The following is a 140,293-nucleotide window of genomic DNA, read 5'->3' on the forward strand; positions in this document are numbered from 1 at the left end:
AAGTTCTCTCTCTGATACACCTGACCGGTAATGCCCTCACTCCCAGCGAGATGTGTTAATTTGGATTCGAACACCGGCCCTCCTTTTATGGAGGTTGGCACCTAAGCCAGCCTCCCCATATTATTTATCAACATGGGAGTTAACTCATATTCAATTGACTGTCTAGAATTTTGAAGTGAATATCTAGGTCTGGTTTGGCATAGCTCATCAGGGGACTCTCTAGTTGACCATTCTTCACGGAGTCTTCCTACGACAACCCGTTAACAAAAAAAAAAAAGCGAAGTACTGCCTTGCTGGTAATTTAGTTTAGGTACTTCCACACACTTTCTACTTTGACTACCATACGATTCTATTAGATATATGGCTCTTATTTTTTAAATTATTGTAAAAATTCTCTTCAAATATATGGTACTATTATTTATATTTTCTTTACATTTGATTATTTATATTTTGCACAAAAATTTATATAAACTAGTTGAATACTCCGCGCGTTGCTGCGGGATTTTAGGGCAAAAATGTGAAGTTGAGTGTGCTGAAAATATAGAGTGATGAAGTTATAGCCAATTTTAGCATTGGAGATATATGGTATGGTTGTTAAATAAAGTCGATGTACATATACAAGAAGTTCTAGTTGCTGAAATTGATAAAAAGAGGAACCATAATAGTTCTGATAAGGACACTTTAAATTTATTCTGGGAGGTAATGGAAATGTCTGCATCATTTTGTGAAGCAAGAGATTGAATAAGTGAAGTTTCTGCAATTTTTTTAAAAAAATTAAGTGTGAGCAATGCTATTTGTGTTAAATGTTGATAATTGGAAAGAATCAGGGGCGCATCCAGCGTGGGGCAGGGGGGCTGGAACCCCCTACCCCATGCATTTCTTGGAGCCCACCCAAAGCCCTCCCCACCCCCCCTCCCGACATTTTTTGGCCAAGGATGAGGTAGAGGAAGGAGAAAAACGAGGAGGAAGAAGAGGAAAAACACCGGAAGGAGGAAGAAGAAGGAAAAATAAGCCCCCCCATGCTCAATTCTTGGATCTACCACTGGAAAGAATATATTTTGTTTAATGGTTTTAGTACCTATATTTTATTGGATGAATGTATATATTTTGAATTGGTTATGGATTCTCCACCGTCGTGATTTGCATTACTGTAGTATAATAGCATGTTAGGAATGTATGTGATAAAAATGAATGAGGGATGTTAGCACTTACATTATTTTTTTGACGTTTTGTTGCTAATTCTATCATAAAAATTATTTATATGAAAATAATAATACCAAGTAAAAAAAGGTAATAACTCTTAGTGGGTTGAGGAAGGTCCGGATATGAGCTTTTATTCAGATCCAATGGTGAAAATAAAATGATGATGTGGCTTCACCACATGTAAGAGAAATAGCTATTAATGACTTTTAGTGGGTTGCACTTATATAAGATACTAGGTGATTTATCCGCGCATTGCTGTGGGATTAAAAGAGTAGTTTCTAATGAATTCTCAATCAAGAATATTTTGTGTAAACCAAATCGAACACATAAAAAAATGGAAACTCGATTAGAGAACCGAACAAACAAAGTGAAGAAGAATAATGCAGCTGTCGGGCTTGAAAGATGATGAATCTTGAATCTTTGCGCTGCGTTGACCGATTCCTCTTCATCTTCTAAATATCATTTGCTGCATTTATCCTTAATTGTTATCATGAGTGGGTGTATCAATGTTAGAAGGTAGAAAGACCATATAGATCAAGTCTGATCCAACGGATATATGAGCTCACTGGAAACAATCGAATGGTCAAAACAATGTTGATGATGTGGCTCGCTGAGTTTTGAGAGAGATATTAATGCTTTGTAATGGGGACCAATTACATAGGTTTTATAGATTAGATGATTCCCCGCGTGTTGCTGCGGGATTTGAGAGAATTTTTCGATTAACTGTGATAAAAAATACAATAATTCTTTAAATAAAACGCTATGGAGAGCATGTAGTAAGACAAATAATCACTTAGATCGAGTTTGCTAAAAAATAAAAAAATAATAGATTTTTTAATAAAGAAAAGCTCGTATAAATGGTGCATTTGTAGATATTACATTGAAAGTCATATGAGAACTCTTGGATGAAAAATAATATATTTTTGAGTTATTTTTTGGTTAGAAAAGAAAAAACTAATAAGACACGCATTTCATGGATATAAGACGTGCACGAAGTTGATTGGATTGTTACATAATGAAGGTGATATGGCTGATTCAGAGAACAGAGAAATAGTAATAAATCCTTATGGATCTCAATAGTGATGCACATGTTGATGTGGCCGAATGAAGTAATTGTATATATTCTAATTACTTTTATAAATGAATAAATTATTACAAATTAATTATAGTGGATCGCATGATATGTTGACGTGGATAACAAAATGCTAGTGTAGTGAATTTTAATTGTATGTGATAGTGCATTGCTGAGGTGAATAGTTTGTATGTTGAGAGAAATCTCTAGTAGGGATCAACTATAGAGGTTTTATAGATATAGATAGATAAATCTAGAAGTTAAATAAAAATACTTTTGATAAATACTCATTTTTTCTATTTAACTACTTTATTAAATAAATATTATTTGTTATAATTTAGAAAACGGAACAATATCATATATTTAGAACAAAGATAGTAATACAAAAGGTGAGGTCGAGGTATGTTGTTTCGGTCCATGGCTGCATGTATAACGAGAGACAAAGAAACCAAACTTAGCTCCATTTTTCTATGTTTCAACCAATAGGTTCCAAGTTACAATAGCTGCTTTTCTTGGAATAAAAATCCCTGCATTTTTATTTCAGCACAAATCATTTGTTGTGAAAAAACGTGGTCTAAGAAAAAATCCTACCTCTACCACGTGGCGGTCTTTTTCTATGTAGACAGTAGTAGGTTCCGAGACTGCCTGTCTTGAGCATCTCTCCGTGGACACGGCGCAGTGCAGGCCAACATTGCTCTGTTTCCGGGGCATGAGAAGCTCCCAGTTCCCGACTCATGCTTGACATGGTCTGTGGTGCACCACGTCCACGGGAGGGCACCGTGCACGCCGAGCTCTTCTCCTCCACTCCTCTCTTCCACGCGGATGTCGTGCACGCATCCAACTCGTGGCGACTTCACTCCGTGGTCTGTGCGGGAGCCTTCACAGGTTCGCATTCTAGGCTCTAGCCAGTTTTAAGCAGACCAAACCTTCAGTTCCTCCCCCTCCTGGTAAGCTCACAACCTCAACAACTGGAGTAGGATTTCTGGGAGCAACTTTGCTTTTCTTCAAACTGGGCGCCAAGCAGCCGGCAGGCGCAGATCTGCAGGTATGCTTCCTCACCAGAGCTGGTAGTAGTTGTTTCTTGCTCACTTTTTTTTTCTCGCAATTCACTGCCATCGGCGCCGATTCGGCAAGTTTATTTAGGCCATTTCCTAGTGGAATTAGTAAGAAACAAATCGCTGATAGAACACCGAGCTCATTTACCGCTCAATCCAAGTGAGCATGTTGTCCAGCATAATTTATGCCTGATTTTATATTGCGCATTTCTATGAGACGGCAGGATTAGTTCTCTATATATATCAGGTTGCCGTATGAGCCGGTCGAATTATTATTTCCAGTTCAGTTCGGTGAAGTTGCTTGCTTCCCTTTGTTCGCAGAACTAGAGTGCGCGGCGACCATCGTAGCGATCATGGAAGTGGTCTCTTGCAGCCACTCCTGCTCGGCATTACATCAAACACCTAGAAGTGCTTGGAGGCTTCGGGGCAGGGGTGTTGGTCTGGGGCATGGGCATGCCAAGTTTCCTGGGCCCAGAAGAAGTGCGATTCTTTGCGTCGGAACCACAAGAGGAACTTCAATTCCGGGTGATTCCAGCAAGGTTCATGCCACCCAGGGATTTGTTGATGCAACCCTGCAGGGGGTTCCTTCCAGAAAAGTCGGAGAGATTGAGAAGGTGATGATTCAGGGCCTCCCGGAAGGCCCTGATAGCTCTCCCATCAGTACTGGATTCTGGGAGTGGAAGCCGAAGTTGACAGTGTACTATGAGAGGTCAGGTACCAAGAACAGAAAAGCGCCTGCGGTGCTCTTCCTGCCGGGGTTCGGAGTTGGGACATTCCATTTTGAAAAGCAACTGAGGGATCTTGGTCGTGATCATAAGGTGTGGACGATGGATTTTCTTGGGCAGGGAATGTCGTTGCCGTGTGAAGACCCTGCTCCTAGTAGCATAGCAGGGGACCAGAATGAAGACTCGTTTTGGGGCTTTGGAGAAGATTCACAGCCTTGGGCAGAGGAGCTGGTGTATTCTGTAGATTTATGGCAAAACCAAGTTCAGCATTTCATTGAAGAGGTACTCCTTGAATTCTCAATTGTGTCTTACAAAGTTTGTTTTTCTCAAATGTCATTTATGTTTAGTTGGAAAATCTTGGCGTGCCTCTTGAAAACTCTCCATAGACCTGTTACTAGTTACTACTTTTTTTCCTTATTCACATATATCAGAATTAGAACATTGCTTGAATTTCTTCAGTTCTTGTGCTGACATGCTTCTCAAAAGAGTGAACACATGCATATTTTACCGCTGGAAATGGAATAATTGTCTTAATTCTTCTGTTCAAAATTGCACATGCAAGGTTTAGGCTTCATAGATGGATGGTTTAACTATCTATTGCTTTGTACGGTAGAGAAGCTTTTAAAGGCTTGCTTATAAATACCTATAATTTCACCATGAGATTTATACAGCATATCTCTTAAGCTAAGTTTATAACCCATTCCAGGTTATCCGTGAGCCAGTTTACATTGTGGGGAACTCTCTTGGAGGATTTGTTGCTCTGTATTTTGCTGCGTCCTGTCCACATCTTGTAAAAGGCGTCACGTTGCTTAATGCAACACCATTTTGGGGATTCTTTCCTAACCCTGCTACATCTCCTCGATTGTCAAAGATTTTCCCATGGGCTGGGACATTTCCTCTTCCATCATTTGTGAGGAAACTTACTGAAGCAGTGTAAGTGTATTTATTAGTAATGGAGAACATATTCAATTTTTTCACTATAGGTTTCTCCCTGACGCGGACTAATAACTTTTGACATATTAACTTCCTATATTAACAAAATGAACTTTCTGTGAGATTTGCATATTTTGAGAAGTATTATATGTGTAGATTTTACTTTTGAAAATAATATTATCATATAGATCTAGTTTACTTATTGCTCCTGTGAAATTGAAATTTTGGAAATAGACTCACGTGTACGAGTAAAACATTTACCGCATTGTACCATATAAATTTGTAAATCATGTACACATTGGATTCTACAAATTAATTGTCTGTAATTTCCTCTGTGATCTAGTTGGCAGAAGATTAGTGACCCAAGAAGCATACATGACATACTCAAACAAGTATATGCTGACCACTCGACAAATGTGGACAATGTATTCTCTCGTATTGTGGAGATAACACAACACCCAGCTGCTGCTGCATCATTTGCCTCCATCATGTTTGCCCCAAGGGGTCAGATTTCCTTCCAAGAGGCAATCTCTAGGTGAGTTAGATATGATCTAGTGAAACATTACATACAAATTTACCTTTTCCATTTTAACACTCGTCATTTGTAGGTGCCAAAGCCAAGGTGTTCCCATATCTCTTATGTATGGAAGAGAGGATCCTTGGGTTAGACCTATTTGGGGAATCAAAGTCAAACAGCAGGTGCCAGAAGCACCTTATTATGAAATCAGCCCTGCCGGCCATTGTCCTCATGATGAGGTCCCAGAGGTTAGAATTGCACTTCATTTATAAATTTCAGCTCTCCTTTTGGTTTTAATGTCATATTCTAATTAGTAATTTCTAATGGATTTCGGATATACTTTTATTTTCAAGTAGTTCTCTATAAGTGAACAAGATACAAATCAGGGGATCATCATCGAAGTAGATGACACAATCTAGTTCAAATAACTGCTGGGACTTGGACAGCATGTTGTAGGGTTACTATCCAATGCAATGCTCCTACTGGGAAATGAACGGCATTAGTAGGGTACTTGCAGAATAAGTATCCTAACCAGATTACATATAGTTAATATAAGAACATAATCATGCATAAACAAAGAAGTTCATGAGTTCTGCAAAAGTAGGAAAAAATGTTTCTCTTTTAAGAGATTATTGGCGTTATTGCTACACAATAATGCTATTGTATGGGGAAATCTGCTAGGAATTTCTATTATAATCTAGAAAATCTTACTAAGCTTCAGAATTTTATTCTAATGTCACAAATTTGCACAAAGTTACTGTGTAACATGTCCCCTGAACAAGACTATTGGTCTGGCTATACCGGAGTCCCACCATGACATCTCTCCCCTCCTGGAGAAGCAGCTCGTCCTCGAGCTGGAACTTCGGAAATAAGCGCTGAAACTCATCACGGTTAACCCAGGAAGTTTCTGTTGCAGGAGCTCCCTTCCACTGAACCAAGAACTCCAGATGGCCCCGAGCAAGCCGACTCTTAAGCACTGCTTCTGGCTCTGGAATGACACGACCATGCTGCAACGGCGGTAAAGCTGGAATCACCACTGGCGGTTCCCCATGAAACGGTTTGAGTAGCCCAACATGAAAGACATCATGAATACGAGTGCCAACTGGAAGAGCTAGTTTGTAAGCCACATCACCAACGCGCTCCAAGATTTGATACGGCCCAAAGAAACGAGGCCCCAACTTTCCACGGCCTCGCACATTCAGGGAAGCGGCAGGCCGATGCATCAATCGAAGCCAAACCCACTGTCCCGGTGCATACTCCACTGGACGATGACGCTTATCATAGACAGCCTTGTAGTGTTGCTGAGCCTGCTCCAAACGGTCCCGTACCTCCGCAAGAAATTCATCCCGGTCGCTCATCGCCTTGTCTACCGCCGGCAAGCGAGCGTCCCCTTGCTCATAGGAACGAATGGTTGGAGGATGGCGACCATAAACCACATGGAAGGGAGATGTCTTTAGGGACTGCTGATATGACGAGTTGTAGCAAAACTCTGCCCCCGGAAGCCATTCCAACCAATTACGTGGCCGATCACCTGTGAGACACCTCAGATACATGGAGACGATCTTGTTTGCTGCCTCGGATTGCCCATCAGACTGCGGATGGAAGGCTGAAGTGAACTGCAACTTCACACCAGATAATCTGAATAGCTCACGCCAAAATGAGCTTGTGAACACCGGATCGCGATCGCTTACGATCGAGGTAGGAATGCCATGTAAACGGACCACCTCTGAAAAGAAAACCCGTGCCACTGAGACTGCTGTATATGGATGAGCAAGAGCAATGAAATGAGCTGCCTTGGAGAAACGATCAATGACTGTCAAGATGACGGATTTTCCATTGACTTTGGGCAAAGCTTCAATGAAATCCATGGCCACATCGGACCATACTGATGATGGAACTTCTAGCGGTTGCAGCAAACCCCCAGGCTGCAAATGTTCACTCTTGTGGCGCTGACAAGTTGAACATGCGCGCACAAAATCTTGCACGACCTTGCGATCATTGGTCACATGGAAATCAGCTCTAAGGCGATGCAATGTCTTGTGCACTCCTTCATGTCCTATGCCATGGATAGCCTCCAGGATGTTTGAAAGAAGACCAGACGATCCTGAGATGAACACGCGGCCCTTGAACAGAATCAGGCCATCAACCACGGACCACTGCACCGGCTTAACGCCCCCACGAACGGCGTCATGCAGTAACGAAAGATCAGCATCTCCATTGATTTCTTGGCGAACCTGGTCAAACACGGTGAATGTGGGCCCAGACAATGCTGCTAGCTTCCCCTCATGTTCATTGCGCCGAGATAAAGCATCGGCGACCACGTTCAAGGCACCGGGTTTGTACTCCACCACGAAGTCGAACCCCAAAAGCTTACTCACCCATTGATGCTGGGGTATTGTTGTCAGGCGCTGATCCAAAAGGAACCGCAGACTCCGATGATCCGTGCGCACGATGAAGCGCCGACCCCATAGATACGGCCTCCAGTGACGAATCGCTTGCACTAGACCGATTAGCTCCCGTTCATAAGCTGCAAGCTTGGCGTGGCGTAGGGCGATTGGCTTGCTGAAGAAAGCCACCGGCCCGCCCCCTTGATGTAGTACCGCGCCGAAGCCCGAGCCCGATGCGTCGCATTCGACGATGAAGTCGTGGTCGAAGTCCGGTAACTGCAGGACGGGCGCCGCCGTTAAGGCGCGCTGCAAGGCCCGGAACGCGCGTTCCGCGTCCTCGTTCCAGCGGAAACCATCCTTCTTGAGCAATGCCGTGAGCGGGGCGGCGATGGTGCCGTAGTCGCAGATGAAGCGCCTGTAGTAGCCCGCCAAGCCGAGGAAACCCCGAACGGCACGGGCTGAAGTAGGAATCGGCCAGGATAGCACCGCCTCCACCTTCTGTTCGTCGACGGACATGCCACGTTCCGAGATGACGTGGCCTAGGTACGCCACCGAGGACAGGCCGAACGCGCACTTGGAGCGCTTGAGGAAGAGTTGATGATCCTGTAACGTGCGAAGAACCGTACGAACGTGGCGGAGGTGATCCGACCACGATGAGCTGTAAATGAGTATATCATCGAAGAAGACAAGCACGAACCGACGTAGGTACGGCAGGAGGATGTCGTTCATCATAGCCTGGAATGTCGCCGGTGCATTGGTGAGGCCAAACGGCATCACCAGGAACTCGAACAGGCCTTGATGCGTTCTGAACGCCGTCTTCTCGACGTCGTCGGGGTGCACGAGTACTTGATGATAACCGGAACGCATGTCCAGCTTGGTGAAGAATCTTGCGCCACGTAGCTCGTCCAAGAGCTCCTCCACCACCGGGATCGGGAACTTGTCTTTGATTGTGGCGTCGTTGAGTGCCCGGTAGTCCACACAGAAGCGCCATGTTCTGTCGCGCTTGCGGATCAGTAACGCCGGGGACGAGAATGCCGATGTACTGTGCCGAATGATGCCCAGGCGTAGCATCTCGTCACACTGCCGCTCGAGCTCGTCTTTTTGGGCGTGGGCGTAGCGGTACGGCCGAACGGCGATGGCTCCTGCGCCTTGCTTGAGGCGGATGCGGTGGCATAGATGACGCTCCGGGGGAAGGCCTTGGGGCTCGGCGAAGAGGGAGTCGAATTCCTCCAGGAGGGTGTCGAGAAGATCGCCGTCACGACTCATCAGAGCAGCGGACGCCAGGCCTGGTGTGGTGTCGGTACCGATCCACGAGACCCGCTTCCCAGCACGAGTGAAGCACAGCGTGTGCTTCGCGAAGTCCCACAAGATCGGCCCGAGGGTGCCCAGCCATTGGACCCCGAGAACCATGTCGTAGTCGCCCAAGGGGAGAGCGTAAAGGTCGATGTCGAACGCCTCCCCCTTGATGTCGATGTGCTGCGATGTAGCCTTGCCCGGAGATGCCACGCGGTCACCATTCGCCACGGTGACCGAAAGGTTCGGGCACGGGTGGAGTGGAACGCCCGCACGCCGCGCCATGTTGACGTCGATGAAGTTGTGAGAGGAGCCTGAGTCAAGCAGAGCGATCCCCTTCGTGGTGCCGATGGACACGAGCACCTTCATGGTCTGGCAGCCGCGAGCCCGAACGCCGGTGATCGCGTGGAGGGAGATGCCCGGCATGTCGTCGGTGGCGGAGATGGTGGCCGCTGTTGGGTACGTGTCCTCGTCATCGAACCCCACGATCTCAATGACGAAGAGTTTCTTGCAGCGGTGACCTGTGACGAACTTCTCGTCACAATTGTAGCACAGGCCTTCCGCTCGGCGCTGCGTCATCTCGGCTGGAGATAGGCGTCGGCGAGGCAGGGTGGACGTGAGCGACGTGGCCTTGCCCGAGCCTGCTGGCGCCGAGGACGCCGTGTCGCGGGCCGTTGCCGACGGTGTGGGTGATGTCGTGGTCGCCGCCGACGGAGCTCGGAACGAGGAACGTGCGTTCCTAGTGTTGCCGGGGTCGGTCGACGACAGATGCAGCCGCTGCTCGTACGCCCTGGCGAGCATGATGGCGTCGTCGAGCGAGGAGGGTCGGCGTAGCGCGACATCCGTCTTGAGGGGGTTGACGAGGCCGGCGGTGTACATCTGGACTAGCTGCGCTTCCGTCAGGTCGGCGTCGCGGCACGCGAGGGTGAGGAACTTGTCGGTGTAGTCGTCCACGGTGCCGTCCCGGCGGAGCATCATGATTTCGCCGATCGGGCTGTCCGTCATGGGCGGGCCGAAACGCTGCTGCACCAACTGTGCGAAACGGCGCCACGACGGCGTGCCCGACGTCAGCTCCAGGCGATTGTACCACAGCTGGGCGGTCCCCGTGAGATGCAGGGACGCGTAGGGAACGCGACGGCGTTCCGGTGTGTGTTGGCACCGGAAAAACGTTTCGCATCTATTCAGCCATGGTAGTGGATCTTCCTTGCCGTCGAAGGTTGGGAACTCGATGCGGGCGCGCGGGTGGAAGCGAGGGTCATCGTCGCCGTCGTCGTCGAGGTCCCGGCGGAGCAGTGGGGGCGTCTCGCGGAGCGGAGGCGGGCCCGACGCGGAGGCGAAGTTGTCCTCCAGCGCCGGTTCCTTCTCGCCGCGGTGCGCTTTCTCCAGGCGGGAGACGGCGAGGCTCAGGGCGGCGATCTGATTCGAGCCCTCGAACGCTGCCGCCTGGAGAGTGGTAACCTTGTCCGGCAAGCCATCAAGATGTTTGACCAGCGGAAGCAAGGGTTTGAGGGAGGCGGTCTGCGCGGCGAGTTCGGAGACCTTGGCGGCGAGGTCGGTGAGAGTGGTGAGCATCTCGTCGACGGTCGTCTCTAGGGAGTTCTTCTCGCCGTCTTCCCCCATGGACACGGAACCAGAGACTCCTGATACCAAGATGTCACGGGCTAGGGATGTATGAGAGTTGGTACTTGGAATGTTGCGGAGATTGTATTCGAAGGAAGTAGGCGGCCGTGGCCCTGGACCTCGGCGACACGCCGGAGCTATGGCTGAAGCTCTCGGCGCGGCAAGGAGGCAGGAACCCAGGCCAATGTTTTGATACAATCTTAGATGCAAACTAATCACAGGTCAGGGCTTATATATGCCAAGCCTGGAAACACACAAAGGAAACAAACTCTAACCGAATCAATCTTATCTAACCAAACCGACTAGGACTCCTTCCTTGATTTGCTGCGCCTGCTATACCGGAGTCCCACCATGACACACTAAAGACTAGTGCCTGAGTTTGTAATTTTGAAATACATCCATGCAATAATAATACAAAAAGCCAACAGCAGGTACCAGGCATTACCTTGAAAAAGTGCGACAAAAGTTTTTGTTTTTTTTCCCTTCTGGTGGTTAAAGGCAAGCTCTATGCAAATATCTATGACCCTTAAAGTGCAAATGGGAGCAAAAATAAAACTAGAGGGGTAAATAAATTTGTGAAGAGTGATAAATCAGTCTCTACTCAGCAGTAAGCGAATTATTTGTGGTATTTTTCATGATATGATTTTCTGATGGATGCATGAAACAAGGATTACAACATTCACACATGGTAGTCCTGATTTAGTGCAGTTGCAATCAGCTGGCAATAACAATTCCTTAATTACAGTATGAGCCAGGGATCTCTTATTCATCTGTAGTGGCCATGTACAATTGATAGCCTCTAAGAAGCTCAGTATCTTGTAGAACATTACATACTCTCTGGAGATCATTGTCTTCAACGATTGAATCGGCAGCTCCACCTCAGTTTTACAAAAATATTTTTTCTTGTTGGACCTTTGTGTCACTGCCAACTGGCTAACAAGTCGATGAGAGTGGCGACTGTCGTGGGGTTTCTAGGGGTACCCACAGCCGGGTGGCGGAGCGCACCCGCCTATTCCCTGTGAGGGAGTACTCGGGGAAGTACTAGGCGATGGGGCTGAATCTATGCTGAGACAAGGACTCAGGAACACACGATTTAGAGTGGTTCGGGCCGCCGGAGCGTAATACCCTACGTCCACTGGGAGATGTATTGTTTTTGGTGGTGTGTATGAATCTATCCTCTGCTGGCCTTGGCTCTTTTCCAGCCTGAGGACTTCTAGCGGCGCCCCCTCCTTTTATAGATCAAGGGGGAGCGGATACATTGGACGTTGGGCCCCGACAAGTGGGCCCAACGTGCTATGCAGCATACTGCGCAGAGTACTTAAAAGACAACAGTGGTTACGAATCTTTTCCTCCGATATGCGTACTGCTGCTCTTCTGACCCAGGGAGGTCTTTCCTTGTCCCGTCAGCTAGGTGCCCGTTGGAGTAGCGTAGCTTGCGGCGTGGCCTGCTGAGGCTATTATGTAGGCGTCATAATGGGCGAAACCGAGCCGTTGTATCCATCTGCTATGGCAGACTGGCAGGCGCGGCGTGGGCGGCGCCGGCGGCTCCACTACCTTGGTAATACGCGATCAATAGTGCCTCCTGGTCAAAGAATCGCCTCGGCTTCTACTGTATCAATGCGGGGCGTCCACCTACCGCAATAAATGCAGTGGTGGGTGAGGCTTTGTATGGAGACCAAGCACCCTTGTATACGTGTCCGCGCCGGACCACCCAGAGGTAGGGCGTCGACTTCTTCCCTTAGCGAGGGGTCCGGTTACCATACAAGATGTCCGGGACCCTATGAGGGGTTCGAGACTTCCACGGGGGTCCGGCCCCCTTGCGGGGTCCGGAGCCCCGGCTGTTCGGGCTGAGCGCCTGCCTCCTCCGGGACACGCGTCGTTCCCGAACCTTTCCCAGTCGTGAGGCAGGTCCGGAACCGTTGCTGAGGGATCAGGACTTCGGACCACAGGGGTCCGGCTGTTTGGACGTAGTCAAGGATAACTACAAGACCCTTGCCTAGACACAGCAAGAGGGGGTACCCCAGTCCTGGGGTACCGACAGTGGCCCCCGGGCCCACCTCGGGAGAGGTACGAACCCGCGGGTGGGGCCTCCATCGTGATGTGTCTCTATGCAGTCTGATTGCGTTGGTGTGCTCATGGAGAGAGAGAGCGGGTGTCCCGGACCCCTGAGGGCCGGTTCACCTGTTGCCAGGTTCTGGTTCTGAGTGCTCTCCACAGGGCGACGAAGGTGTAGGCTTAGGGTGCGGAACCAAGCTAAGCGGCTACACTGATCTCGTATCGCTCGGGGAGCAAGCACCTCTTCCCGGACCTAGCTCTAGCTTGAGTCGACCGTGGCGAGCGGTCTCCGCCGGAGCGGGCCACCGGAGTGGACTTGGAGCGACCGTGGCGAGCGGTCTCCGCCGGAGCGGGCCACCGGAGTGGACTTGGAGCGACCGTGGCGAGCGGTCTCCGCCGGAGCGGGCCACCGGAGTGGACTTGGAGCGACCGTGGCGAGCGGTCTCCGCCGGAGCGGGCCACCGGAGTGGACTTGGAGCGACCGTGGCGAGCGGTCTCCGCCGGAGCGGGCCACCGGAGTGGACTTGGAGCGACCGTGGCGAGCGGTCTCCGCCGGAGCGGGCCACCGGAGTGGACTTGGATCGTTGCTGACGATCCGACGAAGCATGTTACCGGACCTTATGGTAAGATGTAAAGAAACCAAGCCTTATACTAGAAGGGAGCCCGGGACTCCTAAAGACAGCAGACTCGGATACTAGAGCACTTGTATCAGGGTAGCGAAGTACGTAAATTTAGGGTACATTACCAGGCTAAGCTACGCGGATCTTCTCTACCCCAGGATACAAATACCACTTCTCCAGAGCAGGTCCTTAGGAGTCCGGACTGCCTTCCAGCTAGAAGGGGTGTCTTCACCTGACCACGAGCCAGCAACTTAACTTGGATTGTTAGCAACAAGGGAAACTCCGTTCAAGAGGAAAGAATAGTTAAACCAAGGCGAATAAATGTAATCAGGATGGAGCCTAGGTAAAACTGAGAAGAAAATCTCCTTTATTATTGTGGTTGTTACGGTATACATCAGAGGTCGGGATTACGAGGTCGGACCTCCACCGCTCCGGACCGCTTTTTGCCTGTTTGTGTGATAGGGCCAGAGGTCGGGTTTACAAGGTCGGACCTTGACCGCTCTGGACACACGTAGGCGCCACGTTTTTACAAAGGAGGAACTCTCTCTTAGTCTTTTCTTAGGAGTAACCTACGGCTGCATGCTATACAGCGTGTCCTTCTCCGGTTGGAAGTGGTGCGACCACTCCCGAATTCTTCATAATCGTCGGAGGCGAAGGCGCCCTGGATGTGCCTGAACCGCATCATCCAGCATCACCTCGGGAGCTCGGGGGATCCCTCCTTGCCTAAGAGCTGTCACATGCTTATATGGCATGAGACAAATTCTTTGGCTTTGAGTGGGAGAGGCCCCCAGCTGTCGTCGTCGTCTGCCGATGGAAACCAGACGCCCTTGCGCAGCAGATGGACCGGACGTGGAGCGCGGAGAGGTGCGGTCGTTCGCCGGCTTGTCCTTGGTGCTAGCGCCAGGGGTCCCCGCGCCTGGCGACCGGGGCTTGTCTGGAGCAGCACCGAGCTACGCTGAGGCGGATCTCCGGTGCTGGCGACGGCCGGACGACACGGCCAACTTCCTCCGGGATGGCCGTCGGCTCCGGGCTCCATGTTGAGAGAAAGCCTTGAGCCGACGTCATGCCGTTGGAGAGGAAGGATGGCTGTTGCTTGAGAGAAAACCTTGAGCCGACACTGGGATGGCGCGGGGCAGCATGCGACAGGCGTCGCTCCCGCGCACCACCGTGCCGGCTCTGAGGCGTCGCAGTGGTGACGCACAGCAGGCGCAGCTGCCGTGCACCGTCGGACCGAGGGCGCTGGCGCCCCAGTGCCACAGCATGCGGCGTGGGTGCCACCATGCCCCTCTTCATCTTCTTGTCCGTCGTTGCCGAGGATGAACACGGCCCCAGAAGCCTGAAGATCCAGCCAGCGCCTATTCTTCCCCACGGACGGCGCCAAAATGTCGTGGGGTTTCTAGGGGTACCCACAGCCGGGTGGCGGAGCGCACCCGCCTATTCCCTGTGAGGGAGTACTCGGGGAAGTACTAGGCGATGGGGCTGAATCTATGCTGAGACAAGGACTCAGGAACACACGATTTAGAGTGGTTCGGGCCGCCGGAGCGTAATACCCTACGTCCACTGGGAGATGTATTGTTCTTGGTGGTGTGTATGAATCTATCCTCTGCTGGCCTTGGCTCTTTTCCAGCCTGAGGTCTTCTAGCGGCGCCCCCTCCTTTTATAGATCAAGGGGGAGCGGATACATTGGACGTTGGGCCCCGACAAGTGGGCCCAACGTGCTGTGCAGCATACTGCGCAGAGTATTTAAAAGACAACAGTGGTTACGAATCTTTTCCTCCGATATGCGTATTGCTGCTCTTCTGACCCAGGGAGGTCTTTTCTTGTCCCGTCATCTAGGTGCCCGTTGGAGTAGCGTAGCTTGCGGCGTGGCCTGCTGAGGCTATTATGTAGGCGTCATAATGGGCGAAACCGAGCCGTCGTATCCATCTGCTATGGCAGACTGGCAGGAGCGGCGTGGGCGGCGCCGGCGGCTCCACTACCTTGGTAATACGCGATCAATAGTGCCTCCTGGTCAAAGAATCGCCTCGGCTTCTACTGTATCAATGCGGGGCGTCCACCTACCGCAATAAATGCAGTGGTGGGTGAGGCTTTGTATGGAGACCAAGCGCCCTTGTATACGTGTCCGCGCCGGACCACCCAGAGGTAGGGCGTCGACTTCTTCCCTTAGCGAGGGGTCCGGTTACCATACAAGAGGTCCGGGACCCTATGAGGGGTTCGGGACTTCCACGGGGGTCCGGCCCCCTTGCGGGGTCCGGAGCCCCGGCTGTTCGGGCTGAGCGCCTGCCTCCTCCGGGACACGCGTCGTTCCCGGACCTTTCCCAGTCGTGAGGCAGGTCCGGAACCGTTGCCGAGGGATCAGGACTTCGGACCACAGGGGTCCGGCTGTTTGGACGTAGTCAAGGATAACTACAAGACCCTTGCCTAGACACAGCAAGAGGGGGTGCCCCAGTCCTGGGGTACCGACAGCGACCTACTCCGATCTTTAAACATTTCTTGAGGCACAGATGTTTGAACTCCAGAATGGTGGTCCTATTTGGGTTGGGAGAGTGTATTTTAATTACCACACTCCTAGAAACTTTCTAGGATAGTTTACTTGATTATGGTAGTTTGTATATCAACGAAATCTGTAATAATTTTCTGTCCATCAGGTTATAAACTACTTACTCCGTGGGTGGCTGAAGAACCTCGAGTCTGATGGTTCAATCGACCTGCCGTTTCTCGAAGAACCCAGCTATGCTGAGCATGGTGTGTCGAGGGAGCTGGAATTTATCAGAGAAGGGTCAAGGAAATCAGTTAGTGTGCGGCTCTATGGTTCCAAAATTTCTCTCTGGAGCCAGCTGAGCTCATTCTTGAACACTCGTGCCTCCAATTCGCGGGTAGTCTCTAGATGATTCATCCTTAAGTAGATATTAGAACTTAAGCTTCGATTCAATATTGTATTTGTTACTTGACTAAGTTAGTCTTGGATAGTTGTAGTAAATAGATAGTGTTTTTTGAATTTCTAGTGAATGTAAATATGTACAGAACAATGCCAGCTTCAATCATACTACTGCCCATAGCCTGTCGAAGGTACTCTACCTCTGTGCAGACCCACAGATTGGAGTGCATTGCGTCAACAACACACACAAACTGGTGCTGTTTTGAATGTGGGTACCCTGGTGTCCAACTAGATGACACTATTGTTCGTTTGATCCTTTGTATTTCAGGATCCTATGTTTGAAACTTTTGGACGTTTACTATTCTTTCCTTCTAAAATTCAGCCGGCGCTCGTTGGAATCATTTGGCCTTTTCTCCTGTTTTTGGTTGGGGGAGAAGTTCAATGCTCTCACCATATCCTGCTACCAATGTTAACACCCCGAAAACTGTAAAGAAAATCAAATCAAATTATGAACTGATAGATCATGTATTCATGTGCGTATGTACCAACAAAGCGAAAACGAAAAGAACCCAACCCCTGATTTCGATCGCGATTAATCCAAACCAGGAGGTGTTATGCAAAATTTCGGCCCGGCACCGTAGAAGCCGAGGAGCTCGAGCTGCCGCCGGCGACCTCCGCTCGCCTGCCGCGATGGATCCCGCGCTGTAGCCTCTCCAGCTCCCTTCGCGCTCCGGGTCCTAGGTCCTCCGCGCGGTTGCTCGTCACGGCCGATGGGGATGGCCACCACCTCGCCTCGCCATGTCCCGTGTGCTGCACCAGCCATGCCAAGTCCTGGGTTGCTGCTTTTTGGTCTCTTGCAGCCACTCCTGTCTCCTGCTCGGGTGGCGGTGGACAGTACCGGGGTGGGGGAGGCACAACGATGTCCCGGTGGAGCTGAGTTAGAGCCGCGGCAGGCGGCGGGTGCGAATTCAGCTGCAGGATGCCGTCTGAAGCGGGCGGAGTGGGGGCTTCACGGGAGAAAATCGCGAGCAAACGAAGAAGATGAACAGTACCGTCTCAATAGGAAGAAGAAATCACGTTCGTCCAATCAAGATCTAGCAGTTGAGATTAGTCGCCTGAGAAAAACCAAAGAAAAAGTCAGGCACCAAGTCAGCCAACCACCCGCTGCCCAAACCCCACCGTTTTTTATTAAGTAAGAGAAAGCAACAGGGCTTCACCCGGCCGCGGAAAAACTCCTCGAACCCTGGCCCATGCCCTCCTTGCGATGAGCACACCGAGAGAGATTTTTTTACTCATAAGCAAAAATTCATCCCAATTAAAATTCGAACTCGCGACCTTGTGGGACGACCATATCTCAGCTCCTCTAGCCAACTAAACTAGAGGAGCTTTGGTGGTTGAGCATGAATGAGATCACCAAATTGACAAATTTAAAGAATGCACGACCAAGTCTTCATCGTCCCCAAAAAGCGACCTGCATTGCATGCGTAGGAGCAGAGCGGCAGGTGAGATCAAAGCAGATAAGACCAGCACGAAGACAGCCGCGCGCAACAGGAAATGGGCGGCCTGCACGTAGCCGTGGCCGGGCGCGCCATGGCCGTGGTCGAGCGCGACGGCACGCACGACCCGGCCACCGGCCGCGTGCTCACCGGCTCCTGGCTCTGGGACTCCTCCCTCATCCTCGCTTCCCACCTCGCCGCCGACGACTCCGCGCGGCTCCGGCTTCAGGGCGCCACCGTCCTCGAGCTCGGCGCCGGCTGCACGGGCCTCCCGGGCATCGCGGCCGTCGCCTGCCTCGGCGCCGCGCGGTGCGTGCTCACGGACGTGCGGGCGCTGCTTCCGGGCCTCAGGGCCAACGCGGACGCCAACGGGCTCGCCGCCGCGCAGGCCGACGTGCGCGAGCTCCGTTGGGGCGACCAGCTCGAGCACCAGCTGCGGGTGGACGTGGTGCTCATGTCGGACGTGTTCTACGACCCGGTGGACATGCCGGCGATGGCGGCCACGCTGCGCGGCCTGTGGCGGGACGGTGCCGGCGGCGGCACGGTGGGGTGGGCGGCGAGCGAGGTGCGGGACAGCGTGCAGGACTGCATGGACGTGCTGCGGGAGCATGGCTTCGAGGTGGCCGAGGTCGACAGGGTCACCAGGCCGTTGCTCCGCGACCCCGATCAGACCGCCGTGTTCGCGGTCTACCGCGTCTCGCTCGGACGACAAGAAGGGAGTTGACTTTGATTGCTCGTGAAGCTGCAAGTCATTCCCACTTCAGAGTTCAGACTTCATCTCTGACATTTCTTGTGCAGCAGCAAGTCATTTTTTCTACCCGAATTGGCAACTCAATGAGTCCAACAAGGGTACTGTACAGGACACCTTGTTAATTCAATTTTTTTTGTCAACATGTAATTCCTTTTTTTGCTAATTACTTGTGTTTTGGCCATGTTCAGTCTTTACTTTTTTCCACATATAAGTGCACAACTTGTGCACAAATCGCGAAGGAACCAAGGCACATGCCATTTGCAAGCATGCAGAGTCTGGACATGGCCAAGAACCACGTAGTATACATTGACAAGCGCTCTGTAGTGATAGAATTTACAGTTGTGAAGGGTTGCTACAACATACTGTATCTTTCTTGATCTGCTGGCTTTCACTATTCATCACGGCAAAAAATCACCATCCGCGTGGGGCAAAGGGAAAAGAGGTGCTACTGGCAATTCCCAATCCACATGAAACTAGAGACCAGAGTTTTCTGGAGTCCTTGCCTAACCAACCCAAACTTTGAGCTTCCAGATTTACACTCTTGTAAGAACATGTTTTATTTCATGAAGCTATAGCCCTAGAGAACGTGAAAAGCAATCTGCGAGGTTTGCAATAACGAAGCCTGAAAATACCTGCCAAAATACAAATCACATGGTAATTGGTCAATCAAAATGACAAATGCATGCAATGGAGCTGGAATGGTAAAGAGGCAGATGACAAAAAACGAGTTGACAGCACAAGGCTCTGCAAAGAAAAACATTAATGCCGTTAAATCAGTTATTGGGTAGATTTTTGACATCAATACAGATAAAAAAATACTGAGCTGCTGGGCATTCATACCTGGACAGAACCAAGAATATAGACTGCTGAATAGTGACGACCATGAATGATCATATCAGCAACCATTGCTAGTGGAATTGTGAGAGACATGCCTAAGGTGGCCACCAAGGGAGTAGTCCAAACAACAGAAAGAGCCCTGACCACAAGTTCAACTGCCACAATTACCACGAGTATGAAATAATATAAAAATACATTTGCTTCTTTAACACGTACCAGAAGTAGTCTGATAATACACTTCCAATTAGGCCATTTGCCACCACCACTTCATCCACTTTAGTTGAGTGGGGCATTGAAAACTTTGGTTCAATGCCTAGTGCTGTTAATGGCCAGACTGAAATGGAAACATAATAATGACAAACTTTAGGATAAATCAACTGTGAAATACAGGCACAATTAAGAAATTTCATGTGAACATATATTTCGAATTTGTATACTTCAGTTATATTAATTTGGAAAAGGGAAGTATTACCAAGCCACCAGAGAGCAACGAGACTAAAAAGTCCAAGATAACCAAAAAGTTTTTGGACATCGACCTTTTCTCCTTCCTCTCCACAAAATTTTTTGAGAAGCACTGGAATAATATTGAAATAATTAGGTGTTAAATTCATAAAATAACACCTGCAAATAAAGCAGACAAGTACAACAACCTACCAGTAAAAAGACCATATGAGATCGCTGACATAAGACCAAACATATCACCTAAAAGAGTCCTCTGTGTATCCCTGCATTTGTATAACTCACATATCAGAAGCAAGGAAATACAGTTTAGAAAACAATAAATTCCCCTCCACAAAGTTAATATTTGTTTTTTTTTGTATCGTGTTCATCTCTCTCAAGTGACGCAGACATCAAAATGAAACACTCATTGTTTTGAGCTGCTTTGTTTTAACACAAAAGCAAACCAGATGCTGTTAACCAACTGAACACTACCAGTAATCAAGGCCATGGATTTTATAAGAACAGTAAATCTAATGGTATACATCATCACTCATGATTTGCCTACTTGTGGTTAAGTCTATTGTGATTATCGGAGCAAAAATTAGCGGAGAGTAAATCACTCACCCAGATTTGCCTACTTCTGATTCATCAGATGCCCAAGTCTGGCCCATAGTTGTCATAACAACACCAGCCATGCTAATGAAAACAGCAATAATTTTTGCAGCATTTATGGAGTCTTGTCCGAGTAAAACACCAATGAAAAGAGTGAACAGTCCCGAAGTTGAAGACAGTACAGTGGTACTGGCAACACTAGTTCTTGCAAGCGCTGCATTCGATAAATACTGCATTCATTCAGCATAAGAGAATGAGTAATATTTTACCAATCAAAGTGCTGCTTGTATTCTATCGCAATCTACGTGTTCAGAAGCATATGGCTAAAGTTATTCGCAAGAACACTTGACATGCAAAGTCATTGGGAAGTTACCTCTGTCACAAACCATAAAGGGCAAAGATACAGTCCATAAGTTGCAATCTCCTTAGCAGAAAGCTGCTTCTCCTTCAGGATGCCATCATTAATTTCAGTGATTCCATAAATAAGTGGTTTTGTCTCTTCTACTACAGGAATCACTATAGTTTTCTGTGATTCCATTTCCAACATCTTCTGAAATTCACCATTCTTCAAAGGGGCACTACCACCAAAGGAAGATTTGCTTGTGACTTTTGAAGCACTGGTGTTTCCAGAATGCCGTCTCATTGAATTGTATATAAAGTCTTTTAGAAATGACAAAGGGAGATATATGACCATAAGAGAGGCCCCCAAGTAAGTAATTGCAAATGGATGTTTGTACTTTGTGAATATTCCCTGCAAAGTAAATTTAGTTACAAAATGAAATATTAGAATATCTTGCAAGATGAACTCTAGGAAGATGAGAAGAGAATCCAAGAACCAGAAGTTGACGTTTTTATTTATCATCATGGGGGTAATGAAACTTAAAGTCTACTACTGGTAGCCCCTTATTCTGCAATTGGTATTTTCTTTTTTTTTAGCAGAGGTTCTTGATCTAAATGCAAGTGACCAATTGTTACCCTAAAAATATAACTTTTAAACAACAGCAACTGGAAACAAAAATAAAATTAAACTGAGGCCCCTCATCTAATATTCAATCATGCATCTTAGGTGATCAAGCATACCAACAACCACCTCCAATTAGCCATCGATTGGTGTCACGAAGTGTCACAACTACCACAAGTTGGTTAGGATTTGAAAAAAAAAACACATGAAGAAACCAAGCTATGAACTGAAGGTTGATTGCCGATAGTTACACATCTACAAAAGCATTTGTGGCAACTTTTAGAGAGCATGTATGCAGGTTTTTGAGAACTGCCTCCAGATTTATAGAGAGCAAAATAACCGACTTTTCCTTTCCGTTTGAAGAAAAACGACGCCTGGTGAGCATTTCCCTAAGCAATTTTCTATTGCAGGTGCAGGAATACCTGTGCGTAACGTTTAAAAATTGAGATGCAGGACAACACACCCCAACGCGGTCCAATAAAATTAATCTGATAAGCAGAGAGCAATTTCTACCCCCAAACGAACCAAACCAATCCGATAAGCAGGCATGCATCCCAAGGCAAGATCTAAGAACCTCCAGATAAATAAACAAAAACACAAACAACAGAGCGCGCTTGGAATGGAAAAGATATAAGACAAGAAAAATCCATACCTGCGTGACCTCCGCGGAGATGACCCAGATGAGCACGACGGCGACAATCAGGCACAGCCCCGCCCGGTACTTGAGGCCGGAACCCATGTCCGCAGGCGGCGAGTAAAGTATGGCGAGATGGCAGGCGCGGGGCGATTTAAAACCGCGCGCTACCTCACCTGCCCCCGGGCGGCGTCATGCCTGCGGCGCGCCAGCGCCCCGTCGCCTCGGCATCCGCCTCTCTTCCCTCCTCACAGAAAGAGCGGGGAGGGGGGAGCGGGGCGAGCCGGAGGGGGGGAGGGAGGGAGGGCGGCAGTTTTGCCCGGGGCAGGGGAGGCGTGCGCGGGGTCGGGGGTGGGGTAAAGCGGGGGCGACCTACCAGCGGAAGTTTCTATTTTGGTCTCCCCGAGGCCGTCGTGGGCTGGCAAGCCTGGCACGGCCGGAGGAGCGGAGCCGAAGCCGAGCGGGGACGACGACGCTCCGCTGGCTCGGGGTGGTGGATTGGATTCGGCGCCAAGCGACAGGGGAAACGAAGCGGGAGAGGCTGGGTGGGCTTGCGCGGGTGGAAGGCGAGCTCGCGACGGGGGGCGGGCGCACGCGCGGCGGCAGCGTGGGAATCAGGTGCGCGCCGCGCGCGAGGGGGGTATATGGCGTTGGCCCTGGTGGCGGTCGTGGCGGCGGCGGTGTCGGTCTGGGCTCGGGCGGGGCGTCGCTGTCCCGGCGGATGCCGCGGGGACTCGACTCCCGGTCGCTTTCGGGCACATACTCTCCTGCCGTGTGGGGACGCCGGAGGGCGGAAACCGATCGGCGCGCCGCCCCCGTTCGAGGCTCGAGTCTCGAGGAGAGTGGACGAAGCCGGGTCGGAATAGTCGGTGGCGGGTGGAAAACGGCCGCGCTGGAGTGGCACGTACGGGTCACGGCGTTGGGCCTGAAAATGCTAGAGGTATTTATGGCAGCTGACGAGGATGTGTTTTGTCAACTTAATTAGTAACGGGATTACTTCCGGTTGATCTGATTTGCACGGTACGCTGCTGCAGCGTTAAACTAATGAGCGAGATCTGTGATCGTTTTCATGGGAGAAGTACAATGCTCGCCGGCGCATTTCTTTTCTCTTTTTTTTTATATAAGAAGCCGTGGCTTAAAAGGCTTGCAAAGATGGCCATGGATCCGGGAGAGACTGACAGATAATCGCTCAGCGTCCACTGAACCTCGATTAGAAAGTTCGTGTTCAGTTGTTACGTCTTCGTGTTTAGTTGCCAAATGGATCGATCAAGATCTTAGCTAGCGCGGAGTTTGCGAGTTCAAAAACGAACCGAAAGCCACGAGTCTTGGTCTTGGGATGCTACATTTGGCAAGCCAGCTTGGTTTACAAAGTTACAGGCTCTCAGAAACTTTCGACCAGCAGAGGCAAGTATTATCCACTTTTTTGGAGGGTGCTTTTCTTTTGCAGCTAGAAACAGTATTAGGAGGACAATCCTTGCCAACCTTTTGCAGCCAGTTTTTAATTGGTACCCAACTTGGCGAATATGTATAGCTACTGCAGAACAAACGGGTGTGGCCTACCATTGCTTTCTGACGAAATGGCAGCGAACCAGGCGCAAAGAGCAGCAAGGAAGTGGAGCATAGTGCTGCTGAAAATCTTTGGTCTCGTTGACGCGTCCCCACAACCATTGTAACTGGAAGTAGACTGCTTGCTAACTAGTTTTCCCCTGTACAAGCGCGTGATTCCTGATGCAGTTGGCAGAAACAAGGAGGCCCTCTCCAGCGTCCTCCAAAATCCAAATGGATCCTAGATAAAAAAAAAAGAAACAAATGGATCCTAACCAACTCCTGTATAGTTTGTTCTGGCGTAACCGAAGAAAGATTCAGGTAGGACGGACTTGTCAGTATGTTCGATCAGACATGTCGTGTGCTGTACCCAACCCAACATGAATGGCAAGATATGGATATGAATGTCACTAGTCCCTTTCAGACAACGATGCAGGTATAGCAACTCCCAACCGTCCGTCAGAAAAGAAGAAAAAAAACACTCTGTGTTTGTACCTGCAGTGACGAGCAGTTGCTTTCGCGAGTGCTGCGTATACTCCTGTGCAAATAACAGAATTTTCTTGCTCTCCAGATTGCCACTCATTAGCTCCTAGCTAGTGCTGGCGTGCACGGCAGCGCCTGTACCCCCAATTCAGTTAAGAGACGCAGACTGTGCAGCCGTACGCAACGAGTTCGTTTCATTGACCGAGCCTGTAAAGCAAGGTGCCCGTGCATCCACGGATTGTTCACGTGTCGGTGCGGGCAGGGCTGATCGTGCGAGAGCACGAGCGTGTCAGTGGGCACGGCGGTGGGGGCTGGTGGCTCCGTTCCAGGCCGGCCAGCGAAGCTTGGGTGGAAAGCGATGAGCGTGGCGTGCGCTGTGCGTTCCTTCTCGTTTCGGAAAAGGGGCGGCGGGCGACGCAACGCTTGACCGTTTCACTCTGCAGGATGCGGGTACTGCACTGCTTGTGCGATGCGTGCCGGTCAGCAAGGGTGCGCAGCTGATTATCGTGCACTTGCATGGCAGAAATCCGCGGCAACGCTGCTTGCTCCTGCTGCAGGGTCTGGAGTCCATCAGACTTCAGGCTAATTCCTGCCCAACTTCCAATCCATTGTGGTGGCCGTCCGGCCCGGTCGAACAAAGTAAAAATGACGGGAACTACGGCGAGCCCGGAGGCTAGCCTGAACTTTGAAAACCAGAGGGGGACACGTACCAGAAAGGTGCGAACACCAATTGCAGGTTGGGCGCGCAGCGCACAGGAAAAAAACGGCCCGAAACTTTTTTTTAAAAAAGAACGGCCCGAGGGCCACAACAACAGCTTTACAAGCCCAAAACCTTAGCCATCAGAGATCAGTACTAATGACGAGAACCCTATCTTCAATAGCTCGACGCCGTTCGGCACCGGCCTCAGGTTTAAGCTGGTTTTGAGCAGGATAGGCCCCTGCATCATCAGCTGTGGACTGTGTGTCCATGAAACTGGCACTCGGCCTGTGAGTATTCCTCACGATCACGAGAGCCCGACGATATAGAACTCGCCTCGGACTCGCAATGACTCATGCCACAGCTCGTATCTGGTTTTCAAGCGAGAAAATGGCAAGATGCAACTCATATGATAGCTCCATGCCCCTGCACGTACAGCAGACACGTTTACTGATCTGGGACACGTGCAGTATGGGCGCCACATTTACGGATCTGGGACACGTGCAGTACGGTGGACAGAAAGATAAAAAAAGAGCGAAAACTAAATTGGTAGAAACTATGGCAGCTACATATTTCAGCTCATCAATTAAGCACGGGAACAAGTAAAAAAAAGAAGGGGTAATACACAGACCGATCGGTACCAGCAAGAAAACTCTACCATCAGTAGAGCCAGCATGCAATTACTGAAAGGAACGCATCAAAAATTCGGTTCCCTTTTCGTTTTGTTTCTACAGTTTCCACTCCTCTCCTTGCTCAATCCTACCACAGCACGATTGGTTTGAGCATCCTCACCATCAATGGTATCAAATAATGAAGCCCTTACAGTTTTGTGGCAGCCACCACAAGAAAATCCACCAATCAGGATTATGTATTATAATACAACGCATAAAATTTGGCCATCTTCCCTTTGGGCAACTGGCTGTAAAGAAAATCGCCAAAAAATGTTCCCTCTGACTGGAACTATTGCTCAATGAGAATGAAACTTTGACCATCATCTGTCTCGATGGCTGTGCTGTCGAAATACCATGCATTTTTTTTTACTAATACCATGTTTTTTTCCTCTTGGCCGACTAAATGTGTGTATCTGATTCGATGGCAACTTTTATTGATGTTGTGGAGTAGTGTCATCAATGTTTGCTTCAGATCAGACTGCAGCTGCTCTTTCACAAGCTTTGTAATAGAGCGTCTTCTGCACATAGAAGAGCATGTATGCCTGAGAAGTTCTGACAGTATGCTCCTCAACTCTCGTTACCCAGGCATCATCACATTTATACCAGTGATTGTTTAACCTCAGATATGTCACATAATGGCCAGCTTCTAGTTTACCACTATGTGTGATCACTGCAAATATCTCAAATTCTGATGACAATTCTGAAACAGCATCTGCATCACTGGCTTCAGCTGGAAATATGCGGTTTCCATATCTACTTCTGAGAATAGATGAAGATAGGTAAGGTGCCATGTCAAGGGAAAAGGGGAACTGCAAACAGTGATCAACTTTCCTTGACACCTTTTTCACCGCCGAGTGCTCAAATCTCTTTATGTGAAAGCAGGAAACTAATGGAAGCCTGCGAATGGACATTTGCTTCAGGGACTCTTGTCTCTCACCGCAGCGTTCACAGAAGAACTTTTGCTCAGCATCAAGTCTCTCAGCCCTTGTAAACCTCTCCAAACATCTCATTAGAGTTGATACCTTGGAATTCATGCCTGCCAAGCCCCGTTCCCCATTGCGCACATGTGGCTTTGTGTTTGCAACACCAAAAGGAGTGTTATCTCCAACATCCAAGTCCAAGGAAATGTCCATACAGGGCTCAAAAGTTGTGGATGTGAACCCACAGCTTGTGCAGGTGACATCTGACCTCAGGATACCAGAAAACACTCTGTGGGCAATGCAACAGTCCCCATGGCCTATTATGATAACAAATTTCACTGTTAGGATGGGACATTAACTCAGATTATTTTTACTCAAGAAATAGCATTATAGGAAATCAAAATAAAGAAAGTTATTCTACACTTCATCCAAAAAAATAGGCTGATTTATTCACCTAATAATTCAGGAAGACTATTCTGTTCCTGTTTGCCCTTTTTGGTGAAAAGCTCCTGCAGGGCTATGCTCCAAAGATATGTGGGCCCAACAATGAACATTGTAATTAGTACCCAACCCATAAGTTCTACAAGTTTTGCTATTCTAATTTCTAACACATGGATCTGGCTGAACTTGTATTATTAAAAATATGGTTTTACCTTGATTTTGACAAATTTTAGCTCAAACAGCGGGCAAGTTCACAACATAGAATAGAAATATGATATTTACCCACTTTATAGTTTATACAGATTTCAGTTCAATGCAACTCATATGCAAATGTCTTTGACCCCGAAAGTAGCACAAGAGAAGCTTACTACCTTGGGCATGTGACTTGTGCTGATCATCCTTTATATTTTCATGGATATGGTCAAGGATGGAGATAAAAAATTCATGTGCATCCTGTTGCTCGTAGCTTGCGAGGTTTGATGCATGCTGCCACCAACTAAAAAAATCACAATGATACTCAATAATTAGAAGAAAATTAATAATTTCTATTCAGGGGTATAATAAATAGATGCCATATTGTTCTATATGCTCGGTCTAATAGAAGACTACCAAAACTAACCTAAAGCATGCGATCCATATGATTCAGAACAAAGAAACAGTGACAAAATCCAACCGGTGATACAGCAAGTGCCACAGAATACCTTCAAAGTCACCTGGCAAACCGTTACCTGCATTGAATTTACAGCTGTTCATGCATTTGGTCACTTTTAATTTTCAGAGTGTCAGTTTAATGACTGCTAAACATGCCAGCTGACATAACAGCTAAGCCAAATATGTAAACTTGGCAGCTTAAGGTAAGATACTCTATACAGGATGCCATGTCATCAAACAGTCTGCATGTATTGGAATGTGTTAACTTCTTTCCCTTTCAAGCACTGCAATATCATAATGCTAAATATGTCTCCCTCTCTAGTTACACATTTTTTGCTCATTCCATTTGCAATCCATCATGATCATTATCTACTTGAAAGCAGTACCAAGGCATAGGATTCAAATAATACTGTATCTTTGCAAGCGATGAATACAATCCAACATCTCAGGCAAGTTCCCCTCTCCCACGTTACAATACATCAGGCACTCATTTTAACTACCATAAATATTAGGCAAAATTTGCTCTGGGACACCGTTAGAACGTGGTCATTGCTAGAAGCCACTAAAAAATCGCACCTTGGCTGAGAGACATTGTTCAACCGGGTTCATTTGCTAGAAGACACCATCAGCAATATCTTAATTGATTTAATTCTAAAACAACAGGAAATGACAATTGTGCCCCGCTGCTTTATCTTCTCCCCCATGGGTACCCTCCTCCGACAGAACCATTCCCCTGGCCGCTCCTCCGATTCTTCACGGCGATCCATGAACCCCTCCCCGACCGCTCCTGGCTGCTCCTCCGCATAGATGTTGCCGGGGATGCGGACGACGACCACAGCTACCTGCTCGTGTGCCGCGACCAGGAGGTCACCTGGGGCCACTCGGATCCGTGCGCGGCGCTATCGTGGCCGCGGACGACTTCGGCGAGATGCACCTGCTCGACCCCGTAACCGGCGTGCGCAGTCCTCTCCCGCCCGTCACCATGCTTCTGGTCGTCGCCCGCGTCGAGGGCCTCTAGGTCCACCTCCGCGGCGGCGTCGCCCCGTGGACACCATGGTCGCGGTGCTCTACGGGAGCACGGTGCTGCTGGCGTACGTGCTGTCCGTCGCAGCCGCGCACCTCCTCCTCTCCGCTGGCCGAATGGGACAGGGCGCTCTGTGTGCTGCTCAAGTCCCCCGCGCCCCCGCGGTGTCGCCGTTGTCCTCGCCCATGAAGTCCGCCTTGCTGCCACCGGCGCCCGAGCGTGACGTGGAGCGCAGCTTCCTGGTGGAGTCCCCCCGCGGCGAGTTGATGCAGGTGGAGCTGCTCCTCCCCGTGGTGGTGGCAGGCTGGTGAGCCCGTGCTCGGCAACCGGCTTCGGCGGGCGGTGGAAGGCCATCCTGTTGTGCTGTTCGACCTGACGGCTCCGGCGACCCAAGCTGAGGCCATAGTGGCAGCGGGCGGCGAGCTGACGGATGTGCGGGAGCTGCTTGCCAGGCTACAGATTGGGCACGCGGAGGCGAAGCGCCGGGCGGTGGACGGGTGGCTTGACGCTCTGCGCGAGAACGCGGAGAGCGTGCTGTCAGCGCTCGGCCACCCTGGTGCAGCTGCTCACGGCGACGGCGCCCAAGGTCAGGGAGAAGGCGGCGACTGTCCTCTGCTTGCTCGCCGAGTCCGGCATTCCGGAGGAGGAAGAAACACATGGGAGGAGCGGGGGCATAATTGTCATTTCTTGTTGCTCTACAATTAGATCAATTAAGATATTGCTGGTTGTGTCCTACGGCAAATGAATGAAGTTGAATGATGTCTTTCAGCAAAGGTCGGATTTTTTAGTGGTTTCTAGCAAAGTCCACATTCTAACGGTGTCCTACGGCAAATTTTGCCTAAATATTAACTTTGCTTTCCCACGCAATGGATCCAACAGAAAGAAAGACAGCATGCTGCTATAAACCCAAAACGACATGAACCATTGTGATTGCGCCCGAGGTCCAGAGTCCAGACCTATATAGAAACTTGGCGGGGCTGTATGGCATGCGCTCCCCGGAGAATGCCGCGGAGTAGATCTCGTCGAGATCGCACGCGAGGCACGCGAGCTTGGTGGCGTCGGCCTCCGCGGCACGGTGTCTGACGGGCGTGCGGCGCGGGCAGAGGAACCGGTTGTGCCGATCGCCGAGGAAGTAGTTCCGGAGCGGGGGCGCGTGGAGGAGCGCCTGGAGCACGGAGTTCATGAAGCAGGTGTTGCCGAGGTTGTTGAGCCCGCGCAGCCCCGCCGGCGCGGCGGCGGACGCGGAGGTGGTGGGGTCCGCGGAGCTCATGAGCGCGAATTCGGCCGGATCTGGCGCCCATGCGCGGTAATCCACGCGCCGGCGCTTGCGCGGGGTCGGGGAGGGGGAGGTCGAGGAGGTGGAGGGGAGAAGCGAGGAGGATTGGGCGAGGAAGACGGCGTGGTCGAAATCGGGATCGTAGACCTGGTCCCCGCAGGCGGCGCAGAAGAGCTCTGCGCGGTCGACGTCAACGGCGATCTGGTGGCCGGGGCCCGCGGAGGCGGAGGCGTGGGAGGCCGCGTGGGAGGGGCAGAAGACGGCGGCGCAGGAGAGGCAGGCGTAGAGGCGGGGGGAGGGGGACGGGGACGCGGCGGCGCAGGGCGAGCAGCGCGGGAGCTCGCGCGGGTCCCGCCGGATCTCGGGGCGGCCGAGCGGGCGCACGCGGAGGCAGCGGCGGAGGAAGCGTAGCGGGCGCGAGGACAGGCGGTGCGCGGCGAGGTGCGGGCAGGGCGGCGGCGCCGACGGGGTGGACATCGGGAGCGGAAGGGTAGTGGGTCGGTGGGGACGGCGGCGGGGGCGCGGGGCGGAGTGCGGCAGCACGTGGTGCAGTGCGGGGCGGGGGTGGAGGTGGCGGTGGCCGGTATATTGGTCATGGAGTCATGGGTAGGGGAAAGGCGGTTCAGGCGTTCAGGGGCACACTGCCCTGCCGGTTCATGATCTGAAGTTCTGAAACAGGCGATCAGGCTCTCACCAGGGTAGCAAATTTGCCACACAGCACGTAACTGCAGATTCTACATCGAAAGTTGACACTGGGGACAACTGAAATGTGGATTTGATGAAACATGTAAACATTTTAACACAAACATTCCCGGAACCGCACTTCGAACCCCCCCGAGAGGTCGAGAGCTCTTCCAGGAAATTCAGTCTAGAACACGGGTCACCAATACGACTAACTCCCCTGCATTATAGTAATTTATTTATACATGAACCTCATTTGCGTCAATCTTATCCAGTTCTAACAGCAACCTAAAAGCAGTTAGCAGTGTGCTTTAGTAACTGATATGGATAGCACTGATAACTCAAGTAACTGAATAAGTACATTGCTTCGGTGAGTATCATTTTAAGGATCTTATGACTTAGACTATCTCCAACAGAGGACCTATCACCCAAACCCATATATATATGGGTCATGCATAGTGAATTTGGGGGAAAATGGGCCTCCAACAGAGGACCCAAACTAAAGACCCATTTTGGGTCCGATGGTGTTGGCAACCCAAAAATAGCTCTCTCTCTCCTCGACCCATCTTCTGTGCCAACCGTTCCCTTCATGGAGAGGGGAAAAAAAGGAGCCGCCGCTGCCGTCGCTTGTTCGCGCTGCCGCTTGTCCCGCTGCCGCTTGTCCGCGCCGTCGCCGTTCCCCAGGCCGCCGGGGTTGAGCTCCCCCATGGCGCCGGGGCCGAGCTCCCCCATGGAGGAGAGAATTTTGCGTTCGCTGTTGGAGATGCTGAGACTTTGCGGTGGAACCCATTTACTGTGTATGACCTAAAATATGGAGTGGGTCTCGTTTTTGTGTCTTCATTGTTGGAGATAGCCTTATGAGCAGGGAAATGACATAGGCATTGGCCGCACCTATTTGCTATGTCTAATTATTTTCGTCAGAACCTGAACTTAAACATTTTTTCAGAAGAGTAGGTACACGCCCTGTCCCATCTCTGTTGCTGCTACATCTACTCAGGCGGATTAACATACGCCAGAATGCCATAAACGGTCTGCACGATTGTGCAGACGAGGACAATGACCGTCGCAAATGCACCCACAGCCACCCAAGGGTTGCTGAAGTGATTCAGCCACAGCCATGCCATCCACCGGTTGATGCGACTTTGATAGTGAGCTTCCATTGTCTGGCACAAAGATTTCAAGTAGTAATTACCATTGAAATCGAAGACCACATCTTTACTGAGCAAGGTAAAGAGATCAGACACCCTTTCATCACTCTCAAAGTGGTGCACAATAATTTCCCTCTGAGCAAGCAGTGTCACATCTTCTGGCATGCTTATAAGCTGGGACAAGAAAACTATATATGCAGTGAAATCGTCTCCAAATTGAGGACAGGTTTGCTCAAAGGCTATGAGATTCCTGAAAAGAGTTGCTGAAAATTCATCAATCACAAGACAAGGAAGTTCCATTGCACTATTGTGAAAACGAATGTCAAGTAGAGTATGAGGATAAAGTTTATCATAATCTCTCTTCTTAAACTTCACTCCAGCTTCTAAATATTGTGCAGCTCGGCGCCAGCGGTTCAGCTGCTGACCTGCTTGCAGGAAATCTATCTCCGAGTTCAATGATGTTCCCTGTTCACGGTCTTCTGGACGTTGGTTAAACTTTAGATATTTGCGCCCAAAACTAAGAAACCTGTTAATGTATCGAATTGGAAACTGATAGTCATGGTCATCCTCTGGCTTTTGGGTGGGTCTGAACTCTGAAGTAAGTGTGACACAAATGAAGCAAATGGTGGAAATCTTTTGGTCTTTGAGATTCAGTGATTGCTTTTGGATACCATCGCAAAGCAACTTCAACATATTGTGCGAGTTCATCTGTGAAAGGCACTTCTAGCACCCGGTTACCAGCAACTAGCTCAAATATTTTCTTCAGAATGAAAACGGGGATTTGGTTTTCCAACAAGAGAAGGTCATGATTGATAAATCTACTAAACCAATATCCTGAATGGTTATAGGGCTGCTCACTGCTTTTGTCGTCCTGTATATCAGTTTGGTTACATCCCAGCCATGCAAACTCGTTCCCTGAATTTGCTGCCTTATTGCTTACTTGCTCCTCAACACTTTGACCCTCTGCATGATCTAATTTAATTTCCTGAAGATCAGTGTTCTTACTGAATACTTGTTGGAAAATTCCTCTCAAACCCCCGAGAGCTACTAAAATAAAGCATCCATCGAGTAAGAGCATCAGCAGAAATTTCTCATCATCCATTTCAATATTTTCAGAATAACAACTTCTTGCCTGCCTTAGTAGCTCACCAACAGCCACGAGGTAATCCTGCAAGCTCCGCGCTGAGTTTATTTTAAGGATCATATCAAGATAACCCCATTTTTCTTTTTCCATAGATTCTAAGGCAGTGGCTCCATGGTGGTAGGGACCAATTGATAGCATGCAAGGCTCATAAAAAAGCCTATCAATTTCACGGATATGTTGAGGTACTTTGTAGATAATGCATGAGGTTGTTCCATTATCAAGGTTTTCACCGAGTGACCAATAATAGTCAAGTTCCCGTGCCATGGATTTTGCCAGTTCAACGAGGTTAGCAGATTTGTGCTTCATTAGGTCAACACGAGATATATATCATTCCTTACCCAGTTATAAGGATATTAGTCAACCATGTTGATAGATTTGTGCTTGCTTATACGAACTGAGACACACGTCTTTCCCAAGCATGGTTATCATCCATTGGCAAGTGTCTGAAAAACATGAAACACTAATAATGTTTGGAAAGTATGATTCAAGTGAAATATATAGAACAGAACCTTGAATTATCTACCTGATGAAAACCATATCAAGATAGAGAAGTTGGAGACAAAGGAAAGGTTAGATTCTGTATAGTGATTATTAATTAGTAATTATTAATGGGACATCCGAGGTCCAGGTAAGCCGGTAAGATCTGAAACAGATAAGGTTCTTCCTTTGCCGCGGCTCGGGTTATATTGACAACGCAGCAAAAAAATTGGGGAATGACAATTCATGGAGGGAGAGCGACTACCTACTAACAAGTTGACACAAAAATATGAATGGGTTTAGAAATTTGAGATCAAGGAGAACTGAAGAGACAAGAGGACAAACCTGTTCTTCCTGGGGATCCTGAGAGACGACGAGAACTGGCAATCTAGATGCCAGAGGCCCGCCTGCGGTCCTGGCTCTCTCCGTCGGAGAGGCAGGCGTCGGAAAGAGGAGCGTCGTGACGGGATCGGGATCAGCCGCGGGCGCGAGTGGCAAAGAGACGGATATCTACCATATTATCTATTCCTGTATACCACTTCTCTACCCTCGCGCGGCCACGTCATCAGCAAAAAAAACTGCCCGTCCGATCTTACATCTAAACGCTAGCTGCGGTTGCTTGGATCAGCTTCCCCCCGAAGCGGGATCCTGGTGGATGGCTGTAAGCATCCACCAGATGGGTGTAGAGTCGCGTTGCCGTTGGGGAAGGTACGGGGAACCCGGCACTTATCCACACCCATACCCAGAATTCAATTGCCCATTCTATACTCTTCCCAAATTTATCCACACCCATTTATCCATACCCATTGGATAATGGATAATTAATTGGGTAAAAATTAAAACCTCAAACACATCCTTGCACTTTTATGAACTCTCTATACAGAATGCCGAATAAGAATTGAGATCAATTAATAGCCAAATATGCACAAGCTCAAGAGGAATTGAAGAACGGACATCATGAGACAAATCGAATTGCAAAATAGATCTTGAAAAAAAGAAAAAGAAAAGGAAAAAAAATGAAGAAGCTTGCATCTGACGGATAAGTACCAGATCGAAGATTCAAGTGGGAGGTGGGCTGCTGAGCATCCGTTACCGCTGCCTTGCATCTGACGATCAGTACAAATTACCAAATCGAAGAAGCTCGTCGTCGCTGGTTGCTTCTCGGCCGTCATCGTTTCTTCTCATCCTTCCATCCACTCGAGCCGCCTAGGGTTTCTTCCAGCGCGCAGAATGATGCTTGCAGAGGCATCCTAGCAGTGCGCGAGATCATGATGTGGCGGGATTTTGCTTGCTTGCACAGGTGCGCACATGACGAGTGATGCAGAGAAGAATAGCTGATTAATTAGGCGAGCGCGGACGAACTGCACAGAAGACATGAAACTCTTGTCCAGAAACTGACGAGTTGAAGGGGATGAAGCTACGGGCAGACATGGGGATACCCTCCCCATACCCAATCTCTTACGGGTATACCCATCCCCTACCCATATACGAATGGGTAAAGTATTTAGCATCCACACCCTCCTCATTTCATCGGGTGTGGATTTGGGGAACGGGGATGGGTATCCAACGGCAACGCGAGTGTAGAGGCCGGATGTTTTATTCTTAATCTAAAAAAAATCCTGCTTCTGCCCTCTCTCCACGCCCGCCAGCAGGGAGGGGCGGGCTATGAACGACGCGGCGGAGCGCCGTTCGTGGCAGTAAGGGAGGACGAGGCGGACCAGGCGGCGGCGACGACGCGGCGGAGCGCCGTTCGTGGCAGTGCGGTGTGGGACGATGAGGTGGACCAGGCAGTGGCGACGACGCGGCGGAGCGGCGGCGGAGCACCGTTCGTGGCCTCGTGGGTGCGGGAGGACGAGGTGGAGGCCAGGAGCCCAGGAGGGAGGAGGGGGGCTGTGAGTGCGGCGGGGGTGGGACGACGCCACGACAGGGTGGCCGGGTGGGGAATCGGCGGGGTAGGGAATAGGGTTAGGGTTAGGAGCGCTGTGGGGAATTTTTGTGGAGGAGGGTAGAATTTTGTGGGCTGGGCTGGGGAGGGGAGCTGGTGCACCGGGCCGCTTATCGGGCCGACCGCTGGGACCGTGCCGTGCCGTGCCGGCCCACGTGCCTGGGGTGCGGCCCAGGCATGGCCTGCTCCCTCGGGCCGTGCCAGCCCGGGCCCGTAGGTCACCGGGCCGGGCCGTGCTTGGGCCGGGCTAAAAAAACAGGCCTCGGGCTGCATGGCCATATATACCTGTAGACCATCCTAGAGGGCTCACTTGATGCGCGTTGTCTGTAACAAACATTTCTAACTTAATTACAATGATGCACAAATCTTTTGCCTATTCAAGAAAAAAATATTGGAAACATTCCTATAATTTTTCCCATTATTTTCATGTAACTTAACTATCTAGAAAACAATGAAAAGATTATTGCAACACTATGTCACTATGTATATGTTGGTTTCATGGGTGCACGCAAAATCTTTTTTTATATTTCTCTATTGCAAAGGAGAAGTATTATAATCTATGGATATGGAATCTTATACTGTTCGTGCGATGCACATGTATCTGTACTTTATGTTAAGCAATATGGGCATTTTTTTCTTCACTATTAACTTAGGGATACTAGGCTTGTTTGAATCAAAGGTTTTTCATAGGAATTTTGAAGGTTTCCATTCCTTTGGAAAGGAATTATGTGACTGCATTTGAAATATAGGTCTTGTTTGGTTTCTCCGTGCTACTTCCTAGCACGAATTTCTTTTGCATGTATAGAGTACTAAATGGAGTTTATTTGTAAAACCTCTTTAGGGGGTGTAACTTTTCGTGACGAATCTAATGACGGTAATTAATCGATGATTGGCTACAGTGATGCTACAGTAACCATCCTCATATCACGCGGTCAAAGGTCTCATTAGATTCTTCAAGATTCCTAGCGCAGGGGTTATGAAGTTAGTTTTGTAAACTGTCATTATTTAGTACTCCTAATTATTGATCAAAGTTGCTACAATTATTAACGTAGCACTAAGCAAATAGGGCCATCAGATTTCCATTCATGCGGAAAGAGAACTCACTTCAGATGGCAAATACTCCTCCAAGTCGGCATAGGAGGCTCAGTTTCTTGGAGCGCACTGAGTTGGGACTTGGGCAGGGCACGGCTTTCTCGTGCCTCGTGCCGTGTCGGGTCTAGATTTTTATGTATCGACTCTATTTGGTTTAATAGCACTAAGTTATTGTAGCAAATTTTGACCATCAATTAAGAATATTAAATAAAAGCATTCTACAAAACTAACTCTATAACTACTGAGCTACTCAGCGAGATGAATCTAATGAGACCTTTAACCCCGTAGATAGTGGTACTGTAGCATTATTGTAGCAAATTATGAATTAATTAGGTTCATTAGATTTGTCACGCAAAGTTGCATCCATATGTGAAAAGATTTTGCAAATAAACTTCGTTTAGTACTTTATGCATGCAAGATTCCCTTTTAGCGCTAGGTATGCTATGGTGAACCAAACAAGGCCATCGTGTTGTGCTGTGCTGGCACGGCAAGTCTTTTTATCAAGCTCAAGCATGGTCCACGACACGCGGGCACAACCAAAAAAGAAAAAAAACGAAAATACAAAGAAAAAGTGAGCGTTGCAATTGCCATTATCAATGCCACCTGGCCCACCTTGACCGCTCCAATAGAAATAATGGGCTATATTGCAGGCCATAGTGGTATTATCAGTGGTTGGATTCTGCTAAATACTATATCCCCCTATTTGACAAGACTACGAACGATCAATACAAGGTTTTGACGCGCCACAATGGTCACAATTTTGTGCATATAGCACAAAAAAAGGTCAATACATTGTGGTCGTACCTTAGGTTTACAATCTTTATTAAGATTTTACGGAGATTTAGCAGTAAAAGTATGAATACTGCTACCTTTTGAAAGAAAAGAATGTGAAAATACCACGGGGCTTGGTGGGGTATGCGATGGAAGCGCACCTCTCTGTCCGCTTCTCCCCGCCACCAATATTCGCGCGCGCTCTTAGATCCGCCGATCGCCAGAATGGCGGCAGCAGTACTTGTTCTGGCGGCAGCAGTACTTGTTCCTTCGACAAAGTATCAATTGTGCCGTCGTCGAGATCGTAAAATAAAGGTGCATGTCATTTACTGAAGAAAGTGATCTCAGATCTGAAAAGTATACTTCTCAAATCAACTGCCTGTAAGTTACAGCTGCCTGGAGATCTATGCTGTTACTTCGTTGTGTTCATTGGTGCTGCGTTAGTACTCCTAAAATTTGAGATCGTACAGCGTTATTAGTTCTGCATGCAGTATTATTGTTTTCTCACTCCATTACCTCAAGGACACTGAATGATCCTAAATTGAAAATTCCATCCTTCTTTAAAACGATAGGAACCAGGAACCCCTATATTACCACCCCATTTTCATGTGATGAGAAAAATTATATTCCCTGTGGTATTTCTTTTTCTGAACTATATTTCCATGACGTTTCCTTTTGTCTTAAACACTTTTGTTGGCTCAGAGAAAGTTTACTGTACTTTCTGACAGAAGTGAATGATGACTCCGACCCCTAGCACTTCAGTTACTTGTGTAGACATAGAGAAGATGACTAGTTTCATCATGAAAGAGATAGATAACTACTGGCAACTGAATGCATGCACTGACAAGGGAGCTTGGATAATTCATAAAGTACCGCAACATATCCGTGGCATTGACAACAACTGTTACGAGCCTGTTGTTCTCTCTATCGGTCCATATCACAATCAACAACAAGCTTTGTTACCCATGGAAAAGGAAAAGTGGAAATGTCTGGATTTCATCCTCAAAGTGAATTGCAAAAGATCTTTGCTGGACTATATCAAAATTGTGTTTGGAATGGAATCCCAAGTAAGGAAATGTTACTCTGCAGATACAAAGCTAACGAGGAAGCAGTTTGTGCAGATGCTCTTACTTGATGCATGCTTCATTCTAGTGAAAGTTGATGGAACCATTCAGAGGGTAGTGCGTAACACGAAGCTTCATGAGAGGGACCCGACACAAGCTTAAGAAACAATTGATATATCTTTAGCAGAAGAATCTGGAGAAAATCTGGGCCAGACCGACAGTGAGATAATTCATGATAGAAGTACCCATGAGGAAAATAGGAAGGGGGGTGAGCATTTGCTATATATCGAGTGGATCCAAGCTACAAGGATTCAAGTCACATGCTATCACATGAAACGCCAGGTCGTCAAAATCCTCAACACATGAATAATGATAATACGGTTGGAGATTGGTACAGCAACGCTGCTTGGCATGACTTGTTTTTGCTAGAGAACCAAATTCCTCTTTTCGTCATCAGCAGTGTATTCAAATTGGCCGTAGGAGAAAGCATGGAAAGTACAACTGTTGCAATTCAGATTGCTGAATGTGTAGATGATATCTTACGGCAGTTTCCAAAGGCAGCGCGAGAGCCTAAGAGACTGGAGGATTTTCACCATCTACTTATGTCACATGTACTTCAAACCAAGCCGGAAAATGGAGGAAATTCAGCAATCTCCACCAAGGCCCAGGTACTTCCACCTTCTTCATTTGGGACAAAAAAAATTTCCGTGCTGCTACCATCCAACCGAAAGTCCACAGAACATGTTACCGACACGGCAAATAGACTGTTTTCAAGGTGAGCGGTTGCCAAGCCTATGGCGCCAAGCAACACATTACCACAAAGCAGGAGTGCAACTTAAGAGAAGATATTACAACAACAATGATAGACACTCACTTTTAGACATAAGGTTCAGCCGCGGAGTGGTAGAATTTCCATGTTTTCCAATTGATGAGAACACCGAATCATTATTCAAGAATTTAATTGCTTTTGAACAAGCTGACCCACGGTTTGGGGATGATGTTACTGCATATATTGCTTTTATGTCTCATCTGCTTACCTCGCCTGACGATGCAACATTATTAGTTCAGGAAGGGATTATTGTGCATATGCTTGACAGTGATGATGATATTTCAGCTCTGTTCACCAGACTTACAAAACAAATTACCTTTGATTCTGAGAGCAACTACTACTTGAAACCTCTATGCCTAGTACTGGAGGCTCACTACCAGAGTAAGATGAATAGATGGATGGCGTGGCTATGGCTCAATCACTTCAGCAATCCATGGTTGGCGCTTGCAGTATTAGCTGCAGTAATAATGCTTTTATGTACCGTGATCCAGACCTACTTCACAGTTTTGGCATATGTACAACTACCTGGTCAACCGTGAAACTATAATTCGCGAGAGTAATAAAATTTGATCTTCATCAAGGTGTATATATCAAACTATCTTGTTGCAGAATACATCTCAAATGCCCAATTTTGCCCCCATTTCGTGATGAAACATTAATCTGACTGCATGTTCAATTTCAGACAGAAATTTCGAAGGTTGCCCTTTTTCCAAACAATAATACAAACCCAGCATTGCCAATTTAAAAGAAAAGCATGTATTGTAATGGTATGCTGATTGAAATATTGCCAGCACATCTTAGGTTGATGTTTAATATTTGTTTGGATGGACTTCAATTGCTCATAAACTTATGGTGAAGTTAAAATGGCTTCTTCATTCAGGTATGTATAATAATGGTGAAGTTTCTATACGTCTCGTTGCCAGCTTCTTAACTGCTTGCTGGGTTAACATCTCATTTAAGCAACTTTCATTTTTTTTTCGCGACCGTGCCTGAGCACGTTTTTTCATTAAGAAGAGAAGAAAACATAGTACAAAAGACGGGTTGGTTTCGGAAATGAAACCAGCCCATGTCACCAAGCTAGACGATTACACAGTAATGGTTGCGCGACCTGGTAGTCTACCTAAAACCTGAGCCGCAGCTTGAAGACAACTAAATCCGGCCTGAAACCAAGCAGCGATCTCATCAACCACCCAATCTAGTGTTTCAGCTAAAGTTTTTACAGCACGGTTAAAAATTCTGTTGTTCCTTTCTTTCCATAGTATCCAGGTGACCGTAATTACCACCGAGTCAAAACATGGACGATCTTGTTTCTGAATGCTCTTCCTAGCTTTGTTCCACCAAACGACCAGCCACTTATCTTGGACAGATGGAGTGACAGTAGCCCAACCAATCCTGCGAAACAAATTGTACCACAGTTCCCTCGAGAATGGGCAGCAGATTAAGAGATGATCAATTGTCTCTGATGCCTGTGCGCAAAGGGTACATGAATTGTTTTGTTGCAGCCCGTGCCTTTTCCTCCGATCGGCAGTCCAGCATCTATCATGTAGCACTAACCAAATGAAAAATTTGCATTTGGCCGGGGCTCGTACCTTACGAAGCAACCTAGCTCCTTCAACAGGATGTTGTCCAATGAAGAAAGATCGGTAGGCGGAGGAGCTAGAAAAAACCTTGTCTGTGTCCATTTCCAGCACAATCTATCCGGCCGGTCATCTACAAATTCACTCCCCTCATCAAGTCCCACACAAGTAGATAGTCAAGAATGACTTGGACGGTTAGTGCTCCAGAAATATCTTTGGTCCAACGATTTGCTTGCAACGCTTGGGCAACAGTTCTTGTTTTCTTTATACGAGGACCAATTACCCTACAAAGAGAAGGAGCAACATCGACCAGAGACTTCCCTTGCAACCAGCGATCAGTCCAGAACAGAGCTTTGCGGCCATCGCCCAATTCAACATAAATGGAGGCCTGGAACATGGCTTCCACAATGGGATCCTTTTCATCAGGCAACTCATGCCAAGGTCGTGCATCCTCAGTGCGTTTCAACCATAGCCATCTCATACGTAAAGCATATCCAAAGTGCTGCAAATCAATGATGCCTAATCCCCCCAACTCAGGGGGTCGACAAACTCTTGGCCAAGCTAGGAGACAGTGTCCTCCTTTGGCCGATTGGGCACCTTTCCAAAGAAAACCCCGCCTGATGCTATCAATGCATTTGATAGCCCAAGGAGAGAGAGCGACTGCCAAAGCCGTATGCGTTGGGATGGCCAATAAAGTACTCTTAATGAGGACAGTTCTCCCAGCATGATTCAACAAGCCGGCCTTCCAGGACGGTAGCCTGTTTGCGACCTTGTCTATCAAAGGCTGCAAAGCGACCTTGCTCAACTTTTTTAGACCAAGCGGGATGCCCAGATAATGGATGGGGAAAGGATCAATCTTGCCTGGGAAGTGTGTGAGAAGCATCACAAGTGCTTCAAGATCGCATTGAATCGGCGAGATCAAGCATTTGGACAAATTTGTTTTCAAGCCCGAAGCGCCCGCAAATATTTCCAAGATTCCCCTGGTGAGCACCAAGTCTTGCTGATTTGGCGAGAGGAAAATGACAATGTCATCCGCATACATGAAAGCTCGTTCTTTGATCTTGGGATGAAGTACCTGCAAAAGCCCTCGGACATCAGCCAACTTTAGGAGGGCATTTAAGCCCTCCATGACCAGCACAAACAGTAAAGGAGATAATGGATCGCCCTGGCGTAGCCCTCTAGCATGACAGATTCTTCTGCCAAGGGATCCATTCAAGATGACCTTTGTGCTGGCAGAAGATAAAATGACGGATGTCCAATCAAGCCACCTCCTGGAGAAACCAAGGTGTTGTAACAGGTTTAGCAAGAAACGCCAATTGACCGTGTCAAATGCTTTTGCAATATCGATCTTAATGAGGGCGGATGGTATTTTGTTTCGATGTAGCATCTTAGCAGAGAGTTGCACTGCTTTATAATTTTCATGTATGAGCCGGGATTGAATGAAGGCGCTTTGGTTGTGCTTGACAAGGTCATTCATGTGAGGTGCAAGACGGCGGGCTAGCACCTTGGTGAGCAGCTTGACAAAACTATGTATCAAGCTTCTGGGTGTAAGGATCACCGGGGTGTCCGACCCTAGAGGGGGAGGGGATGAATAGGGTCGCTAATCGCTTTTTATCTTAGGACTCAATCTATTTGCATAAGATAAACCTAACACGTCATACACATACTAGTTATGACTAAGGTTTATCTATGCTACTCTCTACTTACCCCTAAAAGACTTCAACCTATAGCCAATCATAATCAAACTAACTAGGAAAGTAAAGACATGCAAGTAAGAGCAAATGCGGAAACGTAATACGGTAAGTAAAGAAGTAAGAGAGAGAATATGCAAACTCCCGTGAAGACACCAAGACACACGATTTAACGTGGTTCGGTTAGGACACCAAGTCCCTCCCTACGTCCACGGCCACTTGTCCAACACGAATAAGTGTGATGCCGAGTCTCTCCGCTTGATCACTGTCTTGCGTTCGCCACCAAGGCTCCCGGCAAGTAAAGGCTAAGTGACCCCAAGTCACCAAGACAAGGCCACCGCCACTGTCTCTCTCGAAGCGTCACCCATGGCACCGTCTTCACTATCGGAGATTCTCACCAAGAGGGGTCTTCTTCCCTGCACAAAGTGTCGTTGACTCTCCACACCAAGTCGGAGGGTCACACGACGAGTACACAAGATGCTTGCCGCAGCAAGGCTTCTCTCAAGGGAGCTCTCGCAAGAACTAATCCCTATTACAAGCACTAAGCACTCTCACAAGTGTGCTTAAGCCTCTATGATGTACAATGATGCTCTATGGTGGTTGGAGGTGTTCTTCAAGTGTAGTAGGCTTCAGCAACTCCAGCACTCTCCAGCAACCTCAAATGATCCGGTCTTGGGGGTATATATAGCCCACACACCCCAAAAGAGCCGTTGGGAAAGGCTGACAAAAATTCTTATCGTCGGTTAAACCGACGCTCCAGTTTTGTCAACACCGGATCAACCGGTGAGTGTACTTTCCCTTCTTCTAACCGTTACTGTCTTCCAACGGCTACTTGATCAATCGACCGACGCTCTTGAAATCACTGTCGGTTTAACCGGTGAGTGCAAGCTCAGAAACCCCCGAAAAATGGAGTCTCTGGACAACTGCATCGACGCTCAATTTTGAGCATCGTCGGTTTAACCGGTGCTAAACCCTAGCCTCAGCCTCCGGGTCCATTGCACCGACGCCTTCATTTTTCCCGTCGTCAGTTCAACCGGTGCACTCTGCTGACTTGGTCTCCACTGAGCCCATTGCACCAGTGAGTACAATTTTCCTATCGTCGGTTCAATTTTCGGGCCTAGCTACGCCTATTTTCTCTTTGTCATCACTTGAACCTAAAAGTCTGAGAATTGTCATCTTAACAATCATATTAGTCCAAGTGTTGTGTGTGTCATCAATCGCCAAAACATTATATTGAAATATGGCATGAGAGCCCATTTTCGCTACAATGGGCCTATAGTCCCCGATAGAGAGTGCATCCTGCTTCTTACGCAAAAGGACCATGTATGCCTGGTTCACCAAGTAGAAACTCCGACCATCAAGCGACCAAATGGCCTGGAAGGCCCTCATGATGTCAGATTTGATTATATGCCAAGCCGTCCTGTAGAAGAGTCCTGTAAACCCATCCAGCCCCGGCGCCTTGTCAGTAGGCATATCCACAATTGCCTGCCAGACCTCCTCTTCAGTAAAGTAGTGATCAAGCAAAGACCCATTAATCGAAGGGAAACCCAGCTCATCGAAATTAATGAGGTTGAGCTGATCTCCACGGGTGCCCAACATGCTTTCAAAATGCTTAAAAATCGCATCTGCCATTTCATCATCTTTAAATAGCACAGCCTCATCAGTTTTTAGCTTGGAAATATGCCCTTTACGATTCCTATGGCATGCTTGTAAATGAAAGAACCTCGTGTTGGCATCCCCTTCAGCCAAGAAAGTGAGTCGAGATCGCTGCCGAACCAAAGTTCTCTGTAACGAGGCAAGGCCAAGGGAGCACAGTTTGGCCTTCCTCCGCAAAGTTAACTCATGTGGCGCCAGGAGCCGAGAGTCCTGGGCTGCATCAAGTCGCAGCACAATCTCCTTTGCGATCGCTAATTGAAGGCGAACCGACCCAATTTTCTTAGCACTCCAACTCTTCAATGCCTTAGCTGTGTTCCGCAGCTTGTAGTCTAAACATCGTTAAGCGTCAGCATCATGAATCGACCAAGGTAATGGGGCATTCCAAGCCTCCTCGACGGCCTGTAAGAAACCTTCACATTTGGGCTAGAAGTTTTCAAAGCGGAATCACAAACATTGTGGAAGTGAGCAATCAGTTTTGAGAAGAAGCGGCGCATGATCAGAGCACTCTGTTGCTAGCGCCGATAGCTCATGATTGGGGAAGGCAAGGACCCATTCTTCAGAGGTGAAGACACGGTCAAGCCGTTCAAGCGTCGGCCTGTCACGTTCATTCGACCATGTATAGAGCCTGCCCCTGAGATAGAGCTCCTGTAAATCAGCATCACCGATGAATTGCCTGAATCGGCTCATCATACGTCTGTTGAGACGTGTGTTATTTTTGTCCTGAGCACGATAGATGAGATTAAAATCTCCCCAAACCAACCAGGTACCAGTGCAACCAGCACGTACATCCCTCAGCTCCTCCAAGAACAGAATTTTTTCCTGGTCCGTTTGTGGCCCATAGACAGATGTTAGCCACCAAGTCTCTCCAGTCGCCAACATGGTGACCTTTGCCGTCAAGCTGTACGACCTTAGCAGCGGGGTGGTTACCGACCAAACATTAGTTCTCCAGGCCAGTAAGATGCCCCCACAAGTGTTGCTCGCTGGCAGAAAAAAAAAATCAAAACCAGCCCCACATATTTCCAAAATCAGACCTACCGAGCAATTGTCAAGCTTAGATTCTTGTAAAGAAAGTAGGGATATGTTCTCCTGCACGACCAATTCACATACCACATTGCGACGGGCTCTAGAGTTGAGGCCCCTTACGTTTCATACAAGACAGTTTTCACGTATCATGGATTAACAGTTTTGCGACCAAAATGAACCGACCAGCAAAGCACTCAAAGCACCGACACAGGTGTCGCTACATCTGTTGCCAGAGATCCCATCCCTGCTGGCAACAAGTCATCCAAAGCCTTACATTGTGAGACAGTGAGGGTGGAGGAGAATGTATCCGTAAATTGCTAGAACGAGGACGCGTCCGGGGGATGGGTGTCCGAGGTGATGCCCAGCTTCTTCTTCATCACGTTCTGCGCTTGGACCGTGGGCTTTGTGGCATGGTGATGCGACTTCTTTGCCAGCCTTTCGCTGCGCCGGATGGTGAATTCTTGTGGCTGCTGCCGGGAACGGCGCCTTGGCGGAGAAGCGACCAGCACTGGTGGGGGGGCATCCCCGCACATAGCATGCGCGAAATTAGCGACCGTCTCTTTAACCGGCGTGCTGGCATCAGGGAAAAGGTTGAACGGTAGCGACTCCCGAGTCCCACGCGTGACTGTGATGTTGCGGAGCGAAGGGGAGGAGTGCAGGACCGGCGCAGGTCCCTGCAAAGCGAAACATACCGATTCCAGGGCAGGAGAGATGGCTTGTCCCTCCAATGCAGGCACAGCGGGCAGCGCCTCCATCTGGGACACCAGAGGTGGAGAAGGAGGCATATCATCCACAAAAGATGGGTTTGATGGAATAAAGATTGCTTCACTTTCAATTAACATAGGATCCACGTGAGGAGCAATTGTCTGGGCAACTAAGTGTGATAGCGGCCCATCATCAGCAACCAATCTGGGAGCCCAGGAACGACAGGCTTCAGCTTCAAATACCATTGGATCAAAATCTCGAGCATGAACCATGGGAGAGTGACCATCATGAAATAATTCTGCAGCCCCGTCAACATTGGGTATGCAGTGCTGACCCAAAGCAGGTTGTTGCAGCTTTGCCGGTGAGAAACTGCCAAATCGTATGGGGTAGGGGAGCGACCAGGCAAACGGCAAGGGATTAGAGGGGACATCCGTTCCCGACGCTACACCACCACCGGTGGTATTTTCAGAGCCATCCCCAAAGCCCGGATAATCCTCATCGTCATCAGAGTCAGTTAGTACACGATCAGGTAGAGTATCAGAATCATCGGAGGAGCTCGAATCATTCCAATCCTGTACCTCGAGGATTTCAATTGGGACCTTATACCCAAGCAGAGGTAGGCTGTGATGTATAATCTGCTCAGGCCGAAGAAAAGATTATTATTCCCCAAGCCTACAATTTTCTCTGGAACGCGGATGACCGCCTCATTTGGAATATGGTCCGGATCACTACACCAAACAATCGCCTGAAAACGACGTAAATCAGCATGCGCCATCGTCGTGGGAGTGAGCACAGGCGTGGCACAGGCATCACCAAGAATGGCCTGTGCGGTTGCCACCGACCAAGCATGCGAGGGAACTCCACGAAGCTCAACCAGAACCCGGTAGCGCATAGATTCGCCCTCAGCCGTGGAGAGTCGATTCCAACGACGGAAACGCAGCACCATATCAGCACGCGGCAGAGGAGGATTCAGCACACGTTGCACATCCGACGGATTCCGAAAAATGAGCAGGAAATCTTCAGGCCAGTAACGATGAAGGGTGAAATCAGAAGCAGCCAAACCATAGTTGTCCTGAACGAAGCGCCTGACCTAGAAAGGGGCGAGGGAGGGACGGGTTCCGACGACCAGAACGACCAAAGCGGATGCAACCAGTGTGTCCTCATCGTGTTGCAACTCCGCTGAACGAGGAACCGTCCGGATAACCAAGTCAGGCCTTCGTGAGGGATGCCCTTTCGGAAACTCCGGGACGACATCCGGTGGTGTAGAGCGGCCTTCCGGCGAAGCGCTGCGACCCCTCGGCGAGGCCGCGCAGATGGACGGCGGACCAGAGTAGGCCCGGCCGGTGGAAGCAGACCCAGAGGATGCAGTCGAAGCAGAGGCAGCCGAACGTCCTTGGCCCCAGAAGTTTGATGCCGTTGCCGCATCCATGCGAGTGCCGGCCCGACGAACCTGGGGCGCTTGCAGTTCCTGGCGGAATGGCCCACCTCCTCACAACGGAGGCAACGAGAAGGCTGGGTGCAGCGCGAGGCAACGTGGTCGTAAGCAAGGCAATTGAAGCATCTTCCGACCAAATCTGCAGGCACCGGCCGACGGGTGTGAGGGCGATGAGGGGACGCGCCGCCAAACGAGCACGGCGCTTGTTGACCACCCTGCGGAATCCGTCCTCATCCACCTCAGGATCCGAGTGCGACTGGGGGGGGGGGGCGGGTTTGCAGACGACCGGCGGGCGTCAGCCATGAAGCCGCCCGAACCGCGAGCGTGAGAAGTGGATCTGCGGCGACCTTCAGCAGCCACCCCCTTCCCCTTAGGCAAGGAGCAAGGGGGCAGCCAGTTTAGCTCCTCATCCTCATCCTCGGAGTCGGACAGCAAGCTGAAGCAGATGCCCTCAGGAGAAACATCTGCCAGGTGAGAGGGACCCGCACCCGGGGAGGGGGAGAAGGGGATGGCGTTGGGATTGAGTTGGTGACGCAGATCCGACGCGGATCTGACACCCGAGCGACCAGCATCCTTGGGGGGTGATGGCGGAGGGTCCCCCATTGAGAGTGCAAGAGAAGGGGAGGGAGCGTAGATCTGAGCGTCAAGGCAGGAGAGAGCGGTGACGGGGGCTTGGGAGCTGCCAGATCGGTGGGGGACCGCCGGCAGTGGGGCTGGTGGCCGCCGGGACCGGGTGGCCGCCGGCGGGGTCTTGGGGTGGGGTGGAAGACGCTACAGAAAGCTCCGTCCGCGGCGTGCGCTCCGTGAGTCTCCGCCGATGGCATTGTCGCCCGGCAGGGTCTCAGCAGCGCCCGGAACGCGGCCGTGCTCCGTCCGTTAAGCAACTTTCATGAATTATTAAATGCCTGTAAAGTTGAAACTAAGTCTGCTAAAGTGACTGCTGTACGTGGTTTGATTTCTTCAGTGTTTAATTCACTCATATTGTTCGGGATTTTCCAGGTGCAGAGGCCGATGGCAGTGGCGCTTCTGTTGTGTAGGGCGGGCATAGCGAAGGGGAAGAACTCAAAACTATTAGAACAGACCCATCGCGTCCATTTATTTATTCAATGGTTTCTGCTTTAGCCCAGATACAACACTTGGAAGGTATTTCCCCCCGTGCTGAAACACTCCTTGAGACACACTAGCATGAACAAACAGAGGTATTTGGTCTGTCAGTCTTCCGGCCGAGCTGACATTCATTCTGTCACCACTCAACATTTCCTCGACGCGCAAGGTGGGACCGTGGGAGACGCACCGGAGGGACTAGGGTGTTCGGGGCATAAAATATCATCTTTGATTCTCCACTCTGTCTGTCTTCACCCCCTGTTAATGGAAGCTGATTTAAGCACTGAACTAACCATACAAAAAAAAAGCGCAGACTGTTTGTACGAGAGACTGACCCGGGCAGTTATTGCCCTATAGTACAAAGATCAAATATGAGGGGGGGGGGGGGGGGGGTACGAGTAACAGTAAAGGTAAGCAAACCAGTCATGACGTCCCCCGTCGTGGGTTGCCACCATAGCTTTAGCCGGAAGCATGGATCTCGTCTTCTTGATGTGGGAGGTTGCATCACCCGCTGGTGATCCCTGTGACTGCAAGAGCTCTCGGGATGCAACAAGGCAGAACAGCGTGCTAGCAGTACTGAGCCACAGGAACGCTAGAACAAATACTAGCCGGCCAGCCATTCTTCCGAAGCGTATCTGGTGTTCTGCAATGAGAATAAGGTGCCCCCTGGTCCATATATATAGTGGATGCGTCAGGATGTTCATTCAAAAGTTTGGCAAGAGAACGTCCTTAGTTAAATGATGTTCCCCCAAAATATATCGTGGAAGTTTGGCATGTCTACGGAATCAGTATCTCCTAGCCAGATACAGTTTGTCATGCACTGCAGTAAAGCTAATATGCACATATCTTCCTGAGAAGAACTTAGACGGAAGATTTTATGACGAGGCACCAATGGCATGTAAATATTGCTGCTAATCTTGGACTCATAATTTGCACAGACAGCATTTTTGTGCTTCAAAAAATGGCATGTAAATCCTCCAGTACCATACACTCCTAAGACCGTAAAGCACAACAGAGCCATGCAACAGTATGACTTCAATTTTCTCATTTCGCGAATCAAATTATATTTCTTCATTCTGGAATTGCACGGCCAGTTATGCTGAGTTATACTTATGCCACTAATACAAAGAGCAACAGTAATCTTGCTGAGGGGGTGGACATCGGGCAATTGGACATCGGGCACAATCCAAGTTCCGGCTAACCCAGAAGAAGAGATTGAGGATTGGTGGAAGAGAAGCCTGGAACTTCTACCACAGGTGCAAAAGTGATCGGTTGCTGCAATCCAAATGTATACTGCTTGGAATCTTTGGAAGGAAAGGAACAGGAGGATCTTTGAACAGAAGACATTGCAGCCACTACAAGTTTTTCAGCTTATCAAGGAAGAGGTCAACCTTAGAAGGGCTGCCTGTGGCACCCCGAGGGGGATTTAGCTGTAATCATGAGTCGAGGAGTTCATTTTGTTTCATGTAATCACAATTCACAACCCTTTGTTTTAACTGTAAACTTTGTTTTCTCTCTTAAATGCATCGGCAGTGCTCCTGCCTAGTTGTTCAAAAAAAAAATCTTGCTGAAAAAACCCATAACAGATCAGCCAGCCTCAGGTCAACCGAACTAATAATGTGCATCCAGCTCGGAATCTAAACAGAAATAAAGATCAGCCAAATCAAACGACCTGAACTTTTTTAGTTGTATACTTTTGTGCAAGTTCCCGTTATTTGCCTTACCACTATCTGAAACATTTGCACTATGCTGAGGAGAGCTTCCTGTTCCAATGTGCCGTCCGCCATCAGGAAAATGCATAGATGTTATGGAACTACTGTCTGGTACCATGTGTTTTGCACTTTGGTTGAGGAAAAAAAGTGAGACAACTATAGTTTCTTTTCTGTTGTATCTAGTTGGTTAATAATTATACTGTTGCAAAGTTTGCTTTGGCTTTGACGAGAGCGCCGTTGCTAGCTATCGCTTTTGTGCGTACCCTAATGCAGGATCAGAGCAGGTCATCCGACTATCAGAGTCATCCCACCTTCACAAATTTATTAGACGTAGCACTACACTAGCATGAGGTCCGTAGCAAGATATCTCGTGAGTCATGACGATGTCCAGTTCACTATGGTTGGCGTCTCTATTTAAGCTGGTGCTAACTCCATTTCATCCAACCAAACTACAGCGGCTACTTTCTTTCTCCAGTGCTGTCAAAACATGCCGACCATGACTTTCAAGCTGCTTCCACATAGCCCTGGCAGGCTACCCCACTAGGAACCGTTGAAAGTTTGCACTTGCTTACTGGTAGGTTAAAATATGGGAAAAAGTCTAAATTACTCCGCTAAACTATAGCCAAAATTTGGATAACCCCATAAACTATTGTTTGGTTCATTTTACCCCTCAAACTATGCACTTTGGTTCAAATTACCCTTTAATATAATTTGTCTTTTTCATTTCTCCTTGCATAGATGGAGTCTTAAGCTGAAATTTTACAAGATGATAGTACACATCATAACACATCTTTAAAAAAAATACATCATAATTTTTTATTATCATTTTGATAGGTTACAATTTTTAATAATAAACTAATCATTGGCGTTCAAAATTATATGAAAAATAATGATGAAAAATTTATAACAAATTTTTTAATGTGTATTGTAATGTCCACTACAACTCTGCAAAATTTGAAAATAAAATTCAACTTGTGTATAGAGAAACAAAAAAGACAAAATGTATCATGGGGTAAAATGAACTAAATTGCATAGTTTAGAGGATAAATTGAACCAAGTTATAGTTTACGGGGTTATCCAGACTTTGGTTATAGTTTAGGGGAGTAATTTAGATTTTTTCCTAAAATATGTGCAGGTAAACTGCTGATTTTTTTTAAAAAAAGTCCATGTCTGGATATTAAGGAACAACTAATAAGTACAAGAGAAGCAATCGATAGTTCAACTTAAAAGATGATGGATACTCAGAATCTCTGTGAAGAACTGGCATATCTCTGTAAAGCTTCATTTTTAAGAAAGCAGAGAACAAACCCACAGAAGTGGAGTAATGCACACATACCACTTTATTCATTGACAAACAAGGACGAGCTGACAACCACCTGGGTTGATGGTACCTAGCGTGCAACAAGGTGAGATAATCTAAAGAGAGAGATCGGCTAAGTCAAATGATCTTGAAACCGCCTTGTACCATGAGTCAGCTCTCTTCTTCCTGTGATCCTCGTCCAATTTTGGGCGGAAGATTGTTGTGTTCTCCTTGTGCAAGCCCGCGAACACCTGCTCCTTTGTCCAGACTCCAGCAGCTAACCCAGCAGCATATGCAGCTCCAAGGGCTGTTGTCTCTATATCAGCGGGTCGGACAACAGGGCTTCCCAACAAATCAGCCTGCAGGTGGGTGCTTAAAACACATTATTTGTGCTGTGATGAAACTTAAAGAAAATTCTTGATTCCCCCAAATTAAAAGAAGAAACTCATGTCTTGTGGGATGCAAGTGGGTACCCATTGGTGTTTTTGGGTTTGTCATTTTAGTTCATTTTCTCTTCCAAACTAATTACGTAGCATGCCATTCTAGTTCATTTTATCAAATTTTGGGTCGACCCAATAACTCAAAAACGGTGGGACTTGCATCCTTACTTGTGCAGCTTTCTATATTCTACCTGCAGTTCTATCTACAGATAATTAATGCAGAATTTTACACTGACGAAGCTACAGCAGAGTGCTGTTACTGCTGTTCTGAATTCTGAATGACAAGCATGCCTTAGAGAAGCAGGCACTCATTTTCTTACAATATAAAGATTGGTGTTTTAAATACTCGGCCTAAATTCCAAATGGAAATAGGGACACTATTATGCATCAATATCCTACATTTGTCCATTTTCAGCAAGGCGTACTAGGCCTAAATTTCAAATGGAAATAGTCAACTAGGGACACTATTGTGCATCAATATCCTGCATTTATCCATTTTCAGCAAGCCATAGGTGCAACTATAGAAAAGCGTTATTAAAAAAAGATTATTGTGAATTTTTCAGGTGATGTAAAATTTAGATAGTGATGTTACTTGCTCTGATTCAGAATTTCAGACTTGATACTATGTGAAACATGTATTCATATGTGTGAGATAATAGATGCTTCATTAAAATGTACTGCTATTTTATTTGTTTTTATATTTCGTAAAGCAACTTGGAAGGAGAAATTTTCCTTTACCTGTATCTGCATAAGAAGATTATTAACGGTAGCACCACCATCAACACGCAACAAGAACTCCCCTTCTGCGCTCTTTACTTCACCTGCCTCTCCGGCATCCTTGTGCATGGAGCTGAGGACATCATTCACCTGAAAGCACATACTCTCAAGTACCGCTCGAGCAATGTGGCCCTTATTTGTGAATCTTGTGATTCCAATGCAGATCCCCCTTGCGTCATCCCTCCACCATGGTGCAAACAACCCATTGAATGCTGGCACAAAGTATATGCCACCTGAATCTGGCACAGTTTCAGCCAACTTTTCAATTTCAGCTGCTGTCTGAATGATTCCAAGACTGTCCCTCAACCATTGAACTGCTGCACCTGCAATTGCAATGGATCCTTCAAGAGCATAATTAGTGGGTGCAGTTGGGCCAAGCTTGTAGGCAATGGTGCTAAGAAGACCATGGGAGGACTGGGTAGGCTCTTCCCCTGTGTTAAGAAGGATGAAAGCACCAGTCCCATATGTGCTTTTCGCTTCACCCTTTTGGCATAGCTGCCCAAGCATAGCAGCATGCTGATCTCCTAGACACCCTGAGATGGGGACACCTGACAAGGGGAACCCGTCGGCAACCACACCAATTTTCTCTGAATTACTGATTATTTTTGGTAAAATAGCTGCAGAAATTCCTAACACATCAAGTGTTGGCTTATCCCAATCAAGTGTCTTAAGATTCATGAGCATCGTTCGAGATGCATTTGAGCAGTCAGTGACATGCTGCCCACCAGCAACACCTCCTGTAAGGTTCCAGATCAACCAGGTGTCTATTGTGCCAAATAACGCGTCACCAGTTCGTACTGCATCCTTGACAGCATCCACATTTTCCATCAACCATAATAACTTCGTAGCACTGAAATAGGTACTGATTCGCAACCCACATGTCTCCACGAAGTGGGTTCTACCGCCTGACAGCTCACTTTCCATTCTCCTGGATATTTGAAGTATGATAAGAACTTGAGAAGACTCGACGATACCAAGATGTTAACAGAAAATGAGTGATGGATAAAAAGAAGACCTGCAAACAGGGCTTGTGCGAGCATCCATCCACACAATGGCATTGTACAGTGGAAGGCCAGTGGACTTACTCCACATAACAGTGGTTTCTCTCTGATTTGTGATCCCAATGGCCTTCAAGCCAGCAACAACATTGTATTTACCATCTTTGGCTTTGTCAACTGCCTCCTTCATACACACCTTCACAGTCTCTATAATCTCCATAGGGTCATGCTCAACCCACCTTGTAGTTCACAATAAACAGAACAATATCAGAGATCATGACCTAAATGAAAATAAACTGACAGCAAAAGAAAGTGAAATTCATACATATTACATTAGCTCAAACCAAATGCATAAAAAAGCATGACAAAAGGTATGGTGTATTTTTCCTTTTACAAATCCACATATAAACGGGAACAATAATAATGAAATGAAGAAAATATGTGGCATTCCTATAAATCTACAAAAATTACAGGTATGAACAATCTGTCCAAAATTACAGGTATGAAGGTCAGCAATCCTGAAAGTTCATCATGATAGTAAAGATAGTACTATGTTTGGAGCGGAATAATTAGTTAGACATTATTCCAAGAACAAGGTAAGGGTAACTGATAAGGCACTGAATTGATCTAGCACAAAAAGAGTTCGACCTCACATGAATTCTTTTGGAACTTGTGGTAATATGTTTTTTAGAATAATTCTCGCTGTAGTATGTACTATGTAGGAGTAAACATTACCCAATGATCATCTAAGTTTCTACTCATAAGTTCACAAGAGCACCACATGGCCGTAGTTGCAAATGGATAGGACACTAATTTGCCAATTAAGTCATCAAAGTACATATAACTGGACAAACATGTGACTAATACAGGTCTTAAACGTCAATAGCGAACTTTCAAGCAATTAAATCAAAGAATTAGAACCGCAAAGCTGTCATCTCTAAACTAGCAACTCCTTAATTCCTCCCGAGTCAACCAACGGTCCAGAATTGACCGAGATCACACACCAAGCAAACACGCTACTCAACCGATCCCCACCCCCGAGAGAACACGATACGCGCCCAGGCGCGCCCACACTCACCCTGCCTCGGGGTAGTGCTGCTTGAACTCGAGCTGGTGCGACGCGACGGGCATGGCGTGGCGGTCGTAGACGATGAACCGGGTGCTGGTGGTGCCCTGGTCGATGGCCGCCACGTACACCTCCTCCCCTTCCCCCGCCATGATCCCTCTCGCCGGCGCAGCGAGGCAGGACGGAGATCGGCAGTGGAGGTCGGGAGCAGCGGCCGCCGAGTGTGGAGGGAGGACCCGAGGCGGCGTCAAACAAATCGGTGGCAGTTGGGAGCTGGACCCCGGGGAGGCGGAGAGAGCGAGAGTTTATAGGCGGGGGGACGGATCCGACTGGGAAGGAGACGGGGAGAAGGTGGGCGGGGAAGTCAATGGCCGTCGAGTCAAGATGCCAATGGATATCCACCATCCATACCTATACTGTTTGGGGAGGGTATGGATTACCCGTTTCAGTGCGGATACGGATAGAGTATGCGAGGATAATATTTATTTTACTTGTTATCCGGGATACCACGCCAATCCGATCGAATCCGGGCGCCGCGAGCAGCGGCGATGACGGCCATGGAGACGGTGGCGGAGCTAGCACTGCGCCTGGACAGCTGCCTCGCGCGCTACGAGCCGCTGGCGCTCCTCGCGCTCCTCGTTGCGCGCCTCGTCCACGCCGCCACCAGCGCCGTCGCGTACCGGGGCCTCGTCGTCATCGCCGCCATCAAGACCCCTCTCCGCGCACTCTTCCTTCCTTCCCTGTTGCTTGATTACTCACGCGGTCACGCCTGCCTGGTGGCATGCACTAGCTATCCTTCCTTGTTGTTTGATTCCTCACGCAGTCACGTCTGCCTGCTGGCATGCACTAGCTAGCATTGCTTGATGCTCATCCCTCTCTGATGCTCTGCTCTGCTGCTCTGTGATACGAGTGATGAAGAAGCACAGCAGCATCACGAGCTCGCCGATTGAACCCTTGTGTTGTACTCTATTTTTGATTAATTGGTTTTGGCATATCGATTACAAGCTCCACAGCGATAGAGTAGCGGGGGAGCCCTCCCTTTGCGGCTAGCCGGTGGAGTGCTTAGACTTCTTTTATCCATTGGGTATACCCACATCTATTGGATAATTACCCTTATATTTGGGAATAGGTAATATGAGGATGGATAATTACGGGTATGGGCATGGGTTTAACCGCAGCTTACCAACGGCAACGCGACCGTCGAGCTGTCTCCACTGCTCTTCCCTATCCGCTCCGCGCCTCGCGCTCGCCGCTGGCTCCGCGCCGGTATTCTTGGCGTCCGCGCCCCGAAAAAGCTGGGATTTTTTTTTTGAGATATCGTCGGCTTGGGGTTGCTGACTGGCTGTGATTACCTGATTGGTCTGTCCACGGCGACGGACAAACCGTGCAGCAGGCGATCACGGGGATTATCCTAAAAACAATGGCGTCTAAGCATCGGATTAGTTCGTCGTGTGTTGCTGTTGGATTGGAGAACGGGCTCCTGCCGAATCTTATCCGGATGAAGACGAGCTGAGATCGCATCTTCAGCTCAGCGTCATGAGCATTGGCATCCCGAGCCCGTGCTGCCGATTGCTACTTGCGGGGGGAAGCGTGGCAGACTGGCAGGTGCACGAGAGTCCATGGACTTTGCTTGCTGCAAGTAATGCCAGTGTGTGTCTGGATCGGAATTAAAATAGGGGAGATGCAATCATTTTCCAAAACAAAAGAAAAATTCAGGCTGTTCTTCGCTATCAGTCTCATAGACGGTCCGTCAATTCGCATACTTGACAGTTGACACTGAGAGTTGCCTGATTTACCTTTTCAAAAAAAAAAAGAGTTGCCTGATTGGTTCACGAGTCAAACCTGCCGCAGGCGGCACGGATCCTCCGCTCTCACGCCAAAGCCCGTCGTGACCTCCCGTTTTCAAACTCTTTTGGTATACTTTTTTGCACGTTCAGAAGAGACACTAGTAGTTTGGTACCGAGTACGTGACAAAAATCAGGACGAATCCACATAGGAAGGGCAAATTTAGCTGGAAACACCGCGGAACTCACAAGTTATAGCCAAATTTCGTCGAATCCTGCAAGGGTGCAGAGTTAGCATTCAGCGATGGAGACAGACAGCGCATTCAGCGAACCTTGTCTGCACTCGGCAGAAGGTACGTCAGAGGCAACAATTGGGCATGGAATAGGATAGCGTAGAATGGGCAAAAACATTATCTTGTTGAACCACTTCTCTGAAGTCTGAACTTGTGAAGGAATACAAAATATGCAGGCCCCGTGGCAGTGCAAGCTGCAAGCGTCGGCGAGCACACAAGAATATGGCTGCTACCGTCCTGCTCCGCTGGATCTTGTCTGATGCAGCCGAATCCGATCAGATGGCGGCAGTTCATTGGCAGAGCTCCGGCGAGACCACGGCGACAGGGTCTCCCAAAAACATGCCTTTGCGTCCGGCAACCTGTACAGATCAAGGGCTCGCTCAGCATCTACGGCGAATGAAGAGGGATGATGGTGATAAAACTGCGGAATGATTTGGGAAGTGGTGGGTGGATATTATTAGCTGGGAGAGTTGCACCAAACTCATCGGTGCCTGCCTGCCATGACTGCCGTGCATTATTTTTATTCTCTATTTTTTTAGGACAAATTTTCGACAGCACCAAGTCTAGCATTAAGGATTCACAGAATGGGCCATAGACGGGCTTACAATGGGCCAGCAACGTGTAAATGAGATAGCAGGAGGACTCTACCACAGCACAGCAGTTTTCTGCTCGAAGATGCTGAAACTAATTCATACAAGAACTTGAGCCCTTAACGCATTCCAACACTTGATCTCGTCTTAGTGCCGGAGTTTGAAGGCGATCTTGCAGTTGCAGACTAGCACCGCCGTGCACCTCACGGAGCTCGTCGGCCGGGGGTGCACGGTGACATCCAGTAGTCTCGCGTCAGGCTTGCCAAGTGGTCTTGGAGCGAGCTTGATCAAGACGTCAGAGTGGGGAATCTGCCTGCTCGCATTGCCACTTACTCCACAATAGTGCATTATCCAAACGGGACGTGCAGGAGCTCCTCCGCCTTGAACTTCTTCCATTCACATCTCCATTGATAAGATCACGTTAATGAAAAGAGAAGTCTGAAGTCGACATGGCTGACCTGACATAAACGTCAGATGGTCGATCGGGTGCCACGGGAATCAATGTGTCAAGGAAGGGCGAGCTGTCCTCAACTTGATCATCATGGTGCGGGGCTCCGGGCAGCAGATGGTAACCACGCAGAAATCGACACCCACCACCGTCCGCCGTCCACGCATCCGTTTCCTGACATGATGAAAACATGCCGGAATTCAACATGAAACAGCTGCATATAAGTAGCACCTGAAAGATCGATAGGAGCGAACGCAAAAACATTTTTCGATCAGTCTTTCCATGAGCTATAGCCTAGCAGCCAAAAAGATGAGCAGCTACATTCAGACCATGCTTTGCATCCTGTGCACGCTGCACTCAATGTTTCACATGGCATGCGGCTGCGTCGCCGAGGAGAGGGTTGCTCTTATGCACGTTCGATCTTCGTTGGTGAAGGCAGATTCCATAGTCCCTGATTCATGGGGACAGAGCGGCGACTGCTGTTCTTGGGAAAGGGTCACATGCGACGGCAAGGTCCCTCGGGTGTCAGGTCTTGACCTTAGCAGCATGTATGCTCCCCAAGGGAACTCTATCACTGGAAGTGAGTGCTGGAAGCTGAATTTGACGGTTTTCTCTCTATTCCGTCAGCTTCAGCTGCTGGATTTATCTTGGAATCACGCTTGCTTACAAAATCTTGATGGTATGTACTCCCTCTATTTTTATACATGTCGTATTAGGTTTGTCCTAAATCAAATTTGGCAAACTTTGACCAAACTTATAGAAAGAAAGAAATAATAATATTTACGATACCAAATTTGTTTTATTGAATTAACCACGAAGTATATGTTGATAGTGCATATGTTGTATAGTATAGTTGTTGCTATATTTTCCTATAGATTTGGTCGAAGTTACTCAAGTTTCAGCTTCAGCTTTCCTATAGATTTTACGTGCAAGCGATTATTACCTTTTACCAAAGCAGCTTATTCATAACTCGTGGAAAGCTCCGATCCTCAGGTCTTCAAGGGTTGACAAAGCTCCGGTATCTCAACCTCAGTGCCAACAGTTTCGTTGGGAATGATACCATGGGATCACTCGGCAAATTGACATCTCTTGAAGTCATAAATCTTGTTGGAAGCAATATCAGCGGTACTCTTCGAAATACAGGTACAACAATACTAAGTAAACATTCTTTTATGTGGGTGTTCCTTGCATTAATTATACTACATGTGTATGTAACAGCTTTCAAAAATCTCAAGCACATGCGAGAATTGCATCTAAGATCCAATCAATTGAGTGGAAGCATCCCATCATCCTTATTTGAGCTTCCACGCCTTGAATACTTGGATCTTTCAGAAAACCTCTTCCAAGGGCATATACCTATGAGCTCATTTGCAAATATTTATTCAGCACTACGGGCTCTAAAGTTATCTGGAAATAATTTAAGTGGAGCATTTCACTTTTTCTGGCTAAGAAACTGCACCATGCTCGAGAAGATTGACCTGTCCGGAAACAGTGATTTGTCTATTGATGTGAAGTTTCATGGACTAGCACCTACATTTCAACTGAGATCACTAGTGCTTTCTGGGTGTAAAATTGATGACAGCATCATTGAGGGACCAAATTTCCTAGGCACGCAACATCATCTGCAAATGCTTGATTTGTCTCACAATAACCTGACAGGAAGTGTTCCCAATTGGATCTTTGCAAACATAGCGACTCTTGTTTATCTGAACATTGCAAGTAATTCACTAGTAGGATCAATAGATCCAATGTGGCACCACCAATCTGCTCTCGAAATGATCAACATCTCTAGTAACCATTTTGTCGGACAGCTTCCAACCAACATCAGCTCAGTGTTTCCAAATTTGGAAGTCCTAGTTGCTTCTAATAATATCATTTCTGGATATCTGCCGCCATCATTGTGCAACATTAGCAACATCCTAATTGTGGACCTCTCAAACAATAAATTTACAGGAGAGGTCCCAACTTGCTTATTCACTGATCGTCCCTATCTAACAATCCTGAAGCTCTCAAATAACAATCTTGGAGGTTTGATTTTTGGTGGGGTTAGTCATTTGTCCGTAGAGGCAATATACCTTAGCAGCAATAAGTTTGAAGGAACACTTCCTAACAATCTCTCAGGTAACCCGGTAATTATGGATTTACATGATAATAAGTTGTCTGGCAAACTCGATACTTCATTTTGGGGTCTTTCACCTCAAGTTTTGAGTGTTGCTAGTAATAACTTAAGTGGGGAGATTTATCCAGCTATTTGCAAATTAACTAGTCTTCAGATTTTAGATATGTCAGACAACAACTTTGTAGGGTCTACACCAAACTGTGCTGGTGAGCTACAATTGTATTTGCTAAACATGTCTCGGAACTCCCTCTCAAGATTCTCCCGTGGTTTCTTCAACAGCTCCTATATTACAGTTCTGGACCTAAGATATAATCAGTTCCACGGCAGTATTGATTGGATACACAGCCTTGCTCAAACTAGGCTTCTTCTATTGGGTGGGAATAGGTTTGGGGGCCAAATCTCCCCAAACATATGACATCTCCAGTACTTAAATATAATTGACTTATCAGACAACAGAATTTCAGGTTCCATACCACCCTGCATCGGTGTCATCTCATTCGGATATCATGCAGATGACCTTGATTTTCAGACCTTGTTCAGCTATATTTACTTCGGAACCGGGTTTTCTAGAATGGACAATGATGATCCACCTTTCATGTATGACACTCCTTATGACCTGCAAGGCTTCACCTTCTCGACGAAAGGGAATATCTACGCATACAGCCGTAACTTCTTCAATCTGATGTTCGGCATTGATCTATCTGGAAACATGCTGTCAGGAGAGATTCCTTGGGAGATAGGGAATCTGACCCGTGTCAAGTCCCTCAATTTGTCAAACAACCACTTTAGTGGCAGAATTCCAGCATCACTTGCAAACATGAGCGCCGTAGAAAGCTTGGACTTATCCCACAATGAGTTAAATGGACCAATACCTTTGCAGCTGTCTCAGCTATGGTCGCTGGAGGTGTTCTCGGTGGCCTACAACAACTTGTCCGGATGCATACCGGACTCTGGCCAGTTTGCCTCGTTTAGCATGGATAGCTACATAGGCAACAAGAACCTCCAAAACTTGTCACTTCTGGGGAATGTGTGTTCTGGCTCTCCCGGGTCAGGTCGTGCTGCCCCTGCACCGGAAAATGTGGATGAGACGCCTGATGATTTGATCCTTTATGTGGTTTGCGCGTCATTTGTGCTGGCATTTTGGGCCACCATTGCATTCTCCTTTTCCCATCCATGTGGACGCGCAGTCATGCTCAAATTGTAGATTGCAGCATTGGCATTAAGTCGCCACCAGCCCACCAGCATGGAAACAGAGTGACAATCGTGAAATGCTATAGCAGTTACCTAGCCTGCCTTTGCAAACTGGATTTTCTTGTCCCTGATAAACATATATCAATTATTCAGTAGGAGCCTGCTGCTCATGCACCGTTTTTTATATTCTTTAAGGAAAGATTTTTTTTGTTTGAAAGAACCTTTTTTTTCCCTGAATCCTGCTTGAACCTGAGGTCGAGCCTGCGCCATAATTCGCCACAGCTTGATCAAGACGTCAGCCTGGGGAATACTCTGCCGAATTTTTTTAAAATAATATTATTTTAATAGTTAATTGCAGAATTAAATACCGAAATAGAAAAATTGCAAAAATAGGTGGCTGTCGGCTATTGAGTAGCCGACTAGCCACTTATCGGCTACTGAGGAGCCGACTTCCAACGTGGCTCCCCGGCACCCCGCGGCCATTTTGACCGCGTACGCGGGGGGCTATCGGCGCCTAGTAGACCTGTCGGCTTCCGAAGAGCCGACTAGCCTTTTTTGGCCGACAGCCTAGTCGGTACGACTCCCCAGTCGGCCCAATAGACCTATCGGCTATTGGGAAGCCGACAGGTCCCCTGATTTGCGCAATAAGGACCTATCGGCTATTGGGGAGCCGACAGGTCCCCTGATTTGCGCAACCCAGCAACCTAGAAACGAAATTTTAACTTTCCAGTAAACGAATTTATTTTTATACTGTGATTTTTTTGGACAGTTGATCAAAAATATATTTCTTAAATTTCAGGCTGCGACTGCTGATCCTCTGCAGCAGAATTTTTAGGAGGCCAATCGGTTTCAGCGACCACCTCAGCTGCAGGACCAACATGGCTACTCTCGCCTTGAGTTTCGTTAGCCAGTTGTTGCTCAACGAGCACAATAAGGGGGAATTTCATTTTGTTCGTAGCCATATGAACTAATGCACGCCAACATTTCGAGTTGCTCAACTTAATTCCCACCGCCAACCGTGCTCACGATGCCTTGGAACAACACCACTAACTTTTATCGTCCAGTGGCTTGGGTCCACTTGCAGAAAATTATGCAACCAACTTAACAGATCCGCATGTCGCATGTGCAATGGATTGGTCACAGTTGTATCTATGTACTGAAACTGACTCAAATCTACTCCGTAGTCACAATAATCGATGAATCCATTGCCATAATGAACTCTTATATTTACTATTTCAGAACTCATCCTGGTAATGCATTAGATGATGGTATGTTAGATGTAACATCCTTAAACAATTTTTATATAACCCAACCGCGAACAAAGAATGACGTTATAAAACTAATTCAAATAAAATCAGTATTCCTATGCAATAATTATACATAATCACAATACAAATAACGACACATAATCATGAACTTCAATTTCTAATAATAGCTATGGAAAAGTCATTTCACCGGTTCAAAACAATGAACAAACGGGTGCATACAATCATGTGCTTCCAATGTAGTTATAAAACTGCCTTCAAAATCTCTCACAAACATCAAGTAAACAAAGTTAATTATCAACGCATTCAATCATGTGCATACAATCTATTGGTTTCAATTTCCTAGAAGCACATCATGTTATTGTAACACTTTAAAGAACTAAATTACTGTCATTCCTACACTACACGACGGCGTCCATGACAAACCTATAATAAACTAATCTAAGTGTAACTAAACTGTAATTAAATAAGACTTAATTAAATATTTCACCTTCGATCGATCGATGGAGTTGTCGGACTTGCGAGAGTTGTCGGACTTGCGGGAGCCGAAGACGGAGCCGCGCCTTGCAAATGGGCGGGGCGGGGCAGCCCTGCAGCCGCCCACGGGCGGGGCGGGGCATCGGCCCCCTGCAAAGCCCCCACACCCGGGGCAGCGAGGGAGGGGCGGCAGCCCCCTGCCTCCCACGGGCAGAGCCGCGAGGGAGGAGCGGCGCCCCCTGCTGGCGCGGCCGCGGTAGACGGCGGGGCAGCGACGGCGCTGGCGGGTCGGGGGGGCGGAGGCGCTCGCGGGGGTGAGGGGCTCCGACGGCGTCGAGGTTCGGGGAGGCCCGGTGATGGGGCAGGCGCCGGCGGTGTGGCGGGCCGGGGACGGCCGGTGGAGGGGCGGCGGCGGAGCTGGCGGTGGGAGACCGGCGGCGGGGGCTGGAATCTCGATCTAGGCGGACGGTCAAAGTGAAAGGCATGGGTTAAGTGCCGACAGATCTGTCGGCCCTTGAGGGGCCGACTAGACCCTAATCAGGCCGATAAGGCCTGTCGGCCCCTCAGTGGCCGACAGGTCCCCTTGTTGGGCCGACTGGGCTTGTACGCCGACAGACCACGGTGGCGGGGGCCCGATTCACAGTGGTGCAACTAGTCGGCTATGGAGGAGCCGACTTGTGCCTGTCGGCTACCCAAAAGCCTATAGGACAGTAGTCGGCTCCTCAAGAGCCGACATACACCTATTTTTACAATTTTTCTATTTTAGTATTTAATTCTGCGATTAACTATTAAAATAATATTATTTAAAAAAATCATACTCTGCCTGCACACTGCCCAGTGCCACATTACCGCTAACAGGATGCATTATCCAAGTGGGACTGGTGCTGCACTTCTCTCTCCCCTCTTTGTGCTAGAAGTCTAGAACCGTAGAACGTTATGGAAGCAGGGTGTACATAATGAGGAAAAAAATTGTGTGGACACCGGGCGCACCCCACCTCCTGTGCGACCCCATCCCGGATGCCGTTCCTCTACGATCTGACGGATGGCACTCAAGATGCAGGCGGGGTGGGTTGCGGGCTGCCCGCCGCGGGTCCGCACCTGCCGCAAACGCATATGCAGTCTCAAGTGGCGGCCCTCACGCGTCCGCTAGTTTTTGTGGGCTCTGTGGCAACCCGCATATGGCCGCATGCTATCAACGAGTGTCTTTGCAGAAGTACGATGGTCGAAGGTGCAAGCAAGCTCATGGCGCCGCGGGCAGCACGACGACGCCCTAGCCGTGTGCAAACGCGACGATGACGATTGACGAGCTACAGCTCACCTAGCTCACGGAACACCGCCATGGAGCTGGAGCGTTGCCTGGTCCAGGCTGAGTCTGAGTCTGATCGCCGCGGCATTCGCGTGTCTTGGCAGCTCGCCGAGGAGCTGCGGCCCCGGACCGGAGGCGGCGCCACGGGCGGTGCCGCGGCGAACCGGAGCCACGCGTCGGCATGGGCCCGCATCGGCCAGCGGGCGGTGCTGATCTCCAGCGCGTCGATGCAGGTGCTGCCGCCACCAACGCGCCGGGCGAGTATCGCGTTGACGATGGCGTTGAACTGCTTGCTGTCCCGCGGCGCGACGTCCTCCCTTGACGCGAAGCGGAGCGCCGAAATGGACTTCCAGAAGTGGCGTCAGCGCCTGGAGAGCGCGGACGCGGGTTTGCGATGCGCCGCTGGGTATATCCGCGAGGACCTCTTCAGCTATGCGGGTTTGCGACGCGGGTTAGGTGGGTTCATGGTGCGGGCTGGCCCAGCGGGTTCGCGGCAAAGCCCGCGCCGCTTGCATCCTGAGATGGCACAGTGAACGGCTCGGCTCCGTCAGGGGGATCGGCTTGCGCGCAACCTCGGCTCGGTGAATCGAATAGCGAGCGGTGGCGGCGGCGGCGGGACACTTCACGGCGTTGCGGCGAGCGAGGAGCTGGTGGAGCGGGAGAAGAGCGGCCTCGGCGCTGCCCACTCCCACTGGTGCCCCCTCCCCGGTGATGCTGTCCCTGCCTGGCCTCGGCACCTTCGCCCTGGCCTCCGACTCCGCGGCGGACTCCGGCCGGCCCAACGTCTCCTGCGGCCAGCTCCCCTCCGCCACGCCCCCGCTTCCTCCAGTGCCTCCACACCCGAGCGCACGAGGCCTCGCTGCCGGCAGCCGCGCCCCCGAATTTCTGAGCGCCGCGCTTGCCATCACTGCCCCCTGATTGGTGAGTTATTAGGCGGTGTCAACGTGAAGAGGTCTCTGAATTCTGTAGGACTCGCGATTTGCTCGATGGCTAGCTGATCGATTGCCATACAACGCTTGTCCTGCGTTCTTACGTTTTCTTGTGATCTTTGTTCAGGAGGAACACTGAGAAACTGGTGATCGTACAAATGATTTCTGCTGTTGCCTGAATCCTGTGAATGAGATATCCTTGTACGATTATGGTGGAACTGTCCTGCTGTTCAGCTTCATTCAGAAATTCGAAGATAGTCATAAAAACATTGTGGAATCGAATTGCTTTAGTTCCATTCACGTAGCAACAAATTGCGTTGTGCTGGCATTCAGTTTTGTTTCCTGCATTTTTTTTTTGATACGAGGATAACCCCATTTCCATTCGAAGTTTCCTGCAAATTAAATGATGTGGGTGATGTTCATGCTTTTGTTATCTAATTGGCATTGATGTGAACTATGAAACATTGTGGAATCGAGTGATGTATGAATTTCGATTTTGACTTAATAAGACTGTTGTCTGTTGATAGTGATCTGACAATGTGTGCATCAACCTTGTTGCTGCAGGAATCGGGGACCATGTACGAAAAGGATTCCACCAGAACAGCAAAAAGATGAACTGGGATTCTAGAATGCTGATCTCACGATGTGTGCATGAATCATTTCAAGGCTGAACCACATCCAGCCTGGTGACTCACCAACCAGCAGCTCCTCCAAAACCTGGAAATTGTAGAGTGTAGTTAGGAAATTGTACAGTGTATGTGATGTTCATGGAACTATACATAAATTATTCATGCTTCTCGTAGTGAACTTCTCAAATTGTACAATGTAATGTATGGATGTATTACAAAAAAAGATATTATTCTGAAATAAATATGGATGTTCTTGAACATGAGATTTTCTCTCATTTGTTGGAAAATAAATAACTGTTGACTGGGATCCTTCTTTGCCCACATACAGAATGTTGAATTATTGTCTCGGATACTTCTTTTCTTGCAAGTATTGACAGAACATTGAGAACAATTACTGTTGCAATAAAACCATATATTTTAGGCCACAAATTTCGGTTGCATTTTCTGAAAATACTGTAATAGTACTCACTCTCCTAACTGATAACAACTCTGCTTTGATTTCACCAAAGGAACTCCACGATGCACACAAAAAGAATTGCAAGCTCCATATTACAAGCTCTGAAATAAGCTATCTGAAATAAGCAATCAAATAACGCGAGGCACAAAAACGCGAGAGAAACATGAAGCGAATTAGCAGCGTCACCTGGCCAGGTAGGGCTTCGCACGGGTGACGTGAACCGCCGCTTGATCCCCTTCGCCCGTCGCCGGATAGGGCCTCGCGTCCGTCGCCGAACTGTCGCTGCACGCGAACGCCAGTTAGGGCTTCAGCCGAGGCTAGGAAAAGGAGGCGAGCCGAGCGAGCGAGTTTAGCGGAAGCCGAGCGGGCGCCTTGCGTTGCGCGGGAGCAAGCGGGAGCCGAACTGCAAGCGTCTGCAGGGTCGTCCGATTGGAAAAGGCGAGCATCGGGCGGGCGGGGGGTCGCACGGGGCGCCCGGTGTCCACCCAATTTTTTTCCTAATGAGCTGCCTCTTTGCCCAAAACTGTTTTACAAATGAGCTGCATACTGTATTCAAAATTAAAAAATGTTTGGGAGTCTGTATTCACACTTTTTTCCTCCTCAAGGATATATGACGTTGACATCACATTTGATCCGCACTCCATCAGAGCAGGACCTTACTACACACGCAAGCCTCCAGTCAGGACTATAAGCTGCTAAGTAGTCAACAACCAAAGCACCACTATGTACGATAGCTGCAGGAGGGTACTAATTCCTCCTCTTGCTTGTTCTTGATGACCTTTTACCCTTGCCTCCAGAATCTGAAACCGTAGGAAGTGGCACCAGCGTACCACCCTTGACACCATCGTTCTTCTCTATTGACTTCTGCAACTTAATGGAAAACTTGAAATCCTTTATCTGCAACGAAATTTTTTCACAACATCCATTAACGAGTGGCCCTTGTACTACCACTGAACTAGTAATATAGCCCCTGAAAAGGAATACTTTACAAGAAAAATAATGACAAGCACCTGTTCTTCCAGATCACGAATTGTTTCATCCTTCAACTTCAACTGTGTTCTTTCCCTGGGAGTGCATATTTATCGATTAAACAAAAAAAAAAGGAAAAGTTGGTCTCCGGGGAAAAAATAATAGAGCCAGCAACCTTTTCACCAAACTAATACTTAAAAATATACTTATGATGCCATCTATAATACAACAGTATTATTTATGTATTATTTCTGTTTTTAAAACCATAATCATACCATTTCTTCTTTGCAAAGAAGGTATCAAACATACCTTTCCTCAATATCTCTTAATGTCTGACGCCACATGTCTTGGCTCCTAGTGAGTTTTTCATTCATCTGCAAGAGAGAGGCAGAAAATTTACGCCAATGCAGGGAGTCAAGAGTTTGAATGCTAACAACTAGTTGGGCTTGATAAACATGCATGAGACAAAATGCTCACATCTGTAACTTTCTTTTTCTCCACCATTAGGTTCTCAAGCTTATCTTGGAGCTCTTGAAGCTTATCATTTACAGCTTTGTCAACAGCTTCAGAAATGACACGTTCCTTGTTTCTTTTAGCCTCAGATAAAAGGCCCTCATAATACTGTGAATATGAACAATATGGCAGATGAACGCATGAGAGAAACTGCAAATTCAACAGGCTAACGAAGTTCATACAACCAATAGCCAAAAAAACTTAGAAGGTAAGTTGAGTGCACCTCTCTTTGAGTTTCAAGTTGACTTGCCAGGAGCCGATTGTACTCATCCACAATCTATAAAGAAGAGCATGCACATAATTTGTAAAAAGAGATGGAGTAAATCAAATCAAGTGAATTTAAAATTCTTACTGTTTCAGCTTTGCTGCTGAACATAGCTCCACCCATGTCGGAGTCATCATCGCACGAGCAGTTCACACAGTCATCCCCAGAGTATTTACATTTTGACTTGAACTTAGCATGCTTTGCATCACTTTTTGAGTGATTCAATCGATGGACAAAACTGTCACCAACATAATCCCAAACACGCTGTGTTTCCAAATCTAGTGAATAACAGTGCTGAGTGTCTTTCCAGTGCTGTTTTGCATGGCCTTCTTGATACCTAGAACATGGGGAACCCAATAAGGGCAAGGTTAACTGGGCAGGTAGAAAGAGGTTGAACTAACCCCCAAGCTGTGTATATCAAAATTCTTCTGATGACAACAAATGTCCCACATCATTATAACTGTATGTCTTTCCATCTAGCAGTCTGACCACTAAGTAATTATGCACAATACTTTAACATGAATACCCATCAGTCATTACATCAGACAATAAGTCAGTAGGTAATGGCATACCTTCCGCATCCAACAAAACCGCAAATCACACATATCCAGAGGTTTCTGGAGGTTTGGCAAACAGAGCAAGTAGAATCTTCAGACTGCTTCTGACAAAACTGACATACCTGAAATGGAAACAGCTATGGGTAAAGGCAGAGCTCATGCTGAAGAAAGTTTTGTATGTGATAATGGAAGGAAATAGTTCTCGATACACTGGAGGCAATCAGGATTCAGGAAACTCTATAATATTTCGAGTTTGAATACTGATAATAATTTGGAGTACATAAGGAGCGGTTGCTTTTTAGTTGCAGTGTTATATGATCCATGTATGTCAGTATAATGTCTCTAGGAGTACTTCTGTCATGACCATTCAATATTTGCCCCCCTTGCAGTGCAATTACTTGCTAGAATATACATGGAGACAGAGGTAATGCTACAGTAATCAGTATTGAACTATTGATATGCCCCTGCCACTGGAAGTTCCTAGTGGGTGCCTAAGATATCAAAATATCAAATTGACACGTGTAAGCTGCAAGGTCCCAAGATTCTTAAAGAAATGTTATATCTGAACAGTTATATAGTTCCAACCAGAAATTTACCATTCAGCAAAGAGACTATCCAATTAACATGACTAGACATTTTGTATGATGTAGTTTTCATTGCAATTGCAAATCCAGTGCATTTATAAATCACACAAGGAAAGAATAACAGCAACAAAAGATTTTGTGTTGCCCTAGAAGAGCAAATGATGAAAAGAGCAAAACAACCATTTATTACCGGACAAGATGAATTGACCCACACTGAAACACATGAACACTGGAAGGAGTGATCACACGTAGTTGCCAAAATCCCACTGATGTCTTGATCCAATCTTTCTGAACAATTAACACATAAAGATGTCAGAGAATAGTTAGGCATGCAAGACTAAACAAGACACATAAGTTAAACAACAACAGACAAAATATGAGAAGTGAAAATAACAAATGAAGTGTTGCATCAAATAGAAAGGTATTTAAAATCCAAACTATGGCCGGGAAAACAGAAAGTTAGCATCTATTTGTGAAAGTGCCATGTGTGCACATATTGTTGGTTAAACAACACAAGACATAAAACCAGTTTTTTTTTTCTGAAAACATACTTGGATGCACATTTTGATAGAACGTGATCAATATGGGTATCAAACTGTCGATCCTAGTAGGTTAGAGAACTGCACCCTGAAGGCAGCTCTAAAGTACTTTGTCAAAATTGGTAGTCATTGGAAAAACTTTAGGAATAAGGTTATTAGTTAAGTCTCAAGCAAATACAACTCCGTAGACAGATAAGTTTAAAAGTTGCAGGACTTTCAACCTCAGAGATTAAGTTTCCAAGCATAAAACAGAAAGTGCCTAAATCTCTTCATTAGAAATCTCTTCAGAGGCATACGATAAATCTCTTCATCAGAGGTCACAACAAGAATTCAAATGTGATATTTGCACGTGATTGTGAATTTTACTTCAAAGCCCGGAAGCAAAATAAATAGGAAAAAGGTAAGATCACCTATGCAAACAGGGCATATGGGAAGTTCGGTGGATCCAACCGGTGGAGTTGTGGCAACCTCCGAGGAGGGTGTATACTGCACAGCTGCTATAAACAGAACATGGCAAACCTCTCCCTACACCATGGAACAAGAGTAAATCAGGCGCACTTCCCAATTTAGCAACGGTCTTGCACATGATCAGCAAATAAAACTGAAATCCAATTGACAATATTAGCAACCTCCGAGGATGAGAACCTCCAGCCATTGAGGTCCAGGTAGAACCCATCAGCGCTCTTCTGATCCTCAAAATCCACTAGGACACTGTACCGGTCCTCCACTCCATCATCCCTGCAGGATACAAGAGCGTGGGAAAGTAAATCACAAGCAGAGAGTGGCGCAATTTGCTTCAAGGAAAGCGACAGCCGAAAGCTCACCTGACGAAACGGATGTCTGACGCGCGCTCGAGGTAGGGGCCGCAGAAGCGGACAAAGTCGTCCGGCGAAACGCGCGTCGGGACGGCGAGCACCAGGAGCTGCGTGCCGCGCCATGGCTGCAAGTGACAGGAGGGAACTAGACGTAAGCGCGCCAAACAACGAGCACGCGAGAACTAGTAGAGAGAAACCGAGGGAGAGCAGTTACCGGGAGAAGCGAGTCGGAGGCGGGCTGCGGGGCGGCCGGCCCGGAGGAGGAGGACGAGGTGGCGGCGACGGCCGAGGCGTAGGAGGAGGAGGTGTTGGAGGTGGACGACGACGAGTGGTAGAGGTGGATGACGCCGCGGGTGTGGTGGATCCTAGGGCTTCGGGCGGACGCCGCGGAGGTCGCGCCGGGGAGCTCCAGTGGAGGTATGGAGGACGTGATGGTGGAGGCGGGAGGGTGGCTGGAGATCGGGGAGAGTGGGTTGGAGGTGGCGCCGCCGCTGGTGCCGACCTCGTCGGCGGCGACGGCGGCCGGGGAGGCGGGGGCGGTGAGGAAGTCGACGGACTGGATCCGCAAGACGAACATGGTGGCTGGGCTCGCTGGGCTTTTGGGCCCTTTCCCCTTCTTTTTGGCTGTTCTCCTTTTTATTAGCGATTTTCTTCCACCAAATAAGTTTGACATGAGGATAGTAGTGTAATTAATCTTTTAGTGGTTACAAGAGCATCGGTAGCACCTGAGGTCCTCGGTTTGGCGAATATTCTGAGATTTAATGGCATTGTGCATTTAGTGGTAGACAACGTTCCCGTCGACAGCGAGGCGCCTGTGGTGATTTCATCAATCTCGAGGATTTGCCGGCTCAGTCTTCGAAGATGTTCAGAGGGGTAGGGTTTGCGTACGTGTATTCATAGATGTGAGTGTGCGTACATTATGAGTGTCTTAGTTGTATTGTATAATCTAAAAAAACCTTTTATTACGACGCGAACAAGATCTATAGATGTTAAGAAAAAGAAAGCTATGAGATCAAATAGTTATCTAGCAATGAGATTTGACTGCTAAATCCCGTACACTATTGCTCCAATTGGTTTGTCCCAATCAAAATGCTGCCATTGATGATTGATGATGGTGTAAGACTGTCTCCAACAGCAGACGCATACCGCGACCCAAACGCATTTTGGGTGACGCACAGTGTTTTTGCCAACCGAAATCATCCTCCAACCGAATAGGCAAACAAGACACCCATTCTGGGTATCGAGCGAGGCAGGACGCAAAAATGCGTCCCTCTCTCTCCTCGACCCAATCCTCCCTCGCGTTCCTCTCCCCCGGCGCGTCCACGCGACGACCCGCGGCGGTGTTCGGCCGCACGACGACTCGTGGCGAAGGAAGGCGGCCGGCGGCGGTGCTCGGCCCCGCGGCGAAGGAAGGCAGTCGGCGCGGAGGCGGGCTGCGGAGGCGGCGCCTGGTGGAGCTGGAGCTGGAGCCGGAGTCGGAGCCACCGGCGATGGCACGGGGTCCTGCGTGGCGGGGGGGGCACGGGCCCTTCGGCGGCGGTCTCAGCTCATGGGGCGCCCTAGAGCTCGCTGCTCACGGGTCACCACCGGCGCGTGCGCCCGCGACCTCCGCTTGCCCACGTCTCCGGTGACGATGCGGCTCGCAGAGCACTCTCCCCCATCTTTGCTGTCGCTGCTCAACCCAATCCCCGCCGCGGTGTAACATCTCAAAAAAAATTCACCAAGTTAAATCGCGTGCTAAAAATAATTTACAAATTTTATTTTGCATCGTGGAGCTCAAATCTTTTCGAAACACCTAATCTCCCAAAACCTTTCCCGGCGATTCGCCGTCCCGGCACCCGCATCAGCCACCGTCTAATTTTCCCTGTTCTCCTCATTTCTCGTGTGCGTCGCTTCTCGTCGACGCCGCGACTGGCTCGCGACCGTCGCCGCGAATCCCGCCGGTGCCCCCTTTTCCTTTTCTCTTTTTCCTCCCTCTCTTCTTTTTCTTTTCTTCTTCTCTTTCCCCTTTTCTTTTTCTTTTTCTCCCTTCTTCTCCTTTCTCCTTCCTTCTTCCTGCTCCACGTGCACGCTCTGCTCCCGGCCGCCCCACGCGCTCTGCGTGCCCGGAAAGCTTGCCGCGCCACTCGCCCCTGCACAGCACCGCCTCCTCGCTGCACGAGCTGTCCCGTCGCCCTGTGGCCGCCTCGCCGCCCGGTGGCCGCCTCGCCGCCCGCGCCGCCACTCCACGACGCCGCGCTACGCTCCAAAACACCATCAATGGCCGCTGGGATGCCCGCCGGTCGGCCGGCCATCGTGCTCCCTCCTCCACCGCCTTACCCCCGCATATAAATAGGTTCCTCGCACAGCTCCTCACCCCCACCGCCTCACCCGCCGCCGCGCGCCCCCTCTACTTGCCCACAGTGCCACCGCCACGCATGCCGAAGCCGGCCGCCGCCCGCCACAGTCGCGCCGCCTCCTCGCTGCCTCTCCGCCCGAGGTGAGAGCGGGGATAGGTTCCCCTCGCCACCCTCTCCGTTTTCCCCCTTCCCATGGCTGCCGTCGCGCCCCACAGCGCCGCCGCCCGCCGGCCCTCGTGGCGCCGCCCGCCGGCCCTCGTGGCGCCGCCGCCCCTTCCCAATCACCCCGAAACTTTACCGCGTTATTTCTAATATGGTTTTGGCAGTGCCATGAGGAAATCACCCAAAAATATTATCCCTATCTCCATATCTTAATTTTCTCTGATTCGAGCTCGACGATAAAATATTTTTTTTTTATTTATTGTGTGTTTATTTGTATGCGTCGTAGATACCGGTGTGAACGAGGGAGAACCTGTCGAGGAGTTCGCTGAGCAGTACCGCGAGCCGGAGCCTGAAGAACTATACCGCGAGCAGGAGCTCCCGGAAGGCTTTGAAGACGGCAAGTTCAACCTCGTCCTTTAATTGCGTATTTCGACCCAGTTTTATAAACACAACCTATTGGCCTGTTTTACAAAATTGCATATGCTTTGACTACTGAAAATATGGTTGGATAGCCACCCTTTGATTTGTTATAATCATTCTTTGACCACCTAGATTAATCTCTAAATATGATTTATTCTGTTTGGATGTTGATCGCTGCTAGAGCGCCGCTTAGGACCCGGTACTCGTTTTATTACACTCAAAAAAATGGTTACAACATGTTTTATAAAAAGAAAAATGTGTGAGTATTGAGAAAAGGGAAGTTGGGTTATAAAGAATAAAATATTAAGATGAAATGGATGAATGGCATTCCCTGGGTGGATTGTCATGCGTTGGAGGCTCGTACCGTTGTGGTAGAGCAGGAAAGTTGGGAGATATCCATCCTGACACAATTAAGGACCGAGTTGATGTGTCATCTTGCCTAACTCTACTATCGTGCAAACCACTCGACCGTTGTATGTTGTCACACCCGATTTTAAGGACAAAACCGAATGCATAACTATATGTATGCCAGGATCAAGTTTCATACATATAGAGACATCATAAGTGAATAATCAGTAACAGTATTTAGAAAAAGAGAAATAAAACAAATAAAAGACTATCAGAGTTATACAACTTATCCTGGAAACGAAGGCTTCATACTTCACAGGCAATCGACTGGGGGCTGCGTACGCCTAGAACTCAGCAACATCTTCAATAGACTCCACCATAACTTTCTCCTTCTGAGCGGCAGTAGGCAAGGGTGAGTACACTTATGGTCGGTACTCAGCAAGGCCACAAGAAATAACCAGAATGTGATTTCTATCCATCTTTAAGTTTATTAATCATGTGAGGGTCCAAGCCGCTCTTGACCGTGAGCACGGCTAACCGGTTAGTTTTAACTCTGCAGAGGTTGTACACTTTCACCACAATTCGCGTAAAAGTTCCGAAGAACTTTGAACCCAACCACGCATATGTGCTGATCAGGCACAATACCACACTTTCGAGGTGTGATTGCATAGGGACGCTACGAGGCCTTTACAAAGAATTCCTATATGTATGTGTTGGTCCCTGCCGTGCGGTCCCTCAGAAGACGAAGCTTCCTTCACCCGCTCCACAACACAAACTCGAAAAGGGAAGTTGGGTTATAAAGAATAAAATATTAAGATGAAATGGATGAATGGCATTCTCTGGGTGGATTGTCATGCGTTGGAGGCTCGTACCGTTGTGGTAGAGCAGGAAGGTTGGGAGATATCCATCCTGACACAATTAAGGACCGAGTTGATGTGTCATCTTGCCTAACTCTACTATCGTGCAAACCACTCGACCGTTGTATGTGGCAACGGCTTAGCATAAACCCCACTAGTTAGTCTGATAGTCATCAGGAGAGCTGAGAGCAACGGGTGACCAAGGAGAAGGAATAAGATCATGGTGACTTATGCCCCGGTTAAACCTCAGTATTAGGTCAATGGCCCCTTGGTTTAGTCCGTGTTGGCTAGCCAGGTCTAACTAAGGTGGGTAATGGCTTTGTTGGGACCTGCACCGACACTAAGGTGATCGTGCTGTGGTACCCCACCTGTGGGTAAAGTTGCACACCTCTGCAGAGTGTAAAACCTATTCGAATAGCCGTGCTCACGGCATTGAGCGAGTTACGGTTTGGTCACACAACTAGACTTTTGGGAGGGATGTTTTCGTGGTGTGAGTTGTTTTTGGAAGGTGTCCGGCAGTTGTGCCACAAGCTACTGCGGATGAGGAGTCCGGTAGCATTAAAACTTGGGTCTTTGGTGTAGGATCAACCCCACTCATTGTTCGGTTACGCAAGAAACGTCTTTAAGAAAACTCTTTTAAAAAAATAAACCCCTGCATGTGTAAAACCTAGCTTTACTGCAAATAAACCTCAGCCTTATCCTTGATTTATCATATGCATATCTGTGATACCCCCACCGTGGATGGGGTTGGACCTGTTGAGTACTTTTGTACTCACCCGATATATATTTGTGGTTTTTCTTCAGAAGAAGATCCCGATTTCGTTGTTGAAGACACTGAGTAGAGGTTGCGTCCGCGCCCAACTTTACCTGTGGTGTTGGTCCTCTGCAAGATGTTTCTGCTAGCGCATCACTCTGAGCCCGAGCTGGAGACCGTCTGGGTCGTACTTTGGTGTATCACCGTAACTGTTTTACTACTTATTATCGTTTGTATCGAGTGTTCGCCTCCTTGGAGGTTTGTACGGTGACTGTACCATCTGTTGAATAAATGTGTTATCAGCCTCCTGAGACTGATATTTGTATCACATCTAGTCTCTACTTATGTGGGGACGCTTCAGATGGTATCAGAGCCGTAGGTTGGCCGTAGGACATGACCCTTAGGACCGAGGACCTTTTCTAAGCCATTCCCCCTAGAACCCTCCCTGTTTAGCCCCTCTTTCCACACAACACTTACCTTTGGCCTTTGCGTGGTTCCAGATGGCTGACGACGAATGGAGTGGCGGAATCTGCCCCGCAGAGCCTGACCTCCCTAAGTAGTTGTTACTCAACCTGGAACGCCTTGGAGTTGTGGATCCACCGGAGTACGTTTACCAGGAGTACGACTCCATGGGCACCCTTCGGTGCGATTTGATGATCTTCGTGGGAAAACGCACCCGCTATCCTGACGTGGCACCCTAGTTCATCTCCACCACTGGCTTTTGCTTCCCAGACACCTACCGAAAGGCTGCCCGAAAAGGCCTGTGACGCCTGCGTATGGTTTACTAGCATCACCTCCAGCAGACTCCTATGGGATTCTTTCTGCCTACTGGAGGAAGAGGACGCACATGGATTGCCAGATGAGGGGACTTGGAAGGGAAGAAGAAGAATTAGAAGATACGGTCTCCTACCTATCCATCTACCTCACTGGCTTGAACCAACTCTACCAAGAACAGGCGGCACAACTGAAGCACCAAATCCGCCGGGCAGAAAAGGCAATCCAAGATATGGAAGTACAGCGGATAAGAGCCATACGAGCCGAGAACTCCCTAGCCGCTCTCCAAACTCAATGGCAAAACCATGAGGCGCCCAGGACATAAGCCGGGATGTTAGAAGAAGAACCCGAAGAAACTCATTGGGATAAGAGTACTCAGACCGAAGATGAAGAGCACTGCCTTCCACCAAAGAAGCGCCGCACCTGGTTTCAGGAAGCATCCCCATGAGTAGAGAGTAGTATATCCAGGCTAGAACCACTATCTTAATAATGTATCCATGAACTATGTACCCAACCCTGTGATGAAATAAAGACCGTCTATCCCCTTTTATACCCAAGTATTTGTTCAAAGCTTGCTCACCCTATCTTTATTTTTTAGATGGCTGAGGAAGGATGGACCCAGGGCATTTGTCAAGCTGCACCTGGCTTCCCCAGCCTTTTGATCAATGCCCTGGAGAGTATGGGCGTCACGGAACATCCAAGGTACTACAGCAGGGAGTACGAGCACCATGGTACTCACCGCTGCAGGGTAATCCTAGTCATCGCCAAAAGTGACCGCTACCCCGACATCCGGCCTTGGCGAGTTACCGCCACGGGGTTTAGGTACCAAGACACCTATCCCTTGGCTGTCAGGAAGGCGCTCCGGTATCTGTGCCGGATTTTTTAAGGACATCTCGTCCCCACACCAATGAGGTTCTTTCCTCCGGCCATTAGAACCTCAGTTTGGGAGGCTCGCATGAGAAGCCTGAAATGGCGCCACCATGAAGAGGACCCCCTATACCAATTGGCAACTTACCTAGCCTCCTTGGATCAGCTCTTTGACGAGCAAGCCAGCATCCTAAGGGAGCAGACCCACCGGGCCGAGCAAACAGAGCTCGCGGTAAGGATGCATCAGATCCGGGTGGCTCAAGCCGAGGCAAGAGCCGCAGCCGCGGTCAGTAGAGAAGCGGTTGCACAGGAGAGCCTCAGGCAGGCCCGGGACCGGCGTATGCAAGAATGGACCAGAAGTGGAACGCCAGTCCCGGTAATTGGGGAAAACCATGTCCTACTTGGGACACCCATCATAGGATGGGGACTACTTTTTGGGACCCCACAAGCTCCACCTGAGAATCCTAAAAGATCAAGTGCTGCAGTCGAAGGAGAGGCTCCTGAGAAACCCCGAGAAAACAGAAACCTAGAGGACGACGAGCAAGGACTGCTCATTCCCCTGGAGGCACACTCTGAAGAAGGCTCGCCCCGCGAGTAGCATGCCCCGAAGCCACCCTATTGTTGTACCCTCCCAGCCCCTATGGCTTAAGTTGTACCCTTAAGTGTGGCCTTTGTACCCGGTCGTGTAGTATGCGTTTGGCCTTGCCCCAGTATTGTAGCCCCCCTGCAATAATAAAGTTATTTGTGCTTGTTGTTCTGTGTGCTTGTTTGTGTGTTTTTCGGCAGAAGGAAGATTCTGACTTTTCAAAAATACGAACTAAATATCTTAAACATCACTTAATCATAAATTCTAGTCTCACAAAGACTCTACCCAATCTACAAATGTTGTCCCGACACGGTTCAAGAGCTTCTCATAGTCGGACCCCTGCAGCCCCTGGCGCGGGAGGACCGCCTAACGGACAGGGCCCTCTTCAGGAAGACCAGGAGGTAGACCAGCAAGGAAAAGGAAGCCAAGGAAAAGTGCCACTGCCACCACCACCACCCCTCAGGGACCTAGCACAAATAATACACAACCAGACCCTCATACTGGAAACCCTGGCCAATGCCCTCGTCAATAAGCGGCCACGAGAGCAGACCATGAATGACAAGCTGACAGCTTTCCTGAAGACCAAGCCACCCACCTTTGCCGGATCCAGCAAACCCTTGGATGCAGATGACTGGTTGCGTGTGATCCAGCAGAAGCTCAAGCCGTTCGAATGCCAAGATCAAGACAAAGTTCTTCTGACAGCTCACCAACTCACTGGAACTGCCTTAGCTTGGTGGGAAAACTACTGTGCCGCTGCCAAAGATGCCTCCACCATCACTTGGAAAGAATTTGTGAAGGAGTTCCTTCCCACGGACACCATGAAGCGCAAGGCGGATGAGTACACACAGCAAGGAAATAAGTCAGTAGAGGAGTACACCCACCAGTTCATCGAGCTTGCCCGCTATGCACCGGAGGAAGTGGACAATGATGAAAAGAAGCATGATATGTTCAAGAATGGATTGAACCCAGAACTTCGAACCTTGCTTACCCCTCAGATCTACCCGGATTTCAACACTCTGATGAACAAGGTCATTCTCACAGCAAGGGCCAAAGCTGAAGAAATGAAGGATAACAAGCGCAAGTTTCTAGAAAGCAAGGCCCGCCAGCAGGACCGCTTTCAGAAACTAAGAAGCTTCAGCTATACTGCACCAAGATCTCAGGCCCCAATGCAGTATAGGACCCAGTCTCAGGTGACAGGCTCCCAGGTTCCTAACACCCAGTTCCGGAGCCAGACCACCATGAAGGCCCCGTAGAACAATGCCAGCCAAGTCACCACCAACAACAACAATGCTAGGGCCTGTTTCAACTGCCGCGAGACAGGGCATTACATTGCCAACTGTCCATATGCCAAAAACAAGCCTGCTGCATTGGCCTTCTCCAACTCAGTGAATGGGCCTAGGCCACCGGTATCTGGAGCCAACCGTGTTCCCATCGGCAGCAATAACAAGGGCAACAACAACAACAGCCAGCAGTCTTTTGGATGAGCTCTCGTCAACCACATCAACGCACAGGAGGCTCAGGGTGCATGTTGATGCTCCTTAGCGCCCCAATTTCTATACCGCAAGTGCACGGGATCGTGTAGCTTTTCCCTTATATACCGTAGAAGGAGTAGCAGTCGACCCTGAGAAAATCGAAGCGGTGTCAAATTGGCAGCAACCAATAAATGTTAGTGAAATTAGAAATTTTCTTGGGTTAGCTGGGTATTATCGGAGATTTATTGAAGGATTCTCCAAGATAGCCCGGCCCATGACAGAACTGCTTAAGAAGGAAAAGAAGTTTGTTTGGACAGAGTCCTGCGAGAGGAGTTTTCAGGAATTGAAGAGAAGATTGACGACCGCTCCAGTACTAACCCTACTAGATATCCACTGTGACTTTATCATCTATTGTGACGCATCCCGCCAAGGGTTAGGATGTGTCCTCATGCAAGACGGAAAGGTAGTAGCTTATGCCTCCCGACAGCTCATGCCTCATGAGCAGAATTATCCAACACATGATCTGGAGTTTGCAGCCGTAGTGCATACCCTTAAGATTTGGAGACATTATTTGATTGGAAATAAGTGTGAGATTTACACCGACCATAAGAGTTTGAAGTATATCTTCACCCAGCCGGATTTGAACTTAAGGCAAAGAAGATGGTTGGAATTGGTTAAGGATTATAACTTGGAAATCCATTACCACCCCGGAAAAGCTAACGTGGTGGCCGATGCCTTAAGTCGGAAATCTTATGGACCCAAGGATGCTCATCTGCGAGAGGAAATGGCACGGTTGAATGTGCACATTGTTCTTCGAGGCTCCAGCCACACGCTAAGTGTCCAGCATACATTAGAGGACAGAATCAGAAAGGCCCAAAGTTCGAATAAGGATTTAATGAAAATCCGCAAACATACCGAAGAAAACAAAGCACCAAATTTTTGAGTGGACGATAAGGTAACTTTGTGGTATAAAGATAGAATTTGTGTGCCCAAAGAAGGGGACTTCTGGCAAGTAATCATGGACGAGGCTCATAACTCGGCATATTCCATTCACCCAGGGTCCACCAAAATGTATTTGGATTTAAAACAAAAGTATTGGTGGAATGGAATGAAGTCAGACATTGCCCAGTTCGTGGCCCATTGCGACACATATCAAAGGATCAAGGCTGAGCACCAGAAGCCAGCAGGATTACTACAACCCCTGCCTATCCCAGTTTGGAAATGGGATGAGATAGAAATAAATTTTGTGGTAGGATTGCCCAAGACCCAGAAAAGTTATGATTCCATTTGGGTAATAGTGGACCGGCTCACCAAGGTCGCTCACTTTCTACCCGTACGGACCAACTATGGAGGAGAAAAGCTAGCCCAGCTCTATGTGGATAATATAGTAAAGCTGCATGGTGTACCTAGTAGAATCGTTTCAGATCTAGGGACCCAGTTCACCTCCAAGTTCTGGAAAAGTCTGCATAAGACCATAGGGACCAAATTGGATTTTAGTTCGGCCTATCACCCGCAGACTGATGGACAAATTGAAAGGGTAAACCAAATCATGGAGGATATGTTAAGGGCATGTGTGCTTACCTATGGTAAAGATTGGGAACAAAGCTTACCCTATGCAGAGTTCTCATACAACAACAATTATCAGACAAGCTTAGGCATGTCGCCATTTGAGGCTCTTTATGGGAGAAAGTGTAGAACTCCTCTGATATGGTCAGAAGTAGGAGAGTGTTCATTAGTTGGACCAGCCCTCATAAAGGAAGCAGAAGAAAGAGTAGTAGAAATCCGCGAGAAGTTGAAAGCAGCACAGTCCAGACAGAAGAGCTACACGGACAAGAGGAGATGAGAAATAAGTTTCAATCCAGGAGACTTCATGTATCTCAAGGTTTCACCTATTCGAGGGATCCGAAGGTTTCAAGTACATGGAAAGTTAGCCTCCCGGTATATTGGACCGTACCAAGTACTGAAGAAAGTCAGAAAAGTGGCCTATCGACTTCAATTACCTGAAGGAATGTCAGACATGCACCCAGTGTTCCATGTCTCACAACTGAGAAAGTGTTTGAGGGTACCCGAGGCAGAACACGTGCCAGTAGAGACAATAGATCTGCAGCCAGACCTGCGATACCAGGAAGTACCAGTCAAAATTCTGGGCACAGTCACAAAAAGAACAAGGAACTCAGAAGTACGGATTTGCAGAGTGTAATGGAGTAGGCACTGAGTAGAAGAAGCTACGTGTGAACACGAAGATGCCCTGAAGAAGGAGTTTCCCCATCTCTTTAGGAATCAGCCGAATCTCGAGGACGAGATTCATTTTCAGTGGGGTAGGTTTGTAACATCCCAAAAAAAATCACCAAGTTAAATCACGTGCTAAAAATAATTTTCAAAATTTATTTTGCATCGTTGAGCTCAAATATTTTCTAAACCCCTAATCTCCCGAAACCTTTCCCGACGATTCGCCGTCCCGGCACCAGCATTAGTCACCGTCTAATTTTCCCTATTCTTCTCATTTCTCGTGCGCGTCACTTCTCGTCGACGCCGCGACCGGCTCGCGACCGTCGTCGCGAATCCCGCTGGCGCCCCCTTTTCCTTTTTCTCTTTTTCCTCCCTCTCTTCTTTTTCTTTTCTTCTTCTCTTTTCCCTTTTCTTTTTCTTTTTCTCCCTCCTTCTCCTTTCTCCTTCCTTGTTCCTGCTCCACGTGCACACTCTGCTCCCGGCCGCCCCACGCGCTCCGCGTGCCCGGAAAGCTCGCCGCGCCGCTCGCCCCTACACAGCACCGCCTCCTCGCTGCCCGAGTTATCCCGTCGCCCTGTGGTCGCCTCGCCGCCCGCGCCGCCACTCCACGATGCCGCGCTAAGCTCCAAAACGCCATCAATGGCCGCCGGGATGCCCGCTGGCCGGCCGGCCATCGTGCCCCCTCCTCCACCACCTTACCCCGCCTATAAACTGGCTCCTCGCGCAGCTCCTCACCCCCAACGCCTCACCCGCCGCTGCGCGCCCCCTCTGCTTGCCCACAGCGCCACCCCCACGCACGCCGAAGCCGCCCGCCGCCCGCCACAGTCGCGCCGCCTCCTCGCTGCCTCTCCGTCCTCGCCCCCTCGCTCCGCCCCAGCCCGAGATAGGAAGGGGAATCGAAAGCCCTCACTCCCCTCTCTCTTTTCCCTCTAGTCCCGGCCGCCGCCGTGCCCTGGGCCGCCACCGGTGCCCTACCCCCCTCCTCTGTTCTGTGCGGGAGAGAGGAGGAAGAAGGGCATTTTGCCCTTAGCCCCCCTCCTCTTTCTCCTATTCTTTAATGAACCCCCCTCTTTAGTCCTTTTTCAAAGAAGCCCCCTCTTTATTATTTTATTCAAAACCTACCCTTCCACCATATAAACATAATTTCAAATATACCCCTAGCCATTTCTAGAGTAGCCCAAATATTTTCCAAAATTATAATCAAGTCCCTTCCTTTCCAAAAGTATTTACGAAGAGGCCCCTAAACCCCGGTATTGAGCGAGTTACGGTTTGGTCACACAACTAGACTTTTGGGATGGTTGTTTTCGTGGTGTTAGTTTTTTTTTGAAGGTGTCCGGCAGTTGTGCCATGAGCTACTACGGATGAGGAGTCTGGTAGCATTAAAACTTGGGTCCTTGGTGTAGGATCAACCCCACTCATTGTTCGGTTACGCAAGAAATGGCTTTAGGAAAACTCTTTTCAAAAATAAACCCCTGTATGTGTAAAACCTAACTTTACTGCAAATAAACCTCAGCTTTATCCTTAATTTATCCTGTGCATATCTGTGATACCCCCTCTGTGGATGGGGTTGGACTTGTTGAGTACTTTTGTACTCACCCGATATATATTTGTGGTTTTTCTTCAGAAGAAGATCCGGATTTCGTTGTTGAAGACGTTGAGTAGAGGTTGCGTCCGCGCCCAACTTTGCCTATGGTGTTGGCCCTCTGCAAGATATTTCTGCTAGCGCTTCACTCTGAGCCCGAACTAGAGACCGTCTGGGTCGTACTTTGGTATATCACCGTAGCTGTTTTACTACTTATTATCATTTGTATCGAGTGTCCGCCTCCTCGGAGATTTGTACGGTGACTGTACCATCTGTTGAATAAATGTGTTATCAGCCTCCTGGGACTGATATTTGTATCACATTTAGTCTCTACTTATGTGGGGACGCTTCACGCGGCGAGGAGCTCGCACCCGTCCGCGCCGCACCCGGCGCACGCCATGGCAGGAGCGGGAGCCGGAGCAGACACGGCCGGCGGCACCACCTCCGCGGCAGGGAGCGGAAACCTTGCCGCCGCCGGCCAGCCCCTCGCGGCCTCGCCCCCTGCTCTGCTTCCTCTCCTGCCACGGCTCCGTTTGCAGCCTCGCGCTGTGCGCTTGCCGCACCGCCGGTCTGATTCATGGAGGTGGAGGCGGAAGAACAAGAGGGCGGCGGCGGTGGCGACCCGCGTCAGCCGGCCTCGTCTGCGCCACGGCGCGCAGGAGGTGGTGGTGGGCCGCGGGCGTGCCGAGCTTGGACGGGTCGGGCGAGCTCCGCCACTACAGGTGCTGCTGCGCCGCCACCATGGTGTTGCCGCAGCCGAATCCGGGGAGGGAGGGGAGAGAGGGAGGGGCGGCGCCGGATACAGAGGGAGAGATGGATGGGCGGCGCCGGCGTCCTCTGCCGTCGAACGCGAGGGAGGGGAGAGAGGGAATGTGTAATGGGGATTTTGGGTAGGCTGTGGGAGAAGATAAGATTTTGGAGAGTGGTTTTTTTACTGTGGATAACCCAAATTGTAGAATGAGTATCTTATTTGAGTCTCCGCTGTTGGAGATAGCTTAATACAGCACAAAACCCCATTCCTCTCAAGGACTTTCTGAACTCTGATACTCTGCGCTCCCTCCCCAATACTCGACCTGACCAATGTTCACTCTGTTCGCTGTGCTGTGACTAGTGGCTGATGCTGATTTGATGTGAGAGAAAAGTACTGCTGACTGGCTGGTGGCTGTTGTCTGGTGCTGATTTAGTGTGAGAAAAAAATACTGTTTGTTGCCTAGCGGACATAGTGGTTATGACTTTGGCCCCGTTTGGTTGCGCGATGTAAAAATTTTGAAAAGACATCTTTCTATATTTGAAGTACTAAACATAGACTAATTACAAAAATAATTACAGAACTCGTCTGTAAATCGCGAGACGAATCTAATGAACCTAATTAAGCTGTCATTAGAGGTTGTTTACTGTAGCATTACTGTAGCAATTTAGTGCCTGATTACAGCCTAACTAGGTTCATTAGATTCGTCTCGCCATTTACAAATAGCAGTCGCAATGCGTTTTTTATTTTGTCTAGATTTAAGTCTCCATGCAGGTGCCGGAAATTTTTTTTGGAATTTTGATTTTTGTAACTAAACACTGGCTTTGCCAAATGGCAATCATGCAGCGGGAACGCACAGAGGAACGGTCAACATCTCCAGTCCCCCACGCTCACATACCTCAACGATGATGACTACTCGTGGACGCGGTCAGAGCAGAACGCACGAAACTTTTGGATTCAGAACAGTACCGGACCATCGCCTTCCCGCTAAAAACACTCCGTCTCCTTTCTCCACACCCAATGATCAGATAGCCATTAACAGAACGAGGCTTAGCTTTGTCTACAACACTTACTGATCGCTCGGTCACCAGGTCGCGCTGACAGATTTACCCCACATGGATGGGACCCGATTGCCACTGAAAGGGTTCCGAGCTTCAGACACCGACGAGTGGCTGCTGATTTCTTCAGACAACCCACACGCTAATCGTACCCGCCACTAGCTTTTGGAAATAACCCGCCTCGGGAAGCGCGGCTCGGAAGTTGATCAAGGGTGGTGGATTAGACAATCAATGGCATCGTCTCCTAAGCAGCTGCAGCTTTTGTCTTCTGACGCGACCACAAACAGTCGCCGCTTGGGAGCGCTTGCACTTGCCCACTCTTCTCAGCTCGGCACTCCACAGCTCCGCCCCGCTTCGCTCGCCGCGGGTTCCGAAGCCGGCGAGGCCGGCGCCATGTTCACCGACGGCATGTCGAGGCTGGCCGTGGCGGTCAGCGTGACGGTGGCGCTCAGCCTGGCCATCTTCCTCACCATCCTGGTGCTCCTCCTCGCGGACCTCTTCTGCGCCCACCTCCGGCGGCGGCGGCTCCGCGCCGAGGCGTCCCAGTCGAAGCTGGGCCCGCTGGCGCTGTCCCCCGCGCGCACCGAGGACGGGTCGGTGGCGACCACGACGGCGGCGCGCGAGGCGCTCTCCAGCACGCCGCCGTTCTACTACGCGCACGGCGTGCTCCACGCGCCCAACACCAAGGACCTCCTCCTGGCCATCCCCAAGCTGGAGTCCGCCGTGTGGCGGTGGTCGCCCGCGCGCCGCTCGACGCCGTCGCGCTCGGGCTCGGGCTCGTCCGCGGGCTCCTCGGCGCGCGGCGATGGGTTCATGTGCATCTCCAACCCGGTGTACGACCGAGGCGGCGCGCAGGGCCAGGCCGCGCCGGGCGCCGGGGACTCGCCGCCGTTCGAGACGCCGGGCGCGTCGCCGTCGCCGTCGCCGTTCGGGATCACGGAGGAGGAGGAGGAAGGCGGGTTCTCTCCGCCGCTGTCGGCGATGCGGAAGCTCCCGCCAGTGGGCGTCGTGGCGTACCCCCCGCCCGCGCTGAGCTTCGCCGATGCCAGGCCGGCAATGACGGTGACCGACACCAACCGGGCCTCCACCTCCTCGTCCAATCTCACCGCCCACTTCTTCTCTTCATGGTCATCGAAGTAAGAGATCACTTGTATTGCTTGCGATGTGGTGGGAGGAACGATGTGCTTGGATGATGCAGCTTGATTTCATTCATTATATTTTGGTCATTTTCCTAGCTCAATCATTTCATATACTCATATCACCAATCGATCTCCGCGGTCCTGCTAGTTCTTGCATGTTTCATCTCCACTAAAATCAATCTCCGATCAATGTTTTAGCCACTGAACTCATCAACTCTGTGCCGCTGTAACGCTGTTACTGGATAAAACCTTCACAAATATCTGAAACGAATGATTAATCTCACGGTGAAACAAAAGGGACGGAGTCTTTTAGCCTGAGCACTGGTACACCGGGGTCCCGTTGTGCTGTGATCAGGCACAGAGGGTGGCATCGACGGAGTGGGTCCTGTGACATCAAACCCAAGAACACTAGTATTCCAGTACTCCATAACCGAGCTATGAGTGGCATCTTTTTAATTTTCGTGTAGCTTTGTTACACCTCAACACAAAAAAAGATGCTTTGTACACCTCACGGGAACGGAACACTCGATTACCCATCGCAGGTCGTGCAGTTAAGTCTCTCAAGTCGCTGATCGACAAAGAGTTGACAGACAGAAGCACACCGCCCTCGTCTGATGGATGCCATTGGAACGTGCAAAAGCAAGCTCCCGCATGCCCCTGCACGTGTTCGGTAACTTGGCATTTGGTGAAGAACGGGGCGATGCATATCTCGGGGGGCACCAAAAGAAAACAAAAGGCCAGCCTGCTCCTGCGTATATAGGCCATATGGTCGCAGCGCAGCGCTGAGGCATCGAGAAAAGGCGTGACGTGTAGCCGTATGGAAAAAAGCTTGGGAGAAACGTGCATGCTTGGCCTTTGGCGGGTTTGGCCTGTGGGGCGCCCGGTTGCAGGTCGCAGCAAAGGCCTGACGCGTCACGAGTCCCTGAGCTCGGCCTGCCTCAAGTCCTGAACCAACGTGGAAGGAAAGGAATCAGACGTTAGCTAGCTGTAGGAAGGGCTCCCCGCCTCTCCCATCCGTTTCTCTCGCGTCGTCTCTCTCGGGCCTCTCGGCGCTGGCGATGAGCAGCCTGCTGCCTGCTCCCTGTCTGTGCAGTGCCGCATGCATACTCTTCGGCGTTTGGGCGTTTGGCTGCCTTGGGGCATCTTGCATCAGAACAAGCCGTCTTTTGTTGCTTGCGTAACGCGCCCTCTAGTGCACTGCAAAGGGTTGGTGTATGAGAGTATGAAACGAGGGTGGACCAAGTTTTTATTTCTAGTGATTTTTTATTTTGAATTTTTAGGGGATTTTTTATTTTGAATATACTGGAACGATTAATAATTTTGATGTGACGGCCCAGAAACAGGCCTCAGCCTACAAAAAAGTCTCACGCGGAACCAGCCCAAAACTCTCCCACGAGCACGCGCGCGGCGCACACAGCCCACACGGCCACACCCCACATCAAAACGGGAGTGGCCCATAGCGCTCTATTTTTTTTGAAATAAAGCCCACGGCGCGCTCGTGCGCAGAGGCAAGATCACGTGCCGAGCAGCCTGGCTGGGCTCTCGTGCGTGCAGCGGCGACCAACCGGCGGCGCCGCGGCCGGATGCCCTAACCCGCCAAACCGCTCAAAAAATCCAAAATCAAAACTCCCCGTCCGTCTCGCCGGCGAGCCCCCGAATCGAGCCGCCCATGGCGTCCTCCCAGATCCCCGTCGTCGACATCCCCGACGACGAAGACGACGACGGCGGCCTCTTCTCCGCCGGCGCGTTCTCCTCCCCTCCCTCCTCCCGCAAGCGCTCCCACGGCTCCGCCGCCTCCACCACCTCCCCGGGGGACTTCCTCGACGCCTTCTCGCCGTCGCCTCCCCGCCAGAAGCGACCGCTGCTCGCGGCGCGGGACCCCATCGTCCTCGACGACTCCCCGTCCCCGCCGAAGCGGAGGACCTCCTCCTCCTCGGCCCCCGATCTGCCGGTCCTCGTGGTGGACGACGACGACGACGGCCTCTCGGCCCCCGATGGCATTGTTACTGAGACGCCCGATTCCGTTCTCGACCGTATCGCTTTCTCCGAGACACCGGAGACGGCTGTGCCCGGTTCTGGAAGCCCCGGCACTGTTGTCGCGGAGACCCCGGGCTTCACCTCCCCGCGCTCGGTCAGGCCACTTGCTGCCCGGGGCCTGTCGTCTGCTGCGACGGCACAAAAGTTATCTGGTAAAGTGTTCTCACTTGTGCCTGCTTCTCTTTCTGTAATCACTGGTCTCACTTTTGGCAGCTTACCTGTTCATGGATGACGCTGCACACGCACTTGTCACTAGTGCTTTTTTTTCATTATGCACATATACACTAAGTGTATTATTAAGGACAACATATGTTCTAGGCTCATCAGAGTTTGTTTACAATTTGGTAGGAATAACTTGCTTTCCTATTTTGCACATCTCTAGCTAGTTTCTTTGGCCAAACTTTAATTACACCTCTCGGATTCAGGCCTAACGGTTACACATCCTTTGTATGCTCAATTTGGGGAATTACCATCATAAAAGTATTGTAGATTAAAATCCAAGCAGCTTTTGTTGAACCATGACAGATAATATAAAGGGAAGGAGGCTGTGATTTATCATTTATAAGTTGAAAGAATCAGCTACCACAATTACAAAAGGCAAATGGCACTTCTCTGATTTTAGAACTATATGACTATATCATCTAGAGCTCATGTGAGATCCTCGAGCTTCTTCATGGATAATGTTGTATGTCAGATCCAAATAGTGTATCTTCATTTCTTTCTTCATTCTTGACTCATCACAGTTTGTTTCCGTTTCCAGGAGTTTTGTCTCCGATATCTCTGGACAGTGATGATGAGTCAGATGACGACACCATGCAGAGGGGGCCTTTGATCGATGTGTCAAGCAATATAGCAAATTCTGATCCTATGAGTGGACCTGGGTCAACAGTCTTTAAGGGCAAAGTGGATAGTGGGCAAGGCACAGCCACATGTACAAGGATGCCAGTAAGTCACATCTATGAAAGCAATTGTAGTTTAGGTGAAATTCATTGCTGTACTTTCTAAGTAGAAGATTCTACAAACAGAAAACATGTATTGAGTTGTATGCATTTTTGTGAGCATGCCTACTGATTAGAACTAAATTTGTTAGCATCAATCAAGTGACATCACATCATTTTTATGTGATGGTGCTCAACACATTGAAGTGGAGAAAAAACAATTGGTATGGGCCATGCAGAAAAAAGGTCTTACAAATTGTGCACTAAGCAGTTTAAGTGATGAAGAGTCTTTGCTTACATAGGAACAGAAGAGACTGACCAAGGAGGAGAAAGCCAAACTGATGGAAGAAAGAAAACAAAAACGACTGGTTTGACTCATAAAGTGTTTCACAGAACTTATTTTTATTTGCGCACACGGCATAGATTGTTAGAGATCATATTGTTTGTTTGATCATATTGTTTGTTTTATAGGAAGATAAACTTCACAAGCAAGCTATGAAAGATCAACTGGCTAAGCAGAAGAAGAAGGACAACGAAATTAAGGAGTGGGAATCAGGGAAATTTGCTCTAAAATGTATTACTGCTGAGATAGACTCAAGTGTTGTTGGAAGTGGCTCGATTGGAGGTTTGTTAGACTATAGTGAATCGAGTAGTTGTATAACTATCATTGTATGTTCGTTATTTCTATGTTCCTCCGCTACTGAGGTATTTTCCTTTTTTGAAAGAAACAGGTTGTCTTCTTTCTAGTTTAGCAGAACAAGGGCTTTCTTATAAAGTTAAGGAGAATGAAATGAAGGGTTCAATTCTGTGGAGTATGAAGATTCCTGATGATATTGCTCATGCCCTTTTTAGTCAAAATGATGACTGCAACACGGTAATGCATATTGTTTTTATTCACCTTCACCCTATACTATAGGGTTGTGTCATGAAATATATCCTAATGTGGTATTTCTTTCCACAGAACCAAGCTTCAGCATCAGAAGTGCCATATATTTCATTTGTGCTTCAAGCTGAGGAATTTTGTGCTCGTATAAGCAATGGATCATTTTTTCATCATGTTCAGGAAGTTCGTAATAAATATCCAGGATTCACCATTTGCTACATCACTAACAAATTGATGAACTATATCAGCAAATGGTTAGTTCCCTGAAATCTGAACTATCATGTTTAATAATTTTATTTTCGATCTATATCCACAAATAAAATTGTTTTTCTGTTTAGTCTTACCTTTTGTGTTGATTATCAAATGTCAGCAAAATATCTTTTTAACCTTTAACGTGTCAAAATCTCTTTGTTGATGTCACCAAATTATATAGTAGCTGTTTCATCTCACTAACAGCTGCAAATCTTGAGAATTTTTCCTAATTGCTTGTGTTTTGCTAAATACTATGTATTCTATAGTTTCAACACAACTAACATGCCCAGTGAAACGGCATGCTAGCTGAATCAGTTGTATCATTCAGTGATTATTTATTTGTGAATTGGGAAGAGGAACATACACGATAATTTTTATTATCTAGTGGAAAATAAAATCTCTATCTGAACCTGCAAAAATTAAAATGTGCTCTTTTGCCTTGTCACTTTGTCAGTGAGCAAAGTCGGTACAAAAACAATTCAATTACTTGGAAACGTCCACAGGTGGAAGAGGTATGTCTCAAAGTCGTATCAATCTTTCATAAACCTTTTTGTATCATGGAATGTGTAAAAAATCATTCTTTATTATAGGTTTTATGCAACTTGGCAACACACTATACCAATGTCCACTCAAGGCAGTGCATAGATGAAGCTGAAGTTGTTGAACATCTTGTTGGCTTGACATCTAATCTTGCAAAGTGCAAATTCAGGTAAGTCACATAAATTGAATGAAGACTGGTAGCTTTGTTTATCCTTTCTTGTGAAGTTAGAAAATTTGGATGCATATGTAGGTTATTTGTCCTTCCTATGTATAATCGATATTTGTATTTTTTTTTTGCTATCTTCTAACTAAGAACTAGTCTGTTACTATCATAATGAGCAATACTATAAGTATGTCTGCCAAAGGATTTGAAAACCTGATGTGTGTGTGCGTGTCGCGTAGGGAGGGGGGCGGGGGTCGGATGCCATGCCACTAATGTCATCTGTCTCTTCCAATATAATATATCTTTATTATATTGGTACCAAGGGTTCACTCTAAATTGCACACTAGGATCATTTGCTTAGAATTTAAATTGAAAATCCAAAGTCAATTACAGAACTTTTTTGACCTTTTTGCTTTACCATCCAGGTCAGTATGACTGGTTACAGCTGATTTTTCACCAGTGGTCATTCCAAGCTGAATTCACATGCTAATTAGCTTTATTATGTGGTAAAACTGAAAATGTCGAGGCCCCTATTGACATTGAAGTCAGCTTTGGTATCACCATCTCTCTTTGGATAGACACAAATACACAATATGCCTTTTATTATAGTAGAGTACTTCCATTGGGACATCAAATAATGTTCTGATGCAGTACTCAGTTTGTACTTTGTATGATTTTTTTTTGCCTAAGATATTGTGGAATATAGAATATCTAATGCAATAGAATACACAACCTTAGCGTTTACTTACCATTTAATGCATGTATGGAGGTCTATTTGATGCGATTTGCAGTTCCATGTTTTGTTAATGTACCCCCTGACTGTTCTGCAGGAAACCACTGACATGGTTATCAGTGCATGCTAATGGTGCAATTATTTCTAAAGGTTTCGTTGATAAAAATGTGGCTAAGAAGGATACTTGGTAAGTTGTGGTCAGAAGTAACACTGAATTTTATCACTTCCGCATACAATATGATCAGCATATTTCCAACTTTATGACTTTCCCATGACTTTCCTTGCAATTTGCTTCAAACATCACTTTTCTTTAGTGGAATGATACTTTGATTGTAATTCTAAACTTGTATGCTAAATCTAGTTCGTTCCTAGACTGATAAGGTTTGTCCTATGCAGTATGTATTATTAGGTACCTGATTTTAAGCTCAATTTCGTAGTAGCATTCTGAATTTTGTCCTTTTGAAGAAGCTAATTGAATTGTTTATACTAGCTAGATCTAGATATAGGGAATAGAGGTTGTTTCTAATTCAAAATTTTTCTTCAAATCTTTTTTACAACTGCATCTACATGGCTGTGATTGGATTGAACTACGGTGCATGTGACAGGTTGAAAGCTTTAATAGCGATTCCTGACATCCAGCCAAGATATGCAATGGCAATCAAGAAGAAGTACCCTTGTATGAGATCCCTTCTGAACGAATACATGGATCCTAATAAAACTGTGAGAACTGTCCTTTTAATTCAGAAGAGCACAATGTTAGACAGCAATTTTGTTGTGTTGTTAACTTGTCCCTGTTACAGGTTTTGGAGAAGGAACTTCTGCTTAGCGACTTGAAGTGGGAAGATCGCCTCGGTGAAGAATGCAAGAGGTTGGGGAACAAATGCTCTAGAAGGGTGTACAGAATGCTCATGGCACAAAATGGAGACTTGGATACAGATGATCCCGAAGCTGGCGGTAGAGCTTAGTGCTTACTCATCTGGCCAGCTTGTGGTCACGCTTAGCTCCCAGGCTTATACTTACTGATGCACTGCCAGGGTGAAAGAGTTAAGAGTCGCATTAGCTCATCATGCGATCTTTCTGCCAAAGCATCACCTGCTGTGTTACAGGACGGCACATGATGCATCTGTATGTTTTGTAGCTAGCTGTAAAAGGCATTTGGTCGTATGCTAGGAAACTGGACGATAGCCGATAGGCCATGTGAATCCTCTTTCGATGTGCTTTACTGCATGTAAGTTATGTGGACAGTATCGAGCCACAACCAACCTGTGCCATCGCTGAAAGTCTAAGATACTCCAATCCAGAAAGGCACAAGTACATGCCTGGTGTTGAAATTATGAAATATGAGTGTTTTTTTTTTTATATAACGCATGGGCCCTTCGTCGACCAGTCCTGCATTTGTCCGTGCCGGCAGTGTCATACAAAGTACCTTCTGGTGCGGCCGTGCGGTGTACGAATACCCGCATTAATCCACTGAAAGATGCCATTGGCCATTGCCCTCTGTGGAGTACAGGTTCCGGTAAAACGAGTGCCTCGCGCAGCTAGTTTTGCAGTAAACTTTGTTGGTCAGAATATGCTCTGTCAGATGCATCTGGTTCTCTGAACATTTATTGATTCTTCCTGATAATATGCTCCCGTTGTAGGTCGTGTAGGAATGCTAAATTTGAAGCCAGAGCCCGCGGTGCTCGCAGTCGAGTCGATTGAAGAACAGGGAGGCTTTCACTGGGGCGCTCCTCTTGGGGCAAGCATCGTTTTCGTTGTGATAACTAAAAACTGGGGCGCACCGTTGGTGCGCCAGTTTGAGCTGGTCTAGTGGATGCCGTGTGATAGTATTAGAACAAGCTATGTTTTGCAAATTTAAAAGGCGATGTAACTATTGGGAACTATCTGGAAACGACCTGATTTTTAACTTTTATTTGTATTGTATGAAACTTTGAATATTATTTTGGGTATCGAAATAGTTTTTTGTGGTGAAAGAAGGGATAAGATAGTTTATTAGGGAGGACAGAGCACAATTAGTCCGATACTTAATGTATTTGCGAAAACATGTTGCGATTATTAGAGGTATCATTTTTTTAGGAAGTAGTGGTTACATTTAAATATTATGCGTTATTGTGGAGGTAGCATGAGAAACCATAGAATAATGGTGATCGAATTGTACGTATAGTATTGCTATTGTAGTAGTAATGACACGGCCTTGCCGCGTGGACCTGTATCCCTCGTTGTAGTACGGTAGTTGATGCCGATTTTAGTTCATGCATGTAGTTGTTGTGTACATGCAAATATATAATTTTTTTAAAGCAACGTAGTTAAGTTGAATCCACTGTTCCATTATTTTCGCATAGATGTCATGGTCTGCAGCCCGTTGTTGCAATTGGTATGATTTGAGCATTCAATTGTCATGATGTTAATATTTAAGTACTATAATATTTTGGGTATCGAAATGGAGGTATGACATTTGTTGCTGTATTTATTATGGTGAAAGAAAGGGTAAAATAATTTATTACGGAGGGTGGTGGCGCGGAGCACAATTAGCCGGATAATTAATGTAGTTTGTGAAATCATGTGATAATTAATAGATGTGATGTTTTTAAGAAAGTTGTAGCTATATTAAAATATATCATGTTATTATGGAGATCGCATGAGGAACCGTCAAAAACGGTAGTACAATGTTTTTTAACAATATAATATGCTATGTTGAATGGATTATGGAAATAATTGTGGTTAAAGAAGGGTTAGATAATTTATTAAGAAGGTTGGAGCACAATTAATCATGTACTTAATGTATTTGCGAAATTATATTGCAATTAGTAGCGCATTTTTTTTATAAGGGAGCGGTGGTTGTACTAAATTTGACATGTTATTATGGAGGTAGCATGAGAAGCTATAGAAGGACGGTGATACGATATTATATTTTTAGTAAATTAAAATGTTATGTTAAACGAATTATGAAAATGCTTTGAATTTAAAAAACTTTGCTATACAGTGAAGTTGTAGATTTTGAATTTTTAGGCAACTTTTGTATTGATCACTTTTTATTTAAAGATATTTTGGTGTCAAAATTATAGGTGCAACGGGTCGCATGTAAATATTTGTTTAAATGAATTGGGAAAGTATTTTGAATTTTAAAATTTCCTCTATAATGAAGTTGTAGTTTTTGAATTCTTGATTAAATTTTATGTTGAGAAACTTTTGATTCCAACACGTTTTGGTGTTTAAATTATACGTATAATGTTGCTCGTGTGGAAGTAATGGATGAAACAAGTTGTGGTTTGATTCAATTAAAATCTGAGGGTTTTTTTGAAAAAAAACCTGACAGAGGATAAGGACGGCGGGTTGATTTTATTAAAACTCAAGATTTTATTTGTAAATTTCCTTCAACCAGCACTGTTGGACTGCGGGTTGATTTTGAGAAAAGCTGAGGGTTTTTTCGCAAAATTTTCTAAGAGAGGAACTTGGACCGCGGGTTGATTTCTCTTAAGTTCAAGGGCTTTTTTGCAAAATGGCCGGGGAAAGCCTGGCCGATCCGATGGCCGGGATTTGCCGGCGACGTGGCCTGCTTCCCTGGCCTTGGAATTGGCCAGGATTCGTAGGTAGAGATGAGCCCTGAGCCCTGCACGGCTTCCCGTGTGGTCTGGTGAGCAACAGGGTTCACCAAACCGGTGGGAACCGGTCCGGGTTCGGCCCGGTTCCGGTTTGGGCCGGTACCAAACCGGCCCAAATTCAAAATTTAAATTTAAATTTAAAAATAAAAAATTCTCAAAAAATTCCTAAAAATACTTCAAGGTGCGACGAATCTAATTGTGTCAAATTTTCTCAAAAAATCGTTCATTTAGTATAGTTTGCGGGGATTTGAAGTTAAACAAAAAAAACGTGCATACAAAAGTATACAAATACAATGTAAAAGTAGTATAAAAGAGGGTTGAATGGTTCATTTAGGCTAAAATATATTATACAAACATTTATTTAGTATACTTTGCGGGCATTTGAATTTAAACCAAAAAGAAAAAAATTTGAATTTGACCTGTTACCAGTCAAACCGACCGGTAAGCCGTTCGGAACCGGTTAAACATGCGATTTTGAATTTAACCGGTTTTCGGTCAAACCGGTCTGGTAAACCGCTACCGGACCGTGCCGGTTTGACCGGACCGGTCAGTTTACTTAACCCTGGTGAGCAAGCAGGAGGTCGCATTGATCGGGCGCAGCGAGTACTGAGGGGTGCATGGGCGGCATGTGCCCTGGACGAATCGACGTCCCCTCGTTGCAGCTGCCGCCTGAACCCTGCCGGTTGGGTGGTGGAACACCGGACGCGGCCGCGTGCTCCATAAGGCACGGACGAGCAGGAGCAGGCAGCACGCTCTCGGTGGCGACTACAGAGTCCGGATGCTCTCTTCTGGGGCTCACTCTCAGGTTCCAGCTCGAGCCGATGCATTCACCATGATTCTGTTCTGCCGATCAGATTCAGAGGCGTGATTCCATTTCCCAAGCCACCAAAAAGGAGTACTGATTCTGCTGTACGCCGGGGGCCAGAATGTCTACAAAACTAACGGGACCGTCAGATGCGAAAGGGAGGAGAAATTGCTTGAGAGAAACGCCAGGAAAGAAGGGAGGAGATAGGACGGAATTGATGCACGAGTAGGCATCGCGAAAAACTGCAACGCCGAAACCCTCTGATGTCTCCTAGCCCAGGCCCCTTTTGGATTCGTGCGTGTGTGCGTTTGGATTAACAAGTGGCTAGGTCGCCGTCCAAGTGAAATTTCGCAGCATTGCAGTGACAAGAGACGGAGGCCTAATCGTGCCACTTCATGATCACTTGCCTGTCAGAAAAGAATTCCCTCTCTTGCCTTTGCCGGAGGTGCCTTGCATCCGAAGCCGACACGCGCATGCCTTGCACAAGGCCGGCTCCTGCCGGGCCGGGAGGCCGTCGAGTCGACACGCTTTATGCGCGGCATGGGCACGGTCCGGTGCCCAATTGTCTGAAGGAGACCCCGTTACCATCACATGCAAAATTTTGCCGATTTTTGACGTGTGAACCGTGTCATGTACTAATGCCATCCTAACCACCAGAATTTGTGTTCCACCCCACATGCTCAGTGACAAGTTGTTGCCTAAGTACCTCGGGCAAGCCGCCCCGGTGGGGCATCACAGCAAACCGCCCCCGCCGGGTTTCTTTGGTCGCCATGATGAGGTCATGATGCAGTTTTCACGATGGGGGGAGAAGTTTACATTATCCCCAGCTGCCTCCGTGTAGCTTTCTTTGGCCCGTGACGGATGCACAATTGTCCATCGTTGATTAGAGTAAGAAGGTAGCTTCACCTACAGGCAATTTTTAACCCCTTTGGTGCGTGTTGCTTCTCCATTGGCAGGCTGGGTGCTTAAGCTTTCTTGAGGAGTAGGACTCTCCGATAGCAAAGCAAAGCAAAGCAATGGAAAGGTGCTAGCAGCAGTAGGATTAGCACCCTACTACTGGGGTATGAGGTCGCTCTTCTTTTGCTTTGCTTTCCTTTCCTTTCGCTCTCCTCTCTTGATAAAAACACCCAAAAATCATGCTTTTAAAATACGCAGGATTTTCTTTTAAATTTTTCTTTGCTTCAAAAAATGTTGAAGTCACGTCATGATTGCACGTGGCAGGGAAGGAAGAAATCTCACGGGTATTGAATATACTCACATGGATGGGTATGTATACGGCAGCACAGTGATTGGGTGAACATTCTTTTTACCTTCACACGAGGCGCCGTCCCCCCGACCCGAAGACAGGAATCTCTCACCACGGCACAGCATGGCCACCTCCCCATGCACTGTAGCCATATCCTTCCTGCTTGAGCCATCTATGAGCAACAAGAGAGAGCCCGATCACTCACTTGTCACTAGTCACCTTCACACGTATGAATGTCTGAGAACCGTATACCTACTTGAAATACGCACGGAGTATACGCCAGCCGGTCACTGTGTTACTGTGCTACAGTACGGTCAAGGTTTCCTGTAACAGTGGCGAGCCTACGGCCGTAACCTTGAGCTTTTGAGTCCATGGTGATGTGCCTTTGCTTGGACCAGGAGCTGCCTCTCCTCTCGGTCTCGTTGTCAGGGATGAAGACCGAAGAGTGAAGGTGAAGAAACGCACTTGGTGAGCGAGCCCATGCCTGCACCTCGCCAACCCTGGGACATCGCACACACCGGTTGGATTGGATGGTAGAACCACTGGGTCGATTCACAATTCAGCGAGAGCTACTATAGAACCACTGTATTTTTGACTGGTATAAATGCGGCCGCACCTGTAATCCAAACTGGCCCATGGTCGCAATGCAGATTTATCAACTGGTTCTTTCAATGTCAGGTTTGAACTTTCAAGTCTCTAGGTTGCCTGCCACTGCCTGGTGGCCGGTTTCGCACCCATAGTCCCCGTCCTTGTGGTCATTGTCACGCAGACGGAGTATCTGTTTGGCTGAGTCGCGACTTGAATTGCCATCGTTTTTTTCCTCGGTCGCCGTTGCGTCATGGATGGATGGATGAGCATGGATATACGCATGAATGCGTCTGCCTGTCCGTGCTCATGTCGTCGCCGCCGCCGCTGACAGGGGAGAGGCACGGGCACACAGGTCGTCACGCACCATGGATGTCACTCGCAGCCAAGCCAACCAGCCAAGGATTTCTAGGCGATTAGTTGCCGCTGCGCTGTGCTGTTAGCTGTGGAGTTACAGCGATCGGTGTAGCGCCTAGCGGGGTAGCATAGCCGGGTGGGCAGGAGCTATAGCTAATTAGCTACGAGGTGATGACAGGGGCAGCCTGGATTAAAATGCAGCGATGGGTGCGGGTAGCGTGGTGTACGGCTGCTGCGTCGTCGTCCCTCGGGTGCTGGTGCAGGTGGCAGGTGCAGCCGTGCAGGTGGTGCGGGCGCAGGCAGGACGGCAGCTGGTGGGTGCATCGTGCCTATCAAGTTGGCACAGGAAGGGAAGCGTTGCCGCCGCTGGGGCTAGCTGCTGCGTCGCGCGTTGGTTGGGTTGGGTCGCCGGAAGACGACGCGGACGGTCTGCCTTGCCGGCGGGCCGCGCTCGACGCCAACGCGGGCGAGAGCCGAGAGCACGGGGCGTCGCGGCGCGTGCCTTGTGCGCGGCTGGTTGGGGTCTGGGTTTGGGGGCGTGCCGTTTGGGTCGCTTGGCACGTTTTCCCCTGGCGTGGCGCCGGTACTGGCAGGTGGCGGACTCTGGGCTGCTGTGCGCTACTGGTGTGCACTAGCTTGCCAACGCCGTGACAGCGCGCAGGCAAGCTGCTCGATCACGAGGCTCTCTTTGCCGTCTCCGTTGCCAGTTGCCACGCCACGGCATCTCCACCTCCTCGCCCGGGTGGCATTGGCATTGTCAAGCAGGTGTATGTGTAAACAAGGCAGCGGTATCATCGCGACCACCGCGTGGGCGTGGCGACGCCGGCCGGGGGGTGAGCGAGCCTCGTGACGCAATTAACGTCTGCACCCACACGCCACGCTCGGGACAAGCAGAGATCTCGGCATCTCCGGCGGCGGCGTACCGCGCCGCAATTACATGCACGTTTTCCCCTGGCGTGGCGCCGGTACTGGCAGGTGGCGGGCTCTGGGCTGCTGTGCGCTACTGGTGTGCACTAGCTTGCCAACGCCGTGACAGCGCGCAGGCAAGCTGCTCGATCACGAGGCTCTCTTTGCCGTCTCCGTTGCCAGTTGCCACGCCACGGCATCTCCACCTCCTCGCCCGGGTGGCATTGGCATTGTCAAGCAAGTGTATGTGTAAACAAGGCAGCGGTATCATCGCGACCACCGCGTGGGCGTGGCGACGCCGGCCGGGGGGTGAGCGAGCCTCGTGACGCAATTAACGTCTGCACCCACACGCCACGCTCGGGACAAGCAGAGATCTCGGCATCTCCGGCGGCGGCGTACCGCGCCGCAATTACATGCACGGCGTTCCGAGGCCCACACCACCCACGCCGAGCTCACGAACAGACCGAACAAGGGAAGAGACGAGACGAGCGGGTTCGGGGGCAGCAGCACAGACACGCACCGTTCCCGGCGGTAATCGCCCATCACCACTAGTACTACTAATTTACTAGTTTTACCCATGAGGGAGGGAGGACATGGGCATGGGCATCGGCATCGGGAGCGGCGCGGCCGGACCGTGAATCGGGGAGCAGGCGGCGGCTCGAGCCCTCCGCCCGCTGCCGCCCTGCGCTCCCTCCGCAGGACACATCGGTCGCCACAGGAAACCACCCGGAAATTATGACCCTTCTCACCGAACCCAACCTGCCAACGGCAGCCAGCAGCGGCGGCACCAACAAATCACACTTATACCGATGGCTCCCACCACCATGCCACCATTCAACCCAAACCCGCCCATGATGGATGCGATGGCCGAGGCCGACGCAAGGGGAGCTGGAACGGACGAAAAGGAGCCGGAAACCGGCCGCCGCGAATTCGCACGATCCCCCGTCCGGCCATGGTCGCCGTACTCGTCATGATCGCGGGCGGGCTGTCCGTCGTGCGCGCACTGTGCGGCGATGGGAAATCCCAGTCAAGCCAGAGCGAACGCGATGGTCCAAGGCGGCCAATGGGGGGTGGTGGTGGCGGCGGTGCAGACGTGCAGTGCTGTGACTTGCGCGCGTGGCCGTACGCCTGGGCGCTGTGCCTGCCTGCTGCGCGCATGGCTGGCAATGGCATGGCCCCTACCCCGTTCGGCCGTCTTTTTTGATTTTTGGCCCTTCCTGCGAAAGAAATTCACAAATAAATCCCTGGCGAAATATTTTCTGGCAATGGACCCTAGGGTCAGCGCCATGGTCTGTGGTGCCGAGCTCTAACGTCTCGGCGCCATGTCCTGTGGCGCTGAGCTATCTGACAGCGTGTCGTCCGTGTCGACGTGGCTTATGATGTGGACCTAGACCTCGGCGCCAAGGTCCGTGGCGCCGAGCTCGGCGCCATAGATCTTGGCGCCGAGCGTAAATATTTATACACCCCTCCCTTTCTTCCCCGAGGTTCCATCCGTTCTTTCACCATCTTCTCGGTTAGTTTCTCAACTTCCACTCGCCAAACCATGCGAATCGAGAAATTGGGCCTTGGAAACTCCGATTGGAACTGCGTATTTGCAAGAGCAAGGTATCCTCTATCCCCTCCTATATTTTCACGCATCGATTTGGTATACGATAGGTGCATTATTAAAATCATTGTTCGTCATTTGGCGCACCACACTATAACGCTAATGTCATCGTCAGGATCAACCTACATTCCGTGGAGCAAGTGTGAAGCCACCATACCCGAAGGAATTGATGTGCCAATGTGATTCTGCGGTTCGTTATGCAAGTTCATGCAATCTGAGGTTTTAGGAGATGACTACGGCATGAGGTTCTTTATGTGTGAGAACTACGAATATAATCCACCTAAGCGATACGGCAAAGACGGGGCCAAGGTAGCAGGACAACGGATGCTATTTTTCTTTGTGACCTAACATTGAGTTATGATTCTAATTTTTATTGGACAAAGTCTCCTCCACATTTTTGTGATTTTATGTAGTGGTTCGACACCGTGCAGTCGCAGCAGGCAAAGGACTTTGTGGAACAACAAGCAAGGTGGACTGCAGAACGTTGGCACCGAATGAAGCACGAGGAACAGCAAGAGGAGAAGCGCAAGAAAGAGCAAGAAAAGATCCGCAAGAGGATGGAGGAGGTGGATCGTAAGGCGGCGGCGGAACGTGAAGCTGACAGGGAGAGAAAGCGAGAGAGGGCACGCCGTGCGAAGGAAGCCGGACCCGAAGCAATTAGAAAGGGCAAATATCCTCGGTGCACTCAGTAGAGTAGAACCATGTAATTCTGCCATTTTACATTTCATAAGGCATGGTAGGTTTAGATGCAACAAGAAATTATCATGTCGCATGCACATGCCACTGCAATTAGTTGTTTATGTTTTCAGTTGAGAGCTTGACTCTGTGTGTTGTAACTTTTACCATTAATTTGCAGTTCTAGCCGGAAATCTATGAAACCTTTGAACTTGTCCTTAATATTTCCGGAGCTTTTCATGCCACTAGAATACTAAAAAGCACACATTTAATTAATATAATGGTAAGAAATAAGAACTAAAAAATGCATTACATAATGTAAACCATCAAGTTTACATCATAATACAATGGTAATGAAACACATATCACACATGCAGTGGTATGGCAGAACCAGTTGCAAACTACAGTAAACATATTCTGAACTAACCTAACATGCCTTAGGTAATTTAAGAAAACACAATAAACACGACGATACAGCATGTCACTAGCAGTAGGGTAGTTCTAGTAGCCGTACCCCCACACAGCAAACTGTGTTGAGCCTTCTCCGCAGTATCCACCCATTACAGGTGGTGCAGGCGGTGGTGGCGGAGGCGTAGGGCCCTTTTTCCTGTGACAAGGACAGTTGCAGTAAGAAATAGTACATGAGTCATCCTGTGAAGCGGCCGCATTGCTGCTATCATCATCTTCGTCGTCTTTGTTAGCCTCGCTCACTTCCTCGTAATGGTTCACCTTGCATTCTAGATCAAAGATCTTTATCTGGAGGTACTCGATGAACTCCTGAACTGAATCAATTGGTGCAGGATCGACCCACCTATTAAAATCACAGTTTTCTGGAGCATCGGAAGACTGCAAAACGAATTTCATGTAAGCTGTCTCAATGAAGATAAAGAAATAAAACAACCGAGTATTACCCATGCGTGTGGGCATTTGAAGAAACGCCGACCGCCATCCATCCCGTCGGTGCACATTTGTACTAAGCAGTCCTCACCATGTCTGCATTTTAGCCACGGTTCTTTACGGTCATCGTATTGTCTAAGGGGAGTTTCATTGGTGAATTCACTCTTGTGTTGTGGTGGAAACTCAAACACTGGTTCCGGAAAGGAATCAAGTCCAAGAGGCCCGTCCCATATAATGGGATCTCCCTTTCTTCCCCTTTTCCTTTCCCAAAACTATAGTAATTCTTCCCGCTAGACCCACCTCCAGACATTGGGTATACAATGAGCTTCGGTGTTTGAGTGATGCTGGGAGTTCACCAACTTGTGAGTATTTATAGGTGCACAAAGATCTGATACCCGGAGAGTGGAGTGTAAATGCGCCTTAAAAGCCTAGATGACAACACACTGAAAAGGCTATGCTGTTCGCGCCGAAGCTTGGCGTGCGAGCTACAGTGTCAATGCTTTGCATGCATGCACCGAGTTGCAGCGAGTATTGAGTAGCCTTTTCAGTGTCCGGTCATCTATGGCGAGGACGATGGGCCAGACGGTATACAGCGAAGGTTGGCGGCGTGTAGTGGGGAAGGCGGCACCTAGGCACGATCGACCGAGCGGCAATAATGCAGTGACAAAGCCTGCTTTGAAGGTGAGATGGTGCGCTTGCCGGGTTGTCACATCTATCTGCAAAGGCCGAAGGACACCGATGTCACGTATGACTGTTTCACAAATAACCCACACCTATTCCGAATATATTTTGACCATTTGATTTCTTTTTGTAAGACCATTGCTATTCCGTTGAGATGAAAAATATACAAACATATCACAAAATCACACGGAACTCATGATTGTAATCTTTATGTGCTAAAATAAAAACATGTCTATGTGCGGTTGCTCTTAGCCTACTCCTACCAAATAGGATGATAAAACTAGATTAGGCAAATCCTTTGACTTCAGATCCAATCAGCACCTGATGACCTGAAGACTGAAACATGCAAGCCTGAAACCCAAGTGCCAAGCGGCGAGCGGTCATGACCCATGAGCTGAGGCCATGGAATCACCTCACCTCGGCCACCAGTCGCCACGCCTCGCCTAGTTGCATTGCCTCCTCTTCGTGTAAACCGCTACCACCGGTTCCCCGACCCCAACACACGCATGCGCCCGCCCACACACACATCGTCTGCCGTCTGGCTCTGGCCGGCGCTCGCTGGCGCCATCTGCGAGAGGCGGCCGCTAGGCACGGCGGCGGCCACGGCGGAGGTGACCTCGGATGCCAACCCATGATCCCGTACTCGTACCTAGAATCACTTTTTCCTGTACTCATTCAATTTGTCAATGATTAAATCACGAAAAAAATTTGCAAGAGCTTCCCTTGTTTCACGAGCATTATGGAACCCACAAACATAACAAATTGACATCAATAATATCCATGGAACCAAATGATAAGTACAGTACAGCCAAAATAAAAACAGACAGCACAGTCCGTAGTGTTCAAACATAACGGTCCATAGTACAGTCCATAGTGTTCAAACACAACAAATAACATCCTAGTCCATGAACTGAAATAATACATAAGCTCCATATTACATAACATTCAGAGTCGTACCATGCATAGTCAAACACCCTCACTGTCTCCTAGTCTTACCCTTGCCCTTGCGTCCGAGGGCGTTGGTGCCCGGAGTGTAACAATTGCGAGGACGACGTGCTCTCTGTGCTGGAGGTTGGTGAAAGCATCTGTACCCTCTAGGTATGTTTCGGTGATTAATGACAACCATTTTTGTGACTAATGAGTTTGTGCAGTTTAATGAAATCTTATCGCTCATTGGATCATATGTTAAAGAGGCCCCTAAATTTCATCATTCAAAAAGGAAATCTTGGTATTCAACTCAAGTATATAACAAGACTAAGGATCTTTCTAGTCCTAAGTGTCGCAAGGTTGAGAAGGACACTTAGGTTAGTATAGATTTTATAGTTTTGTAGAGATCGAACTATTAAGAGGGGTTAAGGCCAAGTAACTTGAGCATGGACATGGTCAATCAAAAATGGATGCACACATTGGTCACTCAAGTTCTTGGAAGCTCAAACAAGTGCTATTCAACTCATATCTCAAGAAGAATAGGATTTCACTCAAGACTCGAATCAAAATAGACAAAATCAGGAAAAATTCTTATCACCGGTTTAACCGACGACATCAATTTTCTATACGTCGGTTAAACGCTGTCACTGAAGCATGGACACTGAGTTCACCGGTTAAACCGACAATATTTGAAATTAACGTCGGTGCAGTTGTCCAGAACGTTGGTTTTTCCAGGGATTTCTAATGTTATACTCACCGGTTAAACCGACGATGGATTTGAGTTAGCGTTGGTGCAGTTGTCCAGAGAGTTGGTTTTTCAGTTGATCAGTGGACAACTACACTCACCGGTTAAACCGATGATACGTCGGTTAAATTGCCCGAGCTGTAACAGCTAGTTTTTCAAATGGGCAGTTTACATTCATCGGTTAAACCGACGATGACTTTTGGAGGGCCGTCAGATTAACCGGCGTTGCGTACTTTTCTGGCAGCTTTTCTCCAACGGCTCTATCCGCGTGAGCTGCCTATATATACCCCTCCAATGGGTCATTTTGAAGACTCTTGACACCAGGCAACACTCATACACTCATTCTATTGTTGAGAGCCACCTTGAGCTTCATATTCCACTCTTTTGATCATTCAATCATCCAAGAAGCAAGACTAAGGACTTGAGTAGAGAGAAGCTTGTGTGCATCCGTTCTTGGTGATCGGACCTTGCTCAAGTGAAGGCCCTAGCTTGTTACTCTTGGTGATTGGCAGCACCTAGGCGATCTTGGTGATTGAGGTGTTTCTTGCGGAAGCTTGCCAAGTTTATTGTGGGAGCCCGAAGAAGATTGTACGTGGCTTGAGCTCCACCACGCCGGGATGGTGAACGGAGACTCTTAGTGAGCACCCTCGTCTTGGTGACTTGGGAGGTGACAAGACTCTTAGTGAGTGTCACAATGCGGATTAGGGGTGTGTGCCAACACATCGACACCACGGGAAAAAATCCGGGCGTCTCTTGCCCACTCTTTACATTCAAGTACTTACTTTCATGCAATTTATTCATGTGCTTGACCCTAGAGATCATAACTTAGCTCTACCTTGCTTATCTTTATATCTTGTTGTATCCTTTTATAGCTTGTGTAGTTTGCTTAGTTAGCCGGTTGGTGAATTGAGTCTTACTAGTATTGCATAGGTTAAGGTTGATTTATTTTATTTTAGAAATTTGAAAAAGGCCAAATTCACCCCCCCTCTTGGTCCATCAATCCTTACAGCTGGGACTCCTGCATGGATGGAGCTCCCTGAAGCTGAGACTGTCCAATCTCCTCGGTCATGTCATCGCCGCTACCTGCCACAGTGTCCTGGACTGAATCCCTTGTGCTCTCCGATGAGCCTTGGCCTCCAGAGTGTCCTGCGTGCAATGATGGCTGTTGTACGTCCATCGCACCCGCAGTCCTACACCCACAACGAGCGGTAGCACGCCGTAGTCTACGTGCTAGTCGCTGTAGTTGAACGTTATAATTTGTTCAAGTTAATGGAAACTGACGAGTGAAAGAGGTGATATAAAACTTACGGCAAGAAAGTTCTTCAAAGTTGGCTCATCTACTCCTGCCGTTGGAAACTGTTCAATGTCAACAACATAATGCTTCAGCGCATTGCCCTGGATACAAAGAGAAGAAAATACGAATTCTAATCAAATCTTGAAACTGAATGATAGTCATTGGCTAATCGAAATGATCAAATTTGTTTTTGTTAACCTACCACTCGGTCGAGGATAGGAGCAGCCTCAACTACCATGCCACCTCTGGTCGCCAGGTCGTAGGACGTGTCTTCGTATTCGAAAGACTGAATGTCCCCGTAGTCCGCCTGTGTCCACTGTCCTTTGAGCTTCGGCCGCGTCGCACTCAAGTACCACCCGAGATACGTCCGGAAGTTCTCATTGCTATGTGGATCCTCCTCTAGAATGATGTTGTCCTTGGCAAGATCCCATTCTTCGATGTAGCTTTGGTGGAGCCTCGCAAAATCAGTGGTCTTTTTCTGTCTCTGTCGATCCACCCTGCATCATGAATAGTGGACAAAATTTTAATAAACAAGTTAGGGTAACTAGAACATTGTACAAACTGACACTTCAAAAGACTAAAACATCTATTTACTTCATATGTTCTGGACGACATGCAAAGATATCATAACTTAAAATAGAATACCGTTCATGGAATGGAAACTTACTTGTGCAACTCGACGGAAGTGGATAACGGACGCACTGGCCACTCCTGTCTGAAACCAAATTGTCGTGCAACTCTATGCGCCAAGTGGTACTCAACAGCATAGAAGCATATGAGAGGGCACGTCATCGTATACAAATCGTCATCGGCGAAGCACATGTAGCTGAATTGGATATCAGCTTCCTCCAGGCCATCGTACGGATTCCAAGTGACCTGTGAAAGTTCAAAACTGAATCAAAATATGTCCTTATACATGTAATTCTTGCATTTGTATGACAGACAAGTTACTAACCATCGAGTGTGTCAGCGTGTCGAGCTCGTTGCCGTACTCCACGTAAGCACGAGCCACTCTCGCATAGTTCACTGTGACCTGGTCCCAAAGATATGCAAAGGTAGGTCGAAGTCGGGGATTCGCCACTGCCATCGATCAAGAACCATGGGCATCCAACAGGTATACGGGACCACATCAAAATCTGGAGAAGGTAGACACAACCCCCAATAGACCCGTTCTGCGAGGTGCATTGGCATGCTTCGCAGAGCTGGCGATACACGAAAGACAGCACAGCGGATCCCCAGCTGTAAAACCCCATCGTGTCCCAGTCAGTCAAGCAAGGAAGGTACATCCACGACGCGTTGTCCCCTGCAGATTGGCCAATGTGTCAGTTTTGATACGATCTATAATTGTAATTGCAGAGTATTAACAATTGAAATGAAATAGTACATCTTACCGGTAGCATCTGGGAAAAGAACACACCCGAACAAGTGCAGTATCCACGCTCGACAGTACCGCGAAACTGTCTGCGCATCGGCATCTGCCGGACAGTGGCCGAAATGTTGCCGAAGCCAACTGATAGGCACTCCTGAGGTCCGAGTTCTAGGTCCTGCTTCAGGAAGCTCAACCCCGAGGAATCCCTCCACCCGATCCCTCCAACCGTCAGACATGCACTGCCCTGTAACTGCACGGCCTCTCATTTTGAGGCCAAGGATCTTCTGGACGTCCTGTAGCGTCAGTGTCATTTCACCACAGGGTAGGTGAAATGTATGTGTTTCAGGCCTCCACCTACACAGCAAATGGCAAATTATAAGGGTATCTCTCCGAAGCATTCTCAAATAACATAATAAATGGCATTCTGTGTTGCAAAGAGAATGTACCTGTCAACCAAAGCTGTAATCGCCGCAGGGTTGAAGTGAGGTAACCCGCGGCGAACCTGATACGATACGACGTCAAGGCTTGCCCTCCTCAGCAGAGGAGTGTACCTCTCGTCGTACCGCTTCTCCTGCAACCCGTCATGGGTTCGAACACGAAGGGGGGCAGCTCCTGCACAAAGTGATAACACATTAAAGAAGCATAAGTATAAGATAAAGGGAATTGAAAAGGTTATGACTGTCCTTACCTCCCACTCCACGGTGCGTCGTCCTCGGTGGTTGTGATCGTAGTTCGGATCTAGAAGGTGCGGAAGCTCCATCCTACAACATTAAGTAATCCATTAAAATAAATTCAGACTAAACATTAGTTAAGAAACCAAATACTTTGATTTCTAAGCAAAAAATTAATTATGTAAGAAAGCAAGGACTACTATTATGTAAGAAAGCAAGTATTATGATTAAGTAACAAAGCAAGTACTCAAGTTATGCCAGAAAGCAAGGCACATAATTGCAATAATGGAAACTTCAAATAATTCAAATATGTCTATTACTTGGCTAAGCGGCCAACTGCATGTACGTGTATTGAGGCCTATTCTGCCGCATCTACGACAATTGATTGGCTCAGGGTCTTCAACAAAAGGTCGTGCTCTACCCCGCCTAGTTCTCCCAGAAATTTGGTCCATACTCATGTCGTATCTCGATCTCTTTCTAGAACCACGCTTGTTCCAACGCGTACTAGGATTGGCAATGTATACCGGACCCGTGTATGGTGGCCACTGACCTTCGTCTAGGTACGGCTCAAAACGGGGTGCCCATGTATGGACCATGCTATCAACACTTAGCTCCCATGGTATCTTGCTCTCAAAGTTGTAGTTTCGGTGCCGAGCGTCCGCAACAAAGTGAGAACACGGAAAGTGGAACTGTCTAGTTCTCCCACAAGTACATGAGAAATCAATCAATATAACAACATAACTCCTTGAAGGTAGGGACTCTCCATCCGATGTTGTTCCACCCCGTTCTGTGACCTGATACTTTCCTGTGGCGTGGTCAAAACACTCCACTTCATGTGTGTGAGCCTTATCCTTTGCCTTTGCAAGATGACCTAAAGGTTTATCGGGCCATAATTGGTTCGAACTCTGCAGTTGTAGTGCCAGCTCATGTCTCTTATTAAACCATGCGACCAACCTTGAGAAACTAAATGCTACGATAGCATTTACAGGCATGCCACGTATGCCTTTAAGTACACTATTGAACGACTCCGCCATGTTGCTAGTCTGAAACTCCCACCTCCAGCCACCATGATCATAAACCCTTGATCATTTCTCATGCTCCCTCAGCAATCCTCTAAGCCATTGCCTACCTTGGTTGTTTGTTGCTGTTTTTAGCTTCTCCAACTGCTCCTGAGAGAATTGCACCTCCAGCTGACGAGCCACCAGCTCAAATAACTTAAAGTTATCCTTAATGTGATCTTTGTCAAACAAATTCTGGGCGAGATGACGAGTGCAGTAACGGTGGTGCAATGGGGCATATCCCGGGATCTGCTCCTGGACCGCACTTAGGATTCCTTGGTGTCTATCAGATATTACGCCAACCTCCCTTCCAGGACCAATGACATGTATCCGAACAAGCCGCAAGAACCAACCCCAGCTGTCTTTGTTCTCCCTTTCAACCAAGGCAAATGCTAGAGGAACCAGCGCGTTGTCCGCGTCACATGCAATGGCTACCAAGAGTGTGCCCATGTACTTACCCAAAAGAAATGTACCATCAATGGACAACACTGAACGACAATGCCTGAAGGCCTCGACGCTCTGGGGGAAGCACCAAAATGCACACCAGAAAAATTGACATCCATCCTGCGACCATGCATTTGGTTTTGGGATGTACTCATAATGCATGCCTGGATTTGCTGCTTTCATTGCATTCAACAAGGCAGGCAATTTCTCAAATCCCTCCTCCCAATCACCATATATCATCTTCCATGCCCTTTGCTTTGCCTGCCATGCCTTCCCATATTTTATCATGTATCCAAACATGTCCTGAACATAGTTTATAATCGTCTGAACCAACAAATTCGGCTGATCCTTCAATGTGCGGCACAACTTGTTGGCTATGAGGGTCGAGGTCAGCTGTCGATGCTAAAGCTGCAATTCATTTTCCGCACATGTGTGTGGACCAACAACTTTGGTGATCTTGAATGTCGGTACCCTGTAATAGGAATACCCACTTCTATTGCAGCAAGACAGGATTCGCGTAGTCATCCGTAACTATACGATAAAGGGCGGAGCAGCCGGGGCCCACAGGTCAGGCTCTTACCTCACCGGGCCAACGGCCCCGGACCCGCTCCCCGCTTTGGGACGGGTCCGGAGACGCCACGTGTCCCTGAGGAAAGGAAGCTCCGAACCAACCGCCGAGATCTCGGAACTCCCATAGGGGTCCGGGACCTCCTCGCGCCCGTCCGGACCTCCCACGCGCGTAGAACTAACATACCACCGGGGGGGTCCAGAGCCGCCACGTGTCCCGCAGGCGCGGGCACGGGCGCGAGTCCTCCACTGGAAGACTCGCCCGCCCACCGCATTCACTGCGGGTGGTTGAGGCGTGCTCTGTCGCCGCGGCACGCGGGGCAGCCTTTGACTGGCCTCACTGTGGACCGCGTATTACCGAGGTACACAGTGCAGCCGCCTGCGCCGCACCCGCGCAGAGCCCGTCTGCCGCATTAATTGGACACGACGGCACGACACTTTTCCATCATGCCGCCTACACCGCAAGCTACACGGCCCGTTCAGCTACGTGGCAGGCGACGCCGCTAGCTACGCCTGGCGCCATTTCGAGAAGACAGCGCCTGGTCATGTTGAACGAGGGATTCCAGGAGCAGGTAAGGAAATCCCAGAGAGAGATCTCCTTCGCCTGCAACGCCATAATGTATGAACAGCACGTTATTTTATACTGGATCAGTTGGGCCCACCTGTCGGGGACCCAACGGCCATGTACGCTCCCCCTTGAGATATAAAAGGGAGGCGCTCGCTGTACACGAAAAAAGCTCTCTGGAGCACACACAGACGCACGCTGGACTCAGCACCAAGCTCTCGCAGACTCTCTCGAGGCAAGGCAATACAACACACAGTGGATGTAGGGTATTACGCTCCGGCGGCCCGAACCACTCAAAACCTGCTGTGTTCATCGTGTTCTTAAGTGAGATCGAACTAATCCTAGCTAACCCCCGAGTATCCACCCTCTGGGATTAGGCGGGTGCATTACGCCACCCGGCTGTGGCCCTCTTTATAAGAGCCACGACATCAAGGCCGTAGCACTTGTTGCCAGGTTCAGGTACTAGTGCGCTCCCCACGGACGGCGCCAGATGTCGTGGCTCTAGAAAGAGGGCCACAACCGGGTGGCATAATGCACCCGCCTAATCCCAGAGGGTGGTTACTCGGGGAGGTACAAGCGATTACTCAGATCTTCTCATGAAGCAAGAATACAAGAACACTCGAGGATTTAGAGTAGTTCGGGCCGCTGGAGCGTAATACCCTACGTCCACTGAGAGTTCTATTGCTCTAGCATTCGTGGATGAGTCTATCCTCTGCCTCTAAGCCCCTTTTGAGACTTGAGTCATTCTCTAGCGGGCGTCCCCTTTTACAGGTGGGCCCAACAAGGATGTATATTTTACTATCAAAAAGACACTAATGATGCTACAGTGGTTGAGAATCTCTTCCCGGATACGCTTCATTGCACTGCAGACTCTCTGACCGATGGGAGTTTTCACTTGTCCCATCGGCGAGGCACCCGTTGAGGCAGTGTAGGTTGCGGCGTAGACTGTTGGGCCTACCGCGTAGGCGTTATGATACTCCGTTGCCGAGCTGTCGTATCTAACTGGTGTAGCAGACTGACGCGCGTGGTGTGGGTGGCGCCAGCGGCTATACTGTGCGCCTTGGTAATGCGCGATCAACAGTACAGCTGGTAAAAGTCTCCTCGGGCTCTGCTGTGGAAGGGCGCACTTAACGTCTCCTGCATTGAATGCGGTAGGTGGGCGAGTCTTCCCAAGGAAGCTAGGTGGCCGCGCGCGTGCCTGTGCCTGTGGACATGTGGCGGCTCCGGACCCCCTTAGGCGGGGTGTCTGTTCCCTCCCCGCTGCGGGGTGTCTGTTCCCTCCCCACTGAGGGGTCCGGATAGTATATGGGGGTCCGGACCCCGTGGGATGTCCGGGGCCTCCGGCTGTTTTGGATCAGCGCTCCCCTCTCCGGGACACGTGGTGACACCGGACCCATCCCCGAGCGGGAAGCGGGTCCGGGACTGTTGGTCCGGAGTGGTGGTGGCGGACCCCAGGGGTCTGGTTGTTCAGCTCCTTAGGGCGTAGTTACAGATAACTACGCGAGTCTTGACATAGCAAGAGGGGGTACCCTAGTCCAGAGGTACCGACATTGAACTTTCCTGTGAGTTTTTGTTTCCGAGCACATACCCGAAAATTGCAATCAGCCTTCTCACAAACAACTGTGTAACGTCGGTTCACATAAGAATGCACAACTCTAAATGGCCTTTTACGTTTCACAGAGTACTCTTGTAACCATTTACGAACAGAAGCTAAGTCCTTGAATAGAATACCCTTTGCAAGTTCCGAACGGTCCCCTGGCTCATGAGGCTCTAGCAACTCGTCCTCTCTTCCTTCAGCAAATGCACCTTGGCAATGTCTGATATCGCTGAATTCAGGCACTAGTGGATCACGGTCAGGACATAATCGTCTCAGGAGCTCGCTTTCTTCTTCAGTCAATGGTGTTGTACCAACATAGCGGTCATCATCAGAATCAACAGCTCTTGCCGTTTCATAAGGCTCCTCATCATCCTCAATTTGAACTTCCACACTGTTAGAAGCCTGGCCGGTACTGGTTGCTGGAGGAACAGGAGGAACAACAATATTATATGCAATGTCTCCTGCATTGACGCCAGAAAGAAGTAGGGTATTGGTTAAGTGAGTTAAAAACATTCGGATTATAGTGGAAGCATCAATTGGAATGAATATTGCCAAAGAGCACTGCACTTACTTGGATGATTCTGGCTCAAAGGAATCTCCTGAGCGGGCGTTACATCATCATGATTATGACATTGTGCGGCAGGATCATGAGATATGCCATCGAAATTAGGGCCGGATTCTGCATCAGGGACCACAACCGTATGTTGCACATTTCCAGAACGGTTTGCTATTGGAGGATTGGGAGGTGCAGGAAACTCTTTTTCAGGCGATAACTCACGAGGAGGTGAATAGAAATTATTCCCGGAAGGAGAATGCATATGAGGGCTTGAATCATGTGACAACTTGCTCACAAGCAAATCAATTAATGAAATTTCATTCTTCATGACACCATTTACGTAATTCTCCCAATCATCCTGGCATGCTATTGGGAGCAGCCGTCTATGATAAGTTAAGCCCGATTTACCATAGTGAAGTACCCCCTCAACTTTGATTTCACCGTCATTTGAATTGCAATGAATCATATCACTAGCCCTTGCAAGCACCTCTGCAAACAACGGTCGCCCAATAAACAACATAGGGGCCCTTTGCATTCCAACAAATCTAATATTTTCAAAATCATCTTCCTCGACACTTCCCCCCTGATAAACGGTTACTACATTGTCCATCTAGTTGTATGCATAAGACGACAATAATTACGTGTGCAATGTAAAAAAATGAAATTGTTAAAGTTATGGAGACTTGCTAATTATCTCAAATTACAGAAGCTAGCAAATAAATTTGAAATTTATGTCAAACAAAATTCGTTGGTGAATTCAATTCAAAAGTACCAACAACTCATTCCCACCTAAATAGTTGATGAATTCAATTCAAACAAAATTCATTGCCGAATTCAAACAAAAGTAGATCATCAATAGCAGTACTATTTAAGATCCTAAATGCTATAGTCCCTGAACCCAACATCAAAGCAGAAACTAGCATCTAAACTAGCGAATTTACTCTACCAAATTTACTTTACTACCGAATTTACTCTATTTGAAGCTAATTAATTACTTGCTAATTTGTAACATCTAAACTAAACTAGCATATTGGCTAAATAATTACTTGAGAGTTTGTAACACCTGAACTAAAGATGCGTATTTAAATTGCCGTTGCCATCTAACCTTGACGATCTGCGGATCGCGGGGCAGGGCAGTGGGGAGTAGGCCGCCGCCACCACGGCCGGCCCCCAAGCCGGCGAGCAGGGCCGGGCCTTGGCCGCTGCGGCAGGCGCGCAGGGGGCGGACCCGGCCTCGCGGGCGGGGGCCACGCGCCCGGGCGCGCCGAGCCGGGCTGGCCGCTACGCCCACCGGCCGCAGGCAGGGGTGACGCGCCTGGGGCCTTGCGGATGGCGTCGCCGGCCGGGGACGGCGACGGCGGCCACGGAAGGCGACGACGAAGGCGACCACGGACGGCCGGCCCCCACGCTGCCGAGCAGAGGCGGTCGTCCACCGCCCCGCGGATGGCCACCACACCGGCGAGCAGAGGCGGGCCTCCGCCGTGGCCGGCCCCCACGCGGCGGCGGGCGCGCAGGGCCGCGCAGGAGGGCGTCCCGGGGGGGACGCCGCCGGACCCGGCCTCGCGGGCGGAGGGGACGCCGCGCGCGAGCCTCGGCTGGGCGGGCGCGGTGGACGCCGAGGGCGGGCGGCGGCTGAGGCGGCGCGGCAGGGGAGCGACGCGAGAGAGAGAAGAGAGATGGAGCAGCGCGACTGAGGAAGGAACGGCGGCCCTAGTATAGCGGGCCTCGGCGCCAAGATCTATGGCGCCGAGGTCGGCTGACAGCGCGGTGCTGGGGTGGATTTGGTGTGCTCAGCTCGGCGCCATGGGCCACAGCGCCAAGACGTTAAATCTCGACGCTGTGGGCTGTAGCGCCGACCCCTTGGGTCCAGAAACGGAAAATGTTTTTCCAGAAGTCTATTTGTGAAATTCTTTCGCGCGAAGGGACCAAAAGCAAAAAAAAAAAAAAAGCCGGCTCCGTTCGGTCCAGGGCGGGGGCGCTGGTGGCCAAAGCTGGGAAGAAGAAGCCGCCTTGCAGATGCAGGCTAGTGAACAGTTGCGCAGACAAATCTGAGCATCCGGCGAGCTTACTGTAGACAACAAAAGCTGAACGGGCTTCACGCCGACGGCCAGACGCCGGCCGGCCCCCCTCCTCTCCCTCTGAATTTCCAGAGTCCCTCCCTCCGGCGTGCACTCATTTCATTTCAACCACGGGGTTGGTCTTTGATCCCGTGTGCCATCAGTAATTGCTTGGTTGACTCGTTGCGCTTCTGCGAACGATCATGCATTGCAGTTGCAAATGAGCCCACAGGGGCACAGGATAAAGAGAGATTCCTGTCACTGTAGTAGAGTAGCATGCTTGATTCAAGGCTCACGGTCACGGGAGCGGCCAACGCAAGCAGACACCTGGATTGGGGATTGGATGAATGGGCATGGGCATGTCTGGTCGAAATTTCGGCACATCTCGTGAAAACAGTTGCGCCCTCTCCATCGTCTTCCGTTGCAGTCCGACGAGCAATGCCTGATGGCCCATTCCCATGCGCAGGCGGCAGTCAGGAAGAGCGAGGGCGCTCATACGGTAGTTTCAACTGCGCGGTTACGAGCCACCACAATAACTGCTGCGATGACCTTAATTAAAAAAAAACAAGCAGACACTGCACTGCAGCTCGGGAGTCAATGGCTCAAACAGTCCAACGACGACATTCCAAAACGGCCCCTACCGCGCCTGTCCGTCCCCGGCGCGCAGCTTTTACGCAGGCAGGCAGCGGCGCCGGCGTCCACGTCTGACGTCTCGGCCTCCTCTAGTCCTCTGCCTCTGTAGTAGCCTGCTCCCGTGGAAAAAAAACGGACAGGATTTGTGGAGAACGAAAGGAACCCTAAACAAAACGCTGGTAGAAATCAAATGATGGGCTCTGATCAGAATTCATAAAAGATGCTTGGAGAAAAGGCACGTAAAGCCACGCATCATCCATCACCTAAACAGCCGCGACGACTGGTAAACCAAAGCACCAATCAAGGTGACAAAACATGTTTTATATGGACTGTGGATGGAGAGCATGCTTGCCTTTCAATGGCACCAACTTCGCCATCTATCTTGCCTGCCGGCCAGCGAGCCAGTCAGTCCATCCCTCCATCCACCATGAGTGCTCGCTCGCCTACTACTCTCACCTTCTTTACGTTTCCGCGAGTGACTGGCAGATTGGCAGCATGGCTAGCTCCACCATCCAGCGATTCCTCCTCCCCTGTTGTTCAATGTTCAGACAGGTTACGTGGCAGTGATTTTTTTAGCATGCTTCTGTCAGAATTTGTTGTTGGTTGGCCTCTTAACAACATGGATCATTTTTTTTCTGAAAAGGAACTTTTTTCTGAAAAGGAACAACATGGATCAATGAGAGAGTGAGAACTTTCCTCCCAATTTTTAGATGCTATCAAGCCGGCCAAATGGGAGCGGACGCAGGAGGAATAATCCATGCATATGCCTTTTCCGCTTTGCTCTTGCCTTGTGAGCAATTTGTTAGTTTTCAGCAAGATATATGTGCAGCTGCTACTTGTACGAAACCCACTCACATTATTCTTTCATTTCCGATAAATGATTCTTCCGTTCCATTATCCTCTCCAACCCTGACCCACTGAAAAGACAATGGCTGACAACAACAATTATAGGGACAAATCCACTCCTTATTGCAACTCTGAAGAACCGGTCAAAGCAGACACATGCTGACATGCACAGCAGAGCGCCAGAAGATAACACCAGCACTATTTCGGATTAGTTCCAAAAAATTTCACGTGCTACAGTCACTTGCAATATTTGACCACTAATTTAGAGTATTAAATATGGATAACTGACAAAACTCATTCCACAACCCCGGGTAAAATCGCGAGACGAATCTAATGAAACTAATTATGCAATGATTAGACAATGTTGTGCTACAGTAACTAACCTCTAATGACGGTTTAATTAGACTTAATAGATTCGTCTCGTAATTTTCCGTCCATCCGTGTAATTAGTTTTTATAATTGGATCATGTTTAGTTCTCTTAATTTTGAATTGAAAAGTGCTACAGTAACTTTCTCAAAAAAAATTGGGGCCTAAACGCGCCCGACGTCCGAACTTCTGATCCAAGAAAGAAAGAATCCATTCATCAGTGACTGCCGATGAGGCGAGAGGTGAACCCAAAAGAAAAAAAAAAAGCTGGCAGCGCATTTAGGCGAGGTTCTTTACGTAATTTAGCCCAAAGTGGCAAGGGAAAGGTAAAGACTAAAGAGCAGAGCGAATCCGACCCAAACGGAGAGAGAACTAAAAACAAGGCAGCAAAAGCCATTGCAGGTCGGCGACGCATTCTCTTCTTCCAGCCAGCCGTATATTCGCTCCAGGCCCGGGGAAGAGGAGGAGCACGAGCCCCGTCAGAAAAGCAGCAGCGGAGCAAAGCACGCGCCGCGCGACAGGCAGCCAGGCATCCGCATCAAAGGAGACGGAGACGAGAGGAGAGGAGAGGAGAAGAGAGGCTCCGGGACAGGCACCCTCGTTTACCCGAAAACTGCGTGAAATTAAAACGGCCTGCCTCTCACGAAATGCTCATGAGCGGTGGCTGATGAGCAGCCTCTTTCCGAGCAGTTGAACGGAGGATCGATCTAGTCTACTAGGACATCTCACGCGCTCCGCCGCGTGAGGAAAAAAGCACAAAGATAAAAAAAAGAAGAGGTGAAAACATTACAAAAGAGAGGAAAAAAGAAAAGAAAAAAGAGAAAAAAAGAAAAGCCAAAAAAAGAGGCCGGCGTGTGGGTGGAGGAGGTCAGGCGGCGACTAGCGACGGGCAGCGCCTGCACGTCGAGATCCGGCAAGGCGGAGGTCGGCGACAGGGCGGGCCAGCGGCGACGACCATGAGGGAGCGGGAGGGGAAAGGGGGTGGCGGCGGCGGCGCGGAGGAGCCCAAGCGAGGGCGGCGGTGACTGGCGACGGGTGGCGCCAGGGGCGGAGGGTGGCGTGGGGCGACGCCGCGGGCCAGATCCGCCGCCTGGATGGCCGGATCTGGCGAGGCGGAGGTTGGCGGAGGGGCGTGGCAGCGGCGGCGACCATGAGAGAGCGGGAGGGCTAAGGGGACGGCGGCGACGGGGGACCTCTGCAGACGATGTCATCGAAGTGCAGAGCACCAGATCTGCCGCTAGCACGCCGCCGGCGGCGGCGCGGAGCGGACGCCGGGGTTCGAAGGGGCGGCGAAGGTGGGGGGGTGGGGGGAGGGGTCGAGAGGTGGGGAGCCCGGGAGGGGGTGGCGGCCAAGGACGGCGACCGGTGGTAGGGGAGGAGGGCGAGGGGCGGAGGGCGGCGCCCGCCGGCGGTAGCAAAGTGCAGCGGGGCGGCGGCGAGGGACGCTTGGATTAGGGGAGAGGGAGGGGCGGGGGAGGCCGAGGGAGGGTGCACGGAGGAGGGGGGATGGCGGTTGTTGGGAGGGTAGGCAGCGGGGTTTTTTTGCAAAAGGATATGGACGGCGGGTTTGATTACAAACAAACTAAAGGGTCTTTTTGCAAAAAAAAACCAAGGAGCGGTCCGGATCAACCTCCTGCGACTGATCGGACGGTTCGCGTCGGGCGTCTTCTCCGGTAGCGCCATGTGTCGCTACCGGGGAAGGGAGGGCACAGAGGGCTCCCTCTCCACGCCATATAGAAGTTAGAGTACTCTGGGTGATTCTCAGACTGACTAATCTAGGTGACCGACAGTGACACTGTTGGCTCTGCAGCAGTAAAATTCACTGATCACCGCTGTCAGTTTTCGATTGGTTGCCAGCCATGGCGTTGGTTAATTTCTTGCGACGGGATGGGTGGCGGTGGCATGGTGGGAACGAAATGGCCGGACATGGCGCTGGCCATGCATGCGACTCCACCGTCGCCGTCATCGCCCATCGGGCGCCACCGCTCAACAACACGTATCGGTTTTTGACTTGCTCTAACATCTCCGGTGATGGTGGCGCGCGGGGCCCGCACGACGAGCGCGCGCTCGCGTGCAACGGCTGCGTGCGTGAGGGTGCTGTGCTGACGGATGACGCCCAACAGCGGCAGCATAATCCTTTGCCCACCAGCCCATAGATTTTTAATCCATTTTTTCAGACTCGAGGGATTGGATCTGCAGCCTGCTTCTGCTTGGAGCATTTTGCATGAATTCTCGCAGGAAAATTGCATCAATTCTGCGACAATTTTGGGAATTGCTGGGGTAGCAAAGAAACCGAAACGCGGTGAGGAGGGAGATGCTGATACAGGGTGAGTTGCTTCCATGCCTTTCATGCATATAAACGGGGATTCTTGATTTTTATTCTCGTGCACTAAAGCAATGCTTTTTCAGCATTTCTTGTTGCTCTGTTTTGGTCGAATAAGGCAAGATTTGTGGTGGCACTTGATGTGCGCCCTCGTTTTAAGCATTGCCACCAGAATATAAAGCACTGTCAGCCAACCAGGCCTGCCACTGGGACAAAATGGGACGCCACACCCGGCACAAGCACAGGATGATTAGTAGTAGCCCGGGAATGACCTGTGGTTACCTTTTAGCTGGTGAAAAATAAATCACCAGAAATACAATACATCCCTCCACACCACACAGCTCGCAAGTTGATGGATAATAAATACTCCCTCCGGTAGCTTGATCTGAAGCACCTCGCTTTCAAATTTTTCTCATGAGCTGACAAATGTGCAGCCATTGCGCACATAGTATCCAACAAACATATCCCATGACACTTGGATTACACCCCGGAGATATTCAATGCAAAGAATGCTGCTACCTTCAGGAAAAGAAAAGATATTCAATGCAATGGATAGATGAGCTTGAGGCTTGAGCATAGCAATCCTGAAGCTGTAGTGCAGGCCATGCAGAGAGAGAGAGAGAGGCCTTGCTGTTGCTGCCGGTGCCGCATAGCTGCATGGCTCCAAAAGGAGCAGGGCAGGGAGGTCATGTGAAAGACAACACGATACAAGCCTCTAATCTTTGGCCCTTCTTAGAGGAGCCGCTGCTAATTCCAATGGGGCGCATTTAAAGGTTTTAGTGGGGGAGGAAAGGGATCCTTGCAAGACCCAGAAGTGAGAGAGTGTGTGGCAGAGGAAGAGAGAGACAGAGGAGAAATAAATAAACCCGAATTCAGCCAAACTTCTCTCTCTCCCACCTCCCTTACACCTCTCATCACCGCCCCCACCCTCCTCCTCCCTGTCTTTCTCCCTCCCCCTCTTGACAAATTTTCCTCCACCCATTCCCTTCCTCCTCTTCTCCACCCACTCCACCGATCCCCCCCCCCTCTCGCTCTGAATTCTCTATCGTCTTGCCCACCGTACCATCTCTCTGCTGCCTCTCTCTTGGAATCAATCGGTTCTTGTTTCCTCCGTCTGCTGGGTTGATTCTCTCTCTTTCTTCCCGCAGAGAGGATCAGGAAACGGCAGAGGAGATAGAGGAAAAGAAGAGAAATACGAAAGAGTTTTCTCTCTAGGATTGCGGTTCTTGCGAGTTAGAAACTCTGGCCAGTTTCTGGTATGGTTCGTTGCATCTCTCTCGCAGTCTGCTCTTTTTTCTGTTTTTTTTCCTAGTACGTTCTCTTGATTTGCATGCCAAAACATTCCCTTTCTCTTGTTTGAGTCCATGATTCCTTCACAAATACTATGTGTTTTGTTTCTCTTTGGTTCCTTCATGGTTCATTCCGCCACAAGTCCATGAAACGTGGATATGCCTCTTGATGAACTGTCAATAATTCTTGTTTTTTCAGAACAAAATTCCCATGTTCATGTCTGAAAAATTCATTTTTTATTCTGCATACAGAGACAGACAGATGTCTTTGGCGTTCTTTTGTCGGTTAAATTTCTTTCCCTGCTCCCATATTTCAATTTCGCGATCGGAGAATAAACTGATCCTTCTTTGAAACCGTGGATGGCTACCTCCACCTTTTCCCTTTATTTTTGCTTCTTTTACTGCGTCCTTTTGCAAACCGATAGGGAAGGGAAATAAATGCGAAAGAAAAAAGATCGTATTTTTTGAGCGAGCGTCCACAGAAGCAATGGGGCCCATCTTGCATGCGGTCCATCTGTTTAGGTCGCATGCATTGTACATTCACCGTGCTTTGCTTTCACCCATTAAAATGCATGCATCACCACAGCTTTTTGCTTGCAACAGCAACCCAAACCATCAAGTTTGGTGCACGCGTACGCCACACCAAATGCGGCTCATGCCAAGATTGCTACAGTCACATTACTTACCCATAGCCCCCATTGGTTACTTGCTGTCCACCACTATTTGTAAAACGAAAACAAGTGTAGCAGTGACTTGCATATACCAGTAACAAACAAGAGTACAATTACAATATTTCGGAGTGCAGACAGCGTTCCTTGGGCTTTTTTGGGGGGTAGTATCGTCAGTATTCCATCTATTTAGTTTTTTTGTTTTGTTGTGTTGTTATAAAGCTCGAGCAGCTATATCTACTGCCCAATTTTTTGATGTGTTACTTCCTTTTACAGGTCCTTTCAGCCATTACTGGAAAGAGCAACCATCTGGGCTCTGAAATGCTACAGCCACAGATCAATTGAGATCTCGCTGCTGTAGTTGGACCGCAATGCAAGGGCAGAGGAATTCTATGGAGCATTTTACTGATGTTTTTGGATTCGAAATTGGATCTAGTTCAGGCAACCCAGTCATCGATCAGCAGGCATATTGGAACAATGTTCTTGGATCGGTAGAATCACAGAATCTTCAAGGCTATCAGATGAATCACAGTGATGCCACCATCCCATATGGAAATGAACCACAGCAAGATGGTACATTTCTTGGTTTCTGGGAATCAGGAGAAGCAAGTTCAAGTGGCAGTGCACTAAACTATGGCAGCTCTAGCAATGTTAAAACTGAGCATCTTAACATAGGCGGTGACCTGAGGATTGGTGAAAGGCGACTGGTAGCTGACAATGACCTTTCTCTGGATGTGGATATCAACCTCAATGCCAATGCTAATGATCTACGCGGTCAAAGTTCAAATGTTAACTGTGCCTCTCAAGGTCCTGAGCAGTACAGTGGCCGTGACCGTAATGGTATAAATGCTCAGCCATCGGACCTGAGATTACATCCATATAGGACATTCCTACTAGGTGCAGAGGAAACAGACTCTTTTACTTTGAACCCTAGTGAAAATCCTTTGGGTGATTTTTCATTAATGCAAGAAGGCATTCATCAAAGACCAGGGGGTTCCCTGGACGGTCGCCGGCTAGCGTGCAAGAGAAAAAATATCGAAGGAGCCAATGGACAGAGTTCAGCGGGTGCTAGCACAATTTTTTCCCACAGGAACGATAATGCCTTCCATAACATTGCTTCTTCAAGTTACAATCCTGCCCCTATCAGAAATTCGTCCTCTCCAAATTGCTTGCTGATTCCAAGCTCTATCGAGGATCAACTGCCAGGTTATGGAACTAGTGCTGCACTGTCATCTGGTAGCTATGATCTTCATGGAGGGATCAACAATGCTGGGAACTCACAGAGAAGTTTCCGTGCAAGAACCACCACAGCTCAACAGATTGCTCCCTGTACTGTATGGCCCTCTGCAAATGCTATCAGACTTTCTAATTCTTGGAATCACCAGCCACCTCATCCACAGAGTACATTTGATGACCCCCAGGAGGTTATTCCTGTGGTCAGTAGCCTCAACCTGCAATACCAACATCCAATGAATGCTACTGGTGTTCCGCAAGCTGCAAACCGTTACACTGGTCATGGAGCTTCATCGTCGCGAGCTGGCAGTTTGGACAACCGAGTTATTGGTAGTGAAGAGGTTCTTAGAAGGAATGTGGTGCCTACCAGCTACTCTGATTTAGTTCCCCCTACTGCAGTAGACCTGAGGCGTTTGGTGCCAGAACCATCTAATTGGAGTTCTGATGGCCGAGGCACTGCAATATCAGGAACTATTCCTCCTGTATCAAGAGCTAATACCAGTTCAACAGTTAATCCGCCAGGAGGATCCACTCACCAAAACCTCAGTAGACGCCATACAAGAAATTTGTCAGAGGTAAAGTTTTGTCCATTTTTCGCATTTCGGTTTTCAACTTGGTTTTTGTTCATCTTGTGCCTCTGATGATCTTTTATTTTTCTTATAGGAGATTGGCCGTCTATCTGGAGCACTCCGAGGTCATCAACCCCCACGCTTAAGGTCAGGGTTTCTGTTGGAGCGCCAGGGCGATGGTGTTTGGGGTGTTCCTTTATCGATGAGGGGTAGGGAAGGAAGAAGGCTAATGGAGGTATGTTGATTGGTTCTGTTACCTCTCCATTCATCACCTAACTTTTTAAGAACAAAAGGCAGAAAGGCTTTGCAGTTTACACATGGAAACATAAAAGGTATCATCATCATCATCATCATCATCATCATCAGGTGTTCTTATATGATAGCAAAGATTATACTAAGCCATCCTGGATACTAGAACTTTCTGCTTGTAAAGGTCGTCCATGTTTGTAGCTCTCCTTGTCATCTTGTGTTTGTCTAAGCAAGCCACCCTATTCTATTACCAGACAAAACTTATAGAAGCTGCTCTACTAGAAATGCTTTTACTTCATTTTGTTCATTTTTCTTCATGATCCTTTATTCGATCAAGCATGCTTCTACACGCTTTTGTAAGCCCTGAAATATTGCATATGTTTTTTTGTATCAACTATTTGCACAAATTATGTCACAGCGGTCGATGTGTTTTTTGTTTCCATTCTCGCTAGACATTTTGATTGGTCTTGTTCTAGAGAATGGGGAATACTTTGTGTGTGTTTTATAAATATTCAACAAGAAACTGCTACCACGACGCTCTATTTCCCTCTAATGTTTGGATGCAAAATTCTGTGCTATGTTATGATGCCTTTTCTTTTCTATGCTTGTTTGTTAGGGTGAGGGTGCATGGTCCATTGTCTTATGCCTATCCATAGATTTCTAACTTGTTTACTTGTCAACAGATTCGGAATGCACTTGAAATGATTCATAGGGGCGAGAATGTAAGGCTTGAGGTCAGTAACAGCAATACTCATCTGGGATTCCTAGTTCTCTATTTGCTACTGGTATTGTAGATATGGTACCAAAATATCTAAAATCAAGATTGTTCTTTTTTATTTTTATTAATGTTGGTCGTGGTTAACTTATTTTGTATTTTCTCAGTAATGAAAGATTGGTTAGTAGGATCATACTTCAGTATACATAGCGTTAAGTTTGCCAGGTGTATGTTACCCTGTATTTTTTTTAAAAAAAACGTAGTAAAAGGGAAGTACATGACCATAATCATACCAGACCTACAGTGGAGAAAATAATGACAGGATATCTACTTGCCTAAATTTCTGTATAAAGGAAATACATACAAGTCGAACATAAATTGGAGAAAATGAATTACCTACTCTGATCTACTGTAGCCCAAAACCACTATGCATTTATTAAGTGTTGTAATTTTATTTTTAATTTACTTAAAATAAACAGGTCAAGATGTAACAATTTGAAATGTAAGGTCTCAGACATACAACCTGAGCAAGTAATAAAACTGAATCAATTCAAAGTTGTTGAGTGCCCTTGAGATTTTATCTGCTAATTCTTGGATTTTCTCCTTATTTCAAACCTATTCTTGAACAGTCTATCTTCTACGGTGGTGTTGACATTCATGACAGACACAGGGACATGCGTTTAGACATAGACAATATGTCGTATGAGGTTTGTATTCCATAGTGAAGCATTATGTTTTATCTTTGCCAATACAAATTCTGACCACAAGATGGTTGCCTTCTTTCAGGAGTTATTAGCACTCGAGGAAAGAATAGGAAATGTTAACACTGGCCTCAGCGAGGAAGCAGTGATAAAGCTGCTCAAACAAAGAAAATTTTCATCATGGAGACTGAAAGCATCCTTGGACCACGAGCCATGTTGTATCTGCCAGGTATTTCATATACTACTGAGCTTATCAGAACTTATACCTTCTTCAGTTGGCCGTAGGTATTTCAGTCAGAAACAGCAAGCAGCTTGAATGCTTTTAAGTATTTGCATTCTGTTTTTATATTGATCGGACATTAACTTGGGTCTCTTAAACGATCAAAATATATTTGATTGAACAAAGGGTAAATGAGCAAGTCACATCTGAAGTTGTGAAGTTGTCTGGTAGTACAACTAGATCTTCAAAAGTGAATAGTGCCATTCTGGCAAGTCTGGATGTTCATCAACTAATTGTTTGAACCTGTGGAACTAAGAATCAGGCAATTATCTGTGTTATCCTTCAGATACCTACGCCCTTTATTTCCTTCAGACCGATCAAAACTCTACTAAGTTCTAGTATTGACTTGAATTCAGAGTTTGAGACCATACAACTGTTTATCATTTTTAAGGGGAATGAACTCAGCAATAAAACTTGGTGTAGTGACTTATCCAGATTGCCAGCATCGTTATAAATTATGTGCATTAGTGTTTGTTGTCTGGTTTGCATTTCATTCGCAAGAGTCAAATATTTATTTTGGGGAGAACATTGCTTGGTTTGTCACTCGCATGTTCCCTGAAACTCTGGAAGATGCATTTTTCTTAGTTTCCTTGCTGTAGTTACAGCCATGACATAGTATTGCTTAGGGAAGTAGGGCTGCAGGGTTGCTTGCAAATGCTTCTGCATAACTTGGAACCATTCCTCATTCTTAAAGCAATGAAATACTAGATAAAGATGAGCAGGGGGGTTATACACTCATGTTCGTTCTCATGACCTCATCCAGGAGGAGTATGTTGATGGAGACGACCTTGGGAGTCTTGACTGCGGGCACGACTTCCATGCTGGCTGCATCAAGCAATGGCTGGTGCTGAAGAACGTGTGCCCTATCTGCAAAAGCACGGCATTGAAGACCTGAAACTGAAAGGCTCGTCAGAGACACCCATGTTCCATGTTCGTTGGATCGCAAGATCATTTACCGATTCGTATTACTGTGCTTTTTGGTTGGGAAATTTTGGCATTCACCTTCGGTTGGGAAAGGAATTTAAAAAAAAAAGAGAGAGAAATGGTCCCTGTAGACTGCTGCTGCAGTAAATAATCCCTGGAATATGTCTCCCTGCATTTAACCAAATATTTATGGCTGGCATAATGGATGTCGTAGGTTTAAAAAAATCTTCAACGATTACATGCTGCCGCCTCGTCCCATGATTTTGCTTGATCTGGATTTCACGTGCTGATGGAGCCAGCGAAGAAGCTGATGGTTCCTTGTTTTTCCATGAAGGATTCCGCTTGCATTCAGACTGAAACTCGTTTGAGATCTCTAAACAAGCAAGGCACGGCGGCGGCGGCCGCCTCGGCGCTGTGCGAGTTTTCCGGGGTGGCCTTGGACGGTCCCCAAGGCCACCATGCTTCCGTTGGCTCGTTGCACCTGCACTTGTGTTCTTGTCGGCGACAGGCGCGGCGGTGCCGCGCGGAACCGGCACGCAACGCAACTCCTCGGCGGCTGGGCGCCATCGCTGTCCTCTTCCGTTAGTTGTGGCCACACACGGCGCCGCGGCCGCGCCGGTGCCATCTGATGGGTACCCCCCGGCCCCCGACGCCGCACAACTGGACGGAGCACGTCCGCCTCGGTGTCACGGCGCGACGGCCAGGTTCGGAGTTCGGTCGCTGTATTCTCACCGGCAGGGTACCGTCCCGTCTCATCTCTCCGCGAAGTTTTCTTGATTTTTCAAGCTTGTGCCACTTTTTGATGGAGCCGCAGGTTTCTGAAGCCTTCATCGATCAGTTCTTCTTTTCTGAAGATCCGGCGTGTTTGCACGCAGATCTCTGAAACGGTTGTGTTACTGAAGTTCATCATCGCTTGGCTAGTTGAATGTATGGGCTTTGGTCTTTTACGGACTGGGCTTTGGTTCCTGAAACAGGCCCAATTCTGCGGGCAGCCGCCCCGAAATCCGTGGGAGCAGCAGCAACCAAGCCGGCGGGCGGGCGGCGGCGGATCTTGTGTGCGGCTGACGGTGCGTGCGCCCGAAATGAGGTTGACGGAAGACGGGAATTGCTTTGGTTGACACGACGACTTGCTGGTTCCGTGGGTGGCGTGCTGGGTGTGATCGGGAGGCTGCCAAAGTGGCCGGAAAGGGGAGCCGGTGGCCACAAGCGGCAGCTGCGAGTCGCCTTCCGGCAACTCTTTCCCTTTTCATTCGCGCAAGTGCAGAGGCTGGTCGTCGTCTCCCGTATGGAACTGGAAGGGGGAGCTGGGTCTGGGCGGCTATGGAATAAAGAAATCTGGAAGGCGAACGTATCCAAAAGGAGATTTCATACTTGAGTAGGATTAGAAAATTTAATCAAACAAAATGAAATTTGTGCTGAAATCAATCTTATTATACAAACGGCTCCATGCTTGCAGGTTGTAGTATTGTAGGACTTGCAAGGGCTAGTGGCAGAGGGCGGGGGCCGGCGGTCCTCCCCGAGCGTGCGGGACCTAAGAAGAAGCGGCAGTTCACTGTCCCTCCCGACACTTACCTATGAGAAGCAGCAGAGCCGTGGGGGACACACGCGAGGCAGCTGCGGCAGGTCAATGAAAACCGCCTCGCTGTCCTCTCTGCTCCTCCGGTCCATATTTGCATTACTCCCCGGCATGTGCCGCTCTGATCGATCGGTTGCGCTAGCCTAGCCTTCCTTGGATCGTGCGTCCCGGGACTCCAGCCAGGCCCATGAAATGAAAGCCAGAGCCACGCCACGCACGACGGCAGTTCTGTTCAGATCCGAGCCCTCTCCCTCCAAGGGCGCGGGCGCACGGCCCGCCGCCGCAGCATCGAGCTCCGGGTGGCGGTGGCGGCGTCATTGAGCTAACAAGAAGCTGGTGGTACTTGTCATGCGCGACGCGACGGTGAGGGAGGCTTCCGTTTCGTCGCCTTCCCTTTCTTTCCATCCAACGCATACGGTGGCCTAACACCCACCCAACCCAACCCCACCCCACCCCAACCCCGGCGACGCGACGCGACGCCATCGTCAGACGCACCCCATGCATGATGGATGCAACGCGGCGGGCATCGTTAGCGCCGGCCGGCACTGTCGCTCGCCGCGCCCTAATCCTCCACTACCGGACCACTACCAACCCGCTCGCTGTCACGGTTAACGATCACTAGCTAGTAACCGTTGGCACGCGCGGCCGGCCGGTCCATGGTTGCTGTGCCCATCGTCGGCGCCGGCCGGCCGGCCGGAGCACGCGAAGAAGCAAGCGAGTGCGGCGGGTTGGCGGCCTGACCTGACCTAACGCGGATTTGCGCACCAGCCGACAACTAATCACCCGGATAAACAAAGCAAAGAGGCGGAGCTGACGAGCGAACAACTGGATCATGCCAAGCGGTAATAAAAAGAGGATTAAGAAAAGCGAGGGAGGCCCGGCCCGATCCCGGCTTGATTAATCTTTCTTTAATTAATCGGCGTAGTGGAGTGCTAATGAATCGCGGCAACTGCTTATCTACTTGGAAACACAAGAGAGAAGTAGAGAAGAGATGCAGATGCTCCGGGAGAGAGACGATGGATGATGACTTGTTTTTGTTATCACTGTTTACAGCTGTCCTTTCTGACGTTCGATCGGAAAGACCGCCACTTGTGGCCGGCCGCCTCCGTCTCCGCCCACGCCGCCCAACCAGCTGCACACCTCGTGCTTATCCACAACGTACCGATCGAAAACCCTTCCGCCCCGCCGGCGCCACCGACCGCCGCCGCGGAGGACAATTGATGATGGCGTCGCGGGGCGGGAGTGGAGGAGGGATGGACAGCGCCGTCGTTGACGTTGAGTCGAGTCGAGTCGAGTCTCGCGCCTGCCTGCCTGCCTGCTGCTTCACTCGGCGTCGGAGCTATCGGGGCTGGGCGCCCGGTTGAGATCCGGGTTCTTGGCGCGCCCGCTCCAGGCCGCGCGCTGCTGCTTCTGCTCCTGCTGGCGCTGCTCTTCCTCGGCGTGCAGCTGCAGCTGCGGGAGGCCGTGGTGGCCATGGTGATGGTGGTGGTGGTGCCTCTGCCGCTCGCGGTGGTGCGGCGGCGCGACCATCATGCCGGTCTGCAGCGCGTCCACGCGCGACCCCACCTCGATGGCCTTCTTCCGGATCGACGCCGCGGACAGCGTGCCGCCGTCGGGCTCGCCGCCGCGCGCGGGCTCCCCGCCGCCCTCCACGAGCCCCAGCGCGGGGATCTCGTCGGGGAAGTTGAGCCGCGCCGACCGCCCGCGCAGGTAGAACACGGCCGTGTCGTAGGCGCGCGCCGCCGCGACGGGCGTGGCGTAGGAGCCCAGCCAGATGCGCGTGCGCTTGTGCGGCTCCCGGATCTCCGCCACCCACTTGCCCCACTTGCGCATGCGCACGCCGCGGTACTGCCGCCGCGGCTGCATCTGCTGGAGCGGCGCCGGCGCCTGCGTGCCGGCCGCCATCGCCGCAGCCGCCGCCGCCGCCTGCTCCTCCATCTTCACCGCGGCCGCCGCCAGCGGGGCCATGGCTGCCGCTGCTGCTGCCGCCGCGGCAGCCGCTGGCGACGCCGCCGACTCCTCGCTGGAAGAGCGGTACGCGCCCTGCATGAGCGAACAAGCTAGCTCGCCGCCTCTGGTAGCTGCTGCCGCCGCCGCCCTCTCTCCTCGCTCTCTCTCTCTCTCTCCTGGTGGCTGGGCTGGGCTGTGTTGCAGCAGCAGCAGCAGTGGTATGGTATCGGCAGGCAGCTGCTTTTGGCGCTGGCTGCTCTGCCCTCTCGGGAGGGCTATCTATTTGCTGGGTGGTATTTGTATTGGGATTTTGTGGGTGGAGGGGGGTATCATTAGAGTTTGGTTGGGACGGCGTCGACGGCAGCAGAGCACTGTACTGTGGTGTTTGGAAGGAAGGGAGCCTCATCCACCGGCACAGCCACGAAATTGTTAGGTCCACCGGCTAACTTGCATCCGGACGTCGGACAGGTCGGAGCGTACGCCATGCTACCCGGAATGGGCGACAACTGTGCAAACAATTTTTGTGCCGTGCTATATACTAGCTGGTGTGTTAGCCAAATAATTCACATTATAGGCTACCGTTGCGTAGGTATTATCAAAATCATTGCTTCATTATGCTCTCCCTCTTTCATTTCTTTTGTTTTGTTTCCTCGAAAAACTTTCAAGAGCAACAACGATTTCACTTCTGAGCTTATATATACACTCGCGGTTGTCTTCTACCAATATTTTTGTTGCCACGTATTAATCGAATAAGTCGACACAGATAATGAATCTGTCATTCCTTAGTGCTTGCCGCTGACCTATAATGCGCCCTAGTTTTTTTTTAGCGAAACATGATATGCCCTAGCCTAAACGCCTAGTTAAGATTTGTTTTGTACCTGAAAGTAATGTGAATCTTGGATATGTACTTTTGGTTGGATTGTAAAAAAGGCGAGTCAGGAAGTTATTTCTCCCCATTTTGGATATTTTAATTATCTATATAACATCATTTACAAATTGAATATTAATTGCGAAAATGAGAATTATTTCAAAAGCACGGCCGGGGGCATGCCTTTATATACGATAAATAGGTCTCACATTTCAAGTCCCTTTCGGATCGTAGAAAACTCGCAGCAATTTTTCACAAAAATCAATCGCACGAGAGCACAGAGAAGAGCCTTACGTTTCCACACACGCTTTAAGTGCATCATCATTGGAGTATGCAAATGATACAACAATTGTATGGAGTCAAGATAATGCCCGCCGAGGACCGAAAAAAAAATCCGTGGATCAAGAGCATCTTGTTGTCGCAATCCACCCTTTCCTTTCTTCATCACCAACCCTCGTGCACACCTGTCGCCCCATGGTAACTCGGTTGACCTCTCGCAAGACCTGCTGGCCGCCGCCCACCGGCAACCTGTAAAACACTAAAACTGAATTCACCTAGCAGACTGACCAACGTTTGCATTGGTGTAGGAAGAGCGAAGGAATCTCCGGGCCTCTGTGCGATATCTTGATCCCCGGCTTGTTTGGTGGAGACTAGAGACAATGTATCCGGAACCGTGATCGAGTTCATACTAGTACCCTTGAAAACCTGATGTTTCTTTCTTTGCCAGTGTGAAACTTTCTTTAGTTGGAAGCTAGTATGCAGGCAGCCAATACTTTTTTCTGCGATAATAGATAGCAACATGACAGCGGCGATAAATGGCTTCTTTTAGGTGGACTGGGCATGCCGCCGCCGGCCCGCCGCTCGCGTGCATAATTGCTTGCTGGCCAGGGGAACACTAGCTGGCCGGCTTTCCCTACCCTGCCCTAGAATCCAAAACCCAAATAATCATGCAAATCTAAACGTACCGAACCTGCCCGTCGAGACGTCAACCCTGGAGACGCCAAGGCCGCGCAGCTCCAGGACGCCGTGGCCCGCGCGCGCAGATTCGAGCTTGGCGCCAGAGCCAGCCGGCCGGTGCTACTGTGCAACGCAAGCACCAATCAGGCCCGCCGGCCAGTGCGGCCGCAAGCAAGCAAGCAAGCACGGCTCGGGCTCGTCGTCGGCAGGTGCCCGTACACGTACGCGCGCTGCTAGTAGCGTCGTCCGTGGATGCGGGGGCGCGCGCGCGGACACCGGGGCAGTTGGCTCCAGCCTTGTTGGCGCAGGCAGCCATCAAGCGGCGGAACAGGACCGAACAGGGACGGGCGGCCCGACGTGTCGCGCGCGCCGTTGCGCCGCACGCGGCCGGCCGGGAGGCATGGGCGGAGGATCGAAAAGGGCGAGGAGGGTGGGGGGCCGTGCTGGTGGACCACGCGCACGAGGCTCGAGCTCGATAAGTGGACAGTAACGTTGTACACTCCTACTACGAGCTGCACTGCAGCAGCCTAGGCAGCTGAGCTAGGTCCTGCTTGATCGATCTCGATTGCGCGAGCTAGCTTAGCTATACTCCACCCCAGTGCGCGGCATCGGCCCGGCTGATCGTCGTGGCAATAGTTAGGGTCTGTTTTTCATTTTGCAAAAAAAATTTGCAAAGGAATCTTGGTCATTTGAAGTACTAAATGAAGTTTATTTACAAAAAAATATATAAATGGGTTGTAAATTGCGAGACGAATCTAATTATGCTAATTAATCCATATTTAATCAATAATTAGCGGATGATTAAGTAGGCTCATTAGATTCGCCTCGCGATTTACAGCCCATCCATACAAAAAGTTTTATAAATAGACTTCATTTAGTGCTTCAAATTAGGAAGATTCTATTGTAAAATAATGCGTTTACAGCGTTTTTGCGTTTACATGTAAAGAACTAAACAACGCCTTAGTTGCAGCCTCCAACAAAGCACCTCTGCTGTTCAGGTAGTAGAAAAAGTGACCATGCTGCGTGGGCGTGAAAGGGGGCCTTTTCCGTTGCGTGTTTGCCGCGGCGGACCCCAGCAGGCAGCGGCCTGCATGCCCGGAATGATGGACGACACCTCTGGAGCAATGGAGCTGCTGGCTTCTGATTTTTTTTTTGCCCCCCGGAGGATCTAGCGTGGAACCCAGAAATATTCCCCTATCTAGGCGTTGTTCAACTACAATCAAAGATTGTGCAAAAACAAAATGCGCGGCGCATTTTGTTATGAGGAGATGTCCGAGCTGACGATTCTGAAACCTCTTGTCATCATCATGTATAGTAGTATACGTACTAGTAAAGAGAGGATAGGGTATGCATATAGCAAGTGCTACTAGTCGTACGTCGGGCGTCGGTGGATGTTAGTTCACGTTGCGCCGACACGTTCCGCGAGAGAAAAAACAATTGAATCAACGATGCTTAGCTCAAGTAAGAACACACAGACACAGTGCGTGTGACAGGAGCACTGGCCGCTGTAGTACTTGTACAAGGACAAATGAATTGGGTAATGATTTCTTGTAGTAGGCACCGGTACTTGCGGTGGAGGTTACAAGAGGTGACACCGGTGACAGGAAAGCCAATCACTCGGATCATATAATATCGTCGGGGGAGCGGGAGGGGTAGTACGGCGCGGATCAGCGATCGTCGCCGACGCCGCACTTGACTGGCATCAGGTCCGGCATCCATCCATCCAGCATTAAAAACTGGCGGGGGCACACGTCGTCCCTGGCCCGAGCCGGTGGCCAGTACTCCTCCTCCCTGTACTTGCAGCAACGAGGGGGTCATCGCGTGCGTTGGCTGTGCGGTTGGGTCGGTCTCCAGAGAAGAAGAGATGAGAGAGGAGTCAGAGGAAAGTGGCTGACCTGAAGGTAAGGTGGCATGTGTCCCGTCCGGGCGCCGTACGTTTGGTGCACGTACCAAAATGGCCAGCGCAAGCGCAACCAACCGAACCGCCCCCGTCGGCTAGGCGCACCGGCACCGCCGACATGAGGTGGGCGGCTCCCAGGTGGCGCCGGGGCCGGGGGTGATGCGCGCCGACGTGGACGTGGCCCCCTCGTCCACGGAACCCCCACCACCCACCCATCCTCGCCCGTATCCGGACACGGGACGTCAATTTGCTTGCCAGCGACGGCATCGGCCGCCCATTATCTGCTAACCCTAATCATTCACGCTAATGACGTCCGCGGCGAGGTTAGCGTTACCCGGAGAGCCCAGCAGAGCCGGCTGCCGATGCCGAGCTCATCGCGTCGCGTCGCGTCCCCGCGCCGTCTTTTCCCCCGCGGCAGGCAGCGGCGGCGGCACGCCGTGGACCACGCTGCGGCGTAGGGGCCAGGCGTCGGCCCGGCCGGCGCCTCTTCGGAGTCGGGTGCGCGGCCGTGTGCAGGCAGGTGCGTGGCTAGGATGGCAACGGGTACAAACCCGTCGGGTATCACTAACCCAAACCCGCACCCACCAGGATAAAATCGTACCCGTTAAAAAACCCATACCCGTCGCGGGTATGATTTCATGCCCGTACCCGTACCCGTGCGGGTTTTTTTTGTACCCGCGGGTTTCCCGTACCCGATAGAAGAACCAACAAAATTTAATAGAAAACATAAACAAATACATAATGCATTATAGCCAAATGAGTCTATGAATAGATAATCATCGATGGGAATGGAAGTACATGAGCCTAAGTCTCTCTTAGCATGTGATTAGACCTTATTTTGATACAAGACCTTGTGACATTAGTATTTTAGGTTATATGTTGTCGGGTTTATTGTACCCACGGGTTTGCGGGTTTGGGTACTTGAAGAACAAACCCGCACCCGCAAACCCGACGGGTACGAAGTTTATCCCATTAAGAAACCCGCGGGCATAGAATTTAGTTTATGCCCGCACCCTAATAGAGCAAAAACCCATCGGGTTTCGGGTTTCGGGTACCCGTTGCCATTCCTATGCGTGCCCCAGCCGATTTCAGAGGTTGGGAGATAGTGGGCGGCCGCGGGGGAGTTGTTCCGTTAGGAAATCGCGCGGCGGCAGCAACGACCCGCAGCTCATCAATGAATCATTTCGGTGGCGTCCACGCATTTACATTACACGGTCCCGCGCGCTCCCGGCTTTGCTGGCGCGACCCGAGCTGGCGTCACGCCCTGCCCAGGTCACGCACAGACCTCTGGTGGTGGCGCTGGAGACGAGACCGGGATCGGATGGGGTCGTCGTACTCGTACGCCAGCTCCCCCTGCAGACCGAGTTCGGAGCGCGGCTGGTAGCGCAAGTAGCGCATCGAGATCCGAGTCTTAAACATTTGGCCACCTGTGTTGTGCAGTGGCATCTGGGTGCGCGCCGCGGCTCCGCCCCACCCGCGTTGAATTCGAATCAATGCGGTGGTCGGAGGGGGGCTCCGGTCCGGTCCCTGCCGTGGCACTGTGGCAGGCGTGTGACGTGAATGTGTGGCGTCCGTGCAACAGGTGCCCGGTCGGTGCGCCAATGAATATACGCGCGGCGTCGATGGCAGGCACCGCCGACCGTGGCGTGGCGAAGCAAGCAGGCCACCAGCCCGCCTGCCCCGGCGACGGATCAAGGGCCGGCGCGGGCAGGTGAACGACGCCCGCCGGGGGTGGCCGGAGGCGAGAGCGACGGGTGAGGACGGTGGTGGTATGTAGCCATGGGCGCTCCCGTAGTATTGTAGTCCGTACGATGCAAGCAATAGGATGCCTGGCTATCATGCGTAGTATCTGATTAAATGGTTTGTTAGTAGAAGCAATCGGAGGTCGTCGGCTCGTCGCTCGTCGGAGGGTGAGAGCGCACGCAGCCGGCGCCAACAAGCGGGGCTCGCGACATGGACGGGCAGCGGGGAGGTGGAGGCTGTTGCTATCTTATCTGTCCGCGGCGCCCCCCAATAAACAATGCCAGCCAGCCTCCGCCGGGGTGGAGTAACGAGGAATACAACGAGGCCGGCTTGCTGCTCCCTTTAAAAAAAATCAACCGGCAATTAAGAAAAACAAAACCATGGAACGGAATCATTTGGCACATTACTCTTCCGTTAGTACAGTAGTATACTACTCGTGGCGCAGCAGCAGTAGAAGCAGGGGACGGAACGGAGCGAGGTGGCGGGGACAGAGTGGATAATGCCCGTGCCCTGGAGTTCCACTGCCGACTCCGCCCGCCGGCAGTTGGACGGTTCCGGCGTGCCGGTCGGATTAAACAAACCCCCCCGCGACGCAAGTGGTGCGTGGTGCGCGGCCGCCGTGCCCCCGCCCCCGGCTTGGCGCGTGCGCGCGCCTGCCGCCCTACTAGTAGTTGCCCTAGTGCCGCCTCGCTATCCGGCTCCAGTGTTCCCCCCTCCTCTCCGTTCCGATCCCCTGGCCTGCACGCAGCACGCGGCGGAACCATGCGCGCCGACAAGGAACGGGACGGCAAAGGGATCGGGACCACGCTGACGGCCGACCCCGCGCCGGCCCTCCGCGCTGCGCCTGCCCTGCCGCGATTCCGGAGGACCCCGCCCGTTCGTTCTGGGACCCGTTTCTTTGATTCGGGGCAAGGGCAACGCCGCCGCGCCGGGGTCCCTACGTGCCGCTGCCTGCCTGACACGGGCGCCATGTAGGGTGTTGCCATCTGCGGCCAAGAAGTGGTCAGGAAATGCGGTATCTGTTGGCGTGTTGGCCAGCCGAACTAACGGCCGCCTCGCCCGATCGAGCAGGGCGCGCGCGCGCGCATGTGCCGCCGTGCCCCCCTTCGCTTCCCATGCCTCCAAACGGGGCCAGAGGTCCGATGGTGTGACGGTCGACCCGCACACACCTGACAACTTGTCCTCCTTTTTTGCGCCCTAATGATTGTTGGCTTGCTTGGAAAGAAGGAAACCCACTACTACGCCCAGCGACGCCGCGCCTGCCAACATGGCCATTGGCCGTTTGGCCTCGGCCTCCCCCCCCCCCCCCCCAACCCCGAGAAAAGAAGCAAGCCGCCGCGCGCGCGGGGGGGTGCGAATTGACCCCGCCCGCCCGCACCGCCGCTCCCTATCATCACTCGCGGCGGTCGCGGACGTGGGAAAAGCGGCACCGCCACCGAGCCGGCCCGCGCGGCGCGGACGACGTCGAGGACCACAGCACTAGCAGCGTACTATTCCTACCCGCAGCGCGGACGAGACGAACGGGCAGGCCGCGGCAGCCGGCAGCTCTCGCGCTGTTTTGTTTTTTCCCAGCTGGCGCCTTCCTTTCCAGCCGGCCTCGGCAGCTACGTTACGTGCCCGCGCTTAATGCGTCTTCTTCCTTGTGGACACGGCAAGCTTGCTTGCTTGCTAGCTAGCTAAGGCTCGGGAGGGGGCGGCAGATTGGCATGCACGCGCATCCTGCTTGCTGGTTTGTTTGTTTTCTTTTGGTTTCTGCAGGGGAGCTCGCATCTCCTGTTTGGTGATCGGTCATCTTTTTATTGCAGTATAACCCTACCATGGAATCATGGTCCGCATTCTGGGTCACTTCCATCAGCGACCGGAGTTGGTACGGTGCTTGCAGGGATTAAAGGAGCCCAACGAGTGCCTGCCAACTCTCTCTCTCTCTCCGAACATCTCGAGGTCTGCACATGACAACAAAGCGAGGACCGCGAAACTAAACAGACAAAAACCCGTGCTAAAAAACAAACAAAGAAAATGATGAAGCGTGCACAATGCTGGCCCGTTAGTACAGACGGTCCATACCATAGTGCTACTTAACAGGCCGAGATAGTCGGGCCTCGGCGGCTCTCTCTCTCGTACCTGTACTGCGGCAAAGGGCATACGCGCGCGCGTATGTCCGGGCCTGTCTGCGGCCTATGTTAAGGTGGCCCAGTATTTGTCCCACGTCAGGCCCATCAGCGTCATCGTTGCGTTTTCAGAACCTTTTTTTGGTCCCAGCCTCAAACTGAACCGGCAAGCTAAACCATCGGCCATGGAACAAGCAATCACCTGGTACTTTGCTCCATTTCTTGACCGAGGCATCCGGTCAGTCGTCGGTCAATGCACCGGAGACCGACTCACAAGCAGCTCTCGGCCGGTCAGAGCACTAGTTCGTTCTGATCTCTCCAGGGTCCAATAATGCAAGAGAAGCGAGCGAGTCCAACCCCCTACAGGTTAGGTTACAGTGGAGCCAACTATTCCAAATTCCCAACACCTCGCCGACCTCTCGCGCACAAAGTGCAAGCCCGCATTCCTCTTTCCGCTCGTCCTGTGCAGGTGATGCCGCGACTAGTGGTGCACTGGTGTGGAAGGAGACGACGACGACAAGGACAGCGACATTGCCGGCCGGCCGGCTCAACTGTTGTGCCCCCTCCCTCCCATACTGGACGGGACGGGACGTTCCGGCCAGCCATGAGTGCACGCATACGTCTTGAATTCTTGAGCTAATAGTAGTGCGTGGTTGCCAGTTCTAGCTCGGTCCACTCTAAAGCTACTGCATGCCCTGGGGAGGCCACTGCCATGAGATCTGATCTGAATAATCTGATGAGCTCTAGTACTAGCCTCTAGCTATTGGACAAAGGGCCAGAGACGCGAAGAGAATCTACCGCGGTGAAGTTAATACAGTGTGATACTGGTCTAGTGGTCGCGGTGTTAATTATTATCAGGTATGGATACAGTTGATCCTCATTCAAGAGCCATGTGGGCTTGGACTTGTTGCTTCATGACATAGGCCCTGTTTGGATGGAGAGGTAAAAGGGGTAAAAGGGGTAAAAGTATCTACTTTTTACCTCAAACATCCAAACATGAGGTAAAATTTGTTGAGGTAAATGTTTTACCCCTCCTTTTTCCTTTACCCCTCTTTAGGTGTCAAATGGGGGTAAAATGACCAATTAAATGCTATTCTCCAACCATATTTGCCCCTAATCCAAACATCTTTATGGGGTAAAATTGTTGGGGGAAAATAGTTGGAATAAAACATTTGCCTTGGGGCAAATTTACCCCTCCACATCCAAACACGGCCATAGCCTTTGTACATCTGCTGAAACTGAACTTATATACTATGCAGTTGTTCCTGATCGAATGCGTCACCCATGAGCTGATCACTACTAGCAGGCCATCCTCAGTAGTAACAAACTCTACCAAGGACGACGAGCTGACGCTTTAACAATTGGAGAACACTGAAGGACTGCACTACTATAAGGTTGATAGTAGTTCCAAGGAGCCATCTGATCGAGCTACCTAGTCGTACGACGTTTCTATTTGTGGATACCATGTGCCAGAACACAGCACACGACATTGCAATTGCATCCAAGAACACTGACTGAGCTATCCCCAGGCAGTATATTGTAGGTAGGGGAACAAAGCCAAAGCCAATGCCAAGCAGCAAGTGTGGTAGGTACCAGCAGGCCACTGGCACTACGTTGCGGTCTAGATGACATAGTATATACAGGCCCGTCGAAGGCCATGTGCGAGGTGAGCGACCGCACAGGCCCCCCAAAACCGCCTCGCCGGTCGTCCGTCCGCGCCGCGCTGCGCCGCTGCATCGCCATCTGCCGTCAAGTTAGTGGTGGAGCAGAATCCCCCTCTCTCATGACGTCTGCTGGAGCTCGTCAGCTAGAGGAAGAAGGTGATGTTTCATTTTGGGCCGCTAGTTGGCAATCTAGTTGAAACGGCCCATGTAATTTTTTGGCCCAGCGTAGATCCGCAGAACTGAATGAGGCCGTGTTTGGTTTGACCCGAAAAAAAATTTCGCGAAAACTTTTTGCATCTTTGACCAAAAATTTAGAGTAGTAAACGAAGTCTAATTACAAAACCACCTCCACAACTCCTGTGCAAATCACGAGACGAATCTAAGGCTATCTCCAACCATTCCCCCATCCAACCCCCCCAAACGTATTATTTACTATATTTTACTACCTCCCTCTAAAAGATTCCTCTCCCTGTAACTCATTCTCTCCAACCATTCCCCCATATCTATTCCCTCTATATATTATCACTCATTAACTAACAATTTATTTATTGTTTTTGAATTTAAAAAAATCATACAGTATTTATACTGTCATAATACGCATTATCATCATGTTACAGGGCTCAAACAGGATTAATATCGCGAAGAAACGGTGTGATTAGAGATATAGGGGGAGTTGAAACTCACCTTATATATGGGGGGAGTTTCAACTCCCTCTGTATATACGGGGAGCTTTGGGGGGAACCGTTGGATCGGATTTCCCCCCAAAGCTCCCCCTACGTGGGGTGGGGGGTGGTTTACAAGGCACCGTTGGAGGTAGCCTAACGAGGTTTTTGACCGCGTGATTAGAGGGCGAGTACTGTAGCATCACTGTAGCAAATGATCAATTAATTACCGTTATTAGATTGGTCTCGAAAAGTTACACCCATCCCTGAAAAGATTTTGAAAATATACTTCATTTAGTACTCTATGCATGTGAGATTTTCTTCTCGGAAAACGTGCGCGAAAAATTCACCGCAGAAACCTGAAGTCCTGACCTGCTTTGTCTGTGGCTGTGGCTCTGTCATGCAGCAGTTCAGGTGAGTACTCGCCCAGGACGCTGCACGCCGCCGCCGCCGCCCACCTCCACAGCGCGCCGTCGCCGCCGTATGAGGGCCTCCATTTGCATTTCGCTCACGGGCCTCCAATGAGTATATATATATGATGTTATTGGAAGTTGGACCGTGCAGCAATGTGACCGATGCTTGAACCTGCAGTTGAAATGCTGCCGGCGCCGTTAAAGGGAGCGGGAGCCGCCCCAGCTGCGCCATGCACATCAGCACTTGCATGGTAAAATAAAGTACTAGAAGGCACAGTCAACAGTGCAGCAGGCCAGCAGGTACATATACGTATAGTCTGTAGTGTATACGTGACGACATACGTACATACATTCAGTGTTCAAGCCTGCTGGCCGGACCCAAGAACACCGATCCGCTTAACACGCCGATCGAGCTGTGCTGCGGACCACGTAACCTACGGCGCCGCGTCTGACCCTGCCTGCCGTCGATTCCATGTGCCGTCTGCTCAAAACTGCTACCATTTGGGCTCGGTGCCGGTCCTGATCTGTTTCCATGTAGGACTATCATGCGCGCGATGACGTAGCGCCTGAAAAAGACTTGCTGTTTTCCCGCAGGTCTCCCTGTAGCCTTGCGCGCGGAGAGATGAGAAGATGCCGCGGTGACGACGGGGAGGGGGGCACGGACACCCATGAGAAATCTCCTGTCGATGTGGAGGAAAACTCCAACAGGGGAGACGAGACGAGCGACGGCAGCAGGCTCGCAGAGAGATCCCAAAAAGGCCCTTGCGCGCCGATCGATGGAGATGGAGGACTCGAGGAGCATGAGCATTGTGGCAATTGCAGTAGGCCTCCTCCAACGGCAGCCGTTATGCTAGCTTTAATAGTATTATATTATATTGATCAATAGTGAAAAAAACAGAACACTAGTGAGATGTGGGGAGGCCTTAGAGCAAGTATTATAGGTGGCGGGGGACGGGCTGAGAGGCTACGTGGATGAAGAGAGAGAAGGAGGTGGGCGACTGCTCACGCGCTCGCCCGAGCCGGCGAAAAGAGCTCGCCCCTCCTGCTATTGGCTCAGAGTGTGGAACAAGCCACTATCATCACATGCATCCCAGTTGGCGGCCGGCGCCGCTACTAGCCATGCTTGCACGTCACCCAAGGCGCCTCCCATCCTGCCTGCTCTCTCCTTCATGTCTGCTATCGAAAACGCCAAACTGTCGGAGGAGGCATTAGGCTCTGTTTGGTTCCAAACTTTTTTCAGAAGTCCCTGTCATATTAAAAAGAATCTTACTATTTTATAGTATTAAATAAAATCTGTTTATAAATATTTTTTTGAAACTGAGTGCTTTTTCGCGAGACGAATCTAATGAGACTAATTAATTCATAATTTGCTACAGTGATGCTACAGTAACCATTCGCTAA

The 140,293-nt window shown here is 49.2% G+C and overlaps 10 protein-coding genes, 2 long non-coding RNA genes and 1 pseudogene across 17 annotated transcripts; 6 read left to right on the top strand and 7 right to left on the bottom strand.

Moving 5' to 3' along the window:
• The first annotated feature begins 3,104 nt into the window (after positions 1-3,104).
• LOC120641968 (pheophytinase, chloroplastic-like) lies at positions 3,105-16,668 on the top strand. Its single transcript, XM_039918320.1, has 6 exons — positions 3,105-3,320; positions 3,652-4,337; positions 4,762-4,988; positions 5,332-5,523; positions 5,597-5,753; positions 16,129-16,668. Exons 2-6 carry the CDS (start codon positions 3,684-3,686, stop codon positions 16,369-16,371), a joined length of 1,473 nt encoding a protein of 490 aa, XP_039774254.1. The 5' UTR covers positions 3,105-3,320; positions 3,652-3,683; the 3' UTR covers positions 16,372-16,668.
• Positions 16,669-17,891: 1,223 nt separating this feature from the next.
• On the top strand, positions 17,892-18,768 carry LOC120641970 (protein-lysine N-methyltransferase EFM3-like). The gene has a single exon (XM_039918323.1). The coding sequence runs from the start codon at positions 17,913-17,915 to the stop codon at positions 18,576-18,578; it is 666 nt and encodes a 221-aa protein (XP_039774257.1). The 5' UTR covers positions 17,892-17,912; the 3' UTR covers positions 18,579-18,768.
• Positions 18,769-18,839: 71 nt separating this feature from the next.
• Positions 18,840-22,649, bottom strand: LOC120641969 (uncharacterized vacuolar membrane protein YML018C-like). 2 transcript variants are annotated; one of them, XM_039918321.1, is made up of 8 exons: positions 22,109-22,649; positions 20,869-21,246; positions 20,508-20,725; positions 20,097-20,167; positions 19,915-20,016; positions 19,659-19,776; positions 19,446-19,581; positions 18,840-19,349 (listed from the first exon to the last, which is right to left on the bottom strand). In XM_039918321.1, exons 1-8 carry the CDS (start codon positions 22,193-22,195, stop codon positions 19,272-19,274), a joined length of 1,188 nt encoding a protein of 395 aa, XP_039774255.1. In that variant the 5' UTR covers positions 22,196-22,649; the 3' UTR covers positions 18,840-19,271. The 2 variants fall into 2 exon arrangements, with proteins under 2 accessions (XP_039774255.1, XP_039774256.1); XM_039918322.1 differs by having other exon boundaries at positions 18,842-19,237; positions 22,109-22,645.
• Positions 22,650-25,453: 2,804 nt separating this feature from the next.
• Positions 25,454-30,874, bottom strand: LOC120641971 (ubiquitin C-terminal hydrolase 22-like). Of its 2 annotated transcripts, XM_039918325.1 has the most exons (4): positions 29,479-30,874; positions 27,219-27,343; positions 26,861-26,923; positions 25,454-26,723 (listed from the first exon to the last, which is right to left on the bottom strand). In XM_039918325.1, exons 1-4 carry the CDS (start codon positions 30,273-30,275, stop codon positions 25,960-25,962), a joined length of 1,749 nt encoding a protein of 582 aa, XP_039774259.1. In that variant the 5' UTR covers positions 30,276-30,874; the 3' UTR covers positions 25,454-25,959. The 2 variants fall into 2 exon arrangements, with proteins under 2 accessions (XP_039774259.1, XP_039774260.1); XM_039918326.1 differs by lacking the exon at positions 26,861-26,923.
• Positions 30,875-31,378: 504 nt separating this feature from the next.
• On the bottom strand, positions 31,379-35,208 carry LOC120641972. The gene is made up of 2 exons (XR_005662461.1): positions 33,594-35,208; positions 31,379-33,214 (listed from the first exon to the last, which is right to left on the bottom strand). It is a non-coding gene; the product is annotated as an uncharacterized LOC120641972 (long non-coding RNA).
• A 15,858-nt stretch (positions 35,209-51,066) lies between these two features.
• Positions 51,067-54,812, bottom strand: LOC120641973 (glycerol kinase-like). The gene is made up of 4 exons (XM_039918327.1): positions 54,446-54,812; positions 53,385-53,606; positions 52,331-53,297; positions 51,067-51,511 (listed from the first exon to the last, which is right to left on the bottom strand). The coding sequence occupies exons 1-4, from the start codon at positions 54,583-54,585 to the stop codon at positions 51,269-51,271; spliced, it is 1,572 nt and encodes a 523-aa protein (XP_039774261.1). The 5' UTR covers positions 54,586-54,812; the 3' UTR covers positions 51,067-51,268.
• Positions 54,813-57,760: 2,948 nt separating this feature from the next.
• On the top strand, positions 57,761-61,856 carry LOC120641974 (annotated as a pseudogene).
• LOC120641975 lies at positions 61,091-62,873 on the bottom strand. Its single transcript, XR_005662462.1, has 2 exons — positions 62,614-62,873; positions 61,091-61,170 (listed from the first exon to the last, which is right to left on the bottom strand). It is a non-coding gene; the product is annotated as an uncharacterized LOC120641975 (long non-coding RNA).
• A 3,572-nt stretch (positions 62,874-66,445) lies between these two features.
• Positions 66,446-70,790, bottom strand: LOC120641976 (BRAP2 RING ZnF UBP domain-containing protein 1-like). The gene is made up of 12 exons (XM_039918328.1): positions 70,378-70,790; positions 70,173-70,288; positions 69,978-70,086; positions 69,759-69,873; positions 69,000-69,097; positions 68,241-68,347; positions 67,756-68,005; positions 67,627-67,680; positions 67,368-67,511; positions 67,200-67,264; positions 66,932-66,986; positions 66,446-66,818 (listed from the first exon to the last, which is right to left on the bottom strand). The coding sequence occupies exons 1-12, from the start codon at positions 70,738-70,740 to the stop codon at positions 66,669-66,671; spliced, it is 1,626 nt and encodes a 541-aa protein (XP_039774262.1). The 5' UTR covers positions 70,741-70,790; the 3' UTR covers positions 66,446-66,668.
• Positions 70,791-84,575: 13,785 nt separating this feature from the next.
• Positions 84,576-85,645, top strand: LOC120643145. Its single transcript, XM_039919665.1, has one exon. The coding sequence runs from the start codon at positions 84,591-84,593 to the stop codon at positions 85,497-85,499; it is 909 nt and encodes a 302-aa protein (XP_039775599.1). The 5' UTR covers positions 84,576-84,590; the 3' UTR covers positions 85,500-85,645.
• Positions 85,646-87,001: 1,356 nt separating this feature from the next.
• LOC120641977 (crossover junction endonuclease EME1-like) lies at positions 87,002-92,383 on the top strand. 4 transcript variants are annotated; one of them, XM_039918329.1, is made up of 12 exons: positions 87,012-87,687; positions 88,296-88,480; positions 88,626-88,697; positions 88,776-88,841; positions 88,945-89,098; positions 89,199-89,347; positions 89,435-89,610; positions 90,063-90,120; positions 90,199-90,317; positions 91,142-91,231; positions 91,650-91,764; positions 91,845-92,383. In XM_039918329.1, the coding sequence occupies exons 1-12, from the start codon at positions 87,168-87,170 to the stop codon at positions 92,007-92,009; spliced, it is 1,869 nt and encodes a 622-aa protein (XP_039774263.1). In that variant the 5' UTR covers positions 87,012-87,167; the 3' UTR covers positions 92,010-92,383. The 4 variants fall into 4 exon arrangements, with proteins under 4 accessions (XP_039774266.1, XP_039774263.1, XP_039774265.1 ...); XM_039918330.1 differs by having other exon boundaries at positions 87,013-87,687; positions 89,205-89,347; XM_039918332.1 differs by lacking the exon at positions 88,626-88,697 and having other exon boundaries at positions 87,002-87,687; positions 89,205-89,347.
• A 26,841-nt stretch (positions 92,384-119,224) lies between these two features.
• Positions 119,225-125,294, top strand: LOC120641979 (probable E3 ubiquitin-protein ligase HIP1). Its single transcript, XM_039918333.1, has 7 exons — positions 119,225-119,679; positions 120,657-122,188; positions 122,277-122,417; positions 123,115-123,165; positions 123,776-123,853; positions 123,933-124,076; positions 124,891-125,294. Exons 2-7 carry the CDS (start codon positions 120,752-120,754, stop codon positions 125,020-125,022), a joined length of 1,983 nt encoding a protein of 660 aa, XP_039774267.1. The 5' UTR covers positions 119,225-119,679; positions 120,657-120,751; the 3' UTR covers positions 125,023-125,294.
• Positions 125,295-127,484: 2,190 nt separating this feature from the next.
• LOC120641980 (ethylene-responsive transcription factor RAP2-10-like) lies at positions 127,485-128,866 on the bottom strand. The gene has a single exon (XM_039918335.1). The coding sequence runs from the start codon at positions 128,674-128,676 to the stop codon at positions 127,951-127,953; it is 726 nt and encodes a 241-aa protein (XP_039774269.1). The 5' UTR covers positions 128,677-128,866; the 3' UTR covers positions 127,485-127,950.
• Between the last annotated feature and the right edge of the window lie 11,427 nt (positions 128,867-140,293).

Source organism: Panicum virgatum, chromosome 7K (genome assembly GCF_016808335.1).
Source record: "Panicum virgatum strain AP13 chromosome 7K, P.virgatum_v5, whole genome shotgun sequence".
NCBI lineage: Eukaryota > Viridiplantae > Streptophyta > Magnoliopsida > Poales > Poaceae > Panicum > Panicum virgatum.

Coding starts and splice junctions, on each gene's coding strand:
- LOC120641977 (XM_039918329.1), top strand. CDS start 87,168: ATGGCGTCCTCCCAGATCCCCGTCGTCGACATCCCCGACGACGAAGAC. Junction 88,842..88,944: donor AAAGAAAACAAAAACGACTG/GTTTGACTCATA, acceptor TTTGTTTTATAG/GAAGATAAACTTCACAAGCA. Junction 91,232..91,649: donor GTGGCTAAGAAGGATACTTG/GTAAGTTGTGGT, acceptor TGCATGTGACAG/GTTGAAAGCTTTAATAGCGA.
- LOC120641970 (XM_039918323.1), top strand. CDS start 17,913: ATGGGCGGCCTGCACGTAGCCGTGGCCGGGCGCGCCATGGCCGTGGTC.
- LOC120641968 (XM_039918320.1), top strand. CDS start 3,684: ATGGAAGTGGTCTCTTGCAGCCACTCCTGCTCGGCATTACATCAAACA. Junction 4,989..5,331: donor AGGAAACTTACTGAAGCAGT/GTAAGTGTATTT, acceptor TCTGTGATCTAG/TTGGCAGAAGATTAGTGACC. Junction 5,524..5,596: donor TTCCAAGAGGCAATCTCTAG/GTGAGTTAGATA, acceptor CGTCATTTGTAG/GTGCCAAAGCCAAGGTGTTC.
- LOC120641969 (XM_039918321.1), bottom strand. CDS start 22,195: ATGGGTTCCGGCCTCAAGTACCGGGCGGGGCTGTGCCTGATTGTCGCC. Junction 20,017..20,096: donor CTCATATGGTCTTTTTACTG/GTAGGTTGTTGT, acceptor ATATTATTCCAG/TGCTTCTCAAAAAATTTTGT. Junction 19,350..19,445: donor ATATTCTTGGTTCTGTCCAG/GTATGAATGCCC, acceptor TTTTCTTTGCAG/AGCCTTGTGCTGTCAACTCG.
- LOC120641976 (XM_039918328.1), bottom strand. CDS start 70,740: ATGTTCGTCTTGCGGATCCAGTCCGTCGACTTCCTCACCGCCCCCGCC. Junction 67,512..67,626: donor AACTTGAAACTCAAAGAGAG/GTGCACTCAACT, acceptor TCATATTCACAG/TATTATGAGGGCCTTTTATC. Junction 66,987..67,199: donor TTAAGAGATATTGAGGAAAG/GTATGTTTGATA, acceptor ATGCACTCCCAG/GGAAAGAACACAGTTGAAGT.
- LOC120641971 (XM_039918325.1), bottom strand. CDS start 30,275: ATGTCCACCCCGTCGGCGCCGCCGCCCTGCCCGCACCTCGCCGCGCAC. Junction 26,924..27,218: donor GCACAAGTCACATGCCCAAG/GTAGTAAGCTTC, acceptor TTTGGAGCATAG/CCCTGCAGGAGCTTTTCACC. Junction 26,724..26,860: donor TAGTCTTCCTGAATTATTAG/GTGAATAAATCA, acceptor TTATCATAATAG/GCCATGGGGACTGTTGCATT.
- LOC120643145 (XM_039919665.1), top strand. CDS start 84,591: ATGGCATCGTCTCCTAAGCAGCTGCAGCTTTTGTCTTCTGACGCGACC.
- LOC120641980 (XM_039918335.1), bottom strand. CDS start 128,676: ATGCAGGGCGCGTACCGCTCTTCCAGCGAGGAGTCGGCGGCGTCGCCA.
- LOC120641973 (XM_039918327.1), bottom strand. CDS start 54,585: ATGGCGGGGGAAGGGGAGGAGGTGTACGTGGCGGCCATCGACCAGGGC. Junction 53,607..54,445: donor CAGCACTACCCCGAGGCAGG/GTGAGTGTGGGC, acceptor GTGAACTACAAG/GTGGGTTGAGCATGACCCTA. Junction 53,298..53,384: donor CGCACAAGCCCTGTTTGCAG/GTCTTCTTTTTA, acceptor TCAAATATCCAG/GAGAATGGAAAGTGAGCTGT.
- LOC120641979 (XM_039918333.1), top strand. CDS start 120,752: ATGCAAGGGCAGAGGAATTCTATGGAGCATTTTACTGATGTTTTTGGA. Junction 122,418..123,114: donor AAGGAAGAAGGCTAATGGAG/GTATGTTGATTG, acceptor ACTTGTCAACAG/ATTCGGAATGCACTTGAAAT. Junction 123,166..123,775: donor GCGAGAATGTAAGGCTTGAG/GTCAGTAACAGC, acceptor ATTCTTGAACAG/TCTATCTTCTACGGTGGTGT.